This window comes from Mobula hypostoma, chromosome 11, assembly GCF_963921235.1.
Source record: "Mobula hypostoma chromosome 11, sMobHyp1.1, whole genome shotgun sequence".
In the NCBI taxonomy this organism is placed as follows: domain Eukaryota; kingdom Metazoa; phylum Chordata; class Chondrichthyes; order Myliobatiformes; family Myliobatidae; genus Mobula; species Mobula hypostoma.
The window spans coordinates 81,061,102-81,182,997 of record NC_086107.1 but is presented as its reverse complement, the minus strand read 5'-3'; the positions used below and the strand labels follow the sequence as shown (position 1 = coordinate 81,182,997).

At 49.4% G+C, this 121,896-nt stretch overlaps 1 protein-coding gene across 1 annotated transcript; it reads left to right on the top strand.

The window, feature by feature from the left end:
- The first annotated feature begins 1,123 nt into the window (after positions 1–1,123).
- tmem150b (transmembrane protein 150B) lies at positions 1,124–97,657 on the top strand. The gene is made up of 7 exons (XM_063062351.1): positions 1,124–1,195; positions 17,076–17,150; positions 36,923–36,982; positions 87,961–88,028; positions 90,187–90,314; positions 92,856–93,033; positions 95,567–97,657. Exons 2-7 carry the CDS (start codon positions 17,086–17,088, stop codon positions 95,749–95,751), a joined length of 684 nt encoding a protein of 227 aa, XP_062918421.1. The 5' UTR covers positions 1,124–1,195; positions 17,076–17,085; the 3' UTR covers positions 95,752–97,657.
- Positions 97,658–121,896: the final 24,239 nt, after the last annotated feature.

The window sequence follows — 121,896 nt, the reverse complement described above, 5'->3', positions numbered from 1 at the left end:
AATTATTCTGATAATTTCATATAGCTTCTTCAGGTCATACCTCAGCTTCCTACACTGCAGGGAAAACAAGGCTAGTTTACCAAAGTCCTCCAACCCAGTGAATCTCCTCTGCACTCACTCCAGTACAACCGCTTCCTTCCTATCGTGTTGTTACATTACACACACACCACACACTATACGAAGGGAGTGATTCCTAAAAATCGCAAAGAGCAGGGGAGCTGGAACAGATCCCTGTGAACACCACTGGTCACCGATTGTCAGAATTGTTTTCCCATATAGGGGATTAAGACCAAGAGGGCACCATTTTAAGGTGATTGGAGAAAAGTATGGGGGGATTGTCATAAGCTGGTGTTTACGTAGGGTGGTGGGAGCGTGGAGCCCACTGCCAGGGTGGTGGTAGAGGCAGACACCTTGGGAAGAGTTAACACTCTTAAATCGGCAAATGATGAAAGAAAAAGATGGAGAATTTTGAGTGGTGGAGAGGAGATGTGACTCTACTGAAGGAGGTGTATGCTGCTCTTTCCTTCCGCTAACCAGCAGATCACCCTTGGGCAAGGTGTAGCACCTGCTTAGCTCCCCAACCCCCCCCCCAACTCCCCATCAGGGTCACGTGAACCCATGGGAGCAGGTGGTGGGTGGTCATATGAGCAGCTAGTGCATATCACAAGTCCTGGTTATGTGACCACTGACGCCAGGCTGACAATCTCTGAAGAGCATTGATAATGGCAGTGGTCACCTGTCTCATAAAGATGCTGCCCAGAAGAAGGCAATGGCAAACCATTTCTGTAGAAAAATTTGCCAAGAACAATCATGGCCATGATCGCCCACGTCATAAGGCACAGCACATAATGAACAAACAAATGGGAGAAAGAAGGATTAAACTCAGAATAGCTTTATGGTCGGAGGAAGAAATTTTAAAGAGCTCCTAACCAACCAAAAATAGTCTATAATCTACCTAGGACGATCTTTTTATTTAATGATAATTAATTAATACATCTTAATTCCCAATGAGATAGGTTTAATCTTTCTCTTTGGCTGGTCTTATATATAGAGTAGGTTTATATATGAGTAAATACGGTAATTTACCTGCCCAATGTCCAAGGCTTTCCAACGGAAACTCACTCTGCACACGTGTAGAGTTAAAGTATACTCAAGGGGCTGACCTCATTCATACCATTAAATCCTCTGGAAGGAGGTGGGTGAGCTTGACTTTACAAAATATATACCATGTAAATTAAACAGGAAATGTGATTTAAAAGAAATGACAACGAGTCCTATTCAGGGAAAAAGTTAGCTGGTTACAGAGGTGGTGGAGAAAGAGAAGTAGATGGGAGACTGTCTTGATAAAATAGCCACAGGTTCTATGATAGTGCTACTTCTGGGACGAAAAAAAAGGATTGGATTAAAAACTCTGAATCCTAGTTCTGATCTCCATATTCGGCTCACATGATTAAATATGACAATTTTTTGTGTGCATCTTTAATTCCCTCATTGATAAGTGATTTGTGGAATTTGACCTGGTAAGAAATCAAGACATTCCAGGAAGAGAACAGAATATCGGTGAGTAAAACCAAAATCTTTATAAATTGCAGAGATATATTTCAAGGAAATGGCATATTAGAAAGGGTTTTTAAATGATTATGTCGAGCTGTCTGGTTCTTTGGGATTTATTATTCTGATGAAATGACTTTTGTTTTCTGCGTTTACTCTTTGTGAACTGAATACATCATAAATTAACATTGAAAAATGTTAATTTATAAAGACTTTGGTTCTACTCACTGATGTGTGTGTGTGTGTGTGTGTGTGTGTGTGTGTGTGTGTCTTCAGACAGTCTCTTCATAATTGCAGGAGACTTCAATCATGTTATTTATTATATTTTTTTGTTCTTTTAAAAATTTAGTTACAATCATTGTGTTCTCCTTTACACTCGGGTACTGAAGAAATGACAAGAGACAACCTTAATTTTGTTTTAAGAATAAAAACCTTGTGCTCTGCTCTGCAAGTTTGCTTTTTGTCACATCTAGGTACTGCTTGATGTTTCTTCTTGGTTCTGTATATTTCTGTACCCATGAGTACTTTGGGCAAGTTTGTAAGCACTAATCTGGTGGTGAAATAGTGTCTGATGTTAGAGTCGGGCTGGGGTTTGAAATGTATTCTGGTGGACATCTCAGATATTTCCCAGGATCACGCAGCAAAAAAAAATTTACATCTGAACAGGTTTAATTGATACAAAGTTTAGTTCATAATGAAATGCATTGCAAACTTTATTTCATAATAACTGAAGGAACACAGGAGAACCTGTTGTAAAAAACTGCTGTGTCTCTATGGAGTGAGACACCAATATTAATAAGCTTTGCCAAGGGATAAATAAACAAATATTTAGTCCATTATTAATGGCTTTAATCCTGAACATAAACTTTAAAGCATCACGGAATGGCTAGAATTAACTCTGAAGCTGGGCCAGAGTGGAATTTAGTGAGGAAAGGCTGGGCAAGAGAACCGATACACTTATAGTTTAGTTAGGCGAGTACTATTGCCTGAAAGCCATAATTCACATTGTGAAGGTCGAACATTTATCGACCTCCCCTCACCTTAAAAAGCCTATGGTAATCTAGCCGTCTAGAAGATGGAGTAGAAAAGGCCCTTTGGGCCCACCATGGTGTGCAGACCTATTGTATCAGGAAATGTAGAGGAGGTTTGACACAAAAGCAGGGCAACAGAGATGATTTATCGGTGAGTGATAACTCTAATAACCAGCTGCAAAATAACAAACCAGGAGGGGCCACAGAACAGATACTAATCTCACAGGTACCAAGGTAACTGAAGGCTAGGAAAAACTGGTTCACTGAGTGAACAGGGATTGTGGATGAGAGCTGGGTTTAAATAGGCTGCAGGTGGCAAGTTGGAAACGATTGGCAGGTGACTCCTGTTAGCTGCGTAGAAACTGGGAGGGTGCCTGACAGGACTCCACCCTGCCCCAACCAAGGCCGGTACCCAAAGGACCAGGATGATCTGTTGGGGTCCAGTGAAACTTCTCGATGAGCAATGGATCCAAGATAAAACAAGATCTCTCCTCCAGACGTAACCCTTCCCTGTTGACCAGGCTCTGCACTTTCTATCCACGATGAAGTTAATCTATCAATGAGCAAACTGTGTACACTGGACCACCTTCCATCACCCTAGGTTCCGGAGTTGAATGTTGAGTGGCCCATGAACAATGGGCTTGAGACAAGACATGCGGTCCTAAGGGATGGTGGCAGCTGGAAGCGATGGGTGACAGGACTGATGAAATAAGTGATCTGGAAGGGACCGAAGAATTGTGGGGAGAGCTTGTGGGAGTGGCTGCACAGGGGCAGATCTCAGGTGGGCAGCCAGACACGGTCCCCAGGCTGGCTGCCAGTGGCACCGGGTGCAGTTGGCAGCTAGGATGACCCTCTGTGCTCTCTTCCAAGCATCCTAGCACTGGCAAAGCGGGGCCCTGGTGGATGGGACCGACACCTTTGGCTCCTCTGTGGGAAACAACGGGTCAGTAGCTATGAAGCAAAGGGTAACATACCTTTAGGAGAGGAGGTGTGGGACAGTTCGGCCTGCAGCAGATATTTCTTCCATGTGGAAGAGTTAAAGGCAGCACAAAGTTTTAAGGGGGAATGAGGAGGAGGGAGCAGGAGGCTCACCGGAATTAGGAGACAAATTGTACTACACAATGTCCTGACATGTTGGAGAACCAGGTCCACTGTCTCAGCAGCTGATGGACATCTGGGGAGGGCAATGAAGTGGGCCACCTTGGAGAACTGGTCACGACCCCATTGGAAGGTGGAAAACCCGTGATGAAATCCATGGCAATGTGGGGCCAAGGGTGTCAGGGGACCAGTAAGGGCTGCAGGAGCTCAGAGGGCTGCTGGTCGGAGGAATTGGACTGGACGCATTGAGGGCAGGCTGTGACAAACTGAGGTTCATCTGCAATCATGGAGAACCACCAGAGCTGGCGTTGCAGAAAATCCAGAGTCTGACTGGCTGAGAGGGGTAAGGAGTGAGCTCACCGGAGTGCCTCAGCGTGCACGGCTGCCGGCACGTACCTACCATTGTCAAGTGTGTCAGCCGGAGCAGGCTCGTGCTGTAAAGCTGGCGGACCTGGTTCTCAAGATCCCAGATGATCAGGGCAAGGATCTGCGTGGATGGAAGGATGGGCTGAGGGTTAATCTCTGTTTCAGCTGGGTTGAACCTTTGTGACAGAGTGTACACCTTAGCGTTCTTGAGCCGGGTTGGTGGGAGATGCTGAAGTTGAATTGCTCAAAGAAGGGGTCCCTGATGTGATTTGAGTTGGTGGGTCTGTTTCATGGATATGAGGTTCCGCTGGTCAGTCCAGATCAGGAAGGGCTCAATGACTCTGCATCAGTGAGTGTCTCCATTCCTCCAAGACCCATTTACTGGCGAGTAGTTCACAAGTTCACAAGACAAAGGAGCAGAAGTAGGCCATTCGGCCCATCGAGTCTGCTCCACAGCTCCCCCATGAGCTAAACTATTCTCCCATCTAGTTCCAATTTCCGGCTTTTTCCCCATATCCCTTGATACCCTGACTAATTAGATACCTGTCAATCTCCTCCTTAAACACCCTCAATGATTGGGCCTCCACAGCTGTATGTGGCAACGAATTCCACAAATCCACGACCCTCTGGCTAAAAAAATTTCTCCTCATCTCTGTTTTAACTGGGTACCCTCTAATTCTAAGACTATGGCCTCTTGTCCTGGACTCACCCACCAAGGGAAACAACCTTTCCACATCTACTCTGTCCAACCCTTTCAACATTCGAAACATTTCTATGAGATCCCCTCTCATTCTTCTATACTCTAATGAATACAATCCAAGAGCCGACAGACGCTCCTCATATGTTAGCCCCTGCATTCCAGGAATCATCCTCGTAAATCTCTGAACTCTCTCCAACATCAGTATATCCTTTCTAAGATAGGGGGCCCAAAACTGCACACAGTATTCCAAATGAGGTCTCACTAATGCCCCATAGAGCCTCATCATCACCTCCTTACTCTTATACACTATTCCTCTTGAAATGAATGTCAACATAGCATTTGCTTTCCTTACCGCCAATCCAACTTGGTGGTTAACCTTTAGGGTATCCTGCACGAAGACCCCCAAGTCCCTTTGCACTTCCGATTTTTGAATTTTCTCCACATCTAAATAATAATCTGCCCGATTATTTCTTCTTCTGAAATGTACAACCGTACATTTGTCAACGTTGTATCTCATCTGCCATTTCTTCGCCCACTCTCCTAAACTAACTAAGTCTCTCTGCAACCTTTCCGTTTCTTCAACATTTCCTGCTCCTCCACCTATCTTGGTGTCATCCGCAAACTTGGCCACAAAACCACTTAAACCATAATCCAAATCATCGATATACATCGTAAAAAGAAGCAGCCCCAACACCGACCCCTGCGGAACACCACTAGTAACCGGCAACCAATTAGAATAGGATCTCTTTATTCCCACCCTTTGCTTTCTGCCTATCAGCCAATGCTCCACCAAGTTCAATATCTTTCCTATAATTCCATGGGCTGTCATCTTATTAAGCAGCCTCATGTGCGGCACCTTATCGAAGGCCCTTTGAAAATCCGAATTCACAACATCCACAGCCTCTCCCTTGTCAATCTTATTCAAGATTACCTCAAAAAATTCCAATAAGTTGGTAAGGCAGGATCTTCCCTTCATGAAACCATGCTGGCTTCGGCCTATCTTGTCATGCACCTGGAGGTATTTCATAACCTCGTCCTTGAGGATTGACTCCAATATCTTTCCAACCACCGATGTCAGACTAATAGGTCTGTAATTTTCTTTTTGCTTCCTCCTTCCTTTCTTAAATAGAGGAACTGTGGCGACCCACTTTCTGGCACCCACGAACCGGCTCACGAAACAGCGTGCGCAGGCAGAGGGCCGGCAGCAAAAAGGGCGCCAGGCCATCTTCACCAGCAGGGGGAAAATCCCGCACGCAGAAAGGGTCTGGGAATATGCATTCCCCACAGTAGTCCCGCCCAGGGAGGGCGGGAACGGGAAGGCTTTAAAGCGGGCCGCGAAGTTTGAATAAATCTCTTTCATCGCACCTCTAACTCACCGACTCCGTGTGGTTATTCTAGCGCTGTGTGTAGCACATCGCTACAATTGGTGACCCCGATGGCCCAAACGATATTTGGACCAGAGATGACCGACGCTGCATCTGTTCATGCAGTTTCGTTAAAACTGCCAAGCTTCTGGACGCTGCGACCCCATTTATGGTTCGAACAAGCAGAAGCACAATTCCACATTTGGCAGATAACCTTGGAGTCCACTCGCTACTACTACGTGCTGAGCTCCCTCGACCAGGAGACTGCTGCACAAGTTGGGGAGTTTATACAGTCGCCCCCGGAGGACGGCAGATACACAGCATTCAAAGCCCTGCTCATAAGGACTTTCGGACTCTCACGGCGCGAACGAGCACGCCGCTTAATGCACCTGGATGGTTTGGGAGACAGGCCGCCGTCAGCATTAATGAACGAGATGCTGGCCCTGGCTGAAGGACACAAACCCTGCCTCATGTTTGAGCAGGCGTTCGTAGAGCAACTGCCCGAGGACATATGCCTGCTGCTGTCCGACGCAGATTTCAGCAACCCCCGGGAGGTGGCGGCCCGAGCAGATGTGCTGTGGAATGCCAGGAAAGAGAGAGGGGCATCCGTCGCACAGATCACCAAGCCGCGAGCCCAACGAACAATGGTGTTTCTACCACCAGCGGTGGGGCACGGAGGCCCGCCGCTGCAGACCGCCCTGCAAATTCCCGGGAAACGCCAGGGCCAGCCGCCGCTGATGGCTACGGCGGCTGGCCATCAGGACAGCCTCCTGTACGTCTGGGACAAACAGTCGGGACGCCGCTTTTTGGTCGACACCGGAGCGGAGATCAGCGTCTTACCTCCAACGAGTTACGACACCCGCAACAGAGAACCGGGACCCACCCTGAGGGCCGCTAATGGCAGCACAATACGAACCTACGGCACCCGCACGGTGCGGCTACAGTTCAGCTCCAGCCGGTTCACGTGAGACTTCACACTGGCCGCCGTGGCCCAACCACTGCTGGGGGCAGATTTTCCACGAGCCCACAGCCTGCTGGTCAACTTGCAAGGGAAGCGATTAGTCCACGCCAAGACTTTTCAAACGTTCTCCCTGGGTGAAGCACAGTTGCCAGCCCCACACCTGGACTCCATCACGCTGTCCGACGATGAATTCACCAGGGTCCTGGCAGATTTCCCATCAGTACTGACACTGCAGTTCACGGCAGCCATGCCCAGACACGGAGTACAGCACCACATCCCGACCCAGGGACCACCCCTCCACGCCCGTGCTCGAAGGCTTCCCCCGGACAAGCTCCGACTGGCGAAGGAGGAGTTCAAGAAGATGGAGGAATTAGGGATCATATGACGGTCCGACAGCCCATGGGCCTCCCCCCTTCACATGGTGCCCAAGGCAATGGGGGGCTGGAGACCATGCGGTGACTACCGCAGACTGAACGAGGCTACAACGCCAGACTGCTACCCTGTGCCGCACATTCAAGACTTTGCAGCAAACCTACACAGCGCAAGGATCTTTTCCAAGGTGGACCTCGTCCGGGGATACCATCAAATCCCTGTACATCCGGACGACATCCCCAAATCAGCACTTATCACCCCGTTCGGACTTTTCGAATTCCTCCAAATGCCGTTTGGTCTAAAGAATGCCGCACAGACTTTCCAGTGGCTAATGGACGCGGTGGGACGCGACCTGGACTTTGCATTCACCTATTTGGATGACATCCTCATAGCCAGCAGTAGTCGGCAGGAGCATCTGTCCCACCTCCGCCAGCTCTACTCCCGCCTGAGCGAATTCGGCCTTACAATCAACCCGGCCAAATGCCAGTTCGGACTCGACACCGTCGACTTCCTGGGCCACAGGATTACTAAAGACGGGGCAACCCCGCTGCCCGCCAAGGTAGACGCAGTCCGCCACTTCCCCTGACCCAACACAATTAAAGGCTTGCAGGAATTCGTGGGTATGGTGAATTTCTACCACCGTTTCCTCCCCTCAGCAGCCCGAACCATGCGCCCCTTGTTCACTCTAATGTCGGGTAAGGGCAAGGACATTACCTGGGACGAAGAGGCTGCAGCCGCTTTGGTTAAAGCCAAAGAAGCCTTGGCAAACGCCGCGATGCTAGTGCACCCCAGAACGGACGTTCCTACTGCCCTCACGGTGGACGCATCCAACACAGCAGTCGGTGGAGTGCTGGAACAACTCATTGAGGGTCGCTGGCAACCCCTGGCGTTCTTCAGCAAACACCTACGACCACCCGAACTCAAATACAGTGCTTTCGACTGGGAGCTATTGGCACTATACCTGGCAATCCGGCATTTCAGGTACTTCTTAGAAGGTAGGCCCTTCACCGCGTTCACTGACCACAAACCGCTTACCTTTGCGTTCACTAAGGTGTCCGACCCCTGGTCGTCCTGCCAGCAGCGACATCTGCCCTACATCTCCGAGTACACGACGGACATCCGGCATGTCTCTGGAAAGGATAACGTCATGGCGGATGCACTATCCAGACCTACCATACAGGCCCTGTCCCAGGGGGTGGACTATGCAGCGCTGGCAGAGGCACAGCAGGCAGATGCTGAGATCCCCAGTTACAGGACTGCAGTCTCCGGTTTGCAGCTCCAAGACCTCCCCGTAGGCCCAGGTGAGAGGACCCTACTATGTGACGTAGCTACTGGCCAACCCCCCCCCGTCGTCCCAGCAGCCTGGCGTCGGCGGGTGTTCGAATCCATTCACAACTTAGCGCACCCCTCCATCAGGACAACTGTCCGGCTGGTCTCCAACAGGTTCGTGTGGCATGGACTTCGTAAACAGGTCAGTGAATGGGCCAAAACGTGTATGCAGTGCCAAATGGCCAAGGTGCAGTGGCACACCAAGGCTCCACCGCAGCGGTTCGAACCCACCCGCCGCAGCGGTTCGACCACATTCATGTGGATATCGTGGGGCCCCTGCCAGTGTCACGAGGAGCGCGGTACCTCCTAACTATGATAGACCGGTTCACCAGATGGCCAGAGGCAGTCCCGCTCAGCGACACCACTTCCGAATCCTGCGCCCGAGCACTGATCGCAACCTGGGTAGCACGCTTCGGGGTACCAGCCCACATTACCTCCGACAGGGGCGCCCAGTTCACCTCCAGCCTGTGGTCGGCTATGGCCAGACTTTTAGGAACACAGCTACACCACACAACTGCCTACCACCCACAGTCGAACAGACTAGTGGAGCGCTTCCACCGTCACCTGAAATTGGTTCTCATGGCCCGCCTGGAGGGGCCTAACTGGGTGGACGAACTTCCCTGGGTCCTGCTCGGAATCTGCACGGCGCCCAAAGAGGATCTACACACCTCGTCGGCCGAGTTGGTGTACGGCGCGCCCCTGGTCGTCCCAGGAGAGTTCATACCAGCCCCAAGGGGGCAAGAGGAAGAACCCACAGCAGTCCTGGACAGACTACGGGAGAGGCTCGGTAACCTGGCCCCCATACCCACTTCACAGCACGGACAGAGCCCGACCTGCGTACCCAAAGACCTGCAGAACTGTAAGTTTCTTTTTGTACGACGGGGCGGACACCGGGCACCGCTACAGCGGCCCTACGAGGGGCCGTTTAAGGTGATCAGGAACAACGGGTCCACGTTCGTGCTGGACATTGGGGGGAGAGAGGAAGTTTTCACGGTGGACCGACTCAAACCGGCCCATGTGGACTTGGCGCAACCGGTCCAGGCTCAGGCACCGCGGCGCAGGGGCAGACCTCCCAAACAGAGGCCGATCCAGACTGTGGACATTGGGGGAGGTATCGCCGGTTCTGGGGGGGGGTTATGTGGCGACCCACTTTCTGGCACCCACGAACCGGCTCACGAAACAGCACGCGCAGGCAGAGGGCTGGCCGCAAAAAGGGCGCCAGGCCATCTTCACCAGCAGGGGGAAAATCCCGCGCGCAGAAAGGGTCTGGGAATATGCATTCCCCACAGTAGTCCCGCCCAGGGAGGGCGGGAACGGGAAGGCTTTAAAGCGGGCCGCGAAGTTTGAATAAATCTCTTTCATCGCAACTCTAACTCACCGACTCCGTGTGGTTATTCTAGCGCTGTGTGTAGCACATCGCTACAGAACTACATTGGCGACCTTCCAGTCCTCCGGAACCATGCCAGAGTCTATTGATTCCTGGAAGATCATTTCCAATGCTTCCACAATCTCCAAAGCCACCTCCTTCAGAACCCTTGGGTGCACCTCATCCGGGCCGGGAGAGTTATCTATTCTTAGTCCGCTTGCCTTCCCAAGCACTTTCTCTCTAGTTATCTTGACTGTACCTAATTCTATTCCCTGTGACCTCTGGCTATCAGGTATATTGCTCATGTCTTCCACTGTGAAGACTGATGCAAAATACCCATTCAGTTCCTCCGCCATCTCTTTGTTATCCATTATAATTTCTCCAGCATCATTTTCAATCGGTCCCATATCTACCCTTGTCACTCTTTTACTCTTCATATATTTAAAAAAAACTTTTAGTATCCCTTTTTATGTTAATCGCCAACTTCCTTTCATAATTCATCTTTTCTTTCCCAATGACTTTCTTAGTTTCTTTTTGTAAGTTTTTAAAGGTCTTCCAGTCCTCATTTTTCCCCACTAATTTTTGCTTCCTTGTACACTGTTTCTTTTGCTTTTATTTTTGCCTTAACCTCTCTCGTTAGCCACATTTGTGCCATTTTTCCATTCATGATTTTCTTTTTTCTTGGAATATATTTTTCCTGCATTTTCCTTATTTCTTGTAGGAATTTCATCCAATTCTGCTCTGCCGTTCCTCCTTTTAGTTTACTTTTCCAATTGACTTGGGCCAGTTCCTCTCTCATACCACTGTAATTTCCCCTGTTCCACTGAAATATCGATACACCTGATACCAGCTTCTCCTTTTCAAATTTGTGTTATGAACTCTCTCTGGCGGCTGTGGATCAGATTGTATGTGCTCCATAGATCCAGTTTGGTGAAAATCTGGGCCCTGCTGAGTGTTTCATATGAGCTATCCATCAGGGGAGAGGGTAAAGATGCAAAGATTCAAAGTACATCTATTATCAAAGAATGTATAAATTATACAACTTTGAGATTTGCCTTGCTCACAAGTAGTCACAAAGCAAGAAACCCAAAAGAACCCAATTAAAGAATAGAAAAAATAAAAGCCCAACACCTGATACACAATAGAAAGAGAAACAATATCATGCAAGCAATTGAAGTGAACAACATTCCAAGCCAAATTGAGTCCTCAGATCCGAATGCAGCCTGGAGTAGGCCCAAAGCCTGGCTTATCAGTTCGTCGTATTAGCAGGCACAGAGTACAGCAGCCGGGGCAGTCTTCATAGCCTCAGCACTTGGGAGAGAAGAGTGAGCATAGGGGAGAATGAGTGAAATCGGCTCTCACCTTCAATCTGGGCCAACGTTAAATTGTCTAGATAGCGGAACGTAACCTCGCACTAGGACCCAGCTATTGAGAAGGACTCACAACCTAGACTACAATGCCCAGCAACTCGCTCTGGCCCCAAATTTCACCACCCAACCTGAAACCACTCTTAAACTCTTCAAGTCAGTTTGGCACCCAGAGCGATCCAAACTCTCACCCAGGCCAGTGGTACGGGCATTGAATTTCCTCTGCCCTGGCCTGACTTCTCCTCTCGGTGCCCAGAGTGATCCAGCCTTGCTCTGGACCAGCTGTACGGGCATCAGAACTCCATCTGCAACACACCATCTCGGCTCATCCCCTGAACTTGCCTCACCATCGTTTGCCCCTTCACTATTTGAGGTAATAGCTTTACAAAATTTACCTCAGAAAAGGTATTTTTAGTGAAGTTTTTAGTTGGATTTCTTAACTTTTTAACTACCGTTGAACTGTTGTATGCATTTGGTAGCACCATCTAAACCACATTCGGCAGCGTCACCTTAACCATGTTCAGCAGCGGAAGTGGTTGTTAATGGTGATTTTGTTGAGTCCATGATAGTCAATGAAGGGATGACAAAGAAGAACCCTGCGTCAGCTGGAGACTGGGATGGTCAAGTGGGATAGCCATGCTGTAATGCTTTGGTGCTGTAGTCATTCATAGCCTGGCTGTCAGGAGAGAAGAGGAAGAACAGATGACCTTGGGCAGGAGTGGTGCCTGGGATGATGTTGATCGTATAGTCGTATGGTCTGTGATGTGTCAGGATGCTGGCCTCCCTTTTACTGAAAGCGATGGATATGTCATGGTATTCCTGTGGGAGTTTGGTGAGGCTGAGGGTTTCCTCCATCTCCACGCATTTACGGGGTGGGGCCAACTGAGGTGCAGGCAGGTGTGTCCCCAACTCAACAGTGAACCAGAAGAGCAGGTGAAGTGGGGGGTCGTGAGTGGAGAGCCGGGTAACCCAAGATGGGAGGGGTGTCGGGTGAGTCAATAAGGAGGGATTGGATAGCCTCACTGTGCTCTCCAGTGCTCATGTGGACAGGCCGTGTGCACACTCTGTCCATCCCAGACCCCAAGGGACGTCCATCAATGGTCGTGTTGCAGAAGGAGTGTGAGGTAGGCTCGGTAGAGAATCCAAGCTACACACAGAGTCCAGTTGAAAAAGTTACCTGCTTTGCTGGAATCCACCAGAGCCTCCTGTACGCATAGAGCCGTTGGGGTGTGTAGGAGGACGGAGGGAGTGAGTTGGGCTGGAACAAGAGGCCGGGGGAATTTACCAGATAGAAGGCCCCTCGCCGCTACCTGGTGGTGCGGTTTTCCCAAACACAGTGAACATTTGATCTGTGGGTGATCAGTTGATCCACAGTGAGCGCACATGTCGTTTGTCCACTGGCCTGACACTCTGAGAAAGTTAAAGGAGCTCTCCCTAACTGCCTGTGTTCTGCAGGCATTGACAATGAGGGTCCTGCAGCCTGAAAAGGTTCTGGGAATGAAAATGGTGGTCTGGCTGGTGACCTGGAGGGTCAGTCGTTCCATAAGATGCTTGTCGATGCAGAGAGCCCCGAGCGATGATGCTTTCAAGGTCAGTGAGCATCTCCTGGGTAGGCCGCTCATCTTTCAAACGCTCTGAGAGGCTGTGATGGTAACGGCCCCACTCCGGCACGAGGATCCTGAATTCCACAGCGTAATCCAGCACTCGGCGTGAGCCTTGACAAAGTATCTGATCTGCGGACATCCTGCCTCTTCCTGGAAGGTTGAATTTCTCATATTTATTTCAAATGGTGGTTTTATTGTCCCAGTTATTGGCAGCCCAGGTGAGAGCCTGTCCATTCAAGAGAGAGCGATGACAAAAGCAATTTTGGCTCGGTGTGTGGAATTCAGAGATGGTTGAGGCTCAGGTTGCAACATGCAGTGACACAGGAAGTTGCAGCATCGGACTGGGGGGCCGTCACAGCATTTAGGCACCTCAGAAGGAGGAGGCTGACCAGTGCAGGGTTGCTGTAATGAGACGGAGAGTTAGTTGAGAGCAGCGGCAGATAGCTGCTTCTGGTTGGTGTGCTGGTGTCGGCGGATGGCTTTCTTTAGGTGAGCAAACCCTGCTGGGCCATTTGAGGGTCACTCATCCTGTCAGGAAATGCAGAGGAGGCTTGTCCCAAAAGCAGAGAAGAGGAGATGATTTAGTGGGGAGCAATCACTTTGATAATCACATGCAAAATAACAAGCCACGAGGGGCCACAAAATAAGGGAGAACAGATACTTACTCTTCTCAAAAAACAACAAGGTAACTGAAAGCTTGGAACAACTGATCTAGTCTGGCTGGTTCGATGGGTGAATGAGGATTGTGAGGATGAGGTATTTAACCCTGCAGAAACTGAAATGGAAGCAAGTGGGAGATGACTCCTGTTATCTGGGTGGAGACTGGGAGATGCCTGCTCTGCGGGCCTGACGTATATAAACTCCCCCATCCTACATAGCTCATAACCCTCCATTTTTCTTTCATCCATGTAACTACCTGGGAGTCTCTAGGAGGTCCCTCATGCCTCAGACTCTATCTCCACCCCTGCCGTGCCTAGCAGGCACTCACCAATATCTGTATTAAAACCTACCTCTGACACCTCCTCCGCTCACCTTCAAAGGATATCTATCCCCTGGTATTAGCCGTTGTTGCCCTGGGAAAAGTCTCTGACTGTTCACTCTATATATGCCCCATCATCTTGTACACTTTAATCAAGTTGCCTCTTATCCTCCTTCTCTCCAGAGCGAAAAGTTCTAGCTCGCACAACCTATCTTCATAAGACCTACTCTCTAATCCAGGCAACATCTGGGTGAATGTCCCTTCCAGCCTCTCTAAGGCTTCCACATCCTTCCTATAATGAGGTGACCAGAACTAAGCACGATATTCCAAGTGTGGTCTGACCACGGTTTTATAGAGCTTCAATATTACCCTGCAGCTCTTGAACTCAATCCACCGACTGAAAGGACAACATATGCGACCTTCTATATATTGGTGAGACCCGACGCAGACTGGGAGATCGTTTCGCTGAACACCTACGCTCTGTCCGCCAGAGAAAGCAGGATCTCCCAGTGGCCACACATTTTAATTCCACGTCCCATTCCCATTCTGATATGTCTGTCCACGGCCTCCCCTACTGTCAAGATGGAGCCACACTCAGGTTGGAGGAACAACACCTTATATTCCGACTGGGTGGCCTCCAACCTGATGGTATGAACATTGACTTTTCTAACTTCCGTTAATGCCCCACCTCCCCTTTGTAGCCCATCCCTTATTTATCTATCTATCTATTTATTTGTTTGTTTGTTTGTTTGTTTATTTATTTATTTATTCCCTCCCCTCTCTTTTTTCTCCCTCTGTCCCTCTCACTATATCCCTTGCCCATCCTATGGGCTTTCCCCTCCCCCATTCTTTCTCCCTAGGCCTCCCGTCCCATGATCCTCTCATGTCCCTTTTGCCAATCACCTGTCCAGCTCTTGGTTCCATCCCTCCCCCTCCTGTCTTCTCCTATCATTTTGGATCTCCCCTCCCCCTCCCACTTTCAAATCTCTTACTAGCTCTTCCTTCAGTTAGTCTCGGCCTGAAACGTCGACTGTACCTCTTTCTACAGATGTTGCCTGGCCTGCTGTCTCCACCAGCATTTTTTATGTGTGTTGCAACGCACAGTTCGCCTTCTTAACAACCTTATCAACTTTCATCTAGCTATCAAGTGGGGAGAATTCCACAGATTCAACACCTGCTGCACAGTTTTAAAATGCCACTTCATTTATTTATAACTATTTCCTCTAATAGAGTATTATTTTGATCAGAGACTGAACATTAAGGTTAAAGAACTATCTTGTCTTAGATGCATTCCAATAAAGACTGAAAGACTCTTCAAACCACCCTAGATTACATCTATTATTAGGTAGACATTTGACAGGATTATCTTTCAGAAAAGTCAGGACTTTGTTCCCTGGGACATATGAGAATGTGGGGAGATTTGACAGACATATACAAAATTATGAGGGTATAGACAGGGTAGATGCTTTTTTCCATTGAAGTTGGGTAAGACTAGAACTAGAGGTTATAGGTTAAGTGCGAAAAGTGAAATATTTAAGGGAACCTGAGGGGAGACGTTTTCATATGAATATAATTGCAAAGAAAGCACGATAGCATGTCTACTTCCTCAGGAGTCTGTGGAGATTCAGCATGTCATCAAAAACCTTGGCAAACATGTACAGATGTGTTGTGGAAAGGGTCTTGGCCTGAAACGTCGACTGCGCCTCTTCCTAGAGATGCTGCTTGGCCTGCTGCGTTCACCAGCAACTTTGATGTATGTTGTGGAAAGGGTGCTGACTGTCTGCATTACGGCCTGGTATGGGAACACCAATGCCTTTGAGCAGAAAATCCTACAAAAGGTGGTGGATTCAGCCCAGTATATCATGGGTAAAACCCTCACAACCATTGAGCACTTCTACATAAAATGTTGCTGCATCATCAAAAATCCTCACCACCCAGGCCATGCTCTTTTCTCGCTGCTGCCATCAGGCAGAAGGTACAGGAGCCTCAGGAGTCACACTACCGGGTTCAAGAACAGTTACTACCCCTCAACCATTACACTCTTGAACAGAAGGGGATAATTACACTCATCCTATTTCTGGTGCTCCCACAATCGATGGTCTCACTTTAAGGACTCTTTATCTGGTTATTTCATGCTCTCATTATTTATTGCTATTTATTTATATTTGCAACTATGCATTTTTTTTGTTCATTGATCCTGTTTACAGTTACTGTTCTATAGATTTGCTAAGTATGCCCACAGGAAAAGAATCTCAGTGTTGTGTGTGGTGACATGTTTGCACTCTGATAGTAAATTTTACTTTGAACATTGAACTTCACTCAGAGAGTTGTGAGAGTGTTGTATGAGTTGTCAGTGGAAGTGATAGTTGCAGGTTTGATTACAACATTTCAGAGAAATAAGTACATGGATGGGAGGGGTGGGAAGGGCTAAGATCAAGGTGCTGGTCAATGGGACTAGGCAGTATAACAATTCAGCATGGACTAGATGGGCTGAAGGGCCTGTTTCTGTGCTGTTGTGCTCTATGACTTCTACCAGGTACCTCATCACAACAATGGCCCTTTGATCACAATCCATGCAGACAGAAGTCCATGTTATTCACAGTAACTTGCAGAGCCAGGCAACACAAAGAGGCTGTTCAGCCTACTGAGACCACCTTGCCCATCAACTGCCCATTTACACATGCCCCACTATCCCATTTTATTCTCCCAGATCCAGCCCTTACCAACAGTCAACCCATCAACATGCCTGCCTTTGGGATGTAGGAGGAAACCAGAGCCCCTGGGGAAACGCCCACAGTCACGAGGAGAATATGTAAATTCTGCGTGGGCAACAGCAGAGGTTGGGATTGAACCTAGACTGCTGGAGCCGTGAGACATGGACTCTGCCTGCTGCGCCACTGTGCTGCCTGTGGTAAATGCTTGTGGGAAAGTTAACTGTAGATTGGTGTTGTGCTTTGGAATAACCAGTGTCTTATGATCTGTTCCAGCTGGTGCAGAATGTGGATCTGGGCTCTGCTCCCAATCTTGCTGGCCATCTTTGCGGCAGGTGGCCTCTGGGCTGTGTAAGTATCCACATGCTGATGATTGTGTATGTATATATGTTGTACTGTCCTGTCGGTGTGGATCAAATTAAACTATAGATCACCACTGTGTTGTCGGTGTGGATCAAATTAAACTATAGATCACCACTGTGTTGTCAGTGTGGATCGAATTAAACTATAGATCACCACTGTGCTGTCAGTGTGGATCGAATTAAACTATAGATCACCACTGCCCCATCGGTGTGGATCGAATTAAACTATAGATCACCACTGTGCTGTCAGTGTGGATCGAATTAAACTATAGATCACCACTGTGCTGTCGGTGTGGATCGAATTAAACTGTAGATCACCACTGTGCTGTCAGTGTGGATCGAATTAAACTGTAGATCACCACTGTGCTGTTGGTGTGGATCGAATTAAACTGTAGATCACCACTGTGCTGTTGGTGTGGATCGAATTAAACTATAGATCACCACTGTCCCATCGGTGTGGATCGAATTAAACTATAGATCACCACTGTGCTGTCAGTGTGGATTGAATTAAACTATAGATCACCACTGTGCTGTCAGTGTGGATCGAATTAAACTGTAGATTCACTTTCAAACACTCTCTCTGCACTCAGTGGCCACTTTATTAGGTACACCTGTTAACCTGGTTGTTAATGCAAATGTCTAATCAGCCAATCATGTGGCAGCAACTCAATGCATAAAAGCATGCAGGCATGGTCAGGAAGTTCAGTTTCTGTTCAGACCAGAATGGTAAAGAAATGTAACCTAAGTGACTTTGACTGTGGAATGACTGTAGGTGCCAAAGGGGGTGGTTTGAGTATCTCAGAAACTGCTGACCTCCTGGGATTTTCACACACAACAGTCTCCAGGTGCTCCGAGCTGCAGCTCCTGAAAAAAACATGTCAAGGAACTGGACCTGTAGCTCGAGGACTATGGCTCGTATGGGAGACTGAGGAGGTGATAGACAGAAGCTACAGGGAGGTAGTCACCCTTGGGTTTCAGGAAGTAGGTAAGTGGGTGACTGTCAGGAGAAGAAAGGGACTGGGCCTCCAGTGCACTGGATCCCTGTGGCTATTCTCCTCAATAATAAGTGTACCACTTTGGATACTGTTGATGGGGATGACTGACCGGGGGGAGCCACAGTGACCAGGTCTCTGGCATAGACTCTGGCACTGTGGCTGAGAGAAGAGAAGAGAGGTGACGAGGACAGGAGATTCTATAGTTAGGGGAACAGTGACAAGATTCTTTGGGTGTGATAGAGACACCATGATGGTATGTTGACTCCCAGGATCCAGTGTCAGGGATGTCTCAGATTAGATCTGTGGCATTCTAAAGGGGGAGTGTGAGCAGCCAGAAGTCTTGGTACATATTGGCTCTAACGACATAGGTAGGAAAGGTGAGAAGGTCCTGAAGAGGGATTTTATGGAGCTTGGCAGAAAGCTGAGAAACAGGACCTCCGGGGTAGTAATCTCTGGATTGCTGCTTGTGCCACATGCCTCTGAGGGTATGAATAGAATGATTTGGCAGCTGAATGTGTGGTAGAGGAACTGGTGCTGGGGGCAGGGGTTCAGATTGCTGGACCATTGGGATCTCTTCTGGGCAAAGTATGACCTGTACAAAAGGGATGGGTTACACTTGAGTCTGCGGGGGACCAATACCCTTGTGGGTAGGTATGCTGGAGTTGTTCGGGAGGGTTTAAACTAATTTGGCAGGGTGATGGGAACCAGAGTAATAGGGTTGAGGATGGGGGAGTTGGTTTACAGAGGCAGTGTGTAGTGAGACTGCCAACAAGGACAGGCTGATGATAGGGCTAAATTGTAGTCTACAGGATGAGTTGCAATGTAAAAAGGGGGCAACAAAATCAAAAAGCGTGATGAATAAAGGACTGAAGATGTTATGTATGAATGTTCACAGTACATGAGATAAGGTAGATGAACTAGTAGCACAGTTACAGATTGGCAGGTATGATGTTGTGGACATCACTGAATCATGGCTGAAAGAAGATTATATCTGGGAGCTTAATGTTCAAGGATACACATTGTATCGAAAGGACGGGCAGGTAGGCAGAGGGAATGGGGTAGTGCAATTGGTAAAAAATGAAATCAAATCCTTAGAAAGAGGTGACCTAGGATCAGAAGATGCGGGATCATTGTGGGAAGCGTTAAAACACTGCAAGGGTAAAGAGACAAGGGTAAAGGGAGTTAGGGAGGTGATGGGCAGGTAAGGAGACAAGGTGAGAGAGGGAAATGGAAATGGCCAGTGGTGAAGCAGGTGAGGGGAGGCAATTACCAGAAGTTTGAGAGATCAATGTTCATGCCATCAGATTGGAGGCTACCTAGACGGACTATAAAGTGTTGTTTCTCCAACCTGAGTGTGGCCTCATCGCGGCAGTAGAGGAGGCCATGGACTGACCTGTCGGAATGGGAATGGGGAGTAGAATTGAAATGGATGGCCACTGGGAGATCCTGTTTTTTCTGGTGGAAGGAGAGTAGGTGCTCGGCGAAGCAGTTTCCCAATCTACATCGAGTCTCACCGATATACAAGAGGCTAGACCAGGAGCACCGGATACAATAGATAACCCCAACAGACTTACAGATGAAGTTTTGCCTCACTTGGAAGGACTGTTTGGGGCCCTGAATGGTAGTCTCTCCCATCAGATTCCATCATCTTCCACCCTTTCACCTTTCTCCTCCCAGCTTCTGATATCATTCCTGCCTATCACCTCTTCACTTGGATCACCTACCATCTTTCTACCTTCCTTCCCTCCACCTTTTTATACAGGCTTTCTCCCCCTTTAAGATCCTGATGAAGGGTCTTGGTCCGAAATATCAACTATTTATTCCCCTCCATAGAAGCTGACCTGATAAACTCCTCAGCAGTTTGTGTGTGTTGCTGCAAAACATGGTAAACGTGGCAATCGACTCCAGGCCCTGCGCACTCCCTGGCCGTCTACGTGCTCGGGATGCAGAGCTGGGCACTGCTATGAATTCCAGCATCTACAGTTTTTTTTTTGCATATTTGACTTTGACTTTGACATTTGAATGAAATTGCCTGTCATTCTTTTAAATGCCAGAGTTCTAAGGCTCAGTTCATTCTAGGGTTTAATTTTTAAGAAACAATTAATGTAGCTCAAGTTTTAATTGGCAGACATTTTCCTGAACTTTACATTAATACAGAATCAGAATTAGGTTTAATATTACTGACATATGTTGTGAAATTTGTTGTTTTGTGGCAGCAATATATCTATATATACAAATGTCTTAGGCACATATATATAGAGCGATGGTGCCTAAGGCTTTTGCACAGTTCCGTAAGTGCCACTGAGATTTGCTCCCTGATGAGCTCACTGCTTTGTATGCTTGCTGTTAGTGAGTATTCTGGAGCTGTGTCAACATAGCATGTATCAGAATCAGAATCAGATTTAATATAGTCTAGGTCATAGTCATACTTTTATTGATCCCGGGGGAAATTGGTTTTCATTACAGTTGCACCATAAATAATAAATAGTAATAAAACCATAAATAGTTAAACAGTAATATGTAAATTATGCCAGGAAATAAGTCCAGGACCAGCCTATTGGCTCAGGGTGTCTGACCCTCCAAGGGAGGAGTTGTAAAGTTTGATGGCCACAGGCAGGAATGACTTCCTATGACGCTCTGTGTTGCATCTCGGTGGAATGAGTCTCTGGCTGAATGTACTCCTGTGCCCAAACAGCCCATTATGTAGTGGATGGGAGACATTGTCCAAGGTTTTCAGAGCCTGCAGAGGGACTTGGACCAGCTGGAAAAATGGGCTGAAAAATGGCAGATGGAGTTTAATACTGACAAGTGTGAGGTATTGCACGTTGGAAGGACAAACCAACGTAGAACATACAGGGTTAATGGTAAGGCACTGAGGAGTGCAGTGGAACAGAGGGATCTGGGAATACAGATACAAAATTCCCTAAAAGTGTCATCACAGGTAGATAGGGTCGTAAAGAGAGCTTTTGGTACATTGGCCTTTATTAATCAAAGTATTGAGTATAAGAGCTGGAATGTTATGATGAGGTTGTATAAGGCATTGGTGAGGCCGAATCTGGAGTATTGTGTTCAGTTTTGGTCACCAAATTACAGGAAGGATATAAATAAGGTTGAAAGAGTGCAGAGAAGGTTCACAAGGATGTTGCCAGGACTTGAGAAACTCAGTTACAGAGAAAGGTTGAATAGGTTGGGACTTTATTCCCTGGAGCGTAGAAGAATGAGGGGAGATTTGATAGAGGTATATAAAATTATGATGGGTATAGATAGAGTGAATGCAAGCAGGCTTTTTCCACTGAGGCAAGGGGAGAAAAAAACCAGAGGACATGGGTTAAGGGTGAGGGGGGAAAACTTTAAAGGGAACATTAGGGAGGGCTTCTTCACACAGAGAGTGGTGGGATTATGGAATGAGCTGCCAGACGAGGTGGTAAATGCGGGTTCTTTTTTAACATTTAAGAATAAATTGGACAGATACATGGATGGGAGGAGTATGGAGGGATATGGTCCGTTTGCAGGTCAGTGGGACTAGGCAGAAAATGGTTCGGCACAGCCAAGAAGGGCCAAAGGGCCTGTTTCTGTGCTGTAGTTTCTATGCTTTCTATGGTTTCTATGGCATGCAACTTGGATAGCATCCTCTTTTCAGACACCACCGTGAGGGAGTTCAGTTCCATCCCGACAACATCACTGGCCTTACGAATGAGTTTGTTGATTCTGTTGGTGTCTGCTACCCTCAGCCTGCTGCCCCAGCACACAACAGCAAACATGATAGCACCGGCCACCACAGACTCGTAGAACATCCTCAGCATCGTCCGGCAGATGTGAAAGGACCTCAGTCTCCTCAGGAAATAGAGACGGCTCTGACCCTTCTTGTAGGCAGCCTCAGTGTTCTTTGACCAGTCCAGTTTATTGTTGATTCATATCCCCAGGTATTTGTAATCCTCCACCATGTCCACACTGACCCCCTGGATGGAAACAGGGGTCACCGGTACCTTATCTCTCCTCAGGTCTACCACCAGCTCCTTAGTCTTTTTCACATTAAGCTGCAGATAATTCTGCTCACACCATGTGACAAAGTTTCCTACCGTAGCCCTGTACTCAGCCTCATCTCCCTTGCTGATGCATCCAACTATGGCAGAGTCGTCAGAAAACTTCTGAAGATGACAAGACTCTGTGCAGTAGTTGAAGTCCCAGGTGTAAATGGTGAAGAGAAAGGGAGGCAAGACAGTCCCCTGTGGAGCCCCAGTGCTGCTGATCACTCTGTTGGACACACAGCGTTGCAAGCACACATACTGTAGTCTGCCAGTCAGGTAATCAAGAATCCATGATACCAGGGGAGCATCCACCTGCATCGCTGTCAGCTTCTCCCCCAGCAGAGCAGGGCGGATGGCGTTGAACGCACTGGAGAAGTCAGAAAACATGATCCTCACAGTGCTCGCTGGCTTGTCCAGATGGGCATAGATATGGTTCAGCAGGTAGGCGATGGCATCCTCAACTCCTAGTTGGGGCTGGTAGGCGAACTGGAGGGGATCTAAGTGTGGCCTGACCATAGGCCGGAGCAGCTCCAGAACAAGTCTCTCCAGGGTCTTCATGCTGTGGGGAGGTCAATGCCACCGGTCTGTAGTCATTGAGGCCGCTGGCGCGTAGTCACTGGCACTTGTTGTGAAATTTGTTAACTTTGTTGCATCAATACAAAGCAATACATTATAATAGAGAAAAAGTTGTGTTTTACAGTGTGTGTGTGTATATATACTGTATATATAATAGCTAAATTAAATAAGTACTGCAAAAACAGAAATAAATAAGTAGTGAGGTAATGTTTCATGGGTTCAATGTCCATTGGACACCAGTGATGTTAATCCTGATTCTGATTTTGATTATGATATTTCAGTTGACCTAAATGTTCACTTTTTCCCTACATCTGTTTTTTTAATATTTTGTTTTCCCTGCATCTGCAAGGTTTTGTTTTAGTGCTTCCATTTAAATTCTCATTGCATTATCAAAGAAAAGTTTGGAAACACTGGTTCAAAGCACTGAGACCAACCTCTGATGTCTATTTCCTGGTCCTAGTTAAAGGGAATATCCATTCTGCATCCAGAAGTCTGATCCTTATTTCCAGATCCCTCCCTATCCTTGTAACCTCTTCTGTCCTACAACATCTGAGATGACTGCATCTCCTAAACTCTGGTGTCCCGCTTTCTCCCCTGACTTTTACAGTCATAGCAGCCCCCCCACTCCCAACACCTGTCTGAGCCATAACGAAGGTCTAAAGCCTCTTCCCTAAACCCTTTGACCTATCTCACCTCCTTAAAGATCTTTGGCTGAGATTTTATTCCGGCTCACTCACATTTCCTGATGTGGCATGGTTAATAATTGTTCTTTAACGATAATACGTGTAAGGTGATGGTGATATGAGCCGTGAGGCAAACTACAAGCACTTTATGGGATGTGCGCATGTGAAATATTAAATGGTACCTTCAGCGGATGGGTGTGGTGCTTGTTACGGTCAATATTTATTGCCTATTCCTTGAGCTGAGTGTCTTACTCACATTTCCACTGACATCATTCTGTGTTTAGAGCCATCAATTAACTAATTCAAAATCAGAATCAGGTTTATTATCACCATCTTATATAATGTGCAATTTGTTGTTTTAAGGCAGCAGTATAGCGGCAGACAGAAAAATTGCTATAAATTACAAAATATATGATAGTTCAAACAGAAGGTGGTGTTCATGGTTTCATGAGCCTTTCAGAGATCTGATGGTGGAGGGGAAGAGGCTATTCCTGAATCCACACAAATGTAGGTCAGGCAGCATCTACAGAGAGAAATAAACAGTTGATGTTTCAGGCTGAGAGCCCTCATTGGATCCCGACGGGTCTCTGCCTGAAACGATGACTGTTTATTCCTCTCCATAGATGCTGCTTATGGAGCATCTGATGCACCAAGTTCCTGCAGCATTTTGTGTGTGTGTGCTCATCTGGATTTTCTGCATTGGCAAAATCTCTTCTGTTTATGATTTGCAGATCCTGAATCATTGACTGTGGTCTTCAAAGTTCAAAGTAAATTTATTATAAAAATACACATCTTCAATCCTGAGATTCATTTTCTTGTAGGCATATTCAACAAATCCATAATGAATAATAACCATTGCAGAATGAGTGAAAGACCGCACCAACTGGGTGTTCAGCCGGCGTGCAAAAGACAACAAACTGTGCAAATACAAAAAGAAATAAATAATAATAAATACATAAATAAGTGATAAATATTGAGAACATAAGATGAAGAGTACTTGAAAGTGAGTCCACAGGTTGTTGGAACATTTCAACGATGGGGCAAGTGAAGTGTACTGTCCATTACACATCTCAGCAGGTCTGGAAGTATCTGTGTAGGGAAATGAACAGTAGGCATATGGGCCGAGACCCTCATCTAGATTGGAAGAGGTGTAGAGAGACAGCCAGTGTGACCAGGATTAGATGCTTTCTATGGTGCATTGGTAAGAGTAATGGGGACATGCTGAATGTCATTGAATGGTGAATGCAACAATGGCTGGGGTCTCCAACAGCAATTTGGAAGGCACAGGATAGATACCTCACAAAGATGAAAGTATTCTAAAGGGAGGCAACCGTGGTGACAAGGGATGTCAAAGACAGCATAAAAGCAATAGGGAGGGCACATAATAGAGCAAAGATTAGTGTGAAGTTAGTGAATTTGGAAGCTTTTAAAAACTAACAGAAGGCAACTAAAAAAAACCACAATGAGATAAAAGATGAAATATGAAGGTAAGTTAGCCAAAAATATCAAAGTGGATACCAATTTTTTTTCAGATGTAAAGAGTGAAGGAAAGCCGTGAGTGGATATTGGACCACTGGAAAATGATGCTGCAGAGGTAGTAATGGGAGATAAAGAAACGGCGGATAAACTTAATAAGTATTTTGTGTCAGTCTTCACTGTGGATGCCGAAAAATTGAGAGTGTCAGGGGGCAGAAGTGAGTGTAGTTGCTATTACTAAGAAGAAGGTACTTAGGAAGCTGAAAGGTCTAAAGATAGGTAAGTCAGCTGGTCTATAACCCAGGGTTGTGAACAAAGTAGTTGGAGATTGTGGAGGCATTAGACCATAAGGCAAAGGAGCAGTATTAGGGGCCATCTGGCCCATTGAGTCTGCTCTGCCATTAAATCATGGCTGAACCTATGTTTTCTCCTCCTCAACCCCAGTTCCTGGCCTGCTCTCCGCAACCTTTGATGCCATGTCCAATCAAGAACCTATCAATTTCTGCCTTAAATACATCAACGACCTGGCCTCCACAGCTGCTTGTCGCAATGCATTTTGCAAATTCACCACACTTTGGCTAAAGAAAATTCTCCGCATCTCTGTTTTGAAAGGGCGCCCCTCTATCCTGAGGCTTTGCCCTCTTGTCCTACCATGGGAAACATCCTTTCCATAGAACCATAGAACCATAGGAAACTCTCCCACCATGGGAAACATCCTTTCCATAGAACCATAGAACCATAGAACATTACAGCACAGAAACAGGCCTTTTGACCCTTCTTGGCTGTGCCGAACCATTTTTCTGCCTAGTCCCACTGACCTGTACCTGGACCATATCCCTCCATACACCTCTCATCCATGTACCTGTCCAAGTTTTTCTTAAATGTTAAAAGTGAGCCTGCATTTACCACTTCATCTGGCAGCTCATTCCACACTCCCACCACTCTCTGTGTGAAGAAGCCCCCCCCCTCAATGTTCCCTTTAAACTTTTCCCCCTTCACCCTTAACCCCGTATCCTTTTTTTTTCCCCCTAGCCTCAGTGGAAAAAGCCTGCTTGCATTCACTCTATCTATACCCATCATAATTTTATATACGTCTATCAAATCTCCCCTCATTCTTTTACGCTCCAGGGAATATAGTCCTAACCTATTCAACCTTTCTCTGTAACTTAGTTTCTCAAGTCCCAGCAACATCCTTGTAAACCTTCTCTGCACTCTTTCAACCTTATTAATATCCTTCCTGTAATTTGGTGACGTAAACTGTACACAATACTCCAAATTCGGCCTCACCAATGCAACCTCAACATAACATTCCAACTCTTATACTCAATACTTTGATTTATAAAGGCCAATATACCAAAAGCTCTCTTTACGATCCTATCTACCTGTGACGCCACTTTTAGGGAATTTTGTATCTGTATTCCCAGATCCCTCTGTTTTACTGCACTCCTCAGTGCCTTACCATTTACCATGTATGTTCTACCTTGGTTTGTCCTTCCAAAGTGCAATACCGCACACTTGTCTGTATTAAACTCCATCTGCCATTTTTCAGCCCATTTTTCCAGCTGGTCCAAATCCCTCTGCAAGCCTTGAAAATCTTCTTCACAGTCCACTACACCTCCAATCGTATCATCAGCAAATTTGCTGATCCAATTTACCACATTATCATCCAGATCATTGATATAGATGACAAATAACAATGAACCCAGCACTGATCCCTGTGGCACACCACTAGTCACAGGCCTCCACTCAGAGAAGCAATCCTCCAGTACCACTCTCTGGCTTCTTCCATTGAGCCAATGTCTAATCCAACTTACTACCTCTCCATGTATACCTAGCGACTGAATCTTCCTAACTAACCTCCCATGTGGGACCTTGTCAAAGGCCTTACTGAAGCCCATGTAGACAACATCCACTGCCTTCCCTTCATCCACTTTCCTGGTAACCTCCTCGAAAAACTCTAATAGATTGGTTAAACATGACCTACCACGCACAAAGCCATGTCGACTCTCCCTAATAAGTCCCTGTCTATCCAAATACTTGTAGGTCCTATCTCTCAGTACTCCTTCCAATAATTTACCTACCACCGACGTCAAATTTACCAGCCTATAATTTCACGGATTAATTTTAGATCCTTTTTTAAACAACGGAACAACATGAGCTATCGTCCAATCCTCCGGCACCTCACCCGTAGATACCTACATTTTAAATATATATCTGCCAGGGCCCCTGCAATTTCAGCACTAGTCTCCTTCAAGGTCCGAGGGAATACCCTGTCAGGTCCTGGGGATTTATCTACTCTGATTTGCCTCAAGGTAGCAAGCACCTCCTCCTCCTCAATCTGTATAGGTTCCATGACCTCACTACTTGTTTGCCTTATTTCCATTGGCTCCATACCAGTTTCCTCAGTACATACAGATGCAAAAAACCCATTTAGGATCTCCCGCATTTCTTTTGGTTCCATACGTAGCCGACCACTCTGATCTTCAAGAGGACCAATTTTATCCCTTACTATCCTTTTGCTCTTAGTGTACCTGTAGAAGCTCTTTGGATTATCCTTCACCTTGACTGCCAAAGCAACCTCATGTTTTCTTTTAGCCCTCCTGATTTCTTTAAGTATTTTTTGCACTTTTTATACTCCTCAAGCACCTTATTCACTCCCTGTTTTCTATACATGTCATACATCTCTCTCTTCTTCTTTATCAGAGTTCCAATATCCCTTGAGAACCAAGGTTCCTTATTCTTATTCACTTTGCCATTAATCCTGACAGGAACATACAAACTCTGCACTCTCAAAATTTCTCCTTTGAAGGCCTCCCACTTACCAATCACATCCTTGCCAGAGAACAACCTGTCCCAATCCACGCTTTTTAGATCCTTTCTCATTTCTTCATATTTGGCCTTTTTCCAGTTTAGAACCTCAACCCGAGGACCAGATCTATCTTTATCCATGATCAAGTTGAAACTAATGGTATTATGATCACTGGAACCAAAGTGTTCCCCTTCCATCACCTGTTCAAACTCATTTCCTAATAGGAGATCTAATATTGCATCCTCTCCAGTTAGTACCTCTATATACTGATTAATAAAACTTTCCTGAACACATTTTACAAACTCTAACCTGTCTAGACCTTTAACAGCATGGGAATCCCAATCAATATGTGAAAAATTAAAATCCTCTACTATCACAACTTTATGTTTCCTGCAGTTGTCTGCTATCTCTCTGCAGACTTGCTCCTCCAATTCTCGCTGACTATTGGGTGGTCTATAATACAATGCCATTAATGTGGTCATACCTTTCCTGTTTCTCAGGTCCACCCAAATGGTCTTGGTAGACAAGCCCTCTAATCTGTCCTGCCTGAGCTCTGCTGTAACATTTTCCCTGACTAGCAATACCAACCCCCTCTCACCCTTCATTCCTCTGCCTCTATCACGTCTGAAACTTCGGAACCCTGGAACATTAAGCTGCCTGTCCTGCCCCTCTGTAGCCAAGTTTCACTAATGGCTAGAATGTCGTAACTCCATGTGTCAATCCATGCCCTCAGCTCGTCAGCCTTCCCCGCAATACTCTTTGCATTGAAATAGACACACCTCAGAAGGTTATTACCACCACACACAACCTTTCTATTTGTGACTTTGAATGAACTTCTGACATCATTTATTTTCACCCTTGCTCCACTATCTGCTCTGGCACTCTGGTTCCCATCCCCCTGCAAAACTAGTTTAAACCCTCCCCAAAAGCACTAACAAACCTCACTGCAAGGATATTGGTCCCCTTGTAGTTCAGGTGTAACCCGTCTCTCTTGTACAGGTCCCACCTGCCCAGAAGAGGTCCCAATGATCCTGAAATCTGAAACCCTGCCCCCTACACCAGTTCCCCAGCCATGTGTTCATCTGCCAGAGCATCATATTCTTACCCTCACTGGCACATGGCACAGGTAGCAATCCTGAGATTACCACCCTCGAGGTCCTGCTTTTTAACTTCCTATCGAGCTCTCCATACTCACTCTTCAGGACCTCCTCACTCTTCCTTCCTACGTCATCGGTACTGATGTGTACCACGACATCTGGCTGATCACTCTCCCGCTTCAGAATGCTGTGCACGCGATCAGAGACATCCCTGACCCCGGCACCTAGGAGGCAACAAACCATCCGGGAGTCTCTGTCATGACCACAGAACCTCCTTTCTGTACCTCTAACTATCAAGTCCCCTATCACTACCGCTCTCCTCTTCTACCACCCTCCCTTCTGCACTGAAGAACCAACCCAGTGCCAGAGATCCGGCTGCTGCAGTTTGTCCCAGGTAAGTCATCCCCCCCAACAGTATCCAGATCGGTATACTTGTTGTAGAGGGGAATAGCCACTGTTGTAGCATGGATGAAATTACCGGAGAGACAGAGTCACTGGTAGATACAAAGCAGCTTCTTTATTTGACACAACAAGGTACAATAGGCATCATATGGATGGAGATGCTTTTGGTAGAAAGGTCTGTTAGCCCAACGTGCGCTCGATATTTATATGCTAAACACAAAGGCAATCGCTACTTAAAAAGTTATAGATAATGCATAGACAATGCTTCCTTTTGAAGCTATCTACAAACGTCACACCTCCTAACTTCATCCTTTCCTTCCGACGCCAACATGTTTTCACACCTTTTTAGGAAGCGCATTGTTGTGGACTCAATCCACAGTACTTTGTCAAATAGAAGTCTGGCGGCCAAAGTCATTTAAGTGTAAATGAATCATCTATCCAAAAACTCACTCTAACAGCCACAGGGGAACCCTGCTCTGCCTGCCTTTTCCCCATCCCTCGCCTGACGGTAACCAAATTACCTGTGCGTTACTCCTTTGGTGTAACTACCTCCCTGAAGCTACTATCTATAAACACCTCATTCTCCCGAATGATCCGGAATTTTTCCACATCTATTCTGTCTAGGTCTTTCAACATTTGAAAGATTTCAAAGAGATCTCCTCTCATCCTTCTGAATTACAGCAAGTACAGATCCAGAGCCATCAAACATTCCTTGTATGATAACTGCTTCATTCCTGGAATCATCTGTGTGAATCTCCTCTGAACCCTCTCCAATGCCACCACATCTTTTCTAAGATGATGGGCCCAAAACTGTTCACAACACTCAAGGTGAGGCCTCACCAGTGCCTTATAAAGCCTCAGCATCACATCCCTGCTCTTGTATTCGAGACCTCTCGAAATGAATGTTAACATGGCATTTGCCTTCCTCACCACCGACTCAACCTGCAAGTTAACCTTCAGGATGTTCTGCACAAGGACTCCCAAATCCCTTTGCATCTTAGATTTTGATTTCCTCCCCATTTACAAAATAGTCTGCACAATTATTTCTACTACCAAAGAGCATGAACATGCTTTTTCCATTGTATTTCATTTGCCACTTTCTTGCCCATTCCCCTAATCTGTCTAAGTCCTTCTGCATCCTACCCGTTTCCTCAACACGACCTGTCCTTCTACCAATCTTCATATCATCTGCAAACTTGGCAACAAAGCCACCTATTCCATCATCTAAATCATTGATATACAGCATAAAAAGAAATGGTTCCAACAGTAACCCATGCGGAAATCCACTAGTCACTGGCAGCCAACCAGAAAAGGATCCTTTTATTCCCACTCACTGCCTCCTACCAATCAGCCAATGCTCTAACCATGTTAGTAACTTTCCTGTAACACCTTGGGCTCTTAACTTGGTAAGCAGCCTCATGTGTGGCATCTTGTCAAAGGCCTTCTGAAAGTCCAAATATACAACATCCACTACATCCCCTTTATCTACCCTACTTGTAATCTCCTCAAAGAATTCCAACAGGTTTGTCAGGCAGGATTTTCCCTGAAGGAAACCATGCTGACTTTGTACTATCTTGTCCTGTGTCACTAAGTACTCCATCACCTCATCCTTAACAACTGACTCTAACATCTTCCCAACCAGAGGTCAGGCTAACTGGTCTATAATTTCCTTTCTGCTACCTTTCTCCTTTCTTAATGAGTGGAGTGACATTTGCAATTTTCCAGTCCTCTGGCACCGTGCCAGATTCCAATGATTTTTGAAAGATCATTTCTAATGCCACCACAATCTCTAACGCTTCCTCTTTCAGAACCCTAGGGTGCAGTTCCTCTGGTCCAAGTGACTTATGTACCTTTAGGTCTTTCAGCTTTTTGAGCACCTCCTTCCTTGTAATAGTAACTGCACTCACTTCTCTTCCTTCACACACTACAACATCAGGCATACTGTTAATGTCTTCCACAGTGAAGACTGATGCAAAACACTCATCTAATTCATCAGCCATTTCCTTGTCCCCTGTTATTATTTCTCCTGCCTCATTTTCTAACTGTCTTGTGTCCACTCTCATTTCTTTTTTATTTTTAGCATACTTGAAAAAAACTTTTACTATCCACTTTGATATTATTTGCTAGCTTGCTTTCATATTTCATCTTTTCCCTTCTAATGGTTTTTTTAGTTGCTCTCTGTAGGTTTTTTAAAAGCTTCCCAATCCTCTGTCTTCCCACGCATGTTTGCTTTGTTGTATGCCCTTTCTTTTGCTTTTACAATAGCTTTGACTTCCCTTGTCAGCCATGGTTGTACTATTTTACCATTTGAATATTTCTTCATTTTTGGTATACACATGCCCTGCACCTTCCTCATTTTTCCCAGAAACGTACACTATTGCTGCTCTGCTGACATCCCTGCCAGCAGTTCCTTCCAATTTGGTTTGGCCAACTTCTCTCTCTCATATCACTGTAATTTCCCTTTCATTCCACTGAAATACTGCTACAACAGACTTTACTTTCTCCCTATCAAATTTCAAGTTGAACTCAATCATATTGTGATCACTAGTTCCGAAAGGTTCTTTTACTTTAAGCTCCCTAATTGCCTTCGGTTCATTACATAATACCAATCCAGTATAGCTGATTCCCTCGTCGGCTCAACGCCAAACTATTCCAAAAAGTCATCTCCTAGGCATTCAACAAACTCACTCTCTTGAGAAGTTATCATGGTTTCCATAAGGGGATATCTTGTCTGACAAAGCTGTTAGAATTCTTTGAGGAAAAAACAGGCAGGATAGACAAAGGAGGGTAAATGGATGTTGTTTACTTGGATTTTCAGAAGGTCTTTGACAAGGTGTCACACATGAGACTACTTAACCAGATAAGAGTCATGGTATTACAGGAAAGATACTAGCATGGATAGAAGATTGGCTGATTGGCAGGAGGCAAAGAGTGGGAATGAAGGGAGCCTTTTCTGGTTGGCTGATGGTGTTCCATGGGGTTGGTGTTGGGACTGATTTTTTAATGTTATACGTCAGCAATTTGGATGACAGGATTGATGGCTTTGTAGCTAAGTTTGCAGATGATACGAAGATAGGTGGAGGGGCAGGTAGTGTTGACGAAACAGGGAGTCCGCAGAAGGACTTGGACAGATTAGGAGAATGTACAAAGAAATGGCAGATGGTATACAGTGTTGGGAAATGTATGGTTATGCACTTTGGGAGAAGAAATAAAAGAGTTGACTGTTTTGTAAATTTGGAGAAAATTCAAAAATTTGATATGCAGAGGGGCTTGGGAGTCCTTCTGCAGGATTTCCTAAAGGTTAACCTTCAGGTAGAGTCTGTGGTGAGGAAGTCAAATATAAGGACATTTTGAGAGGACTAGAATATTAAAACAAGGATGTAATGTAAACACGAGGAAATCTGCAGATGCTGGAATTTCAAGCAACACACATAAAAATTGCTGGTGAATGTAGAAGGCCAGGCAGCATCTATAGGAAGGGTCTCGGCCTGAAATGTCGACTGTACCTCTTCCTATAGATGCTGCCTGGCCTGCTGCGTTCACCAGCAATTTTTAAGGATGTAATGTTATGGTTTTATAAGACACTGGTGAGGGCTTCACTTGGAGTATTGTGAGCAGTTTTGGACCCTTTATCGAAGAGGAGATGTGCTGGCATTGGAAAGTGTCCAGAGGAGGTTCATGAGAATGAAAGGGTTAACATATGAGGAACATTTGATAACTCTGGGCCTATACTTGCTAGAGTTTAGAAGAATGAGGGAGAATCTCACTGAAACCTGTTGAATGTTGAAAGCCCTAGACAGTAATGTGGGGAGGATGTTTCCTATAGCAAGTGAGTCTTGGACCAGAGGACACAGCTTCAGAATAGAGGGGCGTCCATTCAGTGCAGAGACGGAAAGGAATTTCATCTCCGTGATGAATCTGTGGAACTCTTTGGCAGGGATAGGTGCGGAGGCAAAACCACTGAGTTTATCTAAAGCAGAAGTTGATTGAATAACTGGGTGTCACGATATCGTAGCGGTTAGCACGAGGCTATTACAGCTCAGGGCGCCAGAATTCAGAGTTCAATCCTGATGCAGTCATCCTTCCTGTGAGTGCGTGGGCTTCCTCCGGGAGCACCAGTTTACAATGATTGGGTGGCACTGTAGTGTACAGGTGACCTGGGTTCAATTCCCACCCCTGTCTGGAAGGAGTTTGTACGTCCTTCACGTGAGTGTGTGGATTTCCTCTGGGTGCTCCAGTTTCCTCCAAAGACATACCCATTAGTAGGTTAATTCAGTCTTTGTAAATTGTCCTGTGATTAGGCTGGGGTTAGATCGCTGGGTTGCCGGGTGGTACGTGATCGAAATAATAAATAAATAAATAATCGTGAAGGAATTGCAAACCAGAAATTAGAAAAACGTTCTTAACAAAGAGATATGTGTTTGGTATGAATGCGAGGTACAGATGTGGAAAGGCAAATATGCTGATGGGTGGTAAATAAGGGAACCGGATCTGGAGTCAAATATAGACCAGGAGGCAGATTTCCTTCCCTGCAGAGATTAATGAACCAGATGGAGTTTACAATAACTCAGAAAAATTTAACAGTCACTGTTCCTGAGGCGAGCTTTTAAATGTTGCATTTACGTGAATTTTATCCAGGCCAAGCTCTGTTCTCACTGCTGCCATCATGAAGGAGGTACAGGAGCCTCAGGTGCCACACCACCAGGTTCAGGAGCAGTTATTACCCCTTAACCATTGTACTCCTGAGTCAGTGTGGACAACTTCATTCACCTCAACTCTAATCACAGCCTATGGACTCACTTGCAAGGACTCTACAACTCATGTTTTCAGTATTATTTATTCATTCATTCTTCGTATTTGCACAGTTTGTCTTCTTTTGCACATTGGTTGCATGTCAGTCTTTGTGTGTGGTTTTTCATGAATTCTACTGTTCCTCTTTGTTTTACTGTGAATGCCCATAAGAAAATTAATCCCGGGGTGGTATATGGTGACATATATGTGGTTTGATAATAAACTTACCTTGAACATTGATTTAAACCCCTTGGCTCCCTGACTTGAGTCTTTGTCCAAGAATAATTCTGTAATGTGTATGAATTTATATCCAAGACCAAAATTGAGAAATTTAAGTGAATTAACCACTACAATCCTACATCTTCATCTTGGAGCATATTATTCTCAATAACTTCACTTTCCCTGCAGCATATTCATTGAAAATTAGCTTAAAGTCTTAAACAATTCTTGTGAGGACTCTCTTTATTTTATTTGTATTTATTTGTAGACACAGCACAGTGACAGGCTCTTCCTGCCCAAGACCCCATAGCACCCGGTTACACCCATGTGCCCAATTGACTTGCTAAGCTGTTCGTCTTTGGAATGTGGGAGGAAGCTGGATCACCCAGTGGAAACTCATGAGGAGAAAGTGCAAACTCCACACAGATGTGGCTGGAATTGAACCCAGGTCTTTGGCTCTGTAATAGTGTTACGCTACCAAACGGTACATTCTTGTCACTGTGCATTGTGAATTCAGAAAAGTGACGTCCCTCCAACTATGTGTCCCTGGCTCTATTTCTATCTCCTTGTGCTCTCCTCTGCTCTTGTCTTCTTCTCCAACAGATCACCTTGTGTGGTTGAGGTTCCGACACCAACACCACCATCATCGTTATGTGCCGCGTTGCATGACATGGGTGATGGTGACAGTAATTGTTCTTGGCAAGTTTTTCTACAGAAGCGGTTTGCCATTACCTCCTTCTGGGCAGTGTCTTTACAAGACCGATGACTCCAGCCACTATCAATACTCTTCAGAGATGGCCTACCTGGTGTCAGCGGTCACATAACCAGGATTTGTGATATGCGTCAGCGGTTCATACGACCATCCACCACCTGCTCCCATGGCTTCATGTGACCCTAATCGGGGGGGTTAAACAGGTGCTAAACTTTGTCCAAGGGTAACTTGCAGGCTAGCGGAGGGAAGAGCAATCTCTCCTTTGGTAGAGATGAATTTCCAACCTGCCACCCAACCAACAACACCAACAAAGTCACCCTAGTAAGCAGAGAGCTAGGGGGCCTCATGATACTATCTCCCCTCCGACTACATCACTGAAGCAAATCATCTGTTTATTGTGGCATCTTTATTATGAGATCTTGTTATGTGTAAATAGCTTGCATTCAAGGTTATTTAATGCAAGGAGAACAAAATAATTTCTGTTCGTGTTTATGCACTTAATAAAACACAAGTATTACAATTGAAATGAATATCATAGACGGTATAAAGCTTTACAGTTATCCGTGGTTGTGATGTGTTACTACTCTTTCAAAACAAAATTAATTTGTTTATCACTTTGGTGGATCCACTTCTTAGATTTACCCTTGTTTGGTCAAACATCATCATCGTCATGGCTCCGTCTGTCTTAAGTCGGCAATGGAGGCGCCCGCTCAGGGCGCAGACCTGGGCGATGAATATGGAGATTCTGGGCCGCCCAGACATCAAGATCCTCCTCTCGGCCTTGCGAATGTGGTCCAAAGGAATGCCGAACAGTACATTTGGCATCAGCTTGGCTGCAGGAGCTGCCGGGAAGTGACGTGATACGTCATCCAACCACCTTAGGGGCTCCACTCCGGATTTGTGTAGGGTTTACTCCTCAGCCTTCTCTTCTCCTGAAGATACCCACAAGGCAGTGGGATCCGTAACCCTGGATAGGGGCCCATACCGGCTACTGTCAGCCGGAGCCAGCTAAGCCCATGGAGGTTTAATTATTATCAAGTTTGGACCTTGGTTAGCTCTTGATAATCACCATCAAAGTCGAGATCAAAGTCAAAGCTGCATTTACTGTCGTAGCACGGGTATACGGTTTATATGCACAGGAAATGCGATGGAAAACAATTGCTGTAGCATCAAGTTCAATGTTCAACGCTTGATTGGCAATTGTGTTGGAACAATTTAAACTTTAACAGAATCAAAATCAGATTTATTGTTGCTGATTTAGTTCAGTTTTAATATACATGCAGCAGTGCAGTGCAAAGATAAAATTGCTCTAGATTACAAAAACAGTGCAATAAAAAGAAATAGTGAGGTTGTGTTTATGGGTTCATGGTCTGTTCGGAAAGGTATAAAGCTGCTCCTAGTCATTGAGACCAATTGAAGTTGCTCCTGAATTGTTGAGTCTGGCTCTTTGAAAAGAGGAAAAAGGAGTTTTATTTGTCACATTACAGTACATCAAAACAGACAATGAAGTACACCGTTTGCATCAACGACCCAGGTCTGAGGATGTGCTGGGGGAAGCCTGCAAGTGTTACCTTGCTTCTGACCTCAACTTCCTAACTCATACCCCTCTGGAACTCCTGTATCTCCTCGCTGATTGTAGCTACAAGTAGAAGGCATGTCACTGAGAGTGGGAGGCATGTCATGGAGAGGGGTGTCCTTAGAGGTGGAGAGTCTGAGTCTTTCAAAAGAGAAAAGAGGAGTTTTATTTGTCACATTACAGTACATCAATGACCCTGACTGTGGTTACAAGGCAAGTGGAAGGCATGTCACGGAGAGTGGATGTCCGTAGAGGTGGACGCCACCTTCTTGAGGCCTCCCTTCTTGACGGTGGGGAGGCTGTTTAGCCCCTTTTAGTCTTTCTATCGCTTCATATCTTTATTTCAATATTAGTTCTTCCCTTTCACACAAAGTCATTGCTGGTAAATTTCCTGCAGGTTTTCCATGGCAGTGGTGAACGAGTCTGTGAACATCACCGTGGAGTTCCCCTACATCAGGTGAGCACCAGGAAATCAAGTGAAACGTTCTCAATTGTTTCCCTACAGTTCCTCGACCCCAGGTGAGGCGAGCTTTTCCTACCCCTGCCCCAAGGTGACCTGCCCCTATTCCCCGGTATCCAGGTGAACTTCTTTCACCCCTGTCCTTGAGTGATCTCTCCAATGCTGTTTCCCCAGGTGAGCACCATTCTCCTCTGTCTCCAGGTGAGCACCTTTCTCCTCTGTGCCCAAGTAAACACCTTTCTCCTCTGTCTCCAGCTGAGCACCTTTCTCATCTGTGCCCAGGTGAGGACCATTCTCCTCCGTGCCCAGGTAAACATCTTTCTTCTCTCCCTCCAGGTGAGCACCATTCTCCTCTCTCTCCAGGTGAGCACCTTTCTCATCTGTGCCCAGGTGAGGACCATTCTCCTCTCTCCAGGTGAGCACCTTTCTCATCTGTGCCCAAGTAAACACCTTTTTCCTCTGTCTCGAGCTGAGCACCTTTCTCCTCTGTGCCCAGGTAAGTTCTAATTCCCTGTTCCTAGGTGAGCTTCTCTATTACCCCTGTCACCAGAGGAGCTCCTTTCACCTCATGTCCCCATCTACAGAGGAACTCTCCTATTCTTGATCCCCAGGTGACCTACTTTCACCTCCATCTGCAAGTGAGTTGAGCTTGTTTATTTAGAGATACTGGGCAGAACAGGCCCTTTTGGCCGAACAAGTCACATCGCCCAGCAACACGTCTATTTAACCCCTAGGCTAATCGCAGACAATTTACAATGACCAATTAACCTACTAATCGGTATGCCTTTGAACTGTGGGTGGAAACCAGAGCATCCGAAGGAAATGTACATGTTCACAGGGACAACGTATAGCCTCCTTACAGACAGCAGCAGGATTTGAACACGAGTCACTGGCACTGTAAAGCAATCTGCTAACCCCTTCACTACCTTGTCCTTCAGCTCTTTCAATCCCTGTTGCTCAGTAACCTCCTCCTATACCCTGTACCCAAAGACTCCTCTCACCCTTGTCCCTGAATGATCTCCTTCTGTGCCCCATCCCGACTGAGCTCAGTTCCCCTCTCCCCGGTCCCAAAAAATCTCCTGTACCCAGCTTCTCCAATTCTTTCATTCCCAGATGAGTTCCTCCAAACCCGCATATACAGGTGATCCTGGACCCAGGTGATCTGCTCCCATCCCCCGTACCCAGGTGACCTGCTCTGATCCCCAATATCCAGGTGATCTGCTCCAATCCCCATAACCCGGGTGATTTGCTCCAATCCCCCATACCCAGGTGATCTGCTCCCACACCTCGTACCCAGGTGATCTAATCCAATCACTTGTACCCAGGTGATCTGCTCAAATCCCCCATAACCAGGTGAGCCGGTCCAAAGCCTCGTACCCAGGTGATCTGCTCCAATCCCCCATACCCAAGTGATCCGCTCCAATCCACTGTACCCAGGTGATCTGATCCAAACCCCTGTACTCAGGTGATCTGCTCCAATCTCCAATACCCAGGTGATCTGCTACAACCCCCCATACCCAGGTGATCTGCTCCAATCCCCCATAACCAGGTGATGTGCTCCAACCCCCCATACCCAGGTGATCTGCTCCAATCCCCCATACCCAGGTGATCTGCTCCAATACCCCGTACACAGGTGATGTACTCCAATCCTCCATACCCTGGTGATCAGCTCCAATCCCCTGTAGCCAGGTGATCTGGTCTAATCCCCCGTACCCAGGTGATCTGCTCCAATCCTCCATACCCAGGTGATCTGCTCCATTCCCCCATACCCAGGTGATTTGCTTCAATCCTCCGTACCCAGGTGATCTGCTTCAATCCTCCGTACCCAAGTGATCTGCTCCAATCCCCTGTACCTAGGTGATCAGCTCCAACCCCCCATAGCTAGGTGATCTGCTCCAATGCCCTGTACTCAGGTGTTCTGCTCCAATCCCGTGTACCCAGGTGACCTGCTCCATTCCCCTGTACCCGGGTGATCTGCTCCAATCCCCAATAGCCCAGGTGAGCTGCTCCAAGCCCCCATACCCAGGTGATCTGCTCCAATCCCCCGTACCCAGGTGACCTGCTCTAATCCCTCATACCCAGGTGATATGCTCCAATCCCCCATGCCCGGGTGATCTGCTCCAATCCCCCATATCCATGTGATCTGCTGCAATCTCCTGTACCCAGGTGACCTGCTCTAATCTCCCATACGCAGGTGATCTGCTTCAATCCCCTGTACCCAGGTGATCTGCTCCAATGCCCTGTAACCAGGTAATCTGCTCCAATCTACTGTACCCAGGTGATCTGCTCCAACCCACTGTACTCAGGAGATCGGCTCCAATCCACATAACCCAGGTGATCTGCTCCAATCCCCCATACCCAGGTAATCAACTCCAATCCCCTGTACACAGGTGATCTGCTCCAATCCCCTGTACCCAGCTGATCTGCTCCAATCCCCATAACCCAGGCGATCTGTTCCAATCCCCTGTACCGAGGTGATCTGCTCCAATCCCCATAACCCAGGCGATCTGCTCTAATCCCCTGTACCCAGGTGATCTGCTCCAGTCCCCCATATCCTGGTGATCTGCTCCAATCCCCTGTACCCATGTGATCTGCTCTAATCCCCTGTACCCAGGTGATCTGCTCCAACCCCCCATACCCAGGTGATCTGCTCCAATGCCCTGTACTCAGGTGTTCTGCTCCAATTCCATGCACCCAGGTGATCTGCTCCATTCCCCTGTACCCAGGTGATCTGCTCCAATCCCCCATAACCCAGGTGAGCTGCTCCAAGACCCCAAACCCAGGTGACCTGCTCCAAACCCCTTGTAATCAGGTGATCTGTTCCAATCCCCTGTACTGAGGTGATCTGCTCCAATCCCCATAACCCAGGCGATCTGCTCCAATCCCCATAATCCAGGCGATCTGCTCCAATTCCCTGTACCCAGGTGATTTGCTCCAATCCCCCATACCCAGGTGATCTGCTCCATCCCCCCTTACCCAGGTGATCTGCTCCAACCCCTGTATCAGATGATCTGCTCCAACCACCTTACCCAGGTGATCTGCTCCAATCCACCATAACCCAGGTGAGCTGCTCCAAGACCCCAAACCCAGGTGACCTGCTCCAAACCCCTTGTAATCAGGTGATCTGTTCCAATCCCCTGTACTGAGGTGATCTGCTCCAATCCCCATAACCCAGGCGATCTGCTCCAATTCCCTGTACCCAGGTGATCTGCTCCAATCCCCCATACCCAGGTGATCTGCTCCATTCCCCCTTACCCAGGTGATCTGCTCCAACCCCTGTAACAGATTATCTGCTCCAACCACCTTACCCAGGTGATCTGCTCCAATCCCATAATGCAGGTGATCAGCTCCAGTCCTCTGTACCCAGGTAATCTGCTCCATTCCCCTGTCCCCAGGTGATCTGCTCCAATTCCCCATAACTCAGGTGAGCTGCTCCAAGCCCCCATACCCAGGTGATCTACTCCACTCCCCTTTAACCAGATGATCTGCTCCAATCCCCTGTACTGAGGTGATCTGCTCCAATCCCCATGACCCAGGTGAGCTGCTCCAAGCCCCCATACCCAGGTGGTCTGCTCCAATCCCCTGTAATCAGGTGATCTTCTCCAACCCCTGTACTGAGGTGATCCGCTCCAATCCCCCGTACCCAGGTGATCTGCTCCCATCCCCCGCATCCAGGTGATCTGCTCCAATCCCCTATACCCAGGTGACCTGCTCCAATCCCCATAACCCAGGTGATCAGCTCCAATCCCCTGTACGCATGTGATCTGGTCTAATCCCCCATACCCAGGTGATCTGCTCCAATCACCTGTACCCAGGTGATCAGCTCCAATCCCCTGTACGCAGGTGATCTGGTCTCATCCCCCATACCCAGGTGATCTGCTCCAATCTACTGTACCCAGGTGATATGCTCCAATCCCCGATACCCAGGTGATCTGCTCCAATCCGCCGTTCCCAGGGGATCTGCTCCAATCCCCTGAACCCAGGTAATCTGCTCTAATCCTCTGTACCCAGGTGACCTGCTCCAATCGCCATAACCCAGATGATCTGCTCCAATCCCCCGTACCCAGGTGATCTGCTCCAATCCTCCATACCCAGGTAATCAGCTCCAATCCCCTGTACCCAGGTGACCTGCTCCAATCCCCCGTACCCAGGTGATCTGCACCAATCTCCTGTACCCAGGTGATATGCTCCAATCCCCTGTACCCAAGTGATCAGCTCCAATCCCCCATATCATGGTGATGTGCTCCATTCTCCCATACCCAGGTGATCTGCTCCAATCCCCTGTATCAGATGATCTGCTCCAGCCACCTTACCTAGGTGATCTGCTCCAGTCCCCATAACACAGGTGATTAGCTCCAATCCACCATAACCAGGTGATGTGATCCAATCCCCTGTACCCAGGTGAGCTGCTCCAATCCCCATAACGCAGGTGATCTGCTCCAATCCCCTTTACCCAGGTGATCTGCTCCAATCCCCATACCCAGGTGATCGGTTCCAATCCCCAGTACCCAGGTGTTCTGCTACAATCCCGAGTACCCAGGTGAGCTACTCCAATCCCCTGTACCAAGGTGATATGCTCCAATCCCCATAACCCAGGTGAACTGCTCCAAGCCCCCATACCCAGGTGATCTGCTCCAATCCCCTGTAATCACATGATCTGCTCCAATCCCCTGTACCAAGGTGATATGCTCCAATCCCCATAACCCAGGTGAACTGCTCCAAGCCCCCATACCCAGGTGATCTGCTCCAATCCCCTGTAATCAGGTGATCTGCTCCAATCTCCTGTACCCAGGTGACCTGTCCAATCCCCCTTACCTAGGTGATCTGCTCAAACCCCCATAACCCAGGTGATCTGCTCCAATCTGCCATACCCAGGTGATCTGCTCCAATCCCCATAACCCAGACGATCTGCTCCAATCCCCTTTACCCAGGTGATCTGCTCCAATCCCCCATACCCAGGTGATCTGTTCCAATCCCCAGTGCCCAGGTGTTCTGCTACAATCCTGTGTACCCAGGTGATCTGCTCCATTCCCCTGTACCTAGGTGATCTGCTCCAATCCACCATAACCCAGGTGAGCTGCTCCAAGCCCCCATACCCAGGTGATCTGCTCCAATCCCCAGTACCCAGGTGTTCTGCTCCAATTTCCTGCACCCAGGTGATATGCTCCAATCCCCCATACCCAGGTGATCTGATCCAATCCCCCGTACCCATGTGATCTGCTGCAATCCCCTGTACCCAGGTGATCAGCTCCAACCCCCCCATACCCAGGTTATCTGCTCCAATGCCCTATACTCAGGTGTTCTGCTCCAATCCCGTGTACCCAGGTGATCTGCTCCATTGCCCTGTACCCAGGTGATCTGCTCCAATCCCCCATACCCATGTGATCTATTCCAATCCCCAGTGCCCAGGTGATCTGCCTCAACCCCCCATACCCAGGTGAACTACTCGAATGCCCTGTACTCAGGTGTTCTGCTACAATCCCGTGCACCCAGGTGATCCGATCAATTCCCCTGTACCTAGGTGATCTGCTCCGATCCCCATAACCCATGTGATCTGCTGCAATCTCCTGTACCCAGGTGATCTGCTCCAATCCCCCATACCCAGGTGAGCTACTCGAATCCCCTGTACCAAGGTGATCTGCTCCAATCCCCATAACCCAGGTGATCAGCTCCAACCCCCCATACCCAGGTTATCTGCTCCAATGCCCTGTACTCAGGTGTTCTGCTCCAATCCCGTGTACCCAGGTGATCTGCTCCATTGCCCTGTACCCAGGAGATCTGCTCCAATCCTCCATAACCCAGGTGAGCTGCTCCAAGCCCCCATACCCAGGTGATCTGCTCCAATCTCCTGTACCCAGGTGATATGCTCCAATCCCCCTTACCCAGGTGATCTGATCCAATCCCCCGTATCCATGTGATCTGCTCCAATCTCCTGTACCCAGGTGACCTGCTCCAATCCCCCGTACCCAGGTGATCTGCTCCAATCCCCCATACCCAGGTGATCTGTTCCAATCCCCTGTACCCAGGTGATCAGCTCCAACCCCCCATACCCAGGTTATCTGCTCCAATGCCCTGTACTCAGGTGTTCTGCTCCAATCCTGTGTACCCAGGTGATCTGCTCCATTGCCCTGTACCCAGGTGATCTGCTCCAATCCTCCATAACCCAGGTGATATGCTCCAATCCCCCTTACACTGGTGATTTGCTCCAATTCCCCATACCCAGGTGATCTGTTCCAATCCCCAGTGCCCAGGTGATCTGCCTCAACCCCCCCCATACCCTGGTGATCTGATCAATTCCCCTGTACCTAGGTGATCAGCTCCAATCCCCCATACCCAGATGATCTGCTCCAATGCACTGTACTCAGGTGTTCTGCTCCAATCCTGTGTATCCAGGTGACCTGCTCCATTCCCCTGTACCCAGGTGATCTGCTCCAATCCCCAATAGCCCAGGTGAGCTGCTCTAATCCCCCATACCCAGGTAAGATGCTTCAATCCCCCGTACCCAGGTGATCTGCTCCAATCCCCGGTACCCAGGTGATCAGCTCCAAACCCCCATAGCTAGGTGATCTGCTCCAATCCCCGATACCCAGGTGATCTGCTCCAATCCGCCATTCCCAGGGGATCTGCTCCAATCCCCTGAACCCAGGTGATCTGCTCCAATCCCCCATATCGTGGTGATGTGCTCCATTCTCCCATACCCAGGTGATCTGCTCCAATCCCCTGTATCAGATGATCTGCTCCAGCCACCTTACCTAGGTGATCTGCTCCAATCCCCATAACGCAGGTGATCAGCTGCAATCCACCGTAACCAGGTGATCTGCTCCAATCCCCTGTACCCAGGTGAGCTGCTCTAATCCCCATAACCCAGGTGATCTGCTCCAATCCCCATAACGCAGGTGATCTGCTCCAATCCGCCATTCCCAGGGGATCTGCTCCAATCCCCCGCATCAAGGTGATCTGCTCCAATCCCCCATACCCAGATGATCTGTTCCAATCCCCAGTACCCAGGTGATCTGCCTCAATCCCCCATACCCAGGTGAGCTACTCGAATCCCCTGTACCAAGGTGATCTGCTCCAATCCCCATAACCCAGGTGATCTGCTCCAATCCCCCATACCCAGATGATCTGCTCCAATGCCCTGTACTCAGGTGTACTGCTACAATCCCGTGTACCCAGGTGATCTGCTCAATTCCCCTGTACCTAGGTGATCTGCTCCAATCCACCATAACCCAGGTGAGCTGCTCCAAGCCCCCATATCCAGGTGATCTGCTCCAATCCCCCATACCCAGGTGATCTGCTCCAATCCCCCATAACCCAGGTGAGCTGCTCCAAGACCCCAAACCCAGGTGACCTGCTCCAAACCCCTTGTAATCAGGTGATCTGTTCCAATCCCCTGTACTGAGGTGATCTGCTCCAATCCCCATAACCCAGGCGATCTGCTCCAATCCCCATAATCCAGGTGATCTGCTCCAATTCCCTGTACCCAGGTGATCTGCTCCAATGCCCTGTACTCAGGTGTACTGCTACAATCCCGTGTACCCAGGTGATCTGCTCAATTCCCCTGTACCTAGGTGATCTGCTCCAATCCACCATAACTCAGGTGAGCTGCTCCAAGCCCCCATACCCAGGTGATCTGCTCCAATCCCCCGTACCCAGGTGATCTGCTCCAATTTCCTGTACCCAGGTGATATGCTCCAATCCCCCATACCCAGGTGAACTGATCCAATCCCCCATATCCATGTGATCTGCTGCAATCTGCTGTACCCAGGTGACCTGCTCCAATCCCCATAATCCAGGTGATCTGCTCCAATCCCTGCACCCAGGTGATCAGCTCCAACCCTTCATACCCAGGTTATCTGCTCCAATGCCCTGTACTCAGGTGTTCTGCTCCAATCCTGTGTACACAGCTGATCTGCTCCATTCCCCTGTACCCAGGTGATCTTCTCCAATCCTCCATAACCCAGGTGAGATGCTCCAAGCCCCCATAGCCAGGTGATCTGCTCCAATCTCCTGTATCCAGGTGATATGCTCCAATCCCCCTTATCCAGGTATCTGATCCAATCCCCACTACCCAGGTGATCTGCCTCAACCCCCCATACCCAGGTGAGCTACTCGAATCCCCTATAGCAATGTGATCTGATCCAATCCCCATAAACCAGGTGATCTGCTCCAATCCCCTGTACCCAGGGGATCAGCTCCAATCCCCCATACCCAGATGATCTGTTCCAATGCCCTGTGCTCAGGTGTTCTGCTACAATCCGGTGTACCAGGTGATCTGCTCAATTCCCCTGTACCCAGGTGATCTGCTCCAATCCTCCATAACCCAGGTGAGCTGCTCCAAGCCCCCATATCCAGGTGATCTGCTCCAATCCCCCATACCCTGGTGATCTGCTCCAACCCTCTGTACCCAGCTGACCTGCTCCAATCCCCCATATCCAGATGATCTTCTCCAATCCCCTTTACCCAGGTAATCTGCTCCAATCGCCCATACCCAGATGATCTGCTCCAATGTCCTGCACTCAGGTGTTCTGCTACAATCCCGTGTACACAGGTGATCTGCTCAAATCCCCTGTACCTAGGTGATCTGCTCCGATCCACCATAACCCAGGTGAGCTGCTCCAAGCCCCCATACCCAGGTGATCTGCTCCAATCCCATGTACCCAGGTGATCTGGTCCAATCCCCCGTACCCAGGTGATCTGCTCCAATTTCCTGTACCCAGGTGACCTGCTCCAATCGCCATAACCCAGGTGATCTGCTCCAATCCCCCATACCCTGGTGATCTGCTCCAACCCTCTGTACCCAGGTGATCTGCTCCAATCCCCTGTACTCAGGTGTTCTGCTCCAATCCCCTGTACCCAAGTGAGCTGCTCTAATTACCATAACCCAGGTGATATTGTCCAATCCCCTGTAACCAGGTGATCAGCTCCAATCCCCCATACCCAGATGATCTGCTCCAATGCCCTGCACTTAGGTGTTCTGCTACAATCCCGTGTACACAGGTGATCTGCTCAAATCCCCTGTACCTAGGTGATCTGCTCCGATCCACCATAACCCAGGTGATCTGCTCCAATCCCCCATACCCTGGTGATCTGCTCCAACCCTCTGTACCCAGCTGACCTGCTTCAATCCCCCATATCCAGACGATCTTCTCCAATCCCCTTTACCCAGGTAATCTGCTCCAATCGCCCATACCCAGATGATCTGCTCCAATGTCCTGCACTCAGGTGTTCTGCTACAATCCCGTGTACACAGGTGATCTGCTCAAATCCCCTGTACCTAGGTGATCTGCTCCGATCCACCATAACCCAGGTGAGCTGCTCCAAGCCCCCATACCCAGGTGATCTGCTCCGATCCCATGTACCCAGGTGATCTGGTCCAATCCCCCGTACCCAGGTGATCTGCTCCAATTTCCTGTACCCAGGTGACCTGCTCCAATCGCCATAACCCAGGTGATCTGCTCCAATCCCCCATACCCTGGTGATCTGCTCCAACCCTCTGTACCCAGCTGATATGCTCCACTCCCCCATATCCAGACAATCTTCTCCAATCCCCTTTACCCAGGTAATCTGCTCCAATCCCCCATACCCAGGTGAGCTACTCCAATCCCCCATACCCTGGTGATCTGTTCCAATCCCCAGTACCCAGGTGATCTGCCTCAATCCCCCATACCCAGGTGAGCTACTCCAATGTCCTGTACTCAGGTGTTCTGCTCCAATCCCCTGTACCCAGGTGATCTGCTCCAATTTCCTGTACCCAGGTGACCTGCTCCAATCGCCATAACCCAGGTGATCTGCTCCAATCCCCCATACCCTGTTGATCTGCTCCAACTCTCTGTACCCAGCTGACCTGCTCCAATCCCCCATATCCAGGCGATCTTCTCCAATCTCCTTTACCCAGGTAATCTGCTCCAATCGCCCATACCCAGATGATCTGCTCCAATGCCCTGCACTCAGGTGTTCTGCTACAATCCCGTGTACACAGGTGATCTGCTCCAATCCCCCATACCCTGGTGATCTGTTCCAATCCCCAGTACCCAGGTGATCTGCTTCAATCCCCCATACCCAGGTGAGCTACTCCAATGTCCTGTACTCAGGTGTTCTGCTCCAATCCCCTGTACCCAGGTGATCTGCTCCATTCCCTGCACCCAGGTGATCTGCTCCAATCCCCCACAACCCAGGTGAGCTGCTCCAAGCCCCCATATCCAGGTGATCTGTTCCAATCCCCTGTAATCAGGTGATATGCGCCAATCCCTGATACTTAGGTGATCTGCTCCAATCCCCTGTACCCAGGTGATCTGCTCCAATCTCCTGGTCCCAGGTGACCTGTCCAATCCGCCGTACCCAGGTGATCTGCTCCAATCCCCATAACCCAGATGATCTACTCCAATCCTCTTCACCCAGGTGATATTATCCAATCCCCTGTAACCAGGTGATCAGCTCCAATCCCCCATACCCAGATGATCTGCTCCAATCCCCTGTACTCAGGTGTTCTGCTCCAATCCCCTGTACCCAAGTGAGCTGCTCTAATTACCATAACCCAGGTGATATTGTCCAATCCCCTTTACCCAGGTAATCTGCTCCAATCGCCCATACCCAGATGATCTGCTCCAATGTCCTGCACTCAGGTGTTCTGCTACAATCCCGTGTACACAGGTGATCTGCTCAAATCCCCTGTACCTAGGTGATCTGCTCCGATCGACCATAACCCAGGTGAGCTGCGCCAAGCCCCCATACCCAGGTGATCTGCTCCAATCCCATGTACCCAGGTGATCTGGTCCAATCCCCCGTAACCAGGTGATCTGCTCCAATTTCCTGTACCCAGGTGACCTGCTCCAATCGCCATAACCCAGGTGATCTGCTCCAATCCCCCATACCCTGGTGATCTGCTCCAACCCTCTGTACCCAGCTGACCTGCTCCAATCCCCCATATCCAGACGACCTTCTCCAATCCCCTTTACCCAGGTAATCTGCTCCAATCCCCGGTACCCAGGTGAGCTACTCCAATCTGCAGTATCCAGATGATCTGCTCCAATCCCCCATACCCTGGTGATCTGTTCCAATCCCCAGTACCCAGGTGATCTGCTTCAATCCCCCATACCCAGGTGAGCTACTCCAATGTCCTGTACTCAGGTGTTCTGCTCCAATCCCCTGTACCCAGGTGATCTGCTCCATTCCCTGCACCCAGGTGATCTGCTCCAATCCCCCACAACCCAGGTGAGCTGCTCCAAGCCCCCATATCCAGGTGATCTGTTCCAATCCCCTGTAATCAGGTGATATGCGCCAATCCCTGATACTTAGGTGATCTGCTCCAATCCCCTGTACCCAGGTGATCTGCTCCAATCTCCTGGTCCCAGGTGACCTGTCCAATCCGCCGTACCCAGGTGATATGCTCCAATCCCCATAACCCAGACGATCTACTCCAATCCCCTTTACCCAGGTGATATTATCCAATCCCCTGTAACCAGGTGATCAGCTCCAATCCCCCATACCCAGATGATCTGCTCCAATCCCCTGTACTCAGGTGTTCTGCTCCAATCCCCTGTACCCAAGTGAGCTGCTCTAATTACCATAACCCAGGTGATATTGTCCAATCCCCTTTACCCAGGTAATCTGCTCCAATCGCCCATACCCAGATGATCTGCTCCAATGTCCTGCACTCAGGTGTTCTGCTACAATCCCGTGTACACAGGTGATCTGCTCAAATCCCCTGTACCTAGGTGATCTGCTCCGATCCACCATAACCCATGTGAGCTGCTCCAAGCCCCCATACCCAGGTGATCTGCTCCAATCCCATGTACCCAGGTGATCTGGTCCAATCCCCCGTACCCACGTGATCTGCTCCAATTTCCTGTACCCAGGTGACCTGCTCCAATCGCCATAACCCAGGTGATCTGCTCCAATCCCCCATACCCTGGTGATCTGCTCCAACCCTCTGTACCCAGCTGACCTGCTCCAATCCCCCATATCCAGACGATCTTCTCCAATCTCTTTTACCCAGGTAATCTGCTCCAATCGCACATACCCAGATGATCTGCTCCAATGCCCTGCACTCAGGTGTTCTGCTACAATCCCGTGAACACAGGTGATCTGCTCAAATCCCCTGTACCTAGGTGATCTGCTCCGATCCACCATAACCCAGGTGAGCTGCTCCAAGCCCCCATACCCAGGTGATCTGCTCCAATTCCATGTACCCAGATGATCTGCTCCAATCTCCCATACCCTGGTGATCTGTTCCAATCCCCAGTACCCAGGTGATCTGCCTCAATCCCCCATACCCAGGTGAGCTACTCCAATGTCCTGTACTCAGGTGTTCTGCTCCAATCCCCTGTACCCAGGTGATCTGCTCCAATCCCCCACAACCCAGGTGAGCTGCTCCAAGCCCCCATATCCAGGTGATCTGTTCCAATCCCCTGTAATCAGGTGATATGCGCCAATCCCTGATACCTAGGTGATCTGCTCCAATCCCCTGTACCCAGGTGATCTGCTCCAATCTCCTGGTCCCAGGTGACCTGTCCAATCCGCCGTACCCAGGTGATCTGCTCCAATCCCCATAACCCAGACGATCTACTCCAATCCCCTTTACCCAGGTGATATTGTCCAATCCCCTGTAACCAGGTGATCAGCTCCAATCCCCCATACCCAGATGATCTGCTCCAATGCCCTGCACTCAGGTGTTCTGCTACAATCCCTTGTACACAGGTGATCTGCTCAAATCCCCTGTACCTAGGTGATCTGCTCCGATCCACCATAACCCAGGTGAGCTGCTCCAAGCCCCATACCCAGGTGATCTGCTCCAATCCCATGCACCCAGGTGATCTGGTCCAATCTCCCGTACCCAGGTGATCTGCTCCAATTTCCTGTACCCAGGTGACCTGCTCCAATCGCCATAACCCAGGTGATCTGCTCCAATCCCCCATACCCTGGTGATCTGCTCCAACCCTCTGTACCCAGCTGATCTGCTCCAATCCCCCATATCCAGACGATCTTCTCCAATCCCCTTTACCCAGGTAATCTGCTCCAATCCCCCATACCCAGGTGAGCAACTCCAATCTGCCGTATCCAGATGATCTGCTCCAATCCCCCATACCCTGGTGATCTGTTCCAATCCCCAGTACCCATGTGATCTGCCTCAATCCCCCATACCCAGGTGAGCTACTCCAATGTCCTGTACTCAGGTGTTCTGCTCCAATTCCCTGTACCCATGTGATCTGCTCCATTCCCCTGCACCCAGGTGATCTGCTCCAATCCCCCACAACCCAGGTGAGCTGCTCCAAGCCCCCATATCCAGGTGATCTGTTCCAATCTGCTGTAACCAGGTGACCTGTCCAATCCGCCGTACCCAGGTGATCTGCTCCAATCCCCATGACCCAGACGATCTGCTCCAATCTCCTTTACCCAGCTGATCTGCTCCAATCCCCATAACCCAGGTGATCTGCTCCAATCCCCTGTAACCAGGTGATCAGCTCCAATCCCCCATACAGATGTGATCTGTTCCAATCCCTAGTACCCAGGTGATCTGCCTTTATCCCCCATACCCAGGTGAGCTACTCGAATCCCCTGTACCAAGGTGATCTGCTCCAATCCCCATAACCCAGGTGATCTGCTCCAATCCCCTGTAACCAGGTGATCAGCTCCAATCCCCGATACCCAGATGATCTGCTCCAATGCCCTATACTCAGGTGTTCTGCTACAATCCCGTGTACACAGGTGATCTGTTGAATTCCCCTGTACCTAGGTGATCCGCTCCAATCCACCATAATCCAGGTGAGCTGCTCCAAGCCCCCATGCCCAGGTGAACTGCTCCAACCCTCTGTACCCAGGTGATCTGCTCCAATCCCCTGTACTCAGGTGTTCTGCTCCAATCCCCTGTTCCCAAGTGAGCTGCTCTAATCAGCATAACCCAGGTGCTCTGCACCAATCTGCCGTATCCAGGTGATCTGCTCCAATCCCCATAACCCAGGTGATCTGCTCCAATCCCTGTACCCAGGTGATCAGCTCCAACCCCTCATACCCAGGTGATCTGCTACAATGCCCTGTACTCAGGTGTTCTGCTCCATCCCGTGTACCCAACTGATCAATTCCATTACCCTGTACCCAGGTGATCTGCTCCAATCCTCCATAACCCAGGTGAGCTGATCCAAGCCCCCAGACCCAGGTGATCTGCTCCAATCACCTGTACCCAGGTGACCTGCTCCAATCCCCCATACCCAGGTGACCTGCTCCAATCCCCCGTACCCAGGTGATCTGCTCCAATCCCCCGTAACCAGGTGATCTGCTCCAATCCCCTGTACCCAGGTGATCTGCTCCAATCCCCTGTACCCAAGTGAACTACTCCAATCCCTTGTACGCAGATGATCTGCTCCAATCCCCATAACTCAGGTGATTCGCTCCTGTCCCCCTTACCCAGGTATTCTGATCCAGTCCCCCGTATCCATGTGATCTGCTCCAATCTCCTGTACCCAGCTGACCTGCTCCAATCCACTGTACCCAGGTGATCTGCTCCAATCTCCTGTACCCAGGTGACCTGTCCAACCCCCCATACCTAGGTGATCTGCTCTAACCCCCATAACCCAGGTGATCTGCTCCAATCCACCGTACCCAGGTGATCCGCTCCAATCCCAATAACCCAGGTGATCTGCTCCAACCCCCTTTATCCAGGTGATCTGCTCCAATCCCCCATACCCAGGTGATCTGTTCCAATCCCCAGTACCCAGGTGTTCTGCTCCAACCCCATGTACCCAAGTGATCTTCTCCAATCCCCTGTGCCTATGTGATCTGCTCCAATCTACCATAACCCAGGTGAGCTGCCCCAAGCCCCCGTACCCAGGTGATCTGCTCCAATTTCCTGTACCCAGGTGATATGCTCCAATCACCTGTACCCAGGTGATCTGCTCCAATCCACCATACCCAGGTGATCTGTTCCAATCCCCAGTCCCCAGGTTATCTGCCTCAATCCCCCATACCCAGGTGAGCTACTCGAATCCCCTGTACCAAGGTGATCTGCTCCAATCCCCATAACCCAGGTGATCTGCTCCAATCCCCTGCAACCAGGCGATCAGCTCCAATCCCCCATACCCAGATGATCTGCTGCAATGCCCTGTACTCAGGTGTTCTGCTAAAATCCCGTGTACACAGGTGATCTGCTCAATTCCCCTGTACCTAGGTGATCTGCTCCAATCCACCATAACCCAGGTGAGCTGCTCCAAGTCCCCATGCCTAGGTGATCTGCTCCAATCCCATGTACCTAGGTGATCTGGTCCAATCCCCCGTACCCAGGTGACCTGCTCCAATCCCCGATACCCAGGTGATCTGCTCCAATCCCCCATACCCAGGTGAGCTGCTCCAATCCTCCATAGTCAGGTGATCTGCTAAAATCCCCTGTACCCTGGTGATCTGCTCCAATGCGCTGTACCCAGGTGATCTTCTCTCACCCCCTGTACGCAGGTGATCTGCTGCAAACAGCTGTACTCAGGTGATGTGCTCCAATCCCCTGTACCCAGGTGATCAGCTTCAATCTCCTGTACCCAGGTGAGCTGCTCCAATCCGCTGTACCCAGTTGATATGCTCCAATCTCCTGTACCCAGGTGATCTGCTCCAATCCCCCATACCCAGGTGATCTGTTCCAATCCCCTGTACCCAGGTGATCTGCCTTAATCCCCCATACCCAGGTGAGCTACTCCAATCCCCTGTACCAAGGTGATCTGCTCCAATCCCCTGTACGCAGGTGATCTGCTCCAATCCCCTGTGCCCAAGTGAGCTGCTCCAATCCCCTGTACCCAGGTGACCTGCTGCAATTCCCCATACCCAGGTGATCTGCTCCAATCCCCCATACCCATTTGATCTGCTCCAATCTCCTGTACCCAGGTGATCTGCTCCAATCCGTTGGGCCCAGGTGAGCTGATCCAATCCCCCATACACAGGAGATCTGCTCCAATGCCCTGTACTCAGGTGTTCTGCTCCAAGCCCCCAAACCCAGGTGATCTGCTCCAATCCCCATAACCCAGGCGATCTGCTCCAATTCCCTGTATCCAGGTAGCTGCTCCATTCTACTGTACCCAGGTCATCTGTTGCAATCCCCCATACCCAGGAGATCTACTCCAATCCCCCTTACTCAGGTGATCTGATCCAATCCCCTGTACCCAGGTGATCTGTTCCAATCCCCTGTGCACAGGTTATATGCTGCAAAGACCTGTACTCAGGTGATGTGCTCCAACCTGCTTTACCCAGGTGATCTGCTGCAATCCTCCATACCCAGGTGATCTGCTCCAATCCCCGATACCCAGGTGATCTGCTCCAATCCCCCGTACCCAGGTGAGCTGCTCCAATCCTCCATAGTCAGGTGATCTGCTAAAATCCCCTGTACCCTGGTGATCTGCTCCAATGCGCTGTACCCAGGTGATCTTCTCTCACCCCCTGTACGCAGGTGATATGCTGCAAACAGCTGTACTCAGGTGATGTGCTCCAATCCCCTGTACCCAGGTTATCAGCTTCAATCTCCTGTACCCAGGTGATCTGTTCCAATCCCCATACACAGGTGATCTGCTCAAATCCCCTGCACCCAGCTGACCTGCTCCAATCCCCCATATCCAGACGATCTTCTCCAATCCCCTTTACACAGGTGATCTGCTCCAATCGCCCATAACCAGATGATCTGCTCCAATGTCCTGCACTCAGGTGATCTGCTCAAATCCCCTGTACCTAGGTGATCTGCTCCGATCCACCATAACCTAGGTGAGCTGCTCCAAGCCCCCATACCCAGGTGATCTGCTCCAATCCCATGTACCCAGGTGATCTGGTCCAATCCCCCGTACCCACGTGATCTGCTCCAATTTCCTGTACCCAGGTGACCTGCTCCAATCGCCATAACCCAGGTGATCTGCTCCAATCCCCCATACCCTGGTGATCTGCTCCAAACCTCTGTACCCAGGTGATCTGCTCCAATCCCCTGTACTCAGGTGTTCTGCTCCAATCCCCTGTACCCAAGTGAGCTGCTCTAATTACCATAACCCAGGTGATATTGTCCAATCGCCATAACCCAGGTGATCTGCTCCAATCCCCCATACCCTGGTGATCTGCTCCAACCCTCTGTACCCAGCTGAGCTGCTCCAATCCCCCATATCCAGACGATCTTCTCCAATCCCCTTTACCCAGGTAATCTGCTCCAATCGCCCATACCCAGATGATCTGCTCCAATGTCCTGCACTCAGGTGTTCTGCTACAATCCCGTGTACACAGGTGATCTGCTCAAATCCCCTGTACCTAGGTGATCTGCTCCGATCCACCATAACCCAGGTGAGCTGCTCCAAGCCCCCATACCCAGGTGATCTGCTCCAATCCCATGTACCCAGGTGATCTGGTCCAATCCCCCGTACCCACGTGATCTGCTCCAATTTCCTGTACCCAGGTGACCTGCTCCAATCGCCATAACCCAGGTGATCTGCTCCAATCCCCCATACCCTGGTGATCTGCTCCAACCCTCTGTACCCAGCTGACCTGCTCCAATCCCCCATATCCAGACGATCTTCTCCAATCTCTTTTACCCAGGTAATCTGCTCCAATCGCACATACCCAGATGATCTGCTCCAATGCCCTGCACTCAGGTGTTCTGCTACAATCCCGTGAACACAGGTGATCTGCTCAAATCCCCTGTACCTAGGTGATCTGCTCCGATCCACCATAACCCAGGTGAGCTGCTCCAAGCCCCCATACCCAGGTGATCTGCTCCAATTCCATGTACCCAGATGATCTGCTCCAATCTCCCATACCCTGGTGATCTGTTCCAATCCCCAGTACCCAGGTGATCTGCCTCAATCCCCCATACCCAGGTGAGCTACTCCAATGTCCTGTACTCAGGTGTTCTGCTCCAATCCCCTGTACCCAGGTGATCTGCTCCAATCCCCCACAACCCAGGTGAGCTGCTCCAAGCCCCCATATCCAGGTGATCTGTTCCAATCCCCTGTAATCAGGTGATATGCGCCAATCCCTGATACCTAGGTGATCTGCTCCAATCCCCTGTACCCAGGTGATCTGCTCCAATCTCCTGGTCCCAGGTGACCTGTCCAATCCGCCGTACCCAGGTGATCTGCTCCAATCCCCATAACCCAGACGATCTACTCCAATCCCCTTTACCCAGGTGATATTGTCCAATCCCCTGTAACCAGGTGATCAGCTCCAATCCCCCATACCCAGATGATCTGCTCCAATGCCCTGCACTCAGGTGTTCTGCTACAATCTCTTGTACACAGGTGATCTGCTCAAATCCCCTGTACCTAGGTGATCTGCTCCGATCCACCATAACCCAGGTGAGCTGCTCCAAGCCCCATACCCAGGTGATCTGCTCCAATCCCATGCACCCAGGTGATCTGGTCCAATCTCCCGTACCCAGGTGATCTGCACCAATTTCCTGTACCCAGGTGACCTGCTCCAATCGCCATAACCCAGGTGATCTGCTCCAATCCCCCATACCCTGGTGATCTGCTCCAACCCTCTGTACCCAGCTGATCTGCTCCAATCCCCCATATCCAGACGATCTTCTCCAATCCCCTTTACCCAGGTAATCTGCTCCAATCCCCCATACCCAGGTGAGCAACTCCAATCTGCCGTATCCAGATGATCTGCTCCAATCCCCCATACCCTGGTGATCTGTTCCAATCCCCAGTACCCATGTGATCTGCCTCAATCCCCCATACCCAGGTGAGCTACTCCAATGTCCTGTACTCAGGTGTTCTGCTCCAATTCCCTGTACCCATGTGATCTGCTCCATTCCCCTGCACCCAGGTGATCTGCTCCAATCCCCCACAACCCAGGTGAGCTGCTCCAAGCCCCCATATCCAGGTGATCTGTTCCAATCTGCTGTAACCAGGTGACCTGTCCAATCCGCCGTACCCAGGTGATCTGCTCCAATCCCCATGACCCAGACGATCTGCTCCAATCTCCTTTACCCAGCTGATCTGCTCCAATCCCCATAACCCAGGTGATCTGCTCCAATCCCCTGTAACCAGGTGATCAGCTCCAATCCCCCATACAGATGTGATCTGTTCCAATCCCTAGTACCCAGGTGATCTGCCTTTATCCCCCATACCCAGGTGAGCTACTCGAATCCCCTGTACCAAGGTGATCTGCTCCAATCCCCATAACCCAGGTGATCTGCTCCAATCCCCTGTAACCAGGTGATCAGCTCCAATCCCCGATACCCAGATGATCTGCTCCAATGCCCTATACTCAGGTGTTCTGCTACAATCCCGTGTACACAGGTGATCTGTTGAATTCCCCTGTACCTAGGTGATCCGCTCCAATCCACCATAATCCAGGTGAGCTGCTCCAAGCCCCCATGCCCAGGTGAACTGCTCCAACCCTCTGTACCCAGGTGATCTGCTCCAATCCCCTGTACTCAGGTGTTCTGCTCCAATCCCCTGTTCCCAAGTGAGCTGCTCTAATCAGCATAACCCAGGTGCTCTGCACCAATCTGCCGTATCCAGGTGATCTGCTCCAATCCCCATAACCCAGGTGATCTGCTCCAATCCCTGTACCCAGGTGATCAGCTCCAACCCCTCATACCCAGGTGATCTGCTACAATGCCCTGTACTCAGGTGTTCTGCTCCATCCCGTGTACCCAACTGATCAATTCCATTACCCTGTACCCAGGTGATCTGCTCCAATCCTCCATAACCCAGGTGAGCTGATCCAAGCCCCCAGACCCAGGTGATCTGCTCCAATCACCTGTACCCAGGTGACCTGCTCCAATCCCCCATACCCAGGTGACCTGCTCCAATCCCCCGTACCCAGGTGATCTGCTCCAATCCCCCGTAACCAGGTGATCTGCTCCAATCCCCTGTACCCAGGTGATCTGCTCCAATCCCCTGTACCCAAGTGAACTACTCCAATCCCTTGTACGCAGATGATCTGCTCCAATCCCCATAACTCAGGTGATTCGCTCCTGTCCCCCTTACCCAGGTATTCTGATCCAGTCCCCCGTATCCATGTGATCTGCTCCAATCTCCTGTACCCAGCTGACCTGCTCCAATCCACTGTACCCAGGTGATCTGCTCCAATCTCCTGTACCCAGGTGACCTGTCCAATCCCCCATACCTAGGTGATCTGCTCTAACCCCCATAACCCAGGTGATCTGCTCCAATCCGCCGTACCCAGGTGATCCGCTCCAATCCCAATAACCCAGGTGATCTGCTCCAACCCCCTTTATCCAGGTGATCTGCTCCAATCCCCCATACCCAGGTGATCTGTTCCAATCCCCAGTACCCAGGTGTTCTGCTCCAACCCCATGTACCCAAGTGATCTTCTCCAATCCCCTGTGCCTATGTGATCTGCTCCAATCTACCATAACCCAGGTGAGCTGCCCCAAGCCCCCGTACCCAGGTGATCTGCTCCAATTTCCTGTACCCAGGTGATATGCTCCAATCACCTGTACCCAGGTGATCTGCTCCAATCCACCATACCCAGGTGATCTGTTCCAATCCCCAGTCCCCAGGTTATCTGCCTCAATCCCCCATACCCAGGTGAGCTACTCGAATCCCCTGTACCAAGGTGATCTGCTCCAATCCCCATAACCCAGGTGATCTGCTCCAATCCCCTGCAACCAGGCGATCAGCTCCAATCCCCCATACCCAGATGATCTGCTGCAATGCCCTGTACTCAGGTGTTCTGCTAAAATCCCGTGTACACAGGTGATCTGCTCAATTCCCCTGTACCTAGGTGATCTGCTCCAATCCACCATAACCCAGGTGAGCTGCTCCAAGTCCCCATGCCTAGGTGATCTGCTCCAATCCCATGTACCTAGGTGATCTGGTCCAATCCCCCGTACCCAGGTGACCTGCTCCAATCGCCATAACCCAGGTGATCTGCTCCATTGCCCTGTACCCTGGTGATCTGCTCCAACCCTCTGTACCCAGGTGATCTGCTCCAATCCCCTGTACTCAGGTGTTCTGCTCCAATCCCCTGTACCCAAGTGAGCTGCTCTAATTACCATAACCCAGGTGCTCTGCACCAATTTGCCGTATCCAGATGATCTGCTCCAATCCCCATAACCCAGGTGATCTGCTACAATCCCCTGCACCCAGGTGATCTGCTCCAATCCCCTGTAATCAGGTGATATGAGCCAATCCCCATTACTGAGGTGATCTGCTGCAATCCCCATAACCCAGGTGATCTGCTCCAATCCCTATACCCAGGTAATCAGCTCCAATACCCCATCCCCAGGTGACCTGCTCCAATGCCCCGTACCCAGGTGATCTGCTCCAATCCCCCGTAACCAGGTGATCTGCTCCAACCCCTGTACCCAGGTGATCTGCTCCAATCCCCTGTACCCAAGTGAGCTACTCCAATCCACTGTACCCAGGTGATCTGCCTTAATCCCCCATACCCAGGTGAGCTACTCCAATCCCCTGTACCAAGGTGATCTGCTCCAATCCCCATAACTCAGGTGATTCGCTCCAACCCCCCATACCCAGGTGAGCTGCTCCAATGCCCTTTACTCAGGTGTTCTGCTCCAATCCCCTGTATCCAGGTGATCTGCTCCAATCTCCTTTACCCAGGTGATCTGCTCCAATTCCCCATACCCAGGTGATCTGTTCCAATCCACTGTACCCAGGTGATCTGCCTTAATCCCCTATACCCAGGTGAGCTACTCCAATCCCCTGTACCAAGGTGATCTGCTCCAATCCCCATAACCCAGGTGATCTGCTCCAATCCCCTGTGCCCGAGTGAGCTGCTCCAATCCCCTGTACCCAGGTGATCTGCTGCAATTCCCCATACCCAGGTGATCTGCTCCAATCCCCCGTACCCATTTGATCTGCTCCAATCTCCTGTACCCAGCTGATCTGCTCCAATCCGCTGGGCCCAGGTGAGCTGATCCAATTCCCCATACACAGGAGATCTGCTCCAATACCCTGTACTCAGGTGTTCTGCTCCAAGCCCCCAAACCCAGGTGATCTGTTCAAATCACCATAACCCAGGCGATCTGCTCCAATTCCCTGTACCCAGGTAGCTTATCCATTCTACTGTACCCAGGTCATCTGTTGCAATCCCCCATACCCAGGAGATCTACTCCAATCCCCCTTACTCAGGTGATCTGATCCAATCCCCTGTACCCAGGTGATCTGTTCCAATCCCCTGTGCACAGGTTATATGCTGCAAAGACCTGTACTCAGGTGATGTGCTCCAACCTGCTTTACCCAGGTGATCTGCTGCAATTCCCCATACCCAGGTGATCTGCTCCAATCCCCGATACCCAGGTGATCTGCTCCAATCCCCCATACCCAGGTGAGCTGCTCCAATCCTCCATAGTCAGGTGATCTGCTAAAATCCCCTGTACCCTGGTGATCTGCTCCAATGCGCTGTACCCAGGTGATCTTCTCTCACCCCCTGTACGCAGGTGATCTGCTGCAAACAGCTGTACTCAGGTGATGTGCTCCAATCCCCTGTACCCAGGTGATCAGCTTCAATCTCCTGTACCCAGGTGAGCTGCTCCAATCCGCTGTACCCAGTTGATATGCTCCAATCTCCTGTACCCAGGTGATCTGCTCCAATCCCCCATACCCAGGTGATCTGTTCCAATCCCCTGTACCCAGGTGATCTGCCTTAATCCCCCATACCCAGGTGAGCTACTCCAATCCCCTGTACCAAGGTGATCTGCTCCAATCCCCTGTACGCAGGTGATCTGCTCCAATCCCCTGTGCCCAAGTGAGCTGCTCCAATCCCCTGTACCCAGGTGACCTGCTGCAATTCCCCATACCCAGGTGATCTGCTCCAATCCCCCATACCCATTTGATCTGCTCCAATCTCCTGTACCCAGGTGATCTGCTCCAATCCGTTGGGCCCAGGTGAGCTGATCCAATCCCCCATACACAGGAGATCTGCTCCAATGCCCTGTACTCAGGTGTTCTGCTCCAAGCCCCCAAACCCAGGTGATCTGCTCCAATCCCCATAACCCAGGCGATCTGCTCCAATTCCCTGTATCCAGGTAGCTGCTCCATTCTACTGTACCCAGGTCATCTGTTGCAATCCCCCATACCCAGGAGATCTACTCCAATCCCCCTTACTCAGGTGATCTGATCCAATCCCCTGTACCCAGGTGATCTGTTCCAATCCCCTGTGCACAGGTTATATGCTGCAAAGACCTGTACTCAGGTGATGTGCTCCAACCTGCTTTACCCAGGTGATCTGCTGCAATCCTCCATACCCAGGTGATCTGCTCCAATCCCCGATACCCAGGTGATCTGCTCCAATCCCCCGTACCCAGGTGAGCTGCTCCAATCCTCCATAGTCAGGTGATCTGCTAAAATCCCCTGTACCCTGGTGATCTGCTCCAATGCGCTGTACCCAGGTGATCTTCTCTCACCCCCTGTACGCAGGTGATATGCTGCAAACAGCTGTACTCAGGTGATGTGCTCCAATCCCCTGTACCCAGGTTATCAGCTTCAATCTCCTGTACCCAGGTGATCTGTTCCAATCCCCATACACAGGTGATCTGCTCAAATCCCCTGCACCCAGGTGAAATGCTCCAATCCCCAGTGCCCAGGTGATCTGCTCCAACCCCCCGTAACCAGGTGATCTGCTCCAATCCCCTATACCCAGGTGATCTGCTCCAATCCCCTGTACCCAAGTGAGCTACTCCAATCCCCTGTACCCAAGTGAGCTACTCCAATCCCTTGTACCCAGGTGATCTGTTCCAATCCCCTGTGCCCAGGTGTTATGCTGCAAAGACCTGTACTCAGGTGATGTGCTCCATTCTACTGTACCCAGGTGATCTGCTCCAATCTACTGTATGCAGGTCATCTGCTGCAATCCCCCATACCCAGGAGATCTGCTCCAATCCCCCTTACCCAGGAGATCTGATCCAATCCCCTGTACCCAGGTGATCTGTTCCAATCCCCTGTGCACAGGTGATATGCTGCAAAGACCTGTACTCAGGTGATGTGCTCCAATCTGCTTTACCCAGGTGATCTGCTGCAATCCCCCATACCCAGGTGATCTGCTCCAATCCCCGATACCCAGGTGATCTGCTCCAATCCCCCGTACCCAGGTGATCTGCTCCAATCCCCCGTACCCAGGTGATCTGCTCCAATCCTCCATAGCCAGGTGATCTGCTAAAATCCCCCGTTACCCTGGTGATCTGCTCCAATGCGCTGTACTCAGGTGATCTGCTGCAAACAGCTGTACTCAGGTGATGTGCTCCAATCCTCTGTACCCAGGTGATCTGCTCCGATGCACTGTACTCAGGTGATCTGCTTCAATCCCCCCTACCCAGGTGATCTGCTCCAATCCCCCGTACCCAGGTGATATTCTCGAATCCCCTGTACCCTGGTGATATGCTAGAACCCCGTGTACCCAGTTGATCTGCTCCAATCCCCTGTACCCAGATGATCTGCTCCAATCCCCTGTACCCGGGTGATCTGCTCCAATCACCCGTAACCAGGTGAGCTGCTCCAATCCCCTGTAGCCAGGTGAACTGCTCGAATCCCCCTTACCCAGGTGATCGGCTCCAATCCCCCATACCATGGTGATATGCTCCAATCCACTGTACCCAGGTGATCTTCTCCAATCCACTGTACCCTGGTGATATGCTAGAACCCCGTGTACCCAGTTGATCTGCTCCAATCCCCTGTACCCAGATGATCTGCTCCAATCCCCTATACCCGGGTGATCTGCTCCAATCACCCATAACCAGGTGAGCTGCTCCAATCCCCTGTAGCCAGGTGATCTGCTCCGATCCCCTGTACCCAGGTGATCTGCTCCAATCCTCTGTACCCAGGTGATCTGCTCTGATCAACTGTACTCAGGTGATCTGCTTCAATCCCCCCTACACAGGTGATCTGCTCCAATCCCCTGTACCCGGGTGATCTGCTCCAATCACCCGTAACCAGCTGAGCTGCTCCAATCCCCTGTAGCCAGGTGATCTGCTCGAATCCCTGGTACCCAGGCGATCTGCTCTAATTCCCCATACTGTGATCTGCTCCAATCCCCTGTACCCAGGTAATCTGCTCCAATCCTCCATAGCCAGGTGATCTGCTAAAATCCCCCGTGCACAGGTGATATGCTGCAAAGACCTGTACTCAGGTGATGTGCTCCAATCTGCTTTACCCAGGTGATCTGCTGCAATCCCCCATACCCAGGTGATCTGCTCCAATCCCCGATACCCAGGTGATCTGCTCCAATCCCCCGTACCCAGGTGATCTGATCCAATCCTCCATAGCCAGGTGATCTGCTAAAATCCCCCGTACCCTGGTGATCTGCTCCAATGCGCTGTACTCAGGTGATCTGCTGCAAACAGCTGTACTCAGGTGATGTGCTCCAATCCTCTGTACCCAGGTGATCTGCTCCGATGCACTGTACTCAGGTGATCTGCTTCAATCCCCCCTACCCAGGTGATCTGCTCCAATCCCCCGTACCCAGGTGATATTCTCGAATCCCCTGTACCTAGGTGATCTGCTGCAAACAGCTGTACTCAGGTGATGTGCTCCAATCCCCTGTACCCAGGTGATCAGCTTCAATCTCCTGTACCCAGGTGATCTGTTCCAATCCCCATACACAGGTGATCTGCTCAAATCCCCTGCACCAAGGTGATATGCTCCAATCCCCAGTGCCCAGGTGATCCGCTCCAATACCTCGTAACCAGGTGATCTGCTCCAATCCTCTATACCCAGGTGATCTGCTCCAATCCCCTGTACCCAAGTGAGCTACTCCAATCCCTTGTACCCAGGTGATCTGTTCCAATCCCCTGTGCCCAGGTGTTATGCTGCAAAGACCTATACTCAGATGATGTGCTCCATTCTACTGTATCCAGGTGATCTGCTCCAATCTACTGTATGCAGGTCATCTGCTGCAATCCCCCATACCCAGGAGATCTGCTCCAATCCCCCTTACCCAGAGACCTGATCCAATCCCCTGTACCCAGGTGTTCTGTTCCAATCCCCTGTGCACAGGTGATATGCTGCAAAGACCTGTACTCAGGTGATGTGCTCCAATCTGCTTTACCCAGGTGATCTGCTGCAATTCCCCATACCCAGGTGATCTGCTCCAATCCCCGATACCCAGGTGATCTGCTCCAATCCCCCATACCCAGGTGATCTGCTCCAATCCTCCATAGCCAGGTGATCTGCTAAAATCCCCCATACCCTGGTGATCTGCTCCAATGCGCTGTACCCAGGTGATCTTCTCTCACCCCCTGTACGCAGGTGATCTGCTGCAAACAGCTGTACTCAGGTGATGTGCTCCAATCCCCTGTACCCAGGTTATCAGCTTCAATCTCCTGTACCCAGGTGATCTGTTCCAATCCCCATACACAGGTGATCTGCTCAAATCCCCTGCACCCAGGTGAAATGCTCCAATCCCCAGTGCCCAGGTGATCTGCTCCAACCCCCCGTAACCAGGTGATCTGCTCCAATCCCCTATACCCAGGTGATCTGCTCCAATCCCCCGTACCCAAGTGAGCTACTCCAATCCCCTGTACCCAAGTGAGCTACTCCAATCCCCCCTACCCAGGTGATCTGCTCCAATCCCCCGTACCCAGGTGATATTCTCGAATCCCCTGTACCTAGGTGATCTGATCTAATTCCCTGTATCCAGGTGATATGCTCCAATCCCCCCCTTACCCAGGTGATCTTCTCTCACCCCCTGTACGCAGGTGATCTGCTGCAAACAGCTGTACTCAGGTGATGTGCTCCAATCCCCTGTACCCAGGTGATCAGCTTCAATCTCCTGTACCCAGGTGATCTGTTCCAATCCCCATACACAGGTGATCTGCTCAAATCCCCTGCACCAAGGTGATATGCTCCAATCCCCAGTGCCCAGGTGATCTGCTCCAATACCTCGTAACCAGGTGATCTGCTCCAATCCCCTATACCCAGGTGATCTGCTCCAATCCCCTGTACCCAAGTGAGCTACTCCAATCCCTTGTACCCAGGTGATCTGTTTCAATCCCCTGTGCCCAGGTGTTATGCTGCAAAGACCTATACTCAGATGATGTGCTCCATTCTACTGTACCCAGGTGATCTGCTCCAATCTACTGTATGCAGGTCATCTGCTGCAATCCCCCATACCCAGGAGATCTGCTCCAATCCCCCTTACCCAGGAGACCTGATCCAATCCCCTGTACCCAGGTGTTCTGTTCCAATCCCCTGTGCACAGGTGATATGCTGCAAAGACCTGTACTCAGGTGATGTGCTCCAATCTGCTTTACCCAGGTGATCTGCTGCAATTCCCCATACCCAGGTGATCTGCTCCAATCCCTGATACCCAGGTGATCTGCTCCAATCCCCCATACCCAGGTGATCTGCTCCAATCCTCCATAGCCAGGTGATCTGCTAAAATCCCCCATACCCTGGTGATCTGCTCCAATGCGCTGTACTCAGGTGATCTGCTGCAAACAGCTGTACTCAGGTGATGTGCTCCAATCCTCTGTACCCAGGTGATCTGCTCTGATGCTCTGTACTCAGGTGATCTGCTTCAATCCCCCCTACCCAGGTGATCTGCTCCAATCCCCCGTACCCAGGTGATATTCTCGAATCCCCTGTACCTAGGTGATCTGATCTAATTCCCTGTATCTAGGTGATATGCTCCAATTCCCCCTACCCAGGTGATCTGCTCCAATCCCCTGTACCCAGATGATCTGCTCCAATCCCCTGTACCCGGGTGATCTGCTCCAATCACCCGTAACCAGGTGAGCTGCTCCAATCCCCTGTAGCCAGGTGAACTGCTCGAATCCCCCTTACCCAGGTGATCGGCTCCAATCCCCCATACCATGGTGATATGCTCCAATCCACTGTACCCAGGTGATCTGCTCCAATCCACTGTACCCTGGTGATATGCTAGAACCCCGTGTACCCAGTTGATCTGCTCCAATCCCCTGTACCCAGATGATCTGCTCCAATCCCCTGTACCCGGGTGATCTGCTCCAATCACCCATAACCAGGTGAGCTGCTCCAATCCCCTGTAGCCAGGTGATCTGCTCCAATCCCCTGTACCCAGGTGATCTGCTCCAATCCTCTGTACCCAGGTGATCTGCTCCAATCCCCCGTACCCAGGTGATCTGCTCCAATCCTCCATAGCCAGGTGATCTGCTAAAATCCCCCGTTACCCTGGTGATCTGCTCCAATGCGCTGTACTCAGGTGATCTGCTGCAAACAGCTGTACTCAGGTGATGTGCTCCAATCCTCTGTACCCAGGTGATCTGCTCCGATGCACTGTACTCAGGTGATCTGCTTCAATCCCCCCTACCCAGGTGATCTGCTCCAATCCCCCGTACCCAGGTGATATTCTCGAATCCCCTGTACCCTGGTGATATGCTAGAACCCCGTGTACCCAGTTGATCTGCTCCAATCCCCTGTACCCAGATGATCTGCTCCAATCCCCTGTACCCGGGTGATCTGCTCCAATCACCCGTAACCAGGTGAGCTGCTCCAATCCCCTGTAGCCAGGTGATCTGCTCGAATCCCCCTTACCCAGGTGATCGGCTCCAATCCCCCATACCATGGTGATATGCTCCAATCCACTGTACCCAGGTGATCTTCTCCAATCCACTGTACCCTGGTGATATGCTAGAACCCCGTGTACCCAGTTGATCTGCTCCAATCCCCTGTACCCAGATGATCTGCTCCAATCCCCTATACCCGGGTGATCTGCTCCAATCACCCATAACCAGGTGAGCTGCTCCAATCCCCTGTAGCCAGGTGATCTGCTCCGATCCCCTGTACCCAGGTGATCTGCTCCAATCCTCTGTACCCAGGTGATCTGCTCTGATCAACTGTACTCAGGTGATCTGCTTCAATCCCCCCTACACAGGTGATCTGCTCCAATCCCCTGTACCCGGGTGATCTGCTCCAATCACCCGTAACCAGCTGAGCTGCTCCAATCCCCTGTAGCCAGGTGATCTGCTCGAATCCCTGGTACCCAGGCGATCTGCTCTAATTCCCCATACTGTGATCTGCTCCAATCCCCTGTACCCAGGTAATCTGCTCCAATCCTCCATAGCCAGGTGATCTGCTAAAATCCCCCGTGCACAGGTGATATGCTGCAAAGACCTGTACTCAGGTGATGTGCTCCAATCTGCTTTACCCAGGTGATCTGCTGCAATCCCCCATACCCAGGTGATCTGCTCCAATCCCCGATACCCAGGTGATCTGCTCCAATCCCCCGTACCCAGGTGATCTGCTCCAATCCTCCATAGCCAGGTGATCTGCTAAAATCCCCCGTACCCTGGTGATCTGCTCCAATGCGCTGTACTCAGGTGATCTGCTGCAAACAGCTGTACTCAGGTGATGTGCTCCAATCCTCTGTACCCAGGTGATCTGCTCCGATGCACTGTACTCAGGTGATCTGCTTCAATCCCCCCTACCCAGGTGATCTGCTCCAATCCCCCGTACCCAGGTGATATTCTCGAATCCCCTGTACCTAGGTGATCTGCTGCAAACAGCTGTACTCAGGTGATGTGCTCCAATCCCCTGTACCCAGGTGATCAGCTTCAATCTCCTGTACCCAGGTGATCTGTTCCAATCCCCATACACAGGTGATCTGCTCAAATCCCCTGCACCAAGGTGATATGCTCCAATCCCCAGTGCCCAGGTGATCCGCTCCAATACCTCGTAACCAGGTGATCTGCTCCAATCCTCTATACCCAGGTGATCTGCTCCAATCCCCTGTACCCAAGTGAGCTACTCCAATCCCTTGTACCCAGGTGATCTGTTCCAATCCCCTGTGCCCAGGTGTTATGCTGCAAAGACCTATACTCAGATGATGTGCTCCATTCTACTGTATCCAGGTGATCTGCTCCAATCTACTGTATGCAGGTCATCTGCTGCAATCCCCCATACCCAGGAGATCTGCTCCAATCCCCCTTACCCAGGAGACCTGATCCAATCCCCTGTACCCAGGTGTTCTGTTCCAATCCCCTGTGCACAGGTGATATGCTGCAAAGACCTGTACTCAGGTGATGTGCTCCAATCTGCTTTACCCAGGTGATCTGCTGCAATTCCCCATACCCAGGTGATCTGCTCCAATCCCCGATACCCAGGTGATCTGCTCCAATCCCCCATACCCAGGTGATCTGCTCCAATCCTCCATAGCCAGGTGATCTGCTAAAATCCCCCATACCCTGGTGATCTGCTCCAATGCGCTGTACCCAGGTGATCTTCTCTCACCCCCTGTACGCAGGTGATCTGCTGCAAACAGCTGTACTCAGGTGATGTGCTCCAATCCCCTGTACCCAGGTTATCAGCTTCAATCTCCTGTACCCAGGTGATCTGTTCCAATCCCCATACACAGGTGATCTGCTCAAATCCCCTGCACCCAGGTGAAATGCTCCAATCCCCAGTGCCCAGGTGATCTGCTCCAACCCCCCGTAACCAGGTGATCTGCTCCAATCCCCTATACCCAGGTGATCTGCTCCAATCCCCCGTACCCAAGTGAGCTACTCCAATCCCCTGTACCCAAGTGAGCTACTCCAATCCCCCCTACCCAGGTGATCTGCTCCAATCCCCCGTACCCAGGTGATATTCTCGAATCCCCTGTACCTAGGTGATCTGATCTAATTCCCTGTATCCAGGTGATATGCTCCAATCCCCCCCTTACCCAGGTGATCTTCTCTCACCCCCTGTACGCAGGTGATCTGCTGCAAACAGCTGTACTCAGGTGATGTGCTCCAATCCCCTGTACCCAGGTGATCAGCTTCAATCTCCTGTACCCAGGTGATCTGTTCCAATCCCCATACACAGGTGATCTGCTCAAATCCCCTGCACCAAGGTGATATGCTCCAATCCCCAGTGCCCAGGTGATCTGCTCCAATACCTCGTAACCAGGTGATCTGCTCCAATCCCCTATACCCAGGTGATCTGCTCCAATCCCCTGTACCCAAGTGAGCTACTCCAATCCCTTGTACCCAGGTGATCTGTTTCAATCCCCTGTGCCCAGGTGTTATGCTGCAAAGACCTATACTCAGATGATGTGCTCCATTCTACTGTACCCAGGTGATCTGCTCCAATCTACTGTATGCAGGTCATCTGCTGCAATCCCCCATACCCAGGAGATCTGCTCCAATCCCCCTTACCCAGGAGACCTGATCCAATCCCCTGTACCCAGGTGTTCTGTTCCAATCCCCTGTGCACAGGTGATATGCTGCAAAGACCTGTACTCAGGTGATGTGCTCCAATCTGCTTTACCCAGGTGATCTGCTGCAATTCCCCATACCCAGGTGATCTGCTCCAATCCCTGATACCCAGGTGATCTGCTCCAATCCCCCATACCCAGGTGATCTGCTCCAATCCTCCATAGCCAGGTGATCTGCTAAAATCCCCCATACCCTGGTGATCTGCTCCAATGCGCTGTACTCAGGTGATCTGCTGCAAACAGCTGTACTCAGGTGATGTGCTCCAATCCTCTGTACCCAGGTGATCTGCTCTGATGCTCTGTACTCAGGTGATCTGCTTCAATCCCCCCTACCCAGGTGATCTGCTCCAATCCCCCGTACCCAGGTGATATTCTCGAATCCCCTGTACCTAGGTGATCTGATCTAATTCCCTGTATCTAGGTGATATGCTCCAATTCCCCCTACCCAGGTGATCTGCTCCAATCCCCTGTACCCAGATGATCTGCTCCAATCCCCTGTACCCGGGTGATCTGCTCCAATCACCCGTAACCAGGTGAGCTGCTCCAATCCCCTGTAGCCAGGTGAACTGCTCGAATCCCCCTTACCCAGGTGATCGGCTCCAATCCCCCATACCATGGTGATATGCTCCAATCCACTGTACCCAGGTGATCTGCTCCAATCCACTGTACCCTGGTGATATGCTAGAACCCCGTGTACCCAGTTGATCTGCTCCAATCCCCTGTACCCAGATGATCTGCTCCAATCCCCTGTACCCGGGTGATCTGCTCCAATCACCCATAACCAGGTGAGCTGCTCCAATCCCCTGTAGCCAGGTGATCTGCTCCAATCCCCTGTACCCAGGTGATCTGCTCCAATCCTCTGTACCCAGGTGATCTGCTCTGATCAACTGTACTCAGGTGATCTGCTTCAATCCCCCCTACACAGGTGATCTGCTCCAATCCCCTGTACCCGGGTGATCTGCTCCAATCACCCGTAACCAGCTGAGCTGCTCCAATCCCCTGTAGCCAGGTGATCTGCTCGAATCCCTGGTACCCAGGTGATCTGCTCTAATTCCCCATACTGTGATCTGCTCCAATCCCCTGTACCCAGGTAATCTGCACCAACCCCCTGTGCCCAGGTGATCTACTTCAATCCACTGTAATCAGGTGATATGCTCCAATCTCCCATACCTAGGTGATCTGCTCCAATCCTCCATAGTCAGGTGATCTGCTAAAATCCCCTGTACCCTGGTGAGCTGCTCCAATTCCCTGTACCCAGGTGATCTGCTCCAATCCCCCCTACCCAGGTGATCTGCTCCAATCCCCTGCACCCAGGTGATATGCTCCAATCCCCTGTACCCAGGTGAGCTGCTCCAATTCCCTGTATCCAGGTGATCTGCTCCAATCCCTTGTACCAAGGTGAGCTGCTCCAATCGCTTGTACCCAGTTGATCTGCTCCAATCCCCCATGCCCCAGTGATCTGCTCCAATCCTCTGTACCCAGGTGATCTGCTCTGATGCACTGTACTCAGGTGTTCTGGTTCAATCCCCCCTACCCAGGTGATCTGCTCCAATCCCCCATACCCAGGTGATATGCTCCAATCCCCTGTACCCAGGTGATCTGCTCCAGTCCCCCGTACCCAGGTGATATGCCTGTACCCAGGTGATCTGCTACAATCCTCCGTACCCAGGTGATCTGTTCCAACCCCCCATACCCAGGTGATCTGCTCCAATCCCCTGTACTCAGGTGATCTGCTCCAATCCCCCATACCCAGGTGATCTGTTCCATTCCCCCGTACCCATCTGATCTGCACCAATCCCCCATACGCAGGTGATCTGCTCCAATCCCCTGTACCCAGGTGATCTTCTCCATTCCCCTGTACCCAGGTGATCTGCTCCAATCCCCTGTACCCAGGTGATCTTCTCCATTCCCCTGTACCTAGGTGATCTGCTCCAATCCTCCATAGTCAGGTGATCTGCTAAAATCCCCTGTACCCTGGTGAGCTGCTCCAATTCCCTGTACCCAGGTGATCTGCTCCAATCCCCCCTACCCAGTTGATCTGCTCCAATCCCCTGTACCCAGATGATCTGCTCCAATCCCCTGTACCCGGGTGATCTGCTCCAATCACCCGTAACCAGGTGAGCTGCTCCAATCCCCTGTAGCCAGGTGAACTGCTCGAATTCCCCTTACCCAGGTGATCGGCTCCAATCCCCCATACCATGGTGATATGCTCCAATCCACTGTACCCAGGTGATCTTCTCCAATCCACTGTACCCTGGTGATATGCTAGAACCCCGTGTACCCAGTTGATCTGCTCCAATCCCCTGTACCCAGATGATCTTCTCCAATCCCCTATACCCGGGTGATCTGCTCCAATCACCCATAACCAGGTGAGCTGCTCCAATCCCCTGTGGCCAGGTGATCTGCTCCGATCCCCTGTACCCAGGTGATCTGCTCCAATCCTCTGTACCCAGGTGATCTGCTCCGATCAACTGTACTCAGGTGATCTGCTTCAATCGCCCCTACACAGGTGATCTGCTCCAATCCCCTGTACCCGGGTGATCTGCTCCAATCACCCGTAACCAGCTGAGCTGCTCCAATCCCCTGTAGCCAGGTGATCTGCTCGAATCCCTGGTACCCAGGCGATCTGCTCTAATTCCCCATACTGTGATCTGCTCCAATCCCCTGTACCCAGGTAATCTGCTCCAATCCTCCATAGCCAGGTGATCTGCTAAAATCCCCCGTGCACAGGTGATATGCTGCAAAGACCTGTACTCAGGTGATGTGCTCCAATCTGCTTTACCCAGGTGATCTGCTGCAATCCCCCATACCCAGGTGATCTGCTCCAATCCCCGATACCCAGGTGATCTGCTCCAATCCCCCGTACCCAGGTGATCTGCTCCAATCCTCCATAGCCAGGTGATCTGCTAAAATCCCCCGTACCCTGGTGATCTGCTCCAATGCGCTGTACTCAGGTGATCTGCTGCAAACAGCTGTACTCAGGTGATGTGCTCCAATCCTCTGTACCCAGGTGATCTGCTCCGATGCACTGTACTCAGGTGATCTGCTTCAATCCCCCCTACCCAGGTGATCTGCTCCAATCCCCCGTACCCAGGTGATATTCTCGAATCCCCTGTACCTAGGTGATCTGCTGCAAACAGCTGTACTCAGGTGATGTGCTCCAATCCCCTGTACCCAGGTGATCAGCTTCAATCTCCTGTACCCAGGTGATCTGTTCCAATCCCCATACACAGGTGATCTGCTCAAATCCCCTGCACCAAGGTGATATGCTCCAATCCCCAGTGCCCAGGTGATCCGCTCCAATACCTCGTAACCAGGTGATCTGCTCCAATCCTCTATACCCAGGTGATCTGCTCCAATCCCCTGTACCCAAGTGAGCTACTCCAATCCCTTGTACCCAGGTGATCTGTTCCAATCCCCTGTGCCCAGGTGTTATGCTGCAAAGACCTATACTCAGATGATGTGCTCCATTCTACTGTACCCAGGTGATCTGCTCCAATCTACTGTATGCAGGTCATCTGCTGCAATCCCCCATACCCAGGAGATCTGCTCCAATCCCCCTTACCCAGGAGACCTGATCCAATCCCCTGTACCCAGGTGTTCTGTTCCAATCCCCTGTGCACAGGTGATATGCTGCAAAGACCTGTACTCAGGTGATGTGCTCCAATCTGCTTTACCCAGGTGATCTGCTGCAATTCCCCATACCCAGGTGATCTGCTCCAATCCCCGATACCCAGGTGATCTGCTCCAATCCCCCGTACCCAGGTGATCTGCTCCAATCCTCCATAGCCAGGTGATCTGCTAAAATCCCCCATACCCTGGTGATCTGCTCCAATGCGCTGTACCCAGGTGATCTTCTCTCACCCCCTGTACGCAGGTGATCTGCTGCAAACAGCTGTACTCAGGTGATGTGCTCCAATCCCCTGTACCCAGGTTATCAGCTTCAATCTCCTGTACCCAGGTGATCTGTTCCAATCCCCATACACAGGTGATCTGCTCAAATCCCCTGCACCCAGGTGAAATGCTCCAATCCCCAGTGCCCAGGTGATCTGCTCCAACCCCCCGTAACCAGGTGATCTGCTCCAATCCCCTATACCCAGGTGATCTGCTCCAATCCCCCGTACCCAAGTGAGCTACTCCAATCCCCTGTACCCAAGTGAGCTACTCCAATCCCTTGTACCCAGGTGATCTGTTCCAATCCCCTGTGCCCAGGTGTTATGCTGCAAAGACCTGTACTCAGGTGATGTGCTCCATTCTACTGTACCCAGGTGATCTGCTCCAATCTACTGTATGCAGGTCATCTGCTGCAATCCCCCATACTCAGGAGATCTGCTCCAATCCCCCTTACCCAGGAGATCTGATCCAATCCCCTGCACCCAGGTGATCTGTTCCAATCCCCTGTGCACAGGTGATATGCTGCAAAGACCTGTACTCAGGTGATGTGCTCCAATCTGCTTTACCCAGGTGATCTGCTGCAATCCCCCATACCCAGGTGATCTGCTCCAATCCCCGATACCCAGGTGATCTGCTCCAATCCCCCGTACCCAGGTGATCTGCTCCAATCCTCCATAGCCAGGTGATCTGCTAAAATCCCCCATACCCTGGTGATCTGCTCCAATGCGCTGTACTCAGGTGATCTGCTGCAAACAGCTGTACTCAGGTGATGTGCTCCAATCCTCTGTACCCAGGTGATCTGCTCCGATGCACTGTACTCAGGTGATCTGCTTCAATCCCCCCTACCCAGGTGATCTGCTCCAATCCCCCGTACCCAGGTGATATTCTCGAATCTCCTGTACCCTGGTGATATGCTAGAACCCCGTGTACCCAGTTGATCTGCTCCAATCCCCTGTACCCAGATGATCTGCTCCAATCCCCTGTACCCGGGTGATCTGCTCCAATCACCCGTAACCAGGTGAGCTGCTCCAATCCCCTGTAGCCAGGTGAACTGCTCGAATCCCCCTTACCCAGGTGATCGGCTCCAATCCCCCATACCATGGTGATCTGCTCCAATCCACTGTACCCAGGTGATCTGCTCCAATCCACTGTACCCTGGTGATATGCTAGAACCCCGTGTACCCAGTTGATCTGCTCCAATCCCCTGTACCCAGATGATCTGCTCCAATCCCCTGTACCCGGGTGATCTGCTCCAATCACCCGTAACCAGGTGAGCTGCTCCAATCCCCTGTAGCCAGGTGATCTGCTCGAATCCCTGGTACCCAGGTGATCTGCTCTAATTCCCCATACTGTGATCTGCTCCAATCCCCTGTACCCAGGTAATCTGCTCCAATCCTCCATAGCCAGGTGATCTGCTAAAATCCCCCGTGCACAGGTGATATGCTGCAAAGACCTGTACTCAGGTGATGTGCTCCAATCTGCTTTACCCAGGTGATCTGCTGCAATCCCCCATACCCAGATGATCTGCTCCAATCCCCGATACCCAGGTGATCTGCTCCAATCCTCCATAGCCAGGTGATCTGCTAAAATCCCCCGTACCCTGGTGATCTGCTCCAATGCGCTGTACTCAGGTGATCTGCTGCAAACAGCTGTACTCAGGTGATGTGCTCCAATCCTCTGTACCCAGGTGATCTGCTCCGATGCACTGTACTCAGGTCATCTGCTTCAATCCCCCCTACCCAGGTGATCTGCTCCAATCCCCCGTACCCAGGTGATATTCTCGAATCCCCTGTACCTAGGTGATCTGATCTAATTCCCTGTATCCAGGTGATATGCTCCAATCCCCCCCTACCCAGGTGATCTTCTCTCACCCCCTGTACGCAGGTGATCTGCTGCAAACAGCTGTACTCAGGTGATGTGCTCCAATCCCCTGTACCCAGGTGATCAGCTTCAATCTCCTGTACCCAGGTGATCTGTTCCAATCCCCATACACAGGTGATCTGCTCAAATCCCCTGCACCAAGGTGATATGCTCCAATCCCCAGTGCCCAGGTGATCTGCTCCAATACCTCGTAACCAGGTGATCTGCTCCAATCCCCTATACCCAGGTGATCTGCTCCAATCCCCTGTACCCAAGTGAGCTACTCCAATCCCTTGTACCCAGGTGATCTGTTTCAATCCCCTGTGCCCAGGTGTTATGCTGCAAAGACCTATACTCAGATGATGTGCTCCATTCTACTGTACCCAGGTGATCTGCTCCAATCTACTGTATGCAGGTCATCTGCTGCAATCCCCCATACCCAGGAGATCTGCTCCAATCCCCCTTACCCAGGAGACCTGATCCAATCCCCTGTACCCAGGTGTTCTGTTCCAATCCCCTGTGCACAGGTGATATGCTGCAAAGACCTGTACTCAGGTGATGTGCTCCAATCTGCTTTACCCAGGTGATCTGCTGCAATTCCCCATACCCAGGTGATCTGCTCCAATCCCTGATACCCAGGTGATCTGCTCCAATCCCCCATACCCAGGTGATCTGCTCCAATCCTCCATAGCCAGGTGATCTGCTAAAATCCCCCATACCCTGGTGATCTGCTCCAATGCGCTGTACTCAGGTGATCTGCTGCAAACAGCTGTACTCAGGTGATGTGCTCCAATCCTCTGTACCCAGGTGATCTGCTCTGATGCTCTGTACTCAGGTGATCTGCTTCAATCCCCCCTACCCAGGTGATCTGCTCCAATCCCCCGTACCCAGGTGATATTCTCGAATCCCCTGTACCTAGGTGATCTGATCTAATTCCCTGTATCTAGGTGATATGCTCCAATTCCCCCTACCCAGGTGATCTGCTCCAATCCCCTGTACCCAGATGATCTGCTCCAATCCCCTGTACCCGGGTGATCTGCTCCAATCACCCGTAACCAGGTGAGCTGCTCCAATCCCCTGTAGCCAGGTGAACTGCTCGAATCCCCCTTACCCAGGTGATCGGCTCCAATCCCCCATACCATGGTGATATGCTCCAATCCACTGTACCCAGGTGAACTGCTCCAATCCACTGTACCCTGGTGATATGCTAGAACCCCGTGTACCCAGTTGATCTGCTCCAATCCCCTGTACCCAGATGATCTGCTCCAATCCCCTGTACCCGGGTGATCTGCTCCAATCACCCATAACCAGGTGAGCTGCTCCAATCCCCTGTAGCCAGGTGATCTGCTCCAATCCCCTGTACCCAGGTGATCTGCTCCAATCCTCTGTACCCAGGTGATCTGCTCTGATCAACTGTACTCAGGTGATCTGCTTCAATCCCCCCTACACAGGTGATCTGCTCCAATCCCCTGTACCCGGGTGATCTGCTCCAATCACCCGTAACCAGCTGAGCTGCTCCAATCCCCTGTAGCCAGGTGATCTGCTCGAATCCCTGGTACCCAGGTGATCTGCTCTAATTCCCCATACTGTGATCTGCTCCAATCCCCTGTACCCAGGTAATCTGCACCAACCCCCTGTGCCCAGGTGATCTACTTCAATCCACTGTAATCAGGTGATATGCTCCAATCTCCCATACCTAGGTGATCTGCTCCAATCCTCCATAGTCAGGTGATCTGCTAAAATCCCCTGTACCCTGGTGAGCTGCTCCAATTCCCTGTACCCAGGTGATCTGCTCCAATCCCCCCTACCCAGGTGATCTGCTCCAATCCCCCGTACCCAGGTGATATGCTCCAATCCCCTGTACCCAGGTGAGCTGCTCCAATTCCCTGTATCCAGGTGATCTGCTCCAATCCCTTGTACCAAGGTGAGCTGCTCCAATCGCTTGTACCCAGTTGATCTGCTCCAATCCCCCATGCCCCAGTGATCTGCTCCAATCCTCTGTACCCAGGTGATCTGCTCTGATGCACTGTACTCAGGTGTTCTGCTTCAATCCCCCCTACCCAGGTGATCTGCTCCAATCCCCCATACCCAGGTGATATGCTCCAATCCCCTGTACCCAGGTGATCTGCTCCAGTCCCCCGTACCCAGGTGATATGCCTGTACCCAGGTGATCTGCTACAATCCTCCGTACCCAGGTGATCTGCTCCAATCCCCTGTACTCAGGTGATCTGCTCCAATCCCCCATACCCAGGTGATCTGTTCCATTCCCCCGTACCCATCTGATCTCACCAATCCCCCATACGCAGGTGATCTGCTCCAATCCCCTGTACCCAGGTGATCTTCTCCATTCCCCTGTACCCAGGTGATCTGCTCCAATCCCCTGTGCCCAGGTTATCTGCTCCAATCCCCCATACCCAGGTGATCTGCTCCAATCTCCTGTACCCAGGTTGATCTGCTCCAATCCCCCTGTACCCAGGTGATCTGCTCCAATCTCCCGTATCCAGGTGATCTGCTCTAATCCCACATATCCATCTGAGCTGCTCCAATCCCGTGTACCCAGGTGAGCTGCTCCGATGCCCCATACCCAGGTGATCTGCTCCAATCCCATGTACCCTGGTGAGCTGCTCCGATCCCCTGTACCCAGGTGAACTGCTCCAAACACCTGTACCCAGGTGAACTGCTCCAAACACCTGTTCAAAATTGAGCTACTCCAATTCCCCGTACCTAGGTGACCTGCTCCAATCCCCCATACCCAGGTGATCTGTTCCATTCCCCCATACCCATCTGATCTGCTCCAATCCCCTGTGCCCAGGTTATCTGCTCCAATCCCACATATCCAGCTGAGCTGCTCCAATCCCGTGTACCCAGGTGATCTGCTGCAATCCCCCATACCCAGGTGATCTGCTCCAATCCCCGATACCCAGGTGATCTGCTCCAATCCCCCGTACCCAGGTGATCTGCTCCAATCCTCCATAGTCAGGTGATCTGCTAAAATCCCCTGTACCCTGGTGATCTGCTCCAATGCGCTGTACCCAGGTGATCTTCTCTCACCCCCTGTACGCAGGTGATCTGCTGCAAACAGCTGTACTCAGGTGATGTGCTCCAATCCCCTGTACCCAGGTGATCAGCTTCAATCTCCTGTACCCAGGTGATCTGTTCCAATCCCCATACACAGGTGATCTGCTCAAATCCCCTGCACCCAGGTGATATGATCCAATCCCCTGTGCCTAGGTTATCTGCTCCAATCCCCCGTACCCAGGTGATCTGCTCCAATCTCCTGTACCCAGGTTGATCTGCTCCAATCCCCCTGTACCCAGGTGATCTGCTCTAATCCCCCATATCCAGGTGATATGCTCCAATCCCCTGTACCCAGGTGATCTGCTCCAACCTCCTGAGCCCAGGTGATCTACTTCAATCCACTGTAATCAGGTGATATGCTCCAATCTCCCATACCCAGGTGATCTGCTCCAATCCCACATACCCAGGTGATCTGCTCCAATCCCCCGTACCCAGGTGATCTGCTCCAGTCCCCCGTACCCAGGTGATATGCCTGTACCCAGGTCATCTGCTACAATCCTCCGTACCCAGGTGATCTGTTCCAACCCCCCATACCCAGGTGATCTGCTCCAATCCCCTGTACCCAGGTGATCTGCTCCCATCCCCCGTACCAAGGTGAGCTGCTCCAATCCCGTGTACCCAGGTGAGCTGCTCCGATGCCCCATACCCAGGTGATCTTCTCCAATCCCGTGTACCCAGGTGAGCTGCTCCGATCCCCCGTACCCAGGTGAACTGCTCCAAACACCTGTACAGAATTAAGCTACTCCAATCCCCCATACCCAGGTGATCTGCTCCAATCCCCTCCACCCAGGTGAACTGCTCCAAACACCTGTACCCAGGTGAACTGCTCCAAACACCTGTTCAAAATTGAGCTACTCCAATTCCCTGTACCTAGGTGATCTGCTCCAATCCCCCTTACCCAGGTGATCTGCTCCAATCCCCTGTACCCAGGTGAGCAGCTCCATTCCCCTGTACCCAGGTGATCTGCTCCAACACCCCATACTCAGGTGCTCTGCTCCAATCCCCTGTACTCAGGTGATCTGCTCTAATCCCCCATACCCAGGTGAGCAGCTTCAATCCCCCATACCCAGGTGATCTGCTCCAATCTCCTGTACCCAGGTGAGCTGCTCTAATCCCCTGTACCCAGGTGATCTGCTCCAATCCCCCGTACCCAGGTGATCTGCTCCAATTCCCCGTACCCAGGTGAGCTGCTCCGATCTCCCGTAACCAGGTGATCTGCTCCAATCCCATGTAATCAGGTGATATGAGCCAATCCCCTTTACTGAGGTGATCTGCTGCAATCCCCATAACCCAGGTGATCTGCTCCAATCCCTATACCCAGGTAATCAGCTCCAATACCCCATACCCAGGTGATCTGCTCCAATCCCCCTTACCCAGGTGATCTGCTCCAATCCCCTGTACCCAGGTGAGCAGCTCCAATCCCCTGTACCCAGGTGATCTGCTCCAACACCCCATACCCAGGTGCTCTGCTCCAATCCCCTGTACTCAGGTGATCTGCTCTAATCCCCCATACCCAGGTGAGCAGCTTCAATCCCCCATACCCAGGTGATCTGCTCCAATCCCCTGTACTCAGGTGTTCTGCTCCAATCCCCTGTACCCAAGTGAGCTGCTCTAATTACCATAACCCAGGTGCTCTGCACCAATTTGCCGTATCCAGATGATCTGCTCCAATCCCCATAACCCAGGTCATCTGCTACAATCCCCTGCACCCAGGTGATCTGTTCCAATCCCCTGTAATCAGGTGATATGAGCCAATCCCCTTTACTGAGGTGATCTGCTGCAATCCCCATAACCCAGGTGATCTGCTCCAATCCCTATACCCAGGTAATCAGCTCCAATACCCCATCCCCAGGTGACCTGCTCCAATGCCCCGTACCCAGGTGATCTGCTCCAATCCCCCGTAACCAGGTGATCTGCTCCAACCCCTGTACCCAGGCGATCTGCTCCAATCCCCTGTACCCAAGTGAGCTACTCCAATCCACTGTACCCAGGTGATCTGCCTTAATCCCCCATACCCAGGTGAGCTACTCCAATCCCCTGTACCAAGATGATCTGCTCCAATCCCCATAACTCAGGTGATTCGCTCCAACCCCCCATACCCAGGTGAGCTGCTCCAATGCCCTTTACTCAGGTGTTCTGCTCCAATCCCCTGTACCCAGGTGATCTGCTCCAATCTCCTTTACCCAGGTGATCTGCTCCAATTCCCCATACCCAGGTGATCTGTTCCAATCCACTGTACCCAGGTGATCTGCCTTAATCCCCCATACCCAGGTGAGCTACTCCAATCCCCTGTACCAAGGTGATCTGCTCCAATCCCCATAACCCAGGTGATCTGCTCCAATCCCCTGTGCCCGAGTGAGCTGCTCCAATCCCCTGTACCCAGGTGATCTGCTGCAATTCCCCATACCCAGGTGATCTGCTCCAATCCCCCGTACCCATTTGATCTGCTCCAATCTCCTGTACCCAGCTGATCTGCTCCAATCCGCTGGGCCCAGGTGAGCTGATCCAATTCCCCATACACAGGAGATCTGCTCCAATGCCCTGTACTCAGGTGTTCTGCTCCAAGCCCCCAAACCCAGGTGATCTGTTCAAATCACCATAACCCAGGCGATCTGCTCCAATTCCCTGTACCCAGGTAGCTGCTCCATTCTACTGTACCCAGGTCATCTGTTGCAATCCCCCATACCCAGGAGATCTACTCCAATCCCCCTTACTCAGGTGATCTGATCCAATCCCCTGTACCCAGGTGATCTGTTCCAATCCCCTGTGCACAGGTTATATGCTGCAAAGACCTGTACTCAGGTGATGTGCTCCAACCTGCTTTACCCAGGTGATCTGCTGCAATCCTCCATACCCAGGTGATCTGCTCCAATCCCCGATACCCAGGTGATCTGCTCCAATCCCCCGTACCCAGGTGAGCTGCTCCAATCCTCCATAGTCAGGTGATCTGCTAAAATCCCCTGTACCCTGGTGATCTGCTCCAATGCGCTGTACCCAGGTGATCTTCTCTCACCCCCTGTACGCAGGTGATCTGCTGCAAACAGCTGTACTCAGGTGATGTGCTCCAATCCCCTGTACCCAGGTTATCAGCTTCAATCTCCTGTACCCAGGTGATCTGTTCCAATCCCCATACACAGGTGATCTGCTCAAATCCCCTGCACCCAGGTGAAATGCTCCAATCCCCAGTGCCCAGGTGATCTGCTCCAACCCCCCGTAACCAGGTGATCTGCTCCAATCCCCTATACCCAGGTGATCTGCTCCAATCCCCTGTACCCAAGTGAGCTACTCCAATCCCCTGTACCCAAGTAAGCTACTCCAATCCCTTGTACCCAGGTGATCTGTTCCAATCCCCTGTGCCCAGGTGTTATGCTGCAAAGACCTGTACTCAGGTGATGTGCTCCATTCTACTGTACCCAGGTGATCTGCTCCAATCTACTGTATGCAGGTCATCTGCTGCAATCCCCCATACCCAGGAGATCTGCTCCAATCCCCCTTACCCAGGAGATCTGATCCAATCCCCTGTACCCAGGTGATCTGTTCCAATCCCCTGTGCACAGGTGATATGCTGCAAAGACCTGTACTCAGGTGATGTGCTCCAATCTGCTTTACCCAGGTGATCTGCTGCAATCCCCCATACCCAGGTGATCTGCTCCAATCCCCGATACCCAGGTGATCTGCTCCAATCCCCCGTACCCAGGTGATCTGCTCCAATCCTCCATAGCCAGGTGATCTGCTAAAATCCCCCGTACCCTGGTGATCTGCTCCAATGCGCTGTACTCAGGTGATCTGCTGCAAACAGCTGTACTCAGGTGATGTGCTCCAATCCTCTGTACCCAGGTGATCTGCTCCGATGCACTGTACTCAGGTGATCTGCTTCAATCCCCCCTACCCAGGTGATCTGCTCCAATCCCCCGTACCCAGGTGATATTCTCGAATCCCCTGTACCTAGGTGATCTGATCTAATTCCCTGTATTCAGGTGATATGCTCCAATCCCCCCCTACCCAGGTGATCTTCTCTCACCCCCTGTACGCAGGTGATCTGCTGCAAACAGCTGTACTCAGGTGATGTGCTCCAATCCCCTGTACCCAGGTGATCAGCTTCAATCTCCTGTACCCAGGTGATCTGTTCCAATCCCCATACACAGGTGATCTGCTCAAATCCCCTGCACCAAGGTGATATGCTCCAATCCCCAGTGCCCAGGTGATCTGCTCCAATACCTCGTAACCAGGTGATCTGCTCCAATCCTCTATACCCAGGCGATCTGCTCCAATTCCCTGTACCCAGGTAGCTGCTCCATTCTACTGTACCCAGGTCATCTGTTGCAATCCCCCATACCCAGGAGATCAGCTCCAATCCCCCTTACTCAGGTGATCTGATCCAATCCCCTGTACCCAGGTGATCTGTTCCAATCCCCTGTGCACAGGTTATATGCTGCAAAGACCTGTACTCAGGTGATGTGCTCCAACCTGCTTTACCCAGGTGATCTGCTGCAATTCCCCATACCCAGGTGATCTGCTCCAATCCCCGATACCCAGGTGATCTGCTCCAATCCCCCATACCCAGGTGAGCTGCTCCAATCCTCCATAGTCAGGTGATCTGCTAAAATCCCCTGTACCCTGGTGATCTGCTCCAATGCGCTGTACCCAGGTGATCTTCTCTCACCCCCTGTACGCAGGTGATCTGCTGCAAACAGCTGTACTCAGGTGATGTGCTCCAATCCCCTGTACTCAGGTGATCAGCTTCAATCTCCTGTACCCAGGTGAGCTGCTCCAATCCGCTGTACCCAGTTGATATGCTCCAATCTCCTGTACCCAGGTGATCTGCTCCAATCCCCCATACCCAGGTGATCTGTTCCAATCCCCTGTACCCAGGTGATCTGCCTTAATCCCCCATACCCAGGTGAGCTACTCCAATCTCCTGTACCAAGGTGATCTGCTCCAATCCCCTGTACGCAGGTGATCTGCTCCAATCCCCTGTGCCCAAGTGAGCTGCTCCAATCCCCTGTACCCAGGTGACCTGCTGCAATTCCCCATACCCAGGTGATCTGCTCCAATCCCCCATACCCATTTGATCTGCTCCAATCTCCTGTACCCAGGTGATCTGCTCCAATCCGTTGGGCCCAGGTGAGCTGATCCAATCCCCCATACACAGGAGATCTGCTCCAATGCCCTGTACTCAGGTGTTCTGCTCCAAGCCCCCAAACCCAGGTGATCTGCTCCAATCCCCATAACCCAGGCGATCTGCTCCAATTCCCTGTATCCAGGTAGCTGCTCCATTCTACTGTACCCAGGTCATCTGTTGCAATCCCCCATACCCAGGAGATCTACTCCAATCCCCCTTACTCAGGTGATCTGATCCAATCCCCTGTACCCAGGTGATCTGTTCCAATCCCCTGTGCACAGGTTATATGCTGCAAAGACCTGTACTCAGGTGATGTGCTCCAACCTGCTTTACCCAGGTGATCTGCTGCAATCCTCCATACCCAGGTGATCTGCTCCAATCCCCGATACCCAGGTGATCTGCTCCAATCCCCCGTACCCAGGTGAGCTGCTCCAATCCTCCATAGTCAGGTGATCTGCTAAAATCCCCTGTACCCTGGTGATCTGCTCCAATGCGCTGTACCCAGGTGATCTTCTCTCACCCCCTGTACGCAGGTGATATGCTGCAAACAGCTGTACTCAGGTGATGTGCTCCAATCCCCTGTACCCAGGTTATCAGCTTCAATCTCCTGTACCCAGGTGATCTGTTCCAATCCCCATACACAGGTGATCTGCTCAAATCCCCTGCACCCAGGTGAAATGCTCCAATCCCCAGTGCCCAGGTGATCTGCTCCAACCCCCCGTAACCAGGTGATCTGCTCCAATCCCCTATACCCAGGTGATCTGTTCCAATCCCCTGTGCCCAGGTGTTATGCTGCAAAGACCTGTACTCAGGTGATGTGCTCCATTCTACTGTACCCAGGTGATCTGCTCCAATCTACTGTATGCAGGTCATCTGCTGCAATCCCCCATACCCAGGAGATCTGCTCCAATCCCCCTTACCCAGGAGATCTGATCCAATCCCCTGTACCCAGGTGTTCTGTTCCAATCCCCTGTGCACAGGTGATATGCTGCAAAGACCTGTACTCAGGTGATGTGCTCCAATCTGCTTTACCCAGGTGATCTGCTGCAATCCCCCATACCCAGGTGATCTGCTCCAATCCCCGATACCCAGGTGATCTGCTCCAATCCCCCGTACCCAGGTGATCTGCTCCAATCCTCCATAGCCAGGTGATCTGCTAAAATCCCCCGTACCCTGGTGATCTGCTCCAATGCGCTGTACTCAGGTGATCTGCTGCAAACAGCTGTACTCAGGTGATGTGCTCCAATCCTCTGTACCCAGGTGATCTGCTCCGATGCACTGTACTCAGGTGATCTGCTTCAATCCCCCCTACCCAGGTGATCTGCTCCAATCCCCCGTACCCAGGTGATATTCTCGAATCCCCTGTACCTAGGTGATCTGATCTAATTCCCTGTATTCAGGTGATATGCTCCAATCCCCCCCTACCCAGGTGATCTTCTCTGACCCCCTGTACGCAGGTGATCTGCTGCAAACAGCTGTACTCAGGTGATGTGCTCCAATCCCCTGTACCCAGGTGATCAGCTTCAATCTCCTGTACCCAGGTGATCTGTTCCAATCCCCATACACAGGTGATCTGCTCAAATCCCCTGCACCAAGGTGATATGCTCCAATCCCCAGTGCCCAGGTGATCTGCTCCAATACCTCGTAACCAGGTGATCTGCTCCAATCCTCTATACCCAGGTGATCTGCTCCAATCCCCTGTACCCAAGTGAGCTACTCCAATCCCTTGTACCCAGGTGATCTGTTCCAATCTCCTGTGCCCAGGTGTTATGCTGCAAAGACCTGTACTCAGATGATGTGCTCCATTCTACTGTACCCAGGTGATCTGCTCCAATCTACTGTATGCAGGTCATCTGCTGCAATCCCCCATACCCAGGAGATCTGCTCCAATCCCCCTTACCCAGGAGACCTGATCCAATCCCCTGTACCCAGGTGTTCTGTTCCAATCCCCTGTGCACAGGTGATATGCTGCAAAGACCTGTACTCAGGTGATGTGCTCCAATCTGCTTTACCCAGGTGATCTGCTGCAATTCCCCATACCCAGGTGATCTGCTCCAATCCCCGATACCCAGGTGATCTGCTCCAACCCCCCATACCCAGGTGATCTGCTCCAATCTTCCATAGCCAGGTGATCTGCTAAAATCCCCCATACCCTGGTGATCTGCTCCAATGCGCTGTACTCAGGTGATCTGCTGCAAACAGCTGTACTCAGGTGATGTGCTCCAATCCTCTGTACCCAGGTGATCTGCTCTGATGCTCTGTACTCAGGTGATCTGCTTCAATCCCCCCTACCCAGGTGATCTGCTCCAATCCCCCGTACCCAGGTGATATTCTCGAATCCCCTGTACCTAGGTGATCTGATCTAATTCCCTGTATCTAGGTGATATGCTCCAATTCCCCCTACCCAGGTGATCTGCTCCAATCCCCTGTACCCGGGTGATCTGCTCCAATCACCCGTAACCAGGTGAGCTGCTCCAATCCCCTGTAGCCAGGTGAACTGCTCGAATCCCCCTTACCCAGGTGATCGGCTCCAATCCCCCATACCATGGTGATATGCTCCAATCCACTGTACCCAGTTGATCTGCTCCAATCCACTGTACCCTGGTGATATGCTAGAACCCCGTGTACCCAGTTGATCTGCTCCAATCCCCTGTACCCAGATGATCTGCTCCAATCCCCTGTACCCGGGTGATCTGCTCCAATCACCCATAACCAGGTGAGCTGCTCCAATCCCCTGTACCCAGGTGATCTTCTCCATTCCCCTGTACCCAGGTGATCTGCTCCAATCCCCTGTGCCCAGGTTATCTGCTCCAATCCCCCATACCCAGGTGATCTGCTCCAATCTCCTGTACCCAGGTTGATCTGCTCCAATCCCCCTGTACCCAGGTGATCTGCTCCAATCTCCCGTATCCAGGTGATCTGCTCTAATCCCACATATCCATCTGAGCTGCTCCAATCCCGTGTACCCAGGTGAGCTGCTCCGATGCCCCATACCCAGGTGATCTGCTCCAATCCCATGTACCCTGGTGAGCTGCTCCGATCCCCCGTACCCAGATGAACTGCTCCAAACACCTGTACCCAGGTGAACTGCTCCAAACACCTGTTCAAAATTGAGCTACTCCAATTCCCCGTACCTAGGTGACCTGCTCCAATCCCCCATACCCAGGTGATCTGTTCCATTCCCCCATACCCATCTGATCTGCTCCAATCCCCTGTGCCCAGGTTATCTGCTCCAATCCCCCGTACCCAGGTGATCTGCTCTAATCCCACATATCCAGCTGAGCTGCTCCAATCCCGTGTACCCAGGTGATCTGCTGCAATCCCCCATACCCAGGTGATCTGCTCCAATCCCCGATACCCAGGTGATCTGCTCCAATCCCCCGTACCCAGGTGATCTGCTCCAATCCTCCATAGTCAGGTGATCTGCTAAAATCCCCTGTACCCTGGTGATCTGCTCCAATGCGCTGTACCCAGGTGATCTTCTCTCACCCCCTGTACGCAGGTGATCTGCTGCAAACAGCTGTACTCAGGTGATGTGCTCCAATCCCCTGTACCCAGGTGATCAGCTTCAATCTCCTGTACCCAGGTGATCTGTTCCAATCCCCATACACAGGTGATCTGCTCAAATCCCCTGCACCCAGGTGATATGATCCAATCCCCTGTGCCTAGGTTATCTGCTCCAATCCCCCGTACCCAGGTGATCTGCTCCAATCTCCTGTACCCAGGTTGATCTGCTCCAATCCCCCTGTACCCAGGTGATCTGCTCTAATCCCCCATATCCAGGTGATATGCTCCAATCCCCTGTACCCAGGTGATCTGCTCCAACCTCCTGAGCCCAGGTGATCTACTTCAATCCACTGTAATCAGGTGATATGCTCCAATCTCCCATACCCAGGTGATCTGCTCCAATCCCACATACCCAGGTGATCTGCTCCAATCCCCCGTACCCAGGTGATCTGCTCCAGTCCCCCGTACCCAGGTGATATGCCTGTACCCAGGTCATCTGCTACAATCCTCCGTACCCAGGTGATCTGTTCCAACCCCCCATACCCAGGTGATCTGCTCCAATCCCCTGTACCCAGGTGATCTGCTCCCATCCCCCGTACCAAGGTGAGCTGCTCCAATCCCGTGTACCCAGGTGAGCTGCTCCGATGCCCCATACCCAGGTGATCTTCTCCAATCCCGTGTACCCAGGTGAGCTGCTCCGATCCCCCGTACCCAGGTGAACTGCTCCAAACACCTGTACAGAATTAAGCTACTCCAATCCCCCATACCCAGGTGATCTGCTCCAATCCCCTCCACCCAGGTGAACTGCTCCAAACACCTGTACCCAGGTGAACTGCTCCAAACACCTGTTCAAAATTGAGCTACTCCAATTCCCTGTACCTAGGTGATCTGCTCCAATCCCCCTTACCCAGGTGATCTGCTCCAATCCCCTGTACCCAGGTGAGCAGCTCCAATCCCCTGTACCCAGGTGATCTGCTCCAACACCCCATACCCAGGTGCTCTGCTCCAATCCCCTGTACTCAGGTGATCTGCTCTAATCCCCCATACCCAGGTGAGCAGCTTCAATCCCCCATACCCAGGTGATCTGCTCCAATCTCCTGTACCCAGGTGAGCTGCTCTAATCCCCTGTACCCAGGTGATCTGCTCCAATCCCCCGTACCCAGGTGATCTGCTCCAATTCCCCGTACCCAGGTGAGCTGCTCCGATCTCCCGTAACCAGGTGAACTGCTCCAAACACCTATATAGAATTGAGGTATTCCAATTCCCTATACCGATGTGATCTGCTCCAATCCCTTGTCCACAGATGAGCTGCCTCGATCTCCCATACTCCGGCGATCTGCTCTAATACTCCTGTCCCCAGGTTGAGCTCCACATCTGACCCCAATTAGTTACTGACACCTTCATCTCCAGGTAAGCTCTTCTAATCGTCTGTTCCACATGAGCCCCTCTAATCTCCATCCCCAGGTGAGCTCACCTCATCCCCATCCCCAAAAAGAATTGCAATCATCCATCCGGAAGTGAGATCCTTTAAATTCATGTCTACAGGTGGGCACCTCTATTCTCCTGACCCCAGGTGAGCAGCACTCTCTCCCCCATCCCGAGGTGAACTCCTCTGATCACCAGGTTGAAAGGTATGAACTGGTAGGTGTCTGGGGACGAAAAGAAGAATGGTCAAACTGAGTTGCCCTACAGAGGGCTGTCCTGGATTCGATGGGCAGCATGGCCTTCTCCTGACCCTTTGTCACTCTAAGAGATTGTTATGTGAAACTACCCTCCACTGTACAGTTAAGATGCTGACTCCGAATGTGAAGCTACCTTGTGGGATGGGTCAAGAAGTAAGTATCCAAGAAGAAAGAGGGTTAGTCATTGAGGGCAAAGACATGGCATCTGTAGGGGGAGTTAAAGTATGATGGGCTGAAGGGCCGGGGACGTAGTCCTTTGTAGAATACACTCAGTGGTCACTTTATTAGGTATACCTGCACATTAATGCAAATATCTAATCAACCACTGATGTGGCAGCAACTCAGTACACAAAAGCATGCAGACATGGTCAAAAGGTTCAGATCAAACATCAGAATGTTTGCAGAGAATGGTGTGAGAAACAAAAAAAATCCAGTGGGCATCAGTCCGGTGGACGAAAGAGCCGTATTAATCAGACTGAACAGAGGAGAATGGCTAGATTAGTCCATGCTGACAGGAGGGTGACAGTAATTCAGATAACCAGGCATTACTACAGTGGTGTGCAGAAGAGCATCTCTGAACACACAACACGTCAAACCTTGAAGTGGATGGGCTACAGCAGCAGAAGGCCATGAACAATCACTCAGTGGCCACATTATTAGGTAGGAGTGTAGATTACAGCCAGATGAGATTCACCAGTGGAGTTATGTTCCCTCCTCAGTGTCTGTGGTGCAGAGCCTCCTCAGAGTTGTCTCTTTGGCCAAGTCATGAACATCGGGGCATTCCTAGGTGAGTAAATCCCTTCTCGGTTTTCAGTTCTCGTCCTCCTCAGGCTCAGCGTGAAGGGACTAAGAGAAATTACACTTGCATCTAGCAATGAGATTGAAGTGATGTCACACGTACATCAGAACATGCAGTGAAGTGCATCGTTTGCGTCAACAATCAACGTCGAAGGTGTGCTGTGGGGACAGCTCGCAAGTGTTGTTATGCTTCTGCCACAGCATAGCATGCCCACAGCTCACTAACTGTAACCCTGACCCTTCAAATGTGGCAGTAAACTGGAGCACCTGCAGGAAATCCATGTAATCATGGGGAAAATGTAAAGACAGGTGTGGGAATTGAACCCGTCTCGCTTGTGCTGTAAAGCATTGCCCTAACCACTGATTGGATTGCACTTTTAAGACCATAAGACAAAGGAGCAGAAGTCAGCCATTCGGCCCATCGAGTCTGCTCCGCCATTTGATCATGAGCTGATCCATTCTCCCATTTAGTCCCACTCCCCCGCCTTCTCACCATAACCTTTGATGCCCTGGCTACTCAGATACCTATCAATCTCTGCCTTAAATACACCCAATGACTTGGCCTCCACTGCCGCCCGTGGCAACAAATTCCACAGATTCACCACCCTCTGGCTAAAAGAATTTCTTCACATCTCTGTTCTGAATGGGCGCCCTTCAATCCTTAAGTCATGCCCTCTCGTACTAGACTCCCCCACGATGGGAAACAATGTTGCCACATCCACTCTGTCCATGCCTTTCAACATTCGAAATGTTTCTATGTTCCCCCCTCATTCTTCTAAACTCCAAGGAATACAGTCCAAGAGCGGATAAACATTCCTCATATGTTAACCCTCTCATTCCCGGAATCATTCTAGTGAATCTCCTCTGTACCCTCTCCAACGTCAGCACATCCTTTCTTAAATAAGGAGACCAAAACTGCCCACAGTACTCCAAGTGAGGTCTTACCAGCGCCTTATAGAGCCTCAACATCACATCCCTGCTCCTATACTCTATTCCTCTAGAAATGAATGCCAACATTGCATTCACCTTCTTCACCACTGACTCAACCTGGAGGTTAACTTTAAGGGTATCCTGCATGAGGACTCCCAAGTCCTGTTGCATCTCAGAACTTTGAATCTCTCCCCATTTAAATAATAGTCTGCCCGTTTATTTCTTCTGCCAAAGTGCATAACCATACACTTTCCAACATTGTATTTCATTTGCCACTTCTTTGCCCATTCTTCCAATCTATCCAAGTCTCTCTGCAGACTCTCCGTTTTCTCAGCACTACCGGCCCCTCCACCTATCTTTAGCCTTTCACTCTGCCGCTAATCTGTTAATGATTAATAATCACAAGCATTTCGTGTAAATAATGAAAATGTACCTTCCCCTGGAATAATCAAGTGGTTACAGCACTGTAAAAGGCCATTTGGCCCATCGTGTCTATGCTGCACCCTACCCAAGGAACTCACTAGCTCCACATACTTGTCCTTTCTGGTCTGTATATTTACCTAGTTCCCCAAGTTCGTTGATTCAAGCAGTCTCTGCAAAGCAAGCTCCAACAAGCAGTAACATACAGCCCCACAATTGTGATAGATATTGAGGATTTTATTCTTGTGACGCATAACGGCTTGGTACGGCAACTACGCTGCATGTGACCACGAGAAACCGCAGAGTTGTGGACACAGCTAAGCACATCACTGGACCCAGCCTCCCCTCTGTGGACTCTGTCTGCACTTGTCGCTGCCTCAGTAAAGTAACCAGCATAATCTAAAATCTTACCCCCCCCCCCCCGACCCCCAACCCAACATTCTCTCTTTTCCCCTCTTGCATCGGCAGAAGGTACAAAAGACTGAAGGTATGCACCAGCAGGATCGAGGAGAGCTTCTACCCCTTGGTCCTCTTGTATAATAAGATATCCTCATACTTCACCATGTCCTCATTATGATCTTATGCTTTATCATTTACCTGCACAGCACATTTCAGTAGTGTTTACACTTGATTCTGTATTGTTATTGTTTTACCTGATTCTAGATGAATACACTGTAATGATTTGATCTGTATGAACAGTATGTGAGACAAGCTTTTCACTGTATCTTGGTACACGGGCCAATAATAAACCAGTATTGATATGATTCTCACAGTGTCCTTTTCTCCTGCCTTTGCAGTGACGTGGGTTTGTGTCATCAGATACCAGCAAGTGGTGGACTATGGCTGCCAGTCCTGGCTGAACATCGGCAGCTTGGTGACGGGCTGTCTGTGTGCTGTGGGCGGCTCTTTAGTGGGGAACTTCCAGGTAATTTTCTGTTCCAGACTGCACTGAAAGCAGGAAGGGACAATCCCGGCAGGGGTGTGCTCTATCTACACACATCTCTCAAGGTCACAGTTGGACTGACACCAGTGCCAACCCTTGCAACTGAGGGCAGAGAATTGCTGGGTACGTACCGGGCTAAGGGGTAGGGGTTGTTCGCTGCTCCATCGAGCCTGATCTCTTGCTCACGATGTCTGGTGTGTTGCGACTAATAAGCACATTCACAACTTAGGTTTATTCACAGCTTCACCAATTGCTATCAATGCATCATGGAAAGCATCACGGCTTGGTATGGCAACCACTCTGCCTCAGACAGCAAGAAATTACACAATGATGATCACAGAAACCAGCTCCCCCTCAATGGTGTCAGTAATGATAATTAAAGACCCCACCCACCACGGACATTCTCTCTTCCATCAGGCAAGAGATACAAAAGCCTAAAAGCACGTACCACCTGGCTCAATGACAGCTTATATAACCATATAACAATTACAGCACGGAAACAGGCCATCTCGGCCCTTCTAGTCCGTGCCGAACTCTTACTCTCACCTAGTCCCACCAACCTGCTCTCAGCCCATAACCCTCCATTCCTTTCCTGTCCATATATCCATCCAATTTAACTTTAAACAGTTTCTATCCCTCTGTTATAAGATGATTGAACGGTTCCCCAGTCTGATAAGATGGACATTTTAACTTCATAATCTATGGCATTATGATCTTTCTGTAATGAGTTCTTCAGGCCTATGCGGGGCTTAACACCGTTGGGCTCCCAGGTCTTTAGAACACCTGAATTGGATTAATGACAGTCATGGAACATAGAACATAGAACATAGAACATAGAAGAGTACAGCACAGGAACAGGCCATTTGGCCCACAATGTTGTGCTGAACCAGCTAAAAAGCAAATCAAAAACACCGAAACACTAATCCCTCCTACCTACACCATGTCCCTATCCCTCCATCTTCCTCTCATTCATGTGCCTATCCAATCGTCTCTTAAAAGCCTCCAATGTATCTGCCTTTACCGCCATACCAGGCAGAGTATTCCAGGCATCCATGATTCTCTGAGTAAAGAAGTTATCCCTCACATCCCCCTTGAACCTACCCCCTCTCACCTTCAATGCATGCCCTCTGGTATTAGACATTTCAACCCTGGGAAACTCTGTCCACTCTATCTATGCCTTTCATAATCATGTAAACCTCTATCAGATCTATCATCAGCCTCCCACACTCCAGAGCAAACAACCCAAGTGAATCCAGCCTCTCATGATAGCACATACCCTCTAAACCAGGCAGCATCTAGGTAGACCTGTTCAGCACCCTCTCCAAAGAGTCAACATTCTTCCTGTAGTGAGGCGACCAGAACTGTATGCAATACTCCAGATGTGGTCTCACCAGAGTTTTATAAAGTTGCAGCATAATCAATTAGAGTTGCTGGTGTTCTTCTTGAGCAACTTGCTCTTTGTGATGTGATCTCCTGGTGCTTTCTGCTTAAGCCTGTTAAGTTTATTTTGACTGGCACAGGGATATTATTTAAATGATGCCCGGTTAGTGTTATGGCAGCACCCCTGTTTTGAGAATGTTAGACAGCGGTGGGAATTGATGGTTAATATTCACTGACTCCACTTCCACAGCTCTTCATTGGAGATACAAAGGTTCATGTCCCACAAGGAGAAATTCCTCCTCATTGCTATCTTAAATGGGCAACTCCAGCGTCTGAAACCATGACACCCCAGTTGCAGATGGAAACACGTGCATTCTTTTACCCGGTGGTGTTGGAGACACGAGAGATTGCAATGCTGGGATCTGGAGCAATGCACAAACTTCTGGAGGAATTTAGTGGGTTAGGCAGTGCCTGCTGGTGGTGGGGGGGGGGGGTTGTGGAGAATATTTGACAATTGAGGGTGAGACCCTCCAGCTATACCCTTAAGTTTCTCCAGATTCAACCTACCTGTGTGGGAGAGAAGGATTCATGTACAGATTTATCATCATGGATACACACAGCCAGGGTCTAAATGCCATGAAAATTAACATTACTCTAGCTGCAGTACAAAAAGGACGAATATAAATGATAAATTAATATAAATTATCCACAACAATTATAATGACTTTAATGAAAGAAGAGAGAAATGTGCTCTGAGGTAGAATCAGGGTTTTTCAGGTCGGTTCAAGATCCTGTTGGCAGTGGGGAAAAGCTATTGTTGAACCTTGAGGTGGGAGTATTCTGGCTCCTGTACCTCCAGCCTGATGGCACCATGGCCTAGCTGGCGGGGCATCCTTAATGATGACTGCTACCTTCCTGATACATTGCTTGTCAATGTCCTGGATGATGAAGAGAGCTGTACCATTGATGGAACTGGCCTAGCCCACCACTCCCTGTAGCATCTTGGGTCCTTTTACACTGGTGTTTCCATGGGAGGTTTGAGTGGCAATGTGGTTGTTGGATAGTATAGACCTGACACGTAAAAGAGTCTGTTTCTCTGATAAGTATGATATCCAATAGTAACTTTGTCCATTTTTTCCACAGACTGTCAACCAAATTCATGTCCACCTAGTGGGAGCCTTTCTCGCGTTCTTCATTGGGAACCTTTACTTCTGGCTGCAGGTGGTGTTGACCTATAGACTCAAGCCAAGGCACGGGGGCAAGTGGATTGGGCCTGTGCGGATTATCTCCAGCCTCACGTGCACAGTCTGCCTCATCTTGTGTATCCTTTGTTCGTATTGACTGAGCCTGGTCTTTGCGAGAAGCCAGGAGCAACACTGTCATCATTCTGTGCCGTATCAAGTATGGCATGGGTGATCATGGTCTTTGACAAATTTCTTAATTGTTCTTGGCAACTTTCTCTACAGAAGTGTTTTGCCATTGCCTTCTTCTGGGCAGTGACATTACAAGATGGGTGACCCCAGCTATTATTAATACTCTTCAGACATTGTCTGCCTGGCTTCAGTGGTTGTATAAACAGGTCCAGCTGTTCCCATGGCTTCACATGTTCCTGATGGTGGGGGGAGGGTGCTAAGCAGGTGCTACAGCTTGCCCAAGGGTAGCGGAGAGAAGGAGCATCTTACACCACCTTTGGCAAAGGCATATCTCCGTCCCACCACTCCACTTCCACAGCTCTCAGCCGGACAGAATTCCAAAGGTGCTTGTCAGGAGCCAGGAGCAAAGGCGTCATTCTCAGCCAGCATGGTTCAGAAAGATGATAGGCAGTAAACCATGTGTAAATGTTTCAACTTAAAGCACTGTTCTGAGAGCAGGGATGTAAACAGAGACACAGGAAACTGCAGATGCTGGAACTGGGAGCAAACACAAACTGGTGAAAGCATAGAACTTAGAACAGTCCATACAGGAACAGTCCTTTCAGCTCTGGATGTTGTGCCAAACTAACTAAATTAATCCATCTAATCCCTTCTGCCTGCTCACGGTCCATATCCCTCTGTTCTCTGCACATCTAAGAACCCGCTAAGTGCCTCTATCACATCTCAAGTTCAAGTTTATTGGCATTTGAAACATGAAAACATCATTCCTCCAAATGAAATCAAATGAAACATTGTTCCTCCGGACCATGGTGCACCCACAAAACAAATACCGAAATATTATACTACAAAATAAGTTAATAAACTATAATTCAAAATGCATGTGAAGTAGGTAAACAGTAAGTAACAGTGACCTAGTGACGAGACCTCGGCAGTGGAAGGGTATTCATTAGTCTCACAGCCTGAGGGAAGAAACTGTTACCCAGTCTGGCAGTCCTAGTCCTGATGCTCCTGTACCTCCTTCCTGAAGATAGTGGGTCAAAGAGATTGTGGGATGGGTAGTAGGGATCCTCAACAATGTTTTGGGCCCTTCATCTACAATGCTGTCAGTAAATGTCACACATAGTGGGGCGAGGGAGACCCTGATGATCCTCTCGGCAGTTTTACCTGGGGTCTTGCAGTCCGATGCCTTGCAGCTTCCCTGGCACACAAGACACTGCAGCTAGATAGGACACTCTTGATGGTTTTCCCGTTGAAAGTTGTTAGAATGGGTTCACAGAGCCTTGCACGCCTCAATCTTATCAGAAAATGTAGACGTTGCTGTAATGAGTGAGGAGGTATTGTGAGTCCAGGTTAAATCATCCATTACGTGCACACCAAGGAACTTTGCGCTGTTCACCTTCTCCACAGCAGAGCCATTGATGTGCAATGGAGAGTGGTATCTGCCTCCACCACTACCCTCCACTCTGTCCTGCGTATCTCCTCTGCGTATACCCCTCTCACCTTAAATGTTTGCCCCCTAGTATTAGACATTTTGATCCAGGGAAAAAAGATTCCCACTGTCTAATCAATGTCTTTCATAATTTTATAAACTTTTATCAGGTCTTCCCTCACCCTCTGCCACTCGAGACAAAACAACCCTAGTTGATTCAATCTCTCCTTTTATAATTTTCCCACTAATGTAGACAACATCCTGGTGAACCTCTTCTGCACTCTCTCCAAAGCCAGACAGGAAAGACAGGAAAGTGGAGAGTGTGGGTTAACTGAAGGTGGAGAACTCAACTTTCATATCCCATAAAGAAACCTTCTGAATGAAATCCATCTAGTTTATACTGGGTAAAATTCTTCTTCTTCTTCTTCGACTGTCCATCGATTTTGATGTTGACTGACTGGGTAAAATACATACTCCGGTAATGAGGAAAGGCTGATATTCCTGCTCAGGAGATACAAGAGTCTGTAGATACTGGAATCTGAAGCAAGAAGCAATCTGCTGGAGAAGGTCCGAGCATCAGGCAGCAGTTTGAGAGGAGAAGGGGGTGGGTGAGAAGTGAAAACCGATAAGGAAAAGCGTCAGATGAAGTCTGGTGAATTACAGGCAGCGGTGGGAATTGAACCTGGCTTGCTGGTACTGTAACAGCATTATGCTGCCCACTACAAGAGGGATAGGCTTGAGATCACCATATGTCCACCTGCAACTACTGCACTATTTAATGATCCCTCGTTTACACTTCCTCCCCAATGAGCACTCCCTCCCCTTGATTTTCCAGATCACTTGCTTCTTCTTCCTTCCCCCAGATGTTCTGGCAGATCAAAGATCTCCCCTAAAAAATAAATCAATGCATTTCAAACGAAATCCTCACAGCTGTCGGACAAGCCTTCTCGGCCTCACTCCTAAATGACCACCTTTCCCACCCCTACCCCCACCCCTTCGCAGCGAGTGAAGTAGAAACTCAACGACTGTTGTCTCCTTGACAGCCAATTCAGTGGTGCCCTTGCACCTCTGGGAATTACGGACTGAGGCAGCCATTTGCGAGTGGGTGGCAGGGATGGTCCTCCTCTTCCTCTTTGGGCTCTTCGCCGTGGACTTTGGGCATATCGATGGACATTTCTTCCACGTCATGCGGGAGAAGACTGCCATGCAGAATTCGACCACCAGGCTCGAGCTGTAGCAGCAACAGCAGCGTCAGACTGGGATTCCCGTGTTCCATCGGGATCATGCTCAGTGGTTTCTGAAGTGCCTCAGGATATTTCACCACGTTCCCTTGCAAGACATTTTACCTCGCTGACTTGGAGTAACCTATCTACCTTGGAGGACATTTTGCCACACTCCCTTGAAGGACATTACACCACACGCACTTGAAGGACATTTCACCATGCTCCCTTGAAACATGGTGATGTTTACCATGGCAGCATGGTGCAGCTCAGGGCATTTCATCACGCTCTCTGAAAGGGCATTTCACCACGCTCCCTGAAAGGGCATTTCATCACGCTCCCTGAAAGGGCATTTCATCACGCTCCCTGAAAGGGCATTTCATCACGCTCCCTGAAAGGGCATTTCATCACGCTCCCTGAAAGGGCATTTCACCACGCTCCCTGAAAGGGCATTTCACCACGCTCCCTGAAAGGGCATTTCACCACGCTCCCTGAAAGGGCATTTCACCACGCTCCCTGAAAGACGTTTACCCATCCCCTGAAACATTTTAACCACATCAAGGGTGCTACACAAATGCAGGTTACTAGAGAGAGAAAATTAATTCAATCAACAGATTAGTTTATATTACTTAAGTGGATCTAAAAAGTAGGAAAAATAAGAATCTTATCATTTACATTCTTCTTTTTATTCCAAGTCCAATTTGAGTTTATCATTATTGTACACACATGTATGCGTCGGTGCAATGAAAACTTAACTCGCACCAGGCAGACAACATCAGATACGCAGCATTGACAACAAAACACAAGTTTTTTCTCAATTTTTACAAGAATGAACATGATTAGAATAGAATAAAGTCCATTCTAGTGCAGAGTGGTGAAAGTGGTCAAGGTTCTGATATTCTGAACTAGTGATTAGGGTTGCACAGGGTTGGTTCAAGACCAAGAGAAGTGGCCGTTCCTGAAGCTGGTGGCCTGCACCTCAAGCTTCTGTGCCCCCTGTACAATGGTGGCTGAGAGAAGATGGTATGGCCTGGGTGGGGGAGATCTTTGGTGACAAACGGTGGCTTCCTGAGACACCACTTCACAGAGATACACTGATGGTGTAACTGATGAGCGCTGACTGACATTAACACTGCAGATCAACCAGTGAATGGGCTAACATACATGAAAGGCTGAACGACTTTCTCTGCTTTCTGTTTTCCAGGAGGGAGTAGATCTACCCAACCAGCAGATTTGGAGTAACAGCAATGGTCAGGGGAATGAGGAATTACTCACTGCCTGTTTTAACCTCCTGTCCTTTTGTGTGACTGAATGTCCCTTAACAGGGCAATGTGGATTTAGGGTAACTGGTTGTAGGACAAGAGGGGAATTGTGGAAAGATGTTTCTCTCCAGGTGGTGAACACGAGAGATTCTGCAAATGCTGGGAATCCAGAGTTACACATAGAAGATGCTGGTGGAACTCAGCATCCCTGGAGAGGAATAGAGAGCTGATGTTTCAAGCCGAGACTTTGATGATGATCCTGCATCAAGGTCTCAACCTGAATTGTAGACTTTCCATAGCGGCAGCCTGAACTGCTGAGTCCCTCCAGCATTTTGTGTGTGTTTTCTCCAGAGGGGGCTGTGGTTCTGGAATTTAATGGCTCTGGGATGGGAGAAACAGATAGCTTGTCAAACCCCTTGTCAAACGTAAACAGTCATGGCATGGGGAGACACCACACTGCCTCCTCGCCCTTGTCAAACATAAACAGTCTTGGCATGGGCTGTGGTTCTGTGGTTCATTGTGGCAGTGGGGGTATAGGACTATAGGGCTGTGGGGCTCTGGGGGTTCTGACAAGTGCTATGGGGCTGTGGTTCTGGGGGGTTGTGACCAGTGCTATGGGGCTGTGGTTCTGGGGGTTTGTGACCAGTGCTGTGGGGCTGTGGTTCTGGGGGGTTGTGACCAGTGCTGTGGGGCTGTGGTTCTGGGGGTTGTGACCAGTGCTATGGGGCTGTGGTTCTGGGGGATTGTGACCAGTGCTATGGGGCTGTGGTTCTGGGGGTTGTGACCAGTGCTATGGGGCTGTGGTTCTGGGGGTTTGTGACCAGTGCTGTGGGGCTGTGGTTCTGGGGGGTTGTGACCAGTGCTGTGGGGCTGTGGTTCTGGGGGTTGTGACCAGTGCTATGGGGCTGTGGTTCTGGGGGTTTGTGACCAGTGCTATGGGGCTGTGGTTCTGGGGGGTTGTGACCAGTGCTATGGGGCTGTGGTTCTGGGAGTTTTTGACCCGTGCTCTGGGGCTGTGGTTCTGGGGGTTGTGACCAGTGCTATGGGGCTGTGGTTCTGGGGGGTTGTGACCAGTGCTCTGGGGCTGTAGTTCTGGGGGTTGTGACCAGTGCTATGGGGCTGTGGTTCTGGGGGTTGTGACCAGTGCTATAGGGCTGTGGTTCTGGGGGTTTGTGACCAGTGCTATGGCGCTGTGGTTCTGGGGGTTGTGACCAGTGCTATGGGGCTGTGGTTCTGGGTGTTGTGACCAGTGCTATGGGGCTGTGGTTCAGGGAGTTGTGACCAGTGCTATGGGGCTGTGGTTCTGGGGGTTTGTGACCAGTGCTATGGGGCTGTGGTTCTGGGGGTTGTGACCAGTGCTATGGGGCTGTGGTTCTGGGAGTTGTGACCAGTGCTATAGGGCTGTGGTTTTGGGGGGTTGTGACCAGTGCTCTGGGGCTGTAGTTCTGCGGGTTGTGACCAGTGCTATGGGGCTGTGGTTCTGGGGGGTTGTGACCAGTGCTATGGGGCTGTGGTTCTGGGGGTTGTGACCAGTGCTATGGGGCTGTGGTTCTGGGGGGTTGTGACCAGTGCTATGGGGCTGTGGTTGTGGGGAGTTGTGATCAATGCTATGGGGCTGTGGTTCTGGGGGGTTGTGACCAGTGCTATGGGGCTGTGGTTCTGGGGGGTTGTGACCAGTGCTATGGGGCTGTGGTTCTGGGGGGTTGTGACCGGTGCTATGGGGCTGTGGTTCTGGGGGTTGTGACCAGTGCTATGGGGCTGTGGTTCTGTGGGGTTATGACCAGTGCTATGGGGCTGTGGTTCTGGGGGGTTGTGACCAGTGCTATGGGGCTGTGGTTCTTGGGGGTTGTGACCAGTGCTATGGGGCTGTGGTTCTGGGGGATTGTGACCAGTGCTATGGGGCTGTGGTTCTGGGGGATTGTGACCAGTGCTATGGGGCTGTGGTTCTGGGGGATTGTGACCAGTGCTATGGGGCTGTGGTTCTGGGGGTTGTGACCAGTGCTATGGGGCTGTGGTTCTGGGGGTTTGTGACCAGTGCTATGGGGCTGTGGTTCTGGGGGGTTGTGACCAGTGCTCTGGGGCTGTGGTTCTGGAGGGTTCTGACCAGTGCTCTGGGGCTGTGGTTCTGGGGGTTGTGACCAGTGCTATGGGGCTGTGGTTCTGGGGGTTTGTGACCATTGCTATGGCGCTGTGGTTCTGGGGGTTGTCACCAGTGCTATGGGGCTGTGGTTCTGGGTGTTGTGACCAGTGCTATGGGGCAGTGGTTCTGGGACGTTGTGACCAGTGCTATGGGGCTGTGGTTCTGGGAGTTGTGACCAGTGCTATAGGGCTGTGGTTCTGGGGGTTTGTGACCAGTGCTATGGGGCTGTGGTTCTGGGAGTTGTGACCAGTGCTATAAGGCTGTGGTTTTGGGGGGTTGTGACCAGTGCTCTGGGGCTGTAGTTCTGGGGGTTGTGACCAGTGCTATGGGGCTGTGGTTCTGGGGGTTGTGACCAGTGCAATGGGGCTGTGGTTCTGGGGGGTTGTGACCAGTGCTATGGGGCAGTGGTTCTGGGACGTTGTGACCAGTGCTATGGGGCTGTGGTTCTGGGAGTTGTGACCAGTGCTATAGGGCTGTGGTTCTGGGGGTTTGTGACCAGTGCTATGGGGCTGTGGTTCTGGGGGGTTGTGACCAGTGCTATGGGGCTGTGGTTCTTGGGGGTTGTGACCAGTGCTATGGGGCTGTGGTTCTGGGGGATTGTGACCAGTGCTATGGGGCTGTGGTTCTGGGGGTTGTGACCAGTGCTATGGGGCTGTGGTTCTGGGGGATTGTGACCAGTGCTATGGGGCTGTGGTTCTGGGGGTTGTGACCAGTGCTATGGGGCTGTGGTTCTGGGGGTTTGTGACCAGTGCTATGGGGCTGTGGTTCTGGGGGGTTGTGACCAGTGCTCTGGGGCTGTGGTTCTGGAGGGTTCTGACCAGTGCTCTGGGGCTGTGGTTCTGGGGGTTGTGACCAGTGCTATGGGGCTGTGGTTCTGGGGGTTTGTGACCATTGCTATGGCGCTGTGGTTCTGGGGGTTGTGACCAGTGCTATGGGTCTGTGGTTCTGGGTGTTGTGACCAGTGCTATGGGGCAGTGGTTCTGGGACGTTGTGACCAGTGCTATGGGGCTGTGGTTCTGGGAGTTGTGACCAGTGCTATAGGGCTGTGGTTCTGGGGGTTTGTGACCAGTGCTATGGGGCTGTGGTTCTGGGAGTTGTGACCAGTGCTATAAGGCTGTGGTTTTGGGGGGTTGTGACCAGTGCTCTGGGGCTGTAGTTCTGGGGGTTGTGACCAGTGCTATGGGGCTGTGGTTCTGGGGGTTGTGACCAGTGCAATGGGGCTGTGGTTCTGGGGGGTTGTGACCAGTGCTATGGGGCTGTGGTTCTGGGGGTTGTTACCAGTGCTATGGGGCTGTGGTTCTGGGGGTTTGTGACCAGTGCTCTGCGGCTGTGGTTGTGGGGGTTTGTGACCAGTGCTGTGGGGCTGTGGTTCTGGGGGTTTGTGACCAGTGCTATGGGGCTGTGGTTCTGGGGGTTTGTGACCAGTGCTCTGGGGTTGTGGTTCTGGGGAGTTGTGATCAATGTTATGGGGCTGTGGTTCTGCGGGGTTGTGACCAGTGCTATGGGGCTGTGGTTCTGGGGGTTTGTGACCAGTGCTGTGGGGCTGTGGTTCTGGGGGTTTGTGACCAGTGCTGTGGGGCTGTGGTTCTGGGGGTTTGTGACCAGTGCTATGGGGCTGTGGATCTGGGGGTTTGTGACCAGTGCTCTGGGGCTGTGGTTCTGGGGAGTTGTGATCAATGCTATGGGGCTGTGGTTCTGGGGGGTTGTGACCAGTGCTATGGGGCTGTGGTTCTGGGGGGTTGTGACCAGTGCTATGGGGCTGTGGTTCTGGGGGTTTGTGACCAGTGCTATGGGGCTGTGGTTCTGGGGGTTGTGACCAGTGCTATGGGGCTGTGGTTCTGGGGGTTTGTGACCAGTGCTATGGGGCTGTGGTTCTCGGGGTTTGTGACCAGTGCTATGGGGCTGCCAACCAGCCGATGGTTTACAACCTTGTGCTTCCTTCCCTCCCCCACCTTCTTATTCATACTTCTACTCTTCCTTTCTCGGCCCAAACCATTGCCTTGTTTACTCTTTTCCATAGATGCTGCCTGGCCTGCTGATTTCATCCAGCATTCTGTGTGTGTTGCTTTGGATTTCCAGCATCCGGCAGGTTTTCTTTATCCATGCTGGTATCTTTCCTTCTAATACCGTGGGGTCTTATCTTGCTTCGCAGCCTCATGTCTGGCACCCTGTCAAAGGCCTTCTGAAAATCCTAGTACACAATGTCCACCAATTCTCCTTATTCTATTCTGTTTGTTATTTTTTTTCCAAAGATTTCCAACAGTTTTGTCAGGCAAGATTTTTTCTTAAGGAAAGAATGCTGACTTTGGCTTATTTTGTCATGTGTCTCCAAGTACCCTGAAACCACGTCCTTAACAATTAATTCCAACATGTTCCCAACTACCGAGGTCAGGCTAACTGGCCTATAGTTTCCTGTATTCTGTCACCTCCCTCCTTGAAGAGTGGAGAGACATTTGCAATTTTCCAGTCCTCTGGTACCATGCCACAATCTATTGATTAATGGCAACTGCACTCACTTCTGTCCTTGACACTCTTGAACTTCCAGCATACTACTAGTGTCTTCCACAGCGAAGACTGATGCAAAATATTTATTTAGTTCATCTGCCATTTCCTTGTCCCCTGTTACTCTCACTCCAGTATCATTTTCCAGCAGTCCAATATTTACTCTTGTCCCTCTTTTACTCTTTATACTGAATATCTGAAAAAAACCTTGGTATCATTTTTGATATTATTGGCGAGCTTACCTTCATAATTCATCTTTCTTCCCCTTGTAATTTTTTTCAGTTGCCTTCTGTTGATTTTTAAAAAAATATTCCAATCTTCTAATTTCCCACTATTTTTTGCTCTATTAGATACCCTCTCTTTTGCTTTCATGTTGACTTTGACTTCCCTTGTCACCCATGGTTGCAACATCCTGCCTTTAGAATGTTACTTCTTCTTTGGGGTGTATCTATTCTGCACCTTCTGAATTTCTCCCAGAAACTCCAGCTGGTATCCCCTTCCAATTGACTTTGGCCAGTTCCTCTCTCATGCTTCCAAAATTCCCTTTACTCCACCATAATACTGATACAAATTCTCCTCTCAAATTTCAGGGTGAATTCTATCATATTATGATCACTGTTTCCTAAAGGTTCCTTTACCTTAAGCTCCCTAATCATATCTGGTTCATTACACAACACCCGAGCAGAATTGCTGATCCCCTAGTGGGTTCAACCACAAGCTGCTCCAAAAAGCTATCTTCGAGGCATTCCACAAATTCAGTCTCTTGAGAATTTCATTTATACAGCATCTTGAATGAGGTCCCAAGGTATGTGGACTTCAAGGGAACATTTTCAGCGGGAGGTGAAAATGAAGAGATTGAGTGAGGGAGTCAAGTGCGGTTTACCAGAGATGAACCAAGATGGACGGGAGAAGTCAGAAATTCAAATTTTACCAGCCCAGTGGTGTGTAGATTTGTGTATTGCAACTAGCTTCTCACACAGAGTGTGATGTTGTTATTGAATTAAGCATTTCAGTGCTACAGAGATCCACCATTGAGGTCTTGGTTAGGTCACTCTTTGCCTGGAACCTCGCCCTTGACCTTACTGACATGGACGACCCCAGTAGGAGCTAAACTCCAGACGGCAAAGCTCTCGGGATCTCGGGATCTCGGGATGTCAGGAGCTCACAAGCCTTTCCACCACGAGAAGGTGTCGATCATTAGAGATGGAGGGGGAGCAGGGAATTACTGGCAGGGAGAGGGCTCCACTGATCCTTGTGGGAACAGTCCAAGAATCTTTTTTTTTACACACACAGGCACACCATGAAAGCTGCCCCGGTTAGAAACTCTCCTCAAAGCAATGCTGCACAAGCAAATAGATTCCATGAGTCGGGGCAGGCAGTGGACTCAGTGGGACTTCTGATCTCCACAGGAGGAGAATGTTGCTGGGACTGACTGCCTGGGTTACAGGCTGTGTGTTTATCTATAGAACAGTACAACTACGGGACAGACCCTCCAGCCCACCACACCAGTGCTGACTCTGATAAAGAGATGATCTTTATTTGTCACGTCGAAATGTTCAGTTTGCATCATTGACCAACCCTGTCCGAGGATGTGCTGGGGGCAGCCTGCAGGTGCCACCATATTTCTGGCACCGATCGTGACATGTACATCTTTGGAATGTGGGAGGAAACTGGAGCACTGGAGAAAACCTACATGGCCATGGGGAGAACGTATAGACTCCTCATAGACAGGGGCGAGAATTGGACCAGGCACTGACACCGTAAAACGTTATGTTATTTGCTACACTGCTGTGCTGCCCAATGCCACTCCTACTAATCACGTCTCCCTGCACCTCACCCATATCCCCCTCATGTTCACACGTCTGGCTAAATGCCTTTCAAACTTTGATGTTGTACCTGCTTCTACACCTCTCCTGGTAGTGTGCTGAAGGGACCAACCACACTCTGAGTAAAACAAAATCCTTCCTCGTAAATCTCCTTCAAAAGTTTCCCTCTTTCACGTTAAAGTAATGCCTTTTAGTACTTGAGATTTCCTCTCTGAACTCTGACTTGTAATTTTATAGACCTTTCTCAGGTCTCACCCCAGCCTCCAACGCTTCAGGGAAAACGACCAACGTTTGTCTAAGCTCTCCTTCTAGCTCGCGCTCTCTAATCCAGGAAGCATCTTCTGCACCCTCTCCAAATCCTCCACACCCTTTCAGTAATGCAGGGTCCCCAACCTCTTTTACGTTGGAACCCGACCACTAGCCAAGGGGTCCATGGACCCTGGATTGGGAACCCTGCTGTAATGCAGCAATGGGAAGTGCCCTCAATACTCCAAGTGACCAAAAGACCATGAGCCAAAGGAGCAGAATTAGGCCATTCAGCCCATCGAGTTGGCTCCGCCATTCCATTGTGACTGATTTAGTATCCCTCTCCACTCCATTCTCCTGCCTTCTCCCTGACACCCTGATTAATTAAGAAACCATCAACCTTTGCTTTAAATACACCCAATGACTGGCCTCCACAGCCGTCTGTGACAAAATGTAGCCTAATTAAAATTTTAAGCAGACGGTATGCATTTTGATTCCACCATCTCCTCCTCAACTTCTAAAGACACCTTTGACGTGCAATCATAAGGTCAACATGGCTTTTAGAAATAGGAGCAGCCAGCTGGAGAGGCAAAATGGTGACACTCAGATAAATACTGAGCACCTGCCTGCAAACTGGGTGTAAATCTGTATGGAAGATTTATGCAAATCTTCCTCCCACACCCCACAAAAGCTCCAATAACTTGGCACTTCAGGTCTTTGTCCAATTTTGCAGAATTTTAGACCTTTTTTTTATAACTAACTGAATATCCTTAGACCATTAGACATAGGAGCAGAATTAGGCTATTCAGCCCAGCTTTATTTGATATCTGATACACTGTAAGATGATACATTACCATTGCGTTTAAGGAGCGAGGGTAATATACCAGCACCCCAGACTCCTGCTCCAGACACATGCATCTACACCCTGGCCACTGGTGTTCTGGACCCTGGACCCTGGTCCTCTGAACTCCATATTCTAGACGTAAGACCATAAGATATAGGAGTAGAATTAGGCCATTTGGCCCATCAATTCTACTCCACCATTTCATCATGTCTGATCAATTTCCCTCTAAGCCCCAATCTCATGCCTTATCCCTGTATCCCTTCATGCCCTGACTATTCAAGAACCTATCAACCTCTGCCTTAAATATACCCAAAGACTTGGCCTCCAAAGCCACCCATGGCAATGATTCCACAGATTCACTACTCTCTGGCTAAAGAAATTCCTCCTTATCTCCATTCTACATGGATGTCCCTCTATTCTGAGGCTGTGCCTTCTCCTCCTAGACTCTCCCACCATAGAAAACATCCTCTCCACATCCACTCTATCAAGGCCTTTCAACTTTTGATAGATTGCAAAGAAATCCCCCCTCGTTCTTGTGAATTCCAGTGAGTACAGGCCCAGAGCCATTGGACGCCATATGGTAACCCTTTCATTCCCAGAATCATCTTGTGAACCTCCTTTGAATCCTCTCCAATGTCAGCACATCCTTTCTTAAACAGCAGGAATTCTGCAGATGCTGGAAATTCAAGCAACGCACATCAAAGTTGCTGGTGAACGCAGCAGGCCAGGCAGCATCTCTAGGAAGAGGTACAGTCGACGTTTCAGGCCGAGACCCTTCGTCAAGGACCCTTTCTTAGATCAATGGCCCAAAACTGCTCACAATACTCCAAGTGAGGCCTTATCACTCCCTTATAAAGCCTCAACATTACATCGTTGCTTTTATATTCTAGTCCTCTTGAAATGAATATTAAAATAGTATTTGCCTTCTTCACCACTGTCTCAACTTATAAGTTAACCTTTCAGGAATCCTGCATGAAAATTCCCAAGTCCCTTTGTATCTCAGATTTTTGAAATTTCTTTCCATTTAGAAAAAAAACCATGCTTTTATTTTCTCTATCGAAGTGCATGACCATACACTTTCTGACACTGTATTCCATCTGCCACTTCTTTGCCCATCCCTCTAATCTGCCTAAATCTTTTTGTAGCCCCCATGTTTCCTCAAAACTACCTGACCCTCCACCTATCTTCACATTGTCTTCTTTGCCCATCAGATAGGATATCCAAATGCCAGACATCGGGAAGTTCTAAACAGATGCAAATTGTTGGAGTTCCATTCTCATTGCTAAAGCAAGGAGGGTGGTGGTGGTGTGGAGTTCAACTCAGAACCTCCTTATTCCATGAGGCACAGGAGATTGCAGGTGCTGGAATGTGGAGTTATGAACAATCTGCCAGAGAAACTCTGCAGTCAAGCATCATCTGATTCAGATTGCAGAACCAGTATCACGTTTAATATCATTGGTGTACGTCAGGAGATTTGTTGTTCTGCAGCAACAGAGCATTGCAGTGCATAATAATAAAATAAGAAATATACACTGTATATAAAATTAAATTAAGTATGTAGAGTAAAATGATAGCAAAAAAACATATAGTAGTGGTGTTAATGGAGTCATCATCCATTCCAAATCTGATGACAGAGGGGAAGAAGCAATTCCTAAAACATTGAGTGTGTGTCTTCAGGCTCCCACATCTTCTCCCAATGGTAGTAATGACAAGAGGGCATGTCCTGGGTGATGGGGTCCTTAGTGATGGATGCTGTCTTTTTGAGGTATTGCCTTTTGAAGATCCTCAATGCTAAAAGATGCTGATTCTAATATTCAGATTTGTTTATCACACGTACATTGAAACATTCAGTGAAATGTGTCGTTTGCGTTAACAACCAACACACCCAAAGATGTGCTGGGGGAGCCACAAGTGTCAGCGCACATTCCAGAACCAACATAGCCTGCCCACGGTGCTCAGCGGAGGAAAACAGAACACTACAAGCAACAAAACAACAACAGCAAAACAAGCCCTGTTCCTCCCTTGGTCCCACCTACCATCCACATACACACACTGTCCCCTGACCCCAGGACAGGCTGTCTTCTTTGGCCTCCTGCTGACGTGTGGATTCGGAGATACTGGGCCCTAACTTCCCCAACGGATTCTTAGAGACTTGCAGACTCAGGCTCAGAATATTGGGCCTCAATTTTCACAGCACTGGTGGGAGGAAAGGAACTGGTCAATGTTTCAGGTCCAGACACTCCCCTCTCAGACTCTCCCACACAGATGCGGCTCGATCCGCTGAGTTCCTCCGGCACGCTGACGCGAAGGCAAGCAGGCGGGCAGTCGAGGGCTCAGCCCATGCTGAATGTCTGCCCCTCTTCCGGGGTTACGTCCATTCCTGTGTATCCCCCAAGAAGGAGCAGCTGGTGTCCACAAGCACAATGAGGAAAATGGGGAATGTCCAGGACTGGTCTCCAGTCTGTTTCGGAGGATGTTGACAGTGTTATAATTTGAAAGTGTAGACGGTCCAAATCATAAAGTTGTGTAAAACTAACAATGTGATTCTTGAATTCACTGAATAAACCACCTTAAGAAAAGGAAAAGATAAGACAAGGATACTAAGTAATTACTTCTGTATAAGTCTGTAAGTCCATTTCATTGTGAAATATACAAACAGTGCACTGTCATTTTTCGATGGAATTTAAAGTTTGGGGGATTACTTTGTCGAGCACCTTTATTCTGGGATTTCCCAGAGGCCACTCATTACAATTCTCCTTGCCACTCCCATTCTGACTTGTCGGTTATGGTCTTCTCCACCGCCACGATGAGACGACATTCAGGTTGGAGGAGTAACACAACATATTCCGTCTAGGTAGCCTCCAACCTGATGGCATGAATAATGATTTCTCTGACTTCCGGTAATTTCTACCCCCAATCCCTTCTCTCCTTATGCATTCACCATTCTGGCTTTCTTCTCTCCCCTTCTCTTCACCTGCCCATCACCTCCGTCTAGTTCTCCTCCTTCTTCCCTTTCTCCCTTGGCCCACTGTCCTCCCCTGTCAGTTTCCTTCTTCGTCAGCCCTTTACCTCTTCCTCCTATCACCTTCCAACTTTTTACTTCACCCTTCCCCTACCCAGCCATCTTCCCCCTCACCTGGTGTCACCTATCACCTGGGGACGGCAACTTCAGTGGGGCATGAGCAGGGAGGAGCAATTCCTACCAGGACAACCAGGTTTGGTGATCTTGGGTGGGAGAAATGAGCAACATGGGATCAGGGAGCTTTGAGGTTGGTGGCTGTGGATGGGAGTTCTCCAGATTTGATGAGGTTGGTGATGGTGCGGGAGACAATGGCCTGATGGTCCCGAGGGGGGTCCTCTTCAAGGGGTAAGTAATAGGAGGTGTCTGAAAGTTGCCACCTGGCCTCAGCAAATTAGAGGTCAATCTGCCACACTACAGCAGCACCTCCTTTGTCTGTGGGTTTGATGGTAAGGCTGGAATTGCATTCAGAGGGGTAAGGTTCAGGGAGGAGAGAGGAGTGTTGAAGTCGAGCCAGTCAAAATCTCATTGGCAATTCGAGATGAAAAGATCCAGAGCAGGGTGACCAAGAAGAGCAGGAGAAGGAGTCATCAGTGCGGGACGGGGAATCCTTGCCAAAGAGCGGGCATGGAGTCGGAGACGACGAAAGTTGAGCTTGACACTGTGACGAGCTTGGAGCTCACTGAGGTGCAGGTAGGCCCACTGTTTCTACCTGCTCCTGCTCCACAGTACTCGTGTCTGCCTACCTCAACTCAATTTTGTCCCCCTTATCTCAGTCTCCTCCCACCTACGTCCTCATCAACAACTTTCAGTTCCCTGGGCCTGATCACCTCAATTTCACCATTGAAGTCCGGATCCTGTACACTCCATCACCTGCGTCAAGAAGGCCTTGAAGGTCAATCAAATCAAAGTACATTTATTATCAAAGACTGCATAAGTTATACACCTTGAGATCAGTCTGCTTACGGGCAGCTACAAAGCAAGAAACCCGAAGACCCCAATTTTAAAAAAGAAAGACCATAACCACTGGGCAGAGAAATAGAGAAAAATCACACATCATGCAAATAACGGAACCAAATGACAGCATTCTGAACCAGACTGAGTCCTTAGATCCGCTGCCCAGAGCAGTCAGAGTAGTAGGCCTAAGTCTTGATTTCAAGTTCATCATATTAGTGGGCAAAGACGCTGCGAAACTCACAGAGATGGCAGCCACTGGCGAGAAGAATGAACATCGCGGAACAGTGAGTGAAATCGGCCTGACTCTTGCCTCCACACTCGGCTTTCCAGTCTGTCTGGGCCGGTGTTTAAGTTGTGCCTCGCTCTAGGACCCAGGGCCCGGCACAGCGACACATCCAGGCTGCACGGCTCAAAGCTGTTCTCAGTCGCACCAAATCAACATTTGGAACAATCCAACCTCGCACCCGGGTTAGGAGGTTAGGAGGACGAGCATTGAACTTTTCCACATCGACTCCTCTCCAAATTACTCGCTCCAACAGCGACACCAATACCAACTCTGTCTGCGACCCCCGTCTTGAACAGGTTGCGATCGGGCTTTACAATACACCGGTATGGCTCATCCTTTGAATCAGCTTAACCTCCATTTGCTTCTTCATTGTTTGCTGTGACAGTAGACCACAATTTACTTCAGAAATGATTCTATTAGTAACATTTTCAGTCGTATTTCTTGCCTTCTGATCTACCAGTAAATTGTCACACACCTTCGGTAGTGTCTTTCTTTATTAATCTTTTTATTGATTTAAAAGGAACATAAATACAAACAAGAGGAGAATTATCTCAAATATATATATCAATAACAATACAAACCGAGATTAAGATAGACATTATCAAAATCATACATATTGTTAAGCTAGTTTAAAATATATAATAAATAAAACAGCGACTCTCCTCTTATCTGTTCATGAAGAGGAAAGAAAAAACTTTGAATTTTAAATGAAGAAAAAACCCACTACACTATATAAAAAAAAGAAACAAAAAAAGTAGTGTCATCTTAAACTGTAACTCTCCACTTCAACTCTCCCCCAGCCACCTTCAACTCTCCCCCAGCCACCTTCAGCTCTCCCCCAGCCACCCATCTTCACTGCCCCTCCTCACCTGGCTTAACCTATCACCTACCAGCTTACACTTCTTCCCCTCCTCCCACCTTCTAATTCTGGCTTCTTCCTCCCCTCTGACAGGGGTTCAGTGATAGCCTAAGTACAGAGGGGAGACACAGACATGGAATGAACAGCTCACTGAGTTTTGATAAGAAGCGTACAGAACGACTGCGAGACCATCTGGGCCGCTAACTAAAACTCTCAAACTAACTGAAAACTAACGTGTCACTGTGGCTCAAAAGCAGTGACCTAGAACTAAACTAATACTGCTCCTTTGACAGCCTCTATCTAAATCACTAACATTCTATCCTGGAACGCCGACAAAGGCAAGCAGGGTGCGTGGTTGTCACTGTGCTTCAATCAAGACTTAGTAAGATTGAAACAAAAAGACGAGAGTTAAATACAATTACAAAATAACCTTGATCGTGTGTTCTCACGCATGTGATTGCTGTCTACTTTCAGCTGCCCACCTGCGAGAGCTCCCCAGATTCCGTCGTTGTGACATCTTCCTTTCCAGTTGTGATAAGACTATAAGATACAGGAGCAGAATTAGGCCATTTGGCTCATCGAGTCTGCTCCACCATTTCATCATGTCTCATCCATTTTTCTTCACACCCCTGATCTCCTGCCTTCTTCCTGTATCCCTTCATGCTCTATCCAGTCATGAAGATGAAGGGTCTTCTGCCAAAATTTCTCTCTATAGATGCTTCCTGATGTGCTGAGGTCTTCCAGCATTTTGTGTGTGTTACTCTGGATTTCCAGCATCTCTTGTGTTAACTGTTGAATTGGTCTACAATCAATCACCAGCCAAGTGATAGACGGTGCTGCTAACGGTTTAGAAAATAGTCTACACTATTATTCCTTTTACCAGTGTGTGTCTCACCCCTCCCCTACCAATCACTCACCCAACATCACCCCCAGCCCTGCCTCTCCTGTTCTCAGCACCCAGCAATCTCTGGGGAGACAAGAATTCAGAAGAAGAGAAATTCCTCCTCGCCTTCATCTTAAACTGGTGACCATTGCTGCTGTACATATTGCTCCATTAAATTAAGCCTCTTCTGCCCACACACTCTATTCTCTGCACATCCAAGTTTCTATCCTTGTAAATCTCCTCTGCACTCTCTCTATAGGATCCACATCCTTCCTGTAGTGAGATGACCAGAACTGAACACAGTACTGCAAGTGGGGTCTGACAAAGGTCTTATATAGCTTCAATTCAATTCAACTTTATTGTCATTGTGCTGAGTACAGATACAAAGCCAATGAAATGCAGTAAACATCTGACCAGAAATGCAAAGAATAGTGTTATTTACAAAATAACTGCATATAAAAAGTAAGTGCTACAGCACACAAATATTAAAGTACTGAGACAGTACAATGTGGATACAATACTGCTTAGCACTGTGATGAGGGGTTCAGCAGGGTCACAGCCTCAGGGAAGAAGCTCTTCCTGTGCCTGCTGGTGTGGGAGCGGAGGCTCCTGTAGTGCCTACCGGATAGGAGGAGTGTAAAATGTCCATGGTTAGGGTGAGATGCATCCTGGATAATGCTTTTCACCCTGCCCTGGCAGCGTTTGTGGTAGATGTTCTCAATGGTGGGCAATTGGGTGACGATAATCCACTGGGCAGTTTTCACCACACGCTGGAGTGCTTTGTGGTCCAATACGGGACAATTGCCACACCACACTGAGATGTAGTTGGTGAGTATGCTCTCAATGGTACAGCGGTAAAAGTCTGTCAGTATCCTGGGACAGAGGTGAGCTTTCTTGATGCTCCGCAGGAAATAAAGGCACTGTTGCGCCTTTTTGATCAGGATGGAGGAGTTCAGGGACCAGGTGAGATCCTCGGAAGTGTGGACACCAAGGAATTTGAAGCTTGATATATGCTCCATTACAGCTCCGTTAATGTAGATGGGGATGTGAGTGTGGCTCCTAGCATGCTGAAGTCCACAATGATCTCCTTGGTCTTCTGGGTGTTAAGGGCCAGGTTAACACCCAGAACATTACCTCATGGCTCTTGAACTCATTCCCACGGTTGATGAATGCCAACACACCATACGCCTTGTTAACAACACTGTCAACCTGCACAGTAGCTTTGAGTGTCCTATGGACACGGACCCCAAGATCTCTCAGACCCTCCACACTGCCTAGAGTCTTACCATTTATAGAAACATAGAAACATAGAAAACCTACAGCACAATACAGGTCCTTTGGCCCACAAAGCTGTGCCGAACATGTCCTTACCTTAGAAATTACCTAGGGTTACCCATAGTCCTCTATTTTTATGAGCTCCATGTACCTGTCCAGGAGTCTCTTAAAAGACCCTATTGTATCCGCCTCCACCACCGTCACCAGCAGCCCATTCCACGCACTCACCACTCTCTGCATAAAAAACTTACCTCTGACATCTCCTGTGTACCTACTTCCAAGCAGCTTAAAACTGTGCCCTCTGGTGCTAGCCATTTCAGCCCTGGGAAAAGACCTCCGGTTATCCACATGATAGGTTATATTATGGTATATTCTGTCCTCAAAGTGGACCTACCAAAATGAACCACTTCATACTTATCTGAGTTGAAGTCCATCTGCCACTTCTCATCCCAGTTCTGCATTCTATCGCTGTCCCACTGTAGCCTCTGACAACCCTTTCAGACTATCCACAACACCACCAACTTTTGTGTCATCAGCAAACTTACTAACCCGCCCTTTTACTTCTTCATCCAGGTCTGTCTGTCGATCCATATCCGATGCGGACGTTGGTGACCATGGTTTTCCATATGGATCTATCCATTGTTCTTTGGGTGACTTCCATTTCCTTGATGTGTAGCCACCTGGCTAGGCTTTTGATGTACATAAGCCGAGGTCTTCCTCTAGGTTTGCTCCCCTCGATCTTTCCAGAGAGTACGAGTTTTTCTAGTTCATCTTTCCACGTGATGTGTCCTAGGAATCTGAGTTGCCTTTCTCTTATTGTTGGTATGCGTGATCTAACTGCTTGGGCTCTTCTGAGAACTCCTTCATTTGATGTGTGTGTGGTCCATGATATTTTTAACATTCTCCTGTAGAACCATAATTCAGCTGCTTCTTGTCTCTTTTCCATTGCTGGGGAGATGGTCCAGCATTCACTTCCATAAGTTAGGGTAGAATAAATGTAGCACTGCAGTATTCTGTTTTTAGTGTACGTGCTCATCTTTCTGTCTGTTAATATGGTCTTCATTTTTTGGAAAGCTTCTTTCGCCATTGCTATTCTGTATTTGATATCTGTGTCGCACCTGCCGTTACTTGTTATTAGGCTGCTAAGATATCTGAATTTGTTGACTTGTTTGATGTTTGTATTTCTGATCTTGATCACATATTGTGGGACGTTTGTCTTTCTGGAGATGACCATGTTTTCTGTCTTCTTGGTGTTGATTGAGAGGCCTCTGCGATTACTTTCTGCTGCCACTGTAGTGAATAGTTCTTGAAGTTTTGTTTCTGAGTCAGCTATTAGTACGATGTCATCAGCATATCTGATGTTATTTATATTATGGCCTCCAATTGTGAATCCTTTGCTGTCTTTGATACTTCTCAAGATATTTTCACTGTACAGGTTGAATAAGTCTGGCAAAAAGACACAACCTTGCCTGACTCCTCTCATGATATTCACATATTCACTCACTTCTCCTCCTATTCTGATGGATGCTGTCTGGTCCCAGTATAAGTTTCTTAAGAAGCATATATCTTTCCCATCTATGTCAAGATCTTGAAGCATTTCCAGAAGATGTCTTGCTGTCTGACAGTGTCAAAAGCTTTTGTATAGTCAATGAAACATAGGTAGATGTCTTTTTGTACCTGGATGGCTCATTCACAGATCATCCGTAGCATGAAAATTGCATTTCTGGTTCCAGTGTTTTCCACAAAGCCACATTGTTCTTTACTGATTTCTGGTTTTATACAGCGTCTTGCTCTCATCATGATTACTGGAGAATAATTTTTGCCACGTGGCTCATCAGGCTTATTGTATGATGTAACTCACATTCTGTTGCTTCCTCTTTCTTTGGAAGTGTGATGAACACTGATCTATTTAAAAATCAGGTATCGCCCCATGATCATAGATTTCATTTGCTATTTCTGATATTTTCTCTATTCCAAAATCTTCTAAGGCCAGTATCATTTCAACAGCGATGTTGTCTGGACCAGTTGCTCTGTTATGTTTTGTTTTATTTACGGCTGCTCGAATTTCTGATCTTAGAATGCTAGGTCCTTCAAGATTGTTCTTTATGTTCGGTTTTTCTCCTCTTTGGTCTTGAAAAACTTCTTTTATATATTCTGTCCATCTGTTTAGGATTTCCTCTTTGCTTGTAATTAAGCAGCCCTCTTTTGCCTTGATGCATCCACTTGTTGAGCAAGATCATCATCATAGCTTGTCTCACCAGATAGCCAGCCACTCTAGTATTGTTTGGTTGATGTTGATCAGGTCAGTGTCAGCTAAATCAGGTGAGAGTGGGTAGCTGCGCAGAACGTGTTCAATGTTCTGCTCCCTTTTGCCACACTCACAGGATTCACTAGTCTTTAAACTCCACTTCACTATATTGTCTTCCCTCCTACAAACTCCCGCTCTCGCTCTGTTGAGAGTGCACCACTTCCGTCTGTCAGGCAGTGCCCCATTTCTGTGGGCTCTTGTATTGTATTGTTTGGTGGGGTTCTGGGGTTTTGTTTGTTGCCAGAGGTCAATCCTATATGCTTGGGGGGGATGTTCTGTGTGGTTGTTCCTCTACTGTAGCAAAGTTTTTCCTTGGTTTTAGGTGGTTGGAAACTGGCACACGATGAGCAAGGTACTTTCCCTGTTAGTTCTTTAATCTTACTGTGCATCAACTTTGTTCCAGGGTTATGGGTTTGTAGCATTTCTATCTCTGAGCATTTCTCATTTAGCCATCTGTCTTTAGCTTCTCTGCGTTTTTTTAATTGTCTTATCAAGTTGTCAGGTCACTTATAAAAAAAAATCACAAAGAGGAGGAGTCCCAGAACAAATCCCTGTGGAACACCACTGGCCACCGGCCTCCATGCAGAATATGGACCATCTACAACCACCATTTGCCTTCTGTGGGCAAGCCAATTCTGGATCCACAAATCAAGCTCTCCTTGGATCCCATACCTCCTTATTTTCTGAAGGAGCCTTGCATGGGGAACCTTATGAAATGCTTTACTGAAATCCGTATACACTACATCTACTGCTTTACCTTCATCAATGTGTTTTGTTACATCCTCAAAGAATTCAGTCAGGCTCATAAGGCACAACCTGTCCTTGACATAGCCATGCTGACTATTCCTAATCATATTATGCCTCTCCAAATGTTCATAAATCCTGCCTCTCAGGATCTTCTCCACTAACTTGCCCACTACTGAAGTCTGACTCACTGGTCTAAAATTTCCTGGGTTATCTTTACTCTCTTTCTTGAACAAGGGAACAACATTTGCAACCCTCCAATCCTCTGGTACTTCTCCCGTCCCCATTGATGATGCAAAGATCATCACAAGAGGCTCAGCAACCTCCTCTCCCACTTCCCACAGTAGCCTGGGGGTATATCTCCTCCAGTCCCGGTGACTTATTTAACTTAATGCTTTTCAAAAGCTCCAGCACATCCTCTTAATGTCTATATGCTCAAGTGTTTCAGTCATCAGTAAGTCATCCCCACAATTGTCAAGGTCTTACTCCCTGGTGAATACTGAAGGAAAGTATTCATTAAGTACCTCCGCTACCTTCTCCAACTCCATGCACATGTTTCCACTATCACACCTGATTAGTCCTATTCTCACACAGTTCATCCTCTTGCTCTTCACATACTTGTAGAATGCCTTGGGGTTTTCCTTATTCCTGCTCGCCAAGGCCTTCTCATGACTCCCTCTGGCTCTCCTAATTCCATTCTTAAGTTCCTTCCTGGTAACCTTGTAATTTTCTACAGCTCTAACAGTACCTCGTTTCTTGAACCTTTTGTAAGCTTTTCTTTTCTTCTTAACTAGATTTTCCACATCCGTTGTACACCATTGTTCTTTAACCCTACCATCCTTTCCCTGCCTCAATGGAACATACCTATGCAGAACTCCATGCAAATGTTCCATGAACATTTGCCACATTTCTGCCTTGCATTTCCCTGAGAATATCCACTCCCAATTTATGTTCCCAAGTTCCTGCCCAATCATCATCATATTTCCCCCATCCCAATTAAATGTTTTCCCAAATTGTCTGCTGCTATCCCTCTCCAGCACTATGGTGAAGGAGAGAGAGTTGTGGTCACTACCTCCAAAATGTTCTCCCACTGAGAGACCTGACAATACCAGATCAAGTACAGTCTCTCCTCTAGTTGGTTTATTTACACATTGCATCAGGAAACCTTCCTGAACACATTTAACAAATTCCACCCCCCACCCTCACTTCTAAACCCCTTGCTCTAAGGAGATACCAGTCAATATAAGGAAAGTTAAAATCTCCCATCACATCAACCCTATTATTATTGCACCCTTCTAGAAGAAGCCTCCCTACCTGCTCCTTGATGTCCCTGTTACTATTAGTTAAAGTCTGTCCCGAGCCTTGCGGCCCATCAGGCCGGTGCTTATGCCGGTTTCTGTGGCGAGAAGCGACTGAGAGTATGAGACTCCCCCCAAGATAGGACACCAGTCTATCATGAGGTTAACCCCCAGCATTTGCTGGTACACATTTTCAGCTGGGTGGTCTGGAGCAGTGTGTGGTTAAGTGCCTTGCTCAAAGACACAACACGTTGCCTTGGCCAAGACTCGAACCCACGACCTTCAGATCATGAGCCCAGTGCCCTAACCACTTGGCCACACGCCACATTACTATTAGGGGGGTTACTATTAGGGGTTCTATAAAAAACACCCAGTAGAGTTATTGCCCCTTTCTTGTTTCTGACTTCCACCCATACTGACTCAGTGGATCATCCCTCTATGACAGGGGTAGGCAACCTATGGCCTGCGGGCCAGATCCAGCCCGCGAAGGTATTTTGAGCGGCCCACGAGCAAATATTGGGATACTGTGCTTATCCGGCCCACGAGTGATTTTTCCTTATAGTCATAGTCATACTTTATTGATCCCTGGGGAAACTGGTTTTCGTTACAGTTGCACCATAAATAATAAATAGTAATAAAACCATAAATAGTTAAATAGTTTTATTACTATTCTGAGTGTTTCAAGCGACCACACTGATGGACATGCATGGCATCTTGTTACACTGGCCCCAGGTTCCGTTTTGTTCCAGACCAAACACTGGTATATACGAATGACGGGAAGGCAGACTACCCTATTAGTATGTATGAGATACTCTCCATGCACGCGCAGGATTTCTGATGGGATTGTTCAAATTTGTAAACAGAAACAGCGTCACTGTGTTTTAACAAGAAATCCGCACTAAATATCCAGATATTTACATGTGCTACAATACTTGTTGAATAACATGTTTTGAAATAAAATCGAAGAAAAAAATTCCACTGGCAAAGAATGCAAAACACAGGAAGGTAGACACTTAGTGTCAAAATTTCCAAGACACTTGGACACTAGATTTCTTCTTCATCGAGCAAGCTGGGAAGCCAGTTTGTCTCAATTGCCTAGATTTTCCTGATTTTCGCTTGCATGCAAATGAGTTTGAGCTGTTTGCTACTCCATTTGATGTGGAAGTGGACACTGCATCAGAATATTTTTAAATGGAATTGATTGAGATGCAGTGTGACGACATATTGAGATCGAAATTTCATTCTGAAGATGTGTCAATGCTTGACTTCTATAGAAAATATATTCATCCAAGTGGGAAGTATCCTAACTTAGTGGACCATGCAAAAAAGATGGCATCATTGTTTGGCAGCACGAATCTGTGTAAGCAATTATTTTCAAAAATGAAGCACACCAAGAACCATTTGAGAACAAGATTGACTGATGCCCATTTGGATAATGTCTTGCTCTTTGCATCAACAAGTCTGACACCCAATATTGAGAAGCTTTCAAGCAACAAACAGTATCAAGTTTCACATTGATTTATCGACTGTTTGCATTAAAATTTTCTTTTTTATTATACTTAATTTGCCACCATTCAATGCATTATGTTCATACGTTTTATGTTCAAAGATTCTTTGTGTCCTTTTAATACATTCAAAAGATGCCTTGATTGATTTAACCAAGATGCCTTGGTTAAGCACAAATTATTTTCTAGCATGCATTATTCATTAATTTGAGGCAAAACATAACTAGATGTATTTAAGTGGATAATTCCCATATTTCAAGTTTTTTATGGCATTTATCTGGCCCACTATCTGCTCATTAATACGCGATCCGGCCCACGGAGGCAAAAAGGTTGCTGACCCCTGGTCTATGACTTCCTCCTTTTCTGCAGCCGTGACACTATCCCTAATTAGCAATGCCACACCCCCACCTCTTTTGCCTCCCTCTGTTCTGTTTGAAACATCTAAATCCTGGCACACTCAGCAGCCATTCCTGCTCCTGAGACATCCAATTCTCCGTAATGGCCACAACATCACAGTTCCATGTATTGATCCATGCTCTAAGGTTTTAATTTAAGAATTTCGTGCCAACTTGCCATGCACTTTAGTGCTGGCGCATCACAATTTAATAAAAGTGGACATTCACTGCCAGGGTCCGGGATATTTCTGATCGTGTCCAAGATATCCTGAAGTGGGAGGGTGAAGAGCCAGAGGTCCTGGTACATATAGGTACCAATGACATAGGTAGGAAAAGGGATGAGGTCCTGAAAGAAGAATATAGGGAGCTAGGAAGGGAGTTGAGAAAAAGGACCGCAAAGGTAGTAATCTCGGGATTACTGCCTGTGCCACGCGACAGTGAGAGTAGGAATGCGATGAGGTGGAGGATAAATGCGTGGCTGAGGGATTGGAGCAGGGGGCAGGGATTCAAGTTTTTGGATCATTGGGACCTCTTTTGGCGCAGGTGTGACCTGTACAAAAAGGACGGGTTACACTTAAATCCTCGGGGGACCAATATCCTGGCAGGGAGATTAGCGGGGGCTACTGAGGTGACTTTAAACTAGAATGGTTGGGGGGTGGGAATCAAATTAAAGCGGCTAGGTGTGAGGAGGTTAGTTCACAACAGAGGGATGGGAACCAGTGCAGAGAGACAGAGGGGTGTAAAGTGAGCGTAGAAGCAAAAAGTACAAAGGGGAAAAGTAAAAGTGGCAGGCCGACAAATCCAGGGCAAGCATTAAAAAGGGCTAAGAGAGTTGTAAAAGAGTGCCTGAAGGCTTTATGTGTCAATGCAAGGAGCATTCGTAATAAGGTGGATGAATTGAAAGTGCAGATTGTTATTAATGATTATGATATAGTTGGGATCACAGAGACATGGCTCCAGGGTGACCAGGGATGGGAGCTCAACGTTCAGGGATATTCAATATTCAGGAGGGATAGACACGAAGGAAGGGGAGGTGGGGTGGCGTTGCTGGTTAAAAAAGAGATTAACGCAATAGAAAGGAAGGACATAAGCCGGGAAGATGTGGAATCGATATGGGTAGAGCTGCGTAACACTAAGGGGCAGAAGACGCTGGTGGGAGTTGTGTACAGGCCACCTAACAGTAGTAGTGAGGTCGGAGATGGTATTAAACAGGAAATTAGAAATGTGTGCAATAAAGGAACAGCAGTTATAATGGGTGACTTCAATCTACATGTAGACTGGGTGAACCAAATTGGTAAAGGTGCTGAGGAAGAGGATTTCTTGGAATGTATGCGGGATGGTTTTTTGAACCAACATGTCGAGGAACCGACTAGAGAGCAGGCTATTCTGGACTGGGTTTTGAGCAATGAGGAAGGGTTAATTAGCGATCTTGTCGTGAGAGGCCCCTTGGGTAAGAGTGACCATAATATGGTGGAATTCTTCATTAACATGGAGAGTGACGTAGTTAATTCAGAAACAAAGGTTCTGAACTTAAAGAGGGGTAACTTTGAAGGTATGAGACATGAATTAGCTAAGATAGACTGGCAAATGACACTTCAAGGATTGACGGTGGATATGCAATGGCAGGCATTTAAAGGTTGCATGGATGAACTACAACAATTGTTCATCCCAGTTTGGCAAAAGAATAAATCAAGGAAGGTAGTGCACCCGTGGCTGACAAGAGAAATTAGGGATAGTATCAATTCCAAAGAAGTAGCATACAAATTAGCCAGAGAAAGTGGCTCACCTGAGGACTGGGAGAAATTCAGAGTTCAGCAGAGGAGGACAAAGGGCTTAATTAGGAAGGGGAAAAAAGATTATGAGAGAAAACTGGCAGAGAACATAAAAACGGACTGTAAAAGCTTTTATAGATATGTAAAAAGGAAAAGACTGATAAAGACAAATGTAGGTCCCCTGCAAACAGAAACAGGTGAATTGATTATGGGGAGCAAGGACATGGCAGACCAATTGAATAATTACTTTGGTTCTGTCTTCACTAAGGAGGACATAAATAATCTTCCAGAAATAGTAAGGGACAGAGGGTCCAGTGAGATGGAGGAACTGAGCGAAATACATGTTAGTAGGGAAGTGGTGTTAGGTAAATTGAAGGGATTGAAGGCAGATAAATCCCCAGGGCCAGATGGTCTGCATCCCAGAGTGCTTAAGGAAGTGGCCCAAGAAATAGTGGATGCATTAGTGATAATTTTTCAAAACTCGTTAGATTCTGGACTAGTTCCTGAGGATTGGAGGGTGGCTAATGTAACCCCACTTTTTAAAAAAGGAGGGAGAGAGAAACCGGGGAATTATAGGCCGGTTAGCCTAACGTCGGTGGTGGGGAAACTGCTGGAGTCAGTTATCAAGGATGTGATAACAGCACATTTGGAAAGCGGTGAAATGATCGGACAAAGTCAGCATGGATTTGTGAAAGGAAAATCATGTCTGACGAATCTCATAGAATTTTTTGAGGATGTAACTAGTAGAGTGGATAGGGGAGAACCAGTGGATGTGGTATATTTGGATTTTCAAAAGGCCCACATAGGAGATTAGTGTGCAAACTTAAAGCACACGGTATTGGGGGTAAGGTATTGGTGTGGGTGGAGAATTGGTTAGCAGACAGGAAGCAAAGAGTGGGAATAAACGGGACCTTTTCAGAATGGCAGGCGGTGACTAGTGGGGTACCGCAAGGCTCAGTGCTGGGACCCCAGTTGTTTACAATATATATTAATGACTTGGATGAGGGAATTAAATGCAGCATCTCCAAGTTTGCGGATGACACGAAGCTGGGTGGCAGTGTTAGCAGTGAGGAGGATGCTAAGAGGATGCAGGGTGACTTGGATAGGTTGGGTGAGTGGGCAAACTCATGGCAGATGCAATTTAATGTGGATAAATGTGAAGTTATCCACTTTGGTGGCAAAAATAGGAAAACAGATTATTATCTGAATGGTGGCCGATTAGGAAAAGGGGAGGTGCAACGCGACCTGGGTGTCATTATACACCAGTCATTGAAAGTGGGCATGCAGGTACAGCAGGCGGTGAAAAAGGCGAACGGTATGCTGGCATTTATAGCGAGAGGATTCGAGTACAGGAGCAGGGAGGTACTACTGCAGTTGTACAAGGCCTTGGTGAGACCACACCTGGAGTATTGTGTGCAGTTTTGGTCCCCTAATCTGAGGAAAGACATCTTTGCCATAGAGGGAGTACAAAGAAGGTTCACCAGATTGATTCCTGGGATGGCAGGTCTTTCATATGAAGAAAGACTGGATGAACTGGGCTTGTACTCGTTGGAATTTAGAAGATTGAGGGGGGATCTGATTGAAACGTATAAGATCCTAAAGGGATTGGACAGGCTAGATGCAGGAAGATTGTTCCCGATGTTGGGGAGGTCTAGAACGAGGGGTCACAGTTTGAGGATAGAGGGGAAGCCTTTTAGGACCGAGATTAGGAAAAACTTCTTCACACAGAGAGTGGTGAATCTGTGGAATTCTCTGCCACAGGAGACAGTTGAGGCCAGTTCATTGGCTATGTTTAAGAGGGAGTTAGATATGGCCCTTGTGGCTACGGGGATCAGGGGGTATGGAGGGAAGGCTGGTGCAGGGTTCTGAGTTGGATGATCAGCCATGATCATAATAAATGGCGGTGCAGGCTCGAAGGGCCGAATGGCCTACTCCTGCACCTATTTTCTATGTTTCTATGTTTCTATGTTTCTATGTTTCTATGTTTCTATGTTTCTATGTGTCTATGTTTCTATGTTTCTATGTTTCTATGTTTCTATGT

Bases quoted from the DNA above. Each gene is read 5' to 3' on its own strand.
- tmem150b (XM_063062351.1), top strand. From the start codon at position 17,086: ATGTGGATCTGGGCTCTGCTCCCAATCTTGCTGGCCATCTTTGCGGCA. The intron at 17,151-36,922 runs GTAAGTATCCAC...AATTTCCTGCAG, and splicing joins GCAGGTGGCCTCTGGGCTGT to GTTTTCCATGGCAGTGGTGA. The intron at 93,034-95,566 runs GTATCCTTTGTT...CAGCCAATTCAG, and splicing joins CACAGTCTGCCTCATCTTGT to TGGTGCCCTTGCACCTCTGG.